We start from the raw sequence: 116,278 nt of genomic DNA on the forward strand, positions 1-116,278 counted from the left end.
CTGTGAGATGGTCCAAAATAAACTATTTTCGGGGTTAAATCCATAAATTCTATAATAATGCATTGCGGCTAAGTTCAGCATCTTCTTGAAAGCAAAAAAAAAAAGGGAACGTTTCGCATCTTTCCTCAGCGGCAGACAGAAGTCTCGGATATATATATTGACTCATCATAAATCATTATGCTGAGACAAATTTAAATCACAATGATATTGCACACTCCAAAAAGGTCGCTTTTTGTTTCACTTAGCGCATGGGCAGTACAGTAATTCCTGCCAATCTTCCCCTAAAGGTTGCCGTAAACTCTCCTTGATATTGTGTGACGAGCTGTGCATTAACTGTCGATGAAGGTCCTATCATTAAATATTTCTTTATAGACCTTTGCTCTGTCACGTAAATGGTCACCACAGCTCGCCTGACTATTGATTCCTCCAATCTGATAAGTTCATGTCGGTGTAATTCAAACCAGGACCCCGCGCCTGTCTCGGGGAGCAGATGGCCAAGTGCGAGATGTTCCTGACGTTCACGGGCATCCTCCAGAAGTTCCGTCTTGAGCTGGCCGAGGGAATAGAGCGCCCTACTCTCGACGGTCTGCCAGGCATCACGCACGCACCTAGGCCGACCAGAATCAGACCCATTCCGAGGAAAATCCGAAGAGATTAGGCGGCTTTAGCATGGTTTTTAATTACATATCCCTCGGTAGGGCTTGAACGAAATCCCACCCACAATTGCCACCTTCTCCATGACGTGTACGTTGGGTAAACCAAGGGTGGATCAAGAGCCGAATTTTCCGGGGGGAGGCAATCTTTCGGGGGAGGACCACAATGACTTTTTAAAAAAATTGTGTAACCTTTAACAGGCCTTTCTGGCCTTAAGGTGAGTTTCATTTGTGGCCATACATTTTACATGCTTTGGGAAGAGAATAAAATTGTCCCAGTATTCACCTTTTTCTCACTTTCAAAAAATGAAATAAAAATCTGCCCCTAGGAGAGACATCCCCCCCGATCTGCCGGTGAAAATTTGCCGAACTTGAGCAACTCCTTTATAGACGAAGATGAATGGAAACTTAACATTATGAACGGGTGGAATTCAAGTCCGATCAAATGTCAGCTCAGTTTAAATCGTTATTCCATGTAAGACATACATACAGCAAAATCATACAATCGTGTGGTGCTCCCTTGAAAAATCTGTGCACCCCCGGGTGCCCCCTGGGACATTTTATCCTTAGTTACGCCACTGTTGAAAAAGGCAATGGAACACATTGCATCACGCCCTTGGGCCATCTGTGAGGGTTGTATTAGACATGTTTTAGATTACTGTGTACCTGTTTTAATGAAAATCTTAAGCAAGAACAAGTGAATAAGTTAGAACGTATTCAAGGACGGGTGTGTCGCATTATTATTTGAGAGGATTACCAGAGTTGTAGGCTCGAGTCACTTGACTTGAGTCAGACTCGAGTCTCTACCTTTGTGACTCGTGACTTGACTTGTAACTATTAGTTGTTGACTTGTGATTTGACTTGGAAAATGACTTGTTACCACTTCTGGAGCTTTCACAAGTTATGACAATGCCTTAAACTCGCGCAATCTTCAACACTTGTGAAGCAAGGAGACATACTTTGTAGAGACTGCTATTTCAACTGAAAACCAACAAGTGTGTAAAGTTTGACTACCACCAAAAAGAAACGTTAGTTTTTAACTTAAGACATACCCAAAAGTTTGAACAGTTCAAATACCGCACAAAACGATACATTAACAGTGCACTTTCCCATCTCGTTGACGTTTTAAATATTTTGTAACGGTTTTTAACTCGCGTGATGAGAATAGTTAGTAGTTTAGTTGTGTAGTGTCTGCTCTTCTTAGTGTTAGTCGAGTCGAGTCATTTTAACATTGTGACTCGAGTAGAGTCATGAGGTCAAGAAGTCGAGTGGAGTCACTCTGTGTAGTGGAGTCGAGTCAAGTACCGAGCTCGAGTCAAATTGAGTCACAAATTTTTGAACACAATACAATGAAAACACAACTACATGTAAGTCATTTTTAGATTTTTTATTTTCATTTAGACATACTGAAAACATATTAGGGTGACAGGTATCCAGCCAACTAAACTTCTGCTTTTGATTTTTTTGAGCCTCGAGTCTGATAAGCTTATACTCGAGTAGAGTCTCAATGAGATACTCGAGTCGAGTCGACTCATTTACCCATCGAGAGTTGAGTCCAGTCGAGTCGTCAAAAACTTGTCACCCGAGTCGGAGTCATTGACTCGATTTATTACAACTCTGAAGTCTCTTTTGTTTTTCAATAATTTGTCTATATATAATATTAGCATTTATCTAGATTTGTTCTTCAAATATTGTAATATCAAATAGTTGTGATGTAAACATGTACAAATCAGTTTTAACCACCAAACGTGTTTTTAAATAAACCATTATTTGAATTGGATCGCAAATGAATTGCATACGAAAAATCAGGAAATTATTTTTGGTGTTAGATGGAGGTGTACTTTGTATTCGTTGGGGAAAAGTGGAATAATGTGTTTTGATCTGTTCAGCGAAAGCTTAACAGATTGTTGTTTATGCTCATGTTCAGTTCATGCAATTATATAATTGACGAATTTCTTTGTCTTAAGCTGGTTTACACAGTCCCATTTGTTCGGTATGAACCTGGGCAAATTAAAGTCGAAATACGAATGAACAACTTGGCTGTGGTCGGGTGGGTGTTAACATTAGTTCCTGGAAACTGGACAGCGACAGCAGCCCTTATGCACGGACGGTCTCTTGGAGCCCGTCCGTTCTGATAGTGTAGCGCCCTCTTTTGTTATGAATCATAATCGCGCATGGGCTCGTCATCTAAAAGGGAAGGGGGATTTCCTATACCCCTCAATCTTCAACCGTGTAGCGACAACTTAGTTTTTCAAAACCTGACATGAACTTCCATACATCAGTTTTATACATCTGAAGAAACGTGTGGCCCATAAAGGTTTTTCACGCTACGTGACATGACGGCCAGAGGCATCTTAGGAATTACCATGTCCCTGGAGGTGCGTGGATTTCCGTATCTATTGGAAATTTCATTGTACCCCAGAATCCTTGATCTAGTAAAATGTTGAGAGTGTAGGTTGAACGCCGACCATTAAAAATCACGTGACTGGGACAGATTGGTCAAATTAGTCAGCCCACTTTCGAATAATGAACATTTCAGCCATTTAGTGTCATTTGTAAAAATGCTCGGATCTTTGACAAATTATTTTCTATTCCAACTTTGGCTGTGTGGTATTTACTTGATATTAAACAATGAAACACAATTAAGAATGTAGAATTGTTTTTGTTTTGTTTTTGTGTGCGGGGGGTGTATTTGGAGGAGCTTGCAATTAATTATTTTCTTCTGAAACCTTTTTTTTAATCTTGAATGTTTGGATCTGTCATCTTCTCATTAACTTGGTATATCGAAAAAAATTGATCGATAGTTCATACGTTATGCATTACTTCAGAATTTTATTTCCTGTGCCGGCCAACCTTTTTGGTTTTAGGGGTGTGGGTTTTTAAGGTTTAAGGGACCAGTGCTTTTGATTGAGGATTTGTAAAGGAAATTTGAACGGTCTTGATTACAAAAAAGGCGGGTCCGTGCTCATATATGACTTTTTAAGAGAAAACTTAATTTCTTTGCAGTGGAGGCGTCAGGATTCTGACGTGAGGGTTGAATTAATCATCAAGCAAAGTTCATCTTAGTTCCCCAAAATCAAGTTCTAATTCATGTTTGTTCAAAAAAAATTCGATATCAAGGTCCGCAAAATGGCAAACTTCAGTGGGTCAAGTGATGGCGCTGTTTCAACACTCCGTAAAAAACTCGAAGTGGCCAACTAGTCTAGTCGTCGCCTCCCCTTGTCCGTGATCCACAACACGTACTTGATAAAGGGGGAACCAGGCTAATAAACTTTTTGTTGATAATAAAATTTGATGAATGAGTGGTCGTGAGTCACGATGTTTCTGGCTTTTTGTTATGACACGGATGGATGGGATGTGACTTATTTTATTCAGTGTTATGGTTAGCATCTGGGCGGACTGGTCATCACCGCTTCTGCACGAAAGTGTGCAATGCCTTGTTTTAATTCTGAAGCAATGCCGCGGCAATCAAAGTGTGATGGGCTTGGTTTTATGTCATGCACAGAATGATGTCGATCTCATCTCGTCCGGAATTGAACGTTGACGTTGAACTTGCATTGTTGTTAGAATTGTGACGAGAAAACACCCAGTTGGCAGTTGTACCGTAAGTCCATTGATAAAAACCCGAGGCGTACATGTATTTGTTGTGTGAAAGGATGTGATGTTTAGGGTTGGTTGTAACTGTGCACACAGTGTATTGGAAACTCCAGATTAGGCCTCCAGCAGTTTCCTGATCGCAATCGGCGTGCAAAGAAAAAAATTGGAAATATTTGTCAGTCGCATTTTGGGAGGCCCGAGGAGGTCTGCTTTTTAAGGCAGACCTGCCTGTATATTTTTAAAACTAGTAGTGGAAAAAATGTTGCATCCTGACTCCACTTCAGCAGTTGTGTACAAAGCCTATAGGGAGTGAAGAGAATTATCTAACTGTCTAAGTCATGTAAGTATTTCCCTACAACATCGGTAAATGTTTCTCAGTCCAGAATTTGTGTCTTTCCAGCATTTCCATAATGACTGACTTTTATTTAGAAGATATATGATGAGAAAAGTGGAGTCAGGATGCAACATTTTAGTAGTGACTGATGCATCACACTGACAGGCATAGGCTTAATGAAGGTTGTATTATGCAATTGCCATCAGGCTTTTGGGATACCACTTACCAGTCGGCAGTGCACTGGATTCTCTGTGTTTTGCAACAGAAAATTATGTTCACTCATCTTTGTAGGTCCCACAAGTTATGGTGAAGGTTTTGTAGTCTACATGGGAAATGTTTAAAAAGGGATTAAACCTATTAATAATACTAATATTAAGCCTGTGCTCGGGGATCTTCCTTTGGTGAGTTTTTTTTCTGAAAACTACAGGTACATGTACACGTCTGCCTACTTTATTATTGTTTTTTCTTTGGGTAGTGTCTGGCCTGGATAGAACAGATACCCTAGTCTCCAGATAGAAAGTGAAACCTACTCTTCAAAGTGCAGACAGAACTCATCCAAAACAAAGTCGGTCCAATTGTACTCACTCTTTTTTCTTTGATATGCTCACTTGGCAAAGATGAGGCCCAAATACATGTCAATAGCAAAGTTTGAGTTCTCTGTCCAGCTTTGAAATATCTCCTTTATCTTCTTTTTAAGAGTGGACCCAAGTGAATTTCATTTGAGCATCTTGAAACATGGATCAGTTGTAAGTCTGGTGGCATGGCTGTTGAGAGTATGTATACAGATTGAGATTGGGGACCAGACTTTTGACAAGATTGTGTCAGTGCCAAGTGATGGATTATGTCACACACCGTTCTGCTTGTCTTTTCTTTCACTGCCTTTTTTTTAATTTCAAGATCTTAATTTTATACAACTGCTGGTACCAAACTTTCTAACCAGGGCTTCTTTGTCCCTAACACTCAAAATAAAGTGTTGGTGTGTGGGTTTTAGGGCGGGGAATCATATTTGCCATCCCCCCAGTCTTCAAAGGGATGTACTCGTGCCAATTATCATTGTGCATTATAATTTTCTCATTCAGACGTGATTCCTCCTCACAAAATTCATTGATACGTCGTCATGGCAACTAGCATCAGCAACGGGGGAACAACCCACGACATCCTCAGCCACCTAACAGACATCGACGTGACGAAGAACACAAAGGGCGCAAAGGATGAAGCCAAGGAGGAGGGGGCGGAGGAAGAGGAGGCCGAGGGGGTGGACTGGAAGGAACGATACATACTGCTAGAGGAACAGTTGGATAAATTCCGCCTGCAGGCCACCAAGATCCGCGCTGTGCTGGGTGAAAGGGTGAGTTTTTATTAGCTGTATTGTAGCCTCCTGCAGCCAATTATGCAAAACCTTACACAATGGCGCAGCTCCACTCATGCCACATGCTATTACATACACTGTAAGTTGTGCAACAAATTCTGACACATTGAATGAATGTTTCGCTCTGCGAACAAAATCAGAAATGGATGGTTTTACTAACTAATGATTTTCGTTGTAAAAGCTTTTTTGTTGCTCAACTTACATTGTAAAGGCTTATTGTTCAGGGAAAGAAGTGCTTGTGTTTTTTGGGTGTTGTGAAATGCTTGTTGCATGTAGGTTATGACAGAACTTAAACATTTATTGCCTGGTTCAGATGAGCAAAGAATGAAGGAAAACTTCAAAATGACAGTCACAGCTGATTCAAGAGATGCTCCTAGATGACAGAGGGATTGAATACAGTAGCTGTTCTCATCACTGATAATCAAAAACGTTGCACAGCGATACAATTTTTCCATGAAATTGCCTGCAAAAGCATTCCACTGTGACGTGGGCCACAGATCTGCAGCACAATGCTTGTGCATGGTGCCAAGTTGTGCCAGATCTTACGAATTTGGCTGTCTGATGTCATTTCAAGGGACTGCTTGATATAAAGTATCTGAACTTAGCATAGCAGCTTGTTTTTGCTAAGTAAAAGTCAAATGGGAACCAGTGAAAATTGCATTGAAGTCACTCATATGTTTGACAGTTCAGCTAGTAATCAAATACTTGCTTGGCAAAAGCTGTTCTGCATGCTTTAAGTTCAGTAATTGCTCCAACAAGCTGGCCAGTGATGGTGTATTGCACAACCTTCATCCTTAAAGACCCTTTTTAAATGTGTTGGTTATTGTATAAATATCAAAGTTCACTTGCAAACCACTCACCATAAAATAGACTTTTCTGTGTTGGAATTCACCGACACACTACTACAGTATGCTACCATCCATGTTGCGATGGATAACGAAAATACATGTAGTTAATCCATTCGACCGGTGACCTTTAAAATTAATGGTGTGCAGGAAATAATCAACATCCCTTCGTGCACGTAATTGGCAGATTTATTAAGCATGCAAGTTTGATCATTTGTTTTTGATCAGCCCTATTGTCCTTGACTTTTTTTAAAGGGTTTTGAGGATCACATAGACTAGGGAGGTAGAGAGTTTTAAAGTTTGCTTATTACATGAAAATGTTTCTCAGGTTGGCATACTTTGTACAGGTGTCTACTTGTGCACAAAGTGGTTTTGTTTGGGGGGGAGGCTGTCACAGTACATTTGACAATACCAGTAGTTGATGTTGTCTTTAACCTCTCCAGTCAAAGTACGGTCCACACTCGTTTTAAGCCCTGGTATCTCAAAATTAGTTTACATGAAGATCTACGTACATGTATGTACAACACATTCTTTTGTGAAACATACATGTAGCAATACCTGTATGCAGCTACGTACCGGTACAAAGTATGTGATGGTACATGTACATACATGAATGTGTATACTAGTTCATGTACATGTACATGTATCTTGCTTACCTTAAAGAGAAGATGTTTTGGGTGCCTTATATACATGTACAAGCACCTTTCAAGAACATCATTTGTGGTGCGTTTTGTAATTTCCTTTCCGTCACCAAGCTATACCTGTGTTTGATCAACACACTTTAGAGTAAGTTTCAATTCTTCTGTTAGTGTCAGAGTAAATGAAATCTACACGTACGTTTGTTGACTCTCAATGCCCTCAACAATTGAGGATTTTTGATGTTCTGAACCTGCGCACAACATGTGCCTGGCTTTTATATCTTTGACTGGTAGACTTGTTTGCTAGGGATCAGCTTGTCCTTATTGAATTTGAACATTTGGCATCAGTGTCTACTACATGCACCGGTAGATGTTGGAGTAACCGTTTTTCTAACGGGGCAAATGGAAAATTAATGAATTAATGGAAAAAAATTATACGGTACACATGTGCACTAGACAAGAGAAAGCAGCACATTTTCTGAAAAAGGAAGGAGATTGTGTTCTTGTTTGAGATAATAAATGAAACAAAAAATGATGTCCAAATCTGTTCTCATTCAGATGTCTCACAGCCTTAACATATAAATTATTATACATGCATATTGTGCGTGTACCTGTGAGTGCATTCGTGTGTTGTTGATGACCAAACCTAAACATCCTTCAAGGATTCCTTATGAGAATTAAAGGTGAAGTCCATCATTTGTTATTCGTGCATCATGTTCTTTGAGGCGACAAAGCACTCAAAATGTAAAGAAGGGTACACCTGTATCTAACGACTAACCTGATAAAGAGTTAGGCCAGCTAATGCATGTACATGTATATTGAATATTTAACTGGCCAGTATTGTGGAATGCGGAGTTCAACTTCAAATTCACTGATTCATGTTTTCAATTGTACAGTGTCCTCAACATAATCTCATCTAGCCAACTGTAGTTACGCAATGTCGTGTATCTGACAAATTACATGTATAACTGCATGTGCAATTGTGCCTCATGTCAACACTTGTGCACGCTGCCTGAAATGAAAATAAACTGTTAATGGCAATATTTTTAAAAATGTGTCCTTGGACGCATAGTTAAACAAAGCCTTCTTTCAGCGTTTTTTTTTTCTTCGAAAGGACAGCTTGCCAGAAAGAATAATTTCACAGAGTCTAGCTTCATAGCGACATGTACAGTATCTTTAACCCTAACACTCCTCAATCCTTCACCTGTTGGAGGACTGAGGAGTGTTAGGGTTAGTTTCGTCAGTTTCTTTTCTGATAGTTGCAAATGATGGAGTGCACCTTTAAAGGGAGGAAGCAATACAGCCACGAAATTACGATGTAAGCCTCGGTCAAACCTGTGAGGACCTCCTATCTATGTTCCACCTTACCTTAGATGCTGCCCTCCACAAGAGTCGTGGTGATGTGCTGGCAACAAATTTGTAACTGTCCAGTCTTGGAGACCAAAATAAAGCCGCCTGGTGCCCCTCCTTGCTGAGATATTATTAGTCAGATTTGCTTGTAGGAAATCCAGGGAAATGTCAAGAAATCGCAGGAAATAGTGAGATCAACCGGGCAGCCAGTATCACGGAGTAAAATGTGGAGTTGTGTGCGCAACACTTTTCATGATGCGTCAGCTGTCACCCATGCAGTTGTTGACATGTGTTATGAACAATGCAATTGGTTTTGACTTATCTGGAGGCATCCTGTTACTGAGTTACCACTGTTCACATTTGTGACCAGCTCCTCAAAAATGGGTATTATAGGATATTTTTTTTTCAAAATGAGTTACATGTACATATTTGAATTGATTACACTATAAGCTTTAATTCGGTGTAGGTTTGAACCCTGTGGCATTTTGTAATCTGGAGATACATGTACAATGTACCGGTCTATTCATTTTTGGCTAATCATACCAGCATCATACACATTAACAGAAATACTGCCAGAGATAAAGCCCTTTAAACACAGGAAGTGGAAAAAGAAATCAGCCAAGAAGGAAGTCTCTTAAAACCCATTGCAACAGTTAGGTTTCTTGTATGAATTGTGAAAGTATTTATCTAATAGAAGCCAAGAAACCAAGAAGTAAAAAATCACCCTGTCCACATGAAAAAGCCCTTAGCGTGAAATAACACAGCATCCTAATTAATGCTCTTTTTTGCAGAGCGGATCACATTTGTTACGTGATCTGCGAAAACCCATCACATGGTGAGCTTTGTCATGTGGGTCCATATGGTTTAAACTTCAAATTTATGGACACGCTCTTGTTTTCAGATTATGCTTCTAGGTTGTCTACAACATAAATCTAGGTTGTCTAGAATCACACTTAAATAGACTTGAAAACAGGACAGTGTCCAGATGATGCATTTGAAGTTGATATGCACCCAAGTAGCAGAGCTCATCATGCAAAGGGTTCATGCTGATCACATCACTTGTTAACACATGCTTTCTTACACTTGACATGCTCATGCATTTCAGCAACTTTTAAACATCTTCTGGAAGCATTTCAGTGTTGGCACATGTTCATGTACATATGTGCACACAGAACTTATTTTGTGGGGACCGAAAATGTTGTAGGGAGTTTAGAGATGTCCCCTTAACTCAGTCCTAATTTGCCCAACAAAAGAAAGTGTCCCCGTGGCGAAGGACTGTCCACCCCTACTTGGTACAGGGTTGTGGGAACAATGCTCAACTATGTTATGGGACCAAGAACATTATGGGGACAAGTTTACATGTACATGTATGTCTCTGTAAAACAGTTCCTAACAAAAGAAATGGTTTGTGTCTGTGTGTACATGTGATCCTGGTCATATAGTTTCATAAATTTTAAAAGCAATACATGTATTGCCAAGCTTCGTGCATTTTAAGTTTGCTGAAGGTTATTGGATTTTTGAAATAAACTTTTTTGCGCTCAGTGTATCTAGGTACATGTATGAGTCTCCTCGTGCATGTGTACATGTGGAGTTGAATCAGGGATTGCAAAATGAACAACACATATCATGGCGAATGTTTTAACCGCAGAGCAAGGAAACAGTGGGAGATTTTAGACTGCGAGGGTTGAGCGTCTCCTACACCGTGGCACAATCTCCTACAATGGCGAAGACGACTCCGACTCGGAGAGAGCTTTCATGTTTCACTATGCATTATTCAGTAAGAATAGAATATATTCTTTGCATAGGATCTTGGTGTGTGAGAGATGTACTTGCTACCGCTACGTACGCTCAGTGCACTTCACTTTTTTGTTGTACGTTTTACATACATCTGGAAGTAATATGAAGTGTGTACCTAGGTTAACTGTACTGTACAGGGACCCAGAGTGCATTGCACATTTACATGTGTACATGTACATAGTGTTTCATGTGTTATGACAAATTGTAAAACCCACAGGATTTGATCTGTAAAGTCAGAATGATTTTTGCACTCTCACTGGACGTTGTTATATTCACATTGATACAGTGCACACGTGCTCGTTTCTCCCCCCCCCCTTTCTTCTTGAAAGAACAGGAAGCATTTGTTTTCTAATTTGGGAACCCCGAGGCCGGCTCGAGGGGCAATCTCTGAGAAGACCGCAGCTAAATTTACGTCAGAATGCCTCCATTAATTTGACCAAGAGCGCCGTGAACTTGAGACCAAGGCACAGCCGGTCAGCGTTAATTAAGCTTGGCCGGTGTGAGCTTCCTAACATGCACAAAACTTCATCACATAAATCCTCATGGCAGGTTTGCTTGCATTGCGCATCATATCAGGAAGTGGGAAATTTACAGTACCAATGGGCTAGGGTTAGCCTGTCATCAAACTAGCCGTGTGCTGCTCGGAGAACTTGTTGGTTCAGAAACTTCAGTGTACAGCTACATGTAGTGCACATTTAGCGTGCCTGCGTGCACATTTGAATTTGTTGTAATGGATACATTAATTTGTTGTAATGGATACATGTATATGCTCTGTGCATGAAGAAGTTAAACATATGTTTAAACATATAGTTTAATATATGTTTAACTTCGGCAAATTTGCAAAATTTGCTGTATACCCCGGCATGTTTTGTTTTGTTTTGTTGTGGGGACTGTGGGTACAACCGGCACACACTTGTTGAACAATACCCGTAAGTACTTATTATTAGGATAGATTTTCATTGCCACGATTCGTCTGCAAATTTCTGACAAAAGAAATGGTTTCCTCAGTGCAGGGGGCTGGCCTGGACACTGTTCCAATACATGTCTGTAATGTGCATCGACACGTGTGCTTTCATGTAAGCTGCAATGATACGTTTGTGATTCAAAGATTCATTACTCATTTGTCGACCGTAAATATGTGGATGATGCATTCTCTCAGGAATTTTCTGATTGAAAACTACATGTCTTGGTCACTTTGTAGTCCGTAATTGTTCATGTGCACTGGCCCTGTGCAAGCGTGAACCACGGCAAATGTTTTTCACATACTTCCATGCAAGGGACTTCTGGTGCCACCTCTGCACGTCCACAGTGCCAGCCATGGGGGCGGGCTCAAGGAAAAGGGAAAAAAGGAAAGAATTTAGGAAAATGGAAAGAAACAAAAAAAAAAAAAGAGGAAAAGGGAATAAAAATCACCAACTTGGTTGCAAATGCCTCAGTCTTGACCCCCGTCCACTGTTGACAGTTGTTCAGTTTGATCCTAATGAATGCTTTCCTTCCCCTCTCCCAACCCCCCCCACCCCTTTCCTGGAAAAAAGCTTGGTGATGCTCACAGTTCAAGCTACATTGATTTATATGAAGCAAGATGTGAGATGGAGAGAACCCCCCCTTTGTGTTGTTTTTTTTTCCATTGGAATCTCAGGAATTCTTTTAAGACGGGGGTGTGTGTTTGGTAGCAATAGTCTAGAGTGTGTATGGGGGTTGGACATGTAGGGGTACCCTTCTCAGACCCATTTGTCTCATTTCTTGCTGGATGTAATTGATTTTAGGAAGTCTTAATGGCATCAGTGTGATCCCAGTACACATACATGTATGCTTACACAACACAATAAAATCAAATGAAACCACAAGAAGACATATACAGTCCATTAATTCAAGCCCCATTGAAAACAGTATAAAATCAGCACCGTTCAGGGCCCAATAGCATGCACGCCAACATCCCTGAGATTTCTGAAACAAATAAAATTCTTGTCTGGTCACTTATCTTTCAATTTCTTTTCAATTTTTTGTGGGTTAACCAATTACATTTTTAACTATTCCCACAAAACAAAATCACCCCCCCAAAAAGTGATTTTTCCGAAGTCTGATTGCAGCCATTTTTCAAGTGGCAACCCTCAACTTTCTCGGGCACTTAGGACCATTTTTCAACCGTAGTTTTTAGCTTTTCTGCCCTCATATGAAAGCTCAAAGACCCAGGGAGTTGATCCTGGCAACGATTTACACAATCTCACCATTTTGAGGGTCAAACAATCTCCTTTTTCAAAAGATACTGTGGGGGCACTTTTAATGCTAATGAGCCGGCCAGAGATTCTCACTTGAATTAGTGTTCTGCACCCTGATGAGAATTAGGGAGTGTGAAGATTGCAGAAGTTGTTAACAGAACTACCGACAGGTTGGCAGCTTGTAGGACCATCCACTGAATCTATAGGAATGCATTATACATACGTGTGTACATTGTGTGCACCATCTCTGCAAGCATTTGTGAAGTGTGGTATGCAAGAAACCTTTTACATTATTCCAATCCTTAATACTCCTGTCCGCAACAGGTGAAGAAAGTTGGACCCTACTCACATGGTACATGTACATACATGTATAATAAATGAACCCAGGGGCATTTGCTTGTCAGTGTGGATTGGCCTGTGTCAGCGTGTATCCATGCACCTGTCAACTGTCAACACCCAAAGCATCAGCCCTCAGAGTTTAAATGCACTGTTGACATCATGGAGTGTCATTTAACAAAATAAAAGTGATTCTGCTGCTTAATTATTTTTTTAAGTGACATCTGTAACAAGTACATGTACTTCCCGTTACTTGTAACATACATATGGGGTACATGCACATGCACATGTAATATGTATGTATCTGTTAAGACACATAAATTTGTGCACATGTTTCTGTACACTGTAGGAGCCAATGGCACACTTCACTTTATCATATATTACTGGCAATGGCTTTCTTGGTTGGATCAAACAACATCACAGTATGTGACAGTCTGTGCGCACACCCCAAGTTACAATCCAAAGTGCACTTGACAAGCAATTAAGAAACAGGCCAAAGTGGGTGTCTCATCGGTCCCTGTGACATGCATGAAAAATCTGCATTTTAGTCGAGTCAGGGCACCTGACCAAACCAAAACAGCTGCATGCAACAGGTGTTAAAACAAAAATCCCCTCCAATCATGGAGGAATTCAATCAAAAGATTTGGTGGCCAATAAAACCCAAGACAAACAATAAAAGCCCTGCACTTCAACTTTCTGGTTCTGGAGTATAACATCCCAGGTGTTGACTGTTGAGTTACGACAGGAAGTCAGTCATTAACTCAACTTTGAAAGGGCGGAAAAGTGGATTTGTGTATGGGTGTGTGACCAACATGACCAATGACCTATTTTCCTCCGAAGAGTGTAGTTGTGAATTCTGTATGTAAAAAATTGAAAATGCAGCATGAGGGACATTCCAGTTCAGGTAATTCACAATAGCACATCACCAAGAGTTTGCAACCCGTTGGGCAATCATAAGGCGCACAATTTGTCAACCCTTTCCAAATGTGCATTGGGTCGATAAATTTCGCGCATTGTGATTGGCCAACGCATTGCAAACTCCTGGTGGCGCACTATAGTGAGTCGCCCGTATTGTACTCAACATGCGGAAGTTGCCTCAGTTTCGTTTCTTCCTCACAGAGGTATCTGAAGATTGTTAAGTGTCTCTAGTGGTTTGAAGCAGTGGATAGACAAGTTTTTTGTTTGGATTGATGTTTGTACAGATGGAGGATTTGGAAGAGAAGGTCAAGGAATCCAACACAAGAGCAGAGATGGCCGAAAAGGAGGTACGTAATGTACATATATTAACCTTAACCCCCTAGGGTGTATGCAAAATCATACTGAAATCGGAAGATTTGGGACTGTTTTAAACAGACATCTACCAACCTGACATACACGTACGGTACGTGTATCGGTACCTACATGTAGTATGGACCCATGAACAAAACAGGTCCACGTAATGCGGATTGTGTGGACTACATGATGTAAGCCAGGTTCTGGGTAAGGGATATCCGTAGCAAAAAGGAAGAAAAACAGTCAAGGAAACAGTCAACAACATTCTGCCATCAGAAAAAGTTACTGGCGGCCGTTTTCGATCAAAAGAAACTTCCTCTTTTTGGAAAAAGCCAGAGGATCCACTGATACATTCTGTCTTGACCTACATACATGTACATGCGTAGATTCAAGAACTGGGCGGTTTCAAAACCCTGTGGGGTGGTGTACCAAGCAGCACTCACTTTGGCTCATTTAGCATCAAGAGATCTGAAACCATCTTTGATGTTGTCTCAACCTTGACAGTGCACTTGATTTTAGCCCAGAGGAGATCAGGGGTCTGACTGCAGTGGAGCTTAAGTTGAAGGTTAGGTCGTCCTTTGAGCAGATGTCCAGAACAGCCGGGGGACTAGACTGTACAAATTACAGGTCCACATGTGACACTGGTACACAGTACAGTACTGTACTCATGCATGTACATGTATGCTTTGCAAAATATATGCTGTCATCAGTGCTGACAAGGTGTGTGGGTGGAATAACAAATTTGATTGTCACCAGAGTGCACTTCATCTGTTAAGGACACATACACGTACCCCGATACGTGTTTTGTGTGCATGCCCACAGCGTGGATGGTAGAGGTACGGGTGCATGTGTGCTTGATGAATAAAAACATATGTACGGTACTTCACATAATTTGTAATGTACATGCATGTACACTTATAGTGTATAAACTCCAAAAATTGGTTGCACCCTTCAGGCTGATGATGAAATTCAGAGGTACAGTACATGTACAAGTGTACCATATGTGTAACCAATTTTTTTTTGGGGGGGGGTCTTGGGAAAGATACTGAGAGGAAGGAAAATCTTGTTTGCCTCCGTCTTAAAGCATGTAAAAATCCCAAGATGTAGCCCCATCCTCTGAAAGGCCATAAAACGTTGCATGAAACAATTTCCAAGTTTTTTGGCCCCTCCCCCACAAAAAAGCAGGTTTGTCCCCCCTCCCCCGGAAATTTGGTTTTGGATCCGCCCTTGGGTGTAACAGTTCTGCACCCCTTTGCATCTGCTTCATTTGAAGTTTCTGCAGGTTCTTATGTTCTTACAATGTATTTCATACTTGTATCATTTTTGTTCATGTTTTTAAAAATGTCTTTTAGGACAGTGTGATACATGTATCGTAAATATACACCAGAGTTAGTTACATGTCTGATTTGCTTAATGAGGTGTCTAGTCATGCCTCCATTTTTGTATTTTTGTGTCGGAGTTTTTTTCCCCAAAGGTTTACAGTTTGTGAAACTGAAACTGATGCAGAGTTTTCGTTTTACTCCATTACCACATATTTGTACCCACCACACACAGCCTGTGTTTGTTTGACACTTTCTATTGCTGTTTTATGCAATCTGTATGGACTTGTTGGCTCAGGTCTAGTAGCCGTAATGCAGTACCAATTGTCCATCCAGAATGTGTGATTCTTTTTGTATTGAGGAAAACCTCCATACCGGTATGTTGAATACGAATTTGCAAAGGTCTACACTTGGTTTCTCTATCCCTGTTGTAGCGTTATTCTTCAGAACAGCTTTCCATTAGAATTGCATGCCAGCTGTACATGTACAATAACCTCCTGGCTGTTTCTTCCTTTGCAATAATTGAATCAATCACTACACTTGTTCAAGAAAGGTCCGGGCAGCCAGCCATTTGCATAATTCAGTATGCGCGAACAGAGAAGAGAAGTAGGATGTATGCACATGTGTGCGGGGCCCAGATAACCAATTAAATATGAATTGTGCCTGGGGCCATGTTCCTCTCTTCTTGTCTCCATCGTATCAAAAAAAAAAAGAAATAAAAACAAGTTTGGAGGATGGATACCGGTGAAAGGCATGTAAGATTGGGATCAGGAAAGGTCAGTCAGCCCAGGGGTTAGCAGTTTCCCAGTTTCAATATTGGCGATGACGGTTGTGTGGTTATTGTCATTGCTGTTGAGTCTTTGTTAGGTTAAAGTCATGCGGAGCCCTGTGATGGCATAATGCCAACTAGCGATGAGAACTTCAACAGCAGTTTAAAAGTTTTTTTTCTACAGGAAATGTGGGTGTACCGCGTATACAACAAATGTAATTCTCCACATACAAAGCATCTGTTGAGGTGACTATATGAAAAAAAACCCAACTCCCACTGAAAAAAAATTACTTCAGGAAAACAAAATACTACCATCTCTGCCACTTGCTATCCTCAAAAGTAATATTTGCAATTTGAATCAACTTCATCATTGTTGCCAAGTTTTTGATATACTGTTTTGTAATTCAGTGCTTGTCCTGACTCATTTTGTTCCTCTGGATAGGCAACTGTCGAGTGACAGAACACATTCACGTCTTTGTTTCTTCCTCTGCAAGTTGTGCCTGCAACTTGTCGTTGTCATGTCATGTTTTACCCACGTTAATCTCTCTCCCATGGAGAGAGTATCATTTCCCCCGAGATTAGTTTGACCAAAAGATGTACATGTAGTCTACACACTTTTGTGTTTACAGAGCACACATGATATTAATTAGCAAACAGTGCATCAAATCTGACAGATGAAACTTTCTGTCATTTGCTTGGATCCTGATGTTTCGGTACGTGTCCGTACAGTGTAACTTTGTTTCATTCAACAGATGTTTATTTGGTATCTGTAGCAGCCAGTGTTTCCTCCTGCCTATTCAAGTGTGAGGCGGCCCACTTCACTGATTTTAGTGACCACCTCAGGCTTTTCTGTTGAATTTTACCACCTCACACTTAACCACTTCCTGCTGGGGTTTCCGGATCCGGACACGTATGCTTTATATGCGTGGCCGGGGTCTCTAAACTCGGACAAAGGGAACAGGGCCTCGTAACAAAATACCATACTCGGAACAAAAGACCAGGCTGCTGGGCATTACCAACATTTTTTCACTCTCAAAAATGGAGATAATCCAGCCTTGTTTTGAAACAGTATACCACGGTTTGGGGCATTTACCACCGGGGACAAAAGCGCTCCACCATCACAATGATGAGCCACACAGCACCGCTATATGCTAATCTGGCCCCTATTGAAAAGAGGTCAGCAGTGCACTGAGCCTGGCTTGTGAACAAAAGACAGTTATATAACACTGCACAATCTGGGCTCTTTTTACAAGGCTGAGGGCCTGGCTGAAATACTCAGGCGTCAATAGATTTTGTCTGTCAGGCTAAAGTGGACACCAGACAGTCATTCACGTGTTTGTAAGTGTACAGTAAATGAAGATACGAATTTTTAAAGAATTTTGAAAACGGAAAAAAAATGATAATTATCCCGGACCAGCATCATCAACATTGCTGCCCCCCACAGGAAGTGGTTGAAATAGGCAAAGATGGGAATAAAGCTAAATAACTTAGATAGTTTGAAATAAATCAGTTTTAAATCATTCAGAATGATAAGGAAGGGCACACAATACAAGATTGATTTATTTTAGAGGAGAAAGTTGGAGTAAATGTCCTATTGGACTACATATATAGAATTTATTTTAGGCTTTTTTGAAAACGCTTCTGTTTCAGGCACTAGAATTTTGGCCAAATTTGTTGGACCACTTCATGTACCCCAAGGGAAATCCCTGGAAGGGGCGCATGATTTACTGTCATTCTTAACATTGGTTCATGCTTCTTGGAGATGTGAAACTTCTCAAGCGCTGTTGACTTACATGTAATTCTTGCACATGATGTAGTCTTAAATATTTAAAATAATTTTCAAATTCAAATATAAGGGCAAGACTAAGAAGGCTACTTTGTACATTTGAAGCAAAAAATCCAAGAATGAAATCCAAGTTGTTAGTAGTGAGAGGCTGGTACATTGTAGTGGTAACACTGTACTGGTATCCGGCCATTCACAAAACATCCTGCCGTTCATGGATACATGTGCCAACTTGTGTGTAATGTAAATATGAACCAGTCACTGTGGCAATGTGCCCTGGACTGAGTGACATAACAGGTACATGTTGTACGAAGGCAGATTTTTTTTATTTTTTTTAAATTAGGGATTGATTTGTGAATTTCCCATTGTATATACACCGAACTAAGAAAAAGTAGCTTAAACAAAGAGCCAGTTCCGTTTTTCAACAAAGCAAGGTCATTTGGGAAAAGCACACGTGCAAGTCTCTGTAGGACCAAGCTGATGGGGCAGAAATCGCACTCACGTCCGCATGACATCAGACGTGCTTTGTGTTGGGTATGTACCCTTGAAATAATACATGTAGCTCTTTGAATGGAGATCTGTTCATGTATGACACAAGTACAGTTCATAGCCTACAGGATGATGTACATGTACATGTATACCTTGAATTCATCAGTTCACAGAAGGTTCATTCTCCCTCTCTGCATAAGATATTTATTTACATATTCCCAAGTGTACATGTATATATGTACTGTACATGCACCGTAGCTGTTTTAGCCTGTTTGTGCTGTGCACCTGGGAATAAAGTGCATGGGTGTGGGGAGGCTGCGAGATGAGTCTCCATTTCTTTAGAGTCAAAAACAGGGAGAACAAAGGTACCGTTGTGTACAGCATCCACTGCACTTTGAGCTTGGAAACTGAGAGTGTCTTGCAGACCTTGAACAAGCTTACCAGCTGAACCTTCACAACTCCACATTTTGCACATTTGATGACTTGTGTGCATGGACGAAATGGAGCCATTTGAACTGCAAGGTAAATGAAATGGATCGTAGGCAGAAGCCCGTGTGTTGGCACTCCAAGTTGAACAGGTTGATGTGTAATGCATGTGCCGTAAATGCAGCAGACAGTATCCTGACAGAGGCTTTTTAATCGCAAAATTGATTTCCCTCCTTGTGCTTCAGAACCTTGAAGGTTTAATTTGTGATTCACATTCACTCTAGCACTTTGACATTCACACAGTGTCCTTTTCCACTTGATGCAATGGTCTTTCATGTATACTGCATGCTGCCCCATGGTGTGCTAACTGCTAAATCTTCAGCAACTCTTGAAAAACAATCAAAACACTCTATGCTGGCAAAGAAGGAAAATTTTATCAAAGAGAGCCTGAGAGCCGTTGGAGCCAGAAGGGCCAGAGTTTCACAGGAGGGGCAGGGGGTGAGTTGGCAACTTGTGCTGAAAGTATGGCTAACTTTTGGCACCTTGAGCATCATCGATCCATTCATTACAATCTGGAGATAGGGGTCATATACATGTACATGTACATACATGTTTGGCAATAATTACTTTACTCCTTGGGCTGATTGGCAAGTCTGTGCACCTCCTGCCTGATGTGATCTGTATTGTACTGCATGTTAACTGGTAGTGTTTGGGGGTGCAGACCACTAATTCAAGTGAGAATTTTTGACCAGCTCATTAGCCCCCGCAGTATCTTTTGAAAAAGGAGATTGTTTGGCCCCCAAAATAATGAGATTGTGTAAATCGTCGCCAGGATCAACTCCCTGGGTCTTTGAGCTTTCATATGAGAGCAGAAGGGCTAAAAACTGCGGTTGGAAAATGGTCCTTAAGTGCCCGAGAAAGTGGAGGGTTGCCACTTGAAAAATGGCTGCAATCAGACTTCGGAAAAATCACTTTTTGAGGGGTGATTTTGTTTTGTGGGAATAACTAAAAATGTAATTGGTTAACCCACAAAAAATTGAAAAGAAATTGAAAGATAAGTGACCAGACAAGAACTTCATTTGTGTTTCAGAAATCTCAGGGATGTTGGCGTGCATGCTATTGGGCCCTGAACGGTGCTGATTTTACACTGTTTTCAATGGGGCTTGAATTAGTGGACTGGACCCTATATGTAATACTTTCTTAACAGTGAGTGTCAGTTGAACCCGAGGAATAATCAGTCTTAGGACAGAAAGAAATAAAGGCTCAGACATTAGAGATTTGTGTCTGTGTTCTTGCATTTGTTTCCATATCTCTGCCACTGAAATTTTTCTATAAAGGGACACTGTCTAGAGTTTCTGTAACAGAAGTCCTGCATCTGAGGCCAGTTGCAAGGTACATGTACATGTAGATCAAGCACAGCATTTTCAGCTTAAATACAGAATTACCATCCATTTAGCAGAGACACAAAACAATATTAAACAGTGTGATTGCAAATACTGTTCTTCGTACTTGTAGTACAGGAACTTAAGAAACAGACTTTGCTCTGCAGTCACGCAAAAGTCAAGTGCTGTGCTTGCACAAAGGGTAAGTGAATGTACCCGGTAGAAGCAGTACACAGTACATATTAGCCACAGAAGTTTATTAATTTGTAATTAAAGGTACCTGCTCTGAGTGGAACAACAGAGGGCATGTTTTTTTGGTACTCACTGCACAGGCGTGCCATGAGGTGTGCAAGTATATGCGGGTATGACACGGAGCACACTGAGTACTTGTAACTAATTTGTTCCAGCATGTACATGTATGGTCTCTGCGTACACACAGAACGCGTGCAAAAACCCCGCTTGTCTTTCTTTTGCCGGTTGGGGGGTGCACTTCAGCTCGGGGTAGACTGGCTCCACGTTCAGTGGCCTCAGAAGTGACAATGAGAAAGACTGCTGAATCCATTGTACCAGTGCATTTCAATACATGTATGGAACGCACACACGAAAATCCCATGGGTTAACTGCTCCCGACTCACATGAAATTCAGTAATGCATAAGTGTCACCTGCGTATTCTATGCCTACTGGATCCTTAATGCAGACTAGTGCTCGAATGGAGCATGCTGGCACAGCGGTACGCATTGCTAGTCAGAGGAGATGCCAGTACTGCAGTAGCCTGGCAGTCAAATGCCTGCACTCTTAAGCTTGATGGGTTGTGCATTTTGGCAAGCCATTGAACCCATTGGGTGAAAAAGTGACGCGTGTGTACCACACCACCTGCCCATGGCTCCATGGGTGTTGTGCCTCCCTCACGTAATGGCTTCTCATTTTGGTTGTAGAATTAGTCAATATTTATGAAGGGACAAAAGCAGCCTGTCTTGTTCACACATGGAGTTTGTAATTAGCACTTGTCGGCTTTGCCAAAGCTGTGCCAAAAGGTCACAGCCTTCTCTGATGATGAAAGTGGTACCATACTTGTAGACAGTACTTGTAGGCCGTGACCTCGAGTCATTCATTCACTCATTAGTGGCAAGTACTGGTACTCCCTGCGAGCTGCAGTCACTGTCCCCTCACCTCCACTCTCACATTTGTGCTACATTCAGCTAAGCCTATACCAATTTATGTGTCCATGAATAGTTAATGACCATTCATCATCAGCTTGCCAGGTCTGGACAGCCAGTAAATTCTGAGCCGGGGAAAAGTGACTTGGGGAAAATTATATTTTTGTTATGCTTAAATCATTGATGTGGAAAGATCTATACATGTACAATGTACATCTGTACTTGTATGTTCAGTGTATGTGGTTTTTAAGTATGCTATATGTCAGTTTGTATACGGAAAGGGATTACATCAGTCATGTTTACTACAGTGCTCATGTTTGTTAAATATAATAGAGTAGTGCGCTTTTATATCCTACTTACAAGGCAGTGGTAACACAACTTAAACAGCATTTTGGCTAACCTTTTTAAATGAAAATGCTTAAAAACATCCATGTGACATTTTTGTTGTCCATGTATGCACTTTGTGTTTAGAACACTTTTGTGTATGCATCACACAACTTCTGCATTCTTAAGTAGTCATTCAGCCCCAGAGTTTTAGTGGGATAAGATGCAAATTTGTATTCCTGTTGGACAGTCTGGAGTTGCAGACTGAAAGGAGTCCAAAACCCATCTTGCGATTGCTCGGAAAACCAAGGGATGCCAGCTGTCTTTGTTTGGCCAGGAGCTACTGGTACCTGATCAATATGCATCCCAATAAAGACTCGTGGTCTGCTGTAAAGGCTACAACGGTTTCCTTGGGGAAAGAATATGCCCCATCTTGGCTTCCTGCCAGCCCCCCCCCCCATCCCACCACAATCAGGAGTTGAAGTACATGGGTCAGCATGTGAACAATGAGGCTATGAGCCCTGGCCCGTTGCTTCATTAATTTGATCATGCGCTTCGCCTGTCAGGCTGAGCGTATTGATACTGAGAATTTTGGGCAAATTTTGCGGGGCCTTGACTTCGTTGCGTCGGCGCGACTTATTTACAGTGCGCGCGTACATTCTGTAATTTTTGTCGTGGATTGAATTGTGCCCAGAGTGCATGAAGTAATGTTCAATATGCTTTGTAACAAAAGCCTGACTAGACCTGAAAGGTAAACATACATATTTTGGCATGCATGTGTGGTACAATTGCATAAGTGCACATCCATGTAATGTGTGTACACATTGAATGGAATACTTCATTTGACTTGGTTTTTATCGATCCTCCTTGATGTATTCATCAAAAAAGCAATGAGGTACATGTACGTTACGGCACGTGCAGCTACCGTACAAACAGGGGTTTAAAATTTCACAATTTGCTGTAAATTCCAGTAAGGTGAAGCACAACTCTCATTCAAGCTAACTACCAGTACCATACGTGTACTGTGTGGTATATTGTACATGTACACTGTACATATACATGTCCGTGTACATGGGCTTGCCAAGAACATGCACAGTTCATGGATATTGTGGTGCAGGGTGTCACGAGTGGAGGCAGGGAGGGGGTCTGTGCCTCCTCCCTCTCCCCGCCGGGAAAATTAATCTAAATAATCAAAAATGTAGAGAAAAAAAAAGAAAAACAAAATCGAAAAAGTATAAAGGGGGACGAAAATCCCCCATTTGCTTGAAAATATCCTGAAAGACGCGTAGACCTCCTTCCACTGTTAATGGTAGCTCATTTGCTGCCAATGAGTGCTTTGAGCTCCCTCCCCTGGGAGAAAATTGTGGGGATGCCCGTGTTTAGGCACATCACTGCAATTCACACTTGGTAAAGAACATCATCTTGGCAAGAAATTTTGCTGCAACAGGAAATCTGCAGGGCAATTTACATGTATTTCATAAGCTAGTGAAAGTTCATGTATGATTTTTATTCCTTAATGACTCACTCCATCTTCACATTTACACGTACAAGCTTGAGGAATGCACGTCTGGATTGGATCATTATGCGCACCATGTATGTACCGTATTTTGTCAAAACCCACATCGGTCCATGGTCCCTACAGAATCGAGTCATTGAAACTCTGATGAATATATCAGATGTTCTCCCGTGGGATTATTTGAAAATACAGTACCAGCGATCCATTTTGTAATATACCACACGATTTTTCATACTGTTACCGGTACATGTGAATGTAATCATCTGACTCACACCATTGACAGCATAGTACTGCACATGCGAAATTTGTGCATTTCAAACATATTTTGTTATTAAACTTAAACGGTGTGACAGTGCAGATTTTTCAATATGCCCTGCTTGCAAGTTTGTACATGTATGGTTAGAAGTTCGTGGTAAAAGTCAACCTTCCTGAATTCTGATAACACAAGCCCCATTCTAAGTATACATGCAGCTGTCAGACAGGAAGTGGTGTTCTGTGGCCAGCCCAAACCATCAGAACAGACTTTCAATAATCAGACATTTATTTACACTTTACAGGCCAATGCTGCATTCTAGTCTAATTACGAATACCACATAAACTTCCAAACACCCCTAATCCCTCTCCATGACGGGCCCCTTCTCTTTCATCTCGTGATGACAATCTACATGTAGAAAAGAACAAAGTGTACTTGCCTCTTTGAAAGTACCTGCTAAATACTACACAGGTACACATTCAGTGTATATTACAAGTTACAAATGTAGGTTCATTTACAGGCCCAGTGGCCTGATCTGCTAGACTGAGTACGCAGTATTACACGGTGTGTAAAATGCAACCAGCATTTTCCCTCAAGTGTGTCAACTGTCAAGTGTTGGCCTAGTTGCCTGCAGTGGCGTTGCATATATTGTAACACATCCAATCTTAATACAACCCGAGAACGGACCATGCTGTCTGAATTACATGTATATTGAGTACCCCATGTCTACATGTAAGGGGGAGAGGTGGGAGGACATGGTGTTACTTTTTGAATTTGCAAAAATCTCCACAAAATTGGCACTTGGTAAAAGTTGAACCGTCCCTCCCCCTTTGATCATACAACTGGAAGGGGTCAATGACAGGATGATATTTCAGGAAGAAGGAAGTTGGACCACTCTGACCACTCATGCCCGAGCTGACCACCAGACCATAGGGCTGTGACCACATGGAGATAACCACTTGAATATATTGCACTGCAGATTACATTTGAAGTTAAGCGGCAGGTTAAAGGCACATCTGCATGATTTATAGCGGTGGTAAGGTTAATGCTTCACTGAACAATGCACAGAGGTCTTGACGTAATAGATAAATGCAATACGTGTGAATGAATGCATGTAACCTTAACTTACATGTAGGCTTGTGAATGTAGCCATTGAATATGAAATTAGGAAAATGGAGAACACTTTTGCAAAATCACACATGCAACTGTACCTGATGTACATGTACATGTACCGGTACATGTGTATACATGTAATTACCAGTCCATGTCGATTTGTCTTTCAATTTCTCTTTAAAAACAAAAGGTTCTCTGAAAAAAGAAGAAGTTCACATTCTTTTTATGGAATCTCACGTGTTTTTCATTCCAATAGTTTCCCATATGGTCCTCAAGAATGACTCTTTCTTCTGCTTGTGCTTGATATTGACACTGAGGACAGATTCCTCACTGGGATGTGCTCGTGGTACATGGGGTATGCCATGCGAGTGTAACGATTGGAGGGGCATGAATACGAAAGCAGGTGCGCTCACTGCACTGGCATTTTCAGTGTTTGTGGATGCGTCCATCTTTGCATCGTGACATGCTTCATGTCTTGAATTATACAATTTATGTGCAGGCACGTGCAAATGAATATTTCAGCAGGAGAATAAACTTACCAGGGCAGGCAGGCATTGATCTTTCAGAAGTTTCTAGCACTTCTACATGTACCACAGTGACTGTACTCATGCATGGTCATTGATAGTGATTCATGTATGCAATAACAGAAAATTCCAACGTGCCACCATACTAGATCAATCAGTTTGGGGAGCTGTGACAGATCCAATCCGTCAGATTTACAAGATTTTAGTATCAGTGATCATTTCTCCGTCAGTGTGAGCGTAAATATGCAAATCCCTTGTAATCACAGCTTTATCCTAGAATATTTTCACTTTCCCCCAGAAAGTGTCGGCATTTTGTTTCTTTTGCAGACATTGCACGGATATCAGATGTCCAGCGCGCAGTGTGCATAAGATTAAAAAGCTGCCTAAGTATAGCCTCGGGCGTGTTTGACAGTTACTTTGTTGTAACGGTATCACTTGTCCGATAAGTCACCTGCCAAGAAAGGCCATTGATGGTGCTCCGCGGAGAACGTCACTGATGCGTCTAGGGCAGTGACATAAGAGACGGGAGGATGAGTCATCAAATGACGACAGTGCACAAGCATTCACGGGGAGGGGGGGACAGAGAACAGTATTGCACCCAGCTAAATGATTTTAATAAAGAAAATTAGTGTACCCCAGGCTGATGTGGGGAGTTGCCTTGACTGCAGCATCGTCAGGTACCTAAAGAGTACCAGTATTTATTTACTGAAGGTGACAAATTGATTAACGTGGCGATTCCTGTTTTTTACAAAGCATTGCCAAACAGTGTGGATGGATGAATGCGTTTTCACCCAAGTTTTTCAACCCAACCATCTGATTAGATCGTCTCTGTTTGTGGAGTGGTCTCTCCAAACCATTTGTCATTGTCTGACAAACAATGAACTACATGTATCCACACACCCAACTTGCTGCCTAGCAACCGATCTGGCATTCATCATGTCATCTCTCAAAAGATTCATCAGCCTCTCATTCATCCCACACACGTGGCAACGTACACTGTACAGTAGTTTGTACAGCAAATGTTTCCCACAAATGTGTTTTCTGGGTTTTTTTTTAGAAGAATATTCATTCTTCACACTTACATAAAAAAATGATGTTCTAATGTGTATTGTACATTGTAGTACATGTATTCTTACAAATAGGTCATTAGGGAGACATTTTGTGGTAAATTCTCCGACCTTAGGGAGACATCGGTCATTAGGGAGACCTTAGGGAGACATCGGTCATTAGGGAGACCTTAGGGAGACATCGGTCATTAGGGAGACCTTAGGGAGACATCGGTCATTAGGGAGACCTTAGGGAGACATCGGTCATTAGGGAGACCTTAGGGAGACATCGGTCATTAGGGAGACCTTAGGGAGACATCGGTCATTAGGGAGACCTTAGGGAGACATCGGTCATTAGGGAGACCTTAGGGAGACATCGGTCATTAGGGAGACCTTAGGGAGACATCGGTCATTAGGGAGACCTTAGGGAGACATCGGTCATTAGGGAGACCTTAGGGAGACATCGGTCATTAGGGAGACCTTAGGGAGACATCGGTCATTAGGGAGACATTTTGTGGTAAATTCTCCGACCTTAGGGAGACATCGGTCATTAGGGAGACCTTAGGGAGACATCGGTCATTAGGGAGACCTTAGGGAGACATCGGTCATTAGGGAGACCTTAGGGAGACATCGGTCATTAGGGAGACCTTAGGGAGACATCGGTCATTAGGGAGACCTTAGGGAGACATCGGTCATTAGGGAGACCTTAGGGAGACATCGGTCATTAGGGAGACCTTAGGGAGACATCGGTCATTAGGGAGACCTTAGGGAGACATCGGTCATTAGGGAGACCTTAGGGAGACATCGGTCATTAGGGAGACCTTAGGGAGACATCGGTCATTAGGGAGACATTTTGTGGTAAATTCTCCGACCTTAGGGAGACATCGGTCATTAGGGAGACCTTAGGGAGACATCGGTCATTAGGGAGACCTTAGGGAGACATCGGTCATTAGGGAGACATTTTGTGGTAAATTCTCCGACCTTAGGGAGAGATCGGTCATTAGGGAGACCTTAGGGAGACATCGGTCATTAGGGAGACATTTTGTGGTAAATTCTCCGACCTTAGGGAGACATCGGTCATTAGGGAGACCTTAGGGAGACATCGGTCATTAGGGAGACCTTAGGGAGACATCGGTCATTAGGGAGACCTTAGGGAGACATCGGTCATTAGGGAGACCTTAGGGAGACATCGGTCATTAGGGAGACCTTAGGGAGACATCGGTCATTAGGGAGACCTTAGGGAGACATCGGTCATTAGGGAGACCTTAGGGAGACATCGGTCATTAGGGAGACCTTAGGGAGACATCGGTCATTAGGGAGACCTTAGGGAGACATCGGTCATTAGGGAGACATTTTGTGGTAAATTCTCCGACCTTAGGGAGACATCGGTCATTAGGGAGACCTTAGGGAGACATCGGTCATTAGGGAGACCTTAGGGAGACATCGGTCATTAGGGAGACATTTTGTGGTAAATTCTCCGACCTTAGGGAGACATCGGTCATTAGGGAGACCTTAGGGAGACATCGGTCATTAGGGAGACATTTTGTGGTAAATTCTCCGACCTTAGGGAGACATCGGTCATTAGGGAGACCTTAGGGAGACATCGGTCATTAGGGAGACCTTAGGGAGACATCGGTCATTAGGGAGACCTTAGGGAGACATCGGTCATTAGGGAGACCTTAGGGAGACATCGGTCATTAGGGAGACCTTAGGGGAGACATCGGTCATTAGGGAGACCTTAGGGAGACATCGGTCATTAGGGAGACCTTAGGGAGACATCGGTCATTAGGGAGACCTAGGGAGACATCGGTCATTAGGGAGACCTTAGGGAGACATCGGTCATTAGGGAGACCTTAGGGAGACATCGGTCATTAGGGAGACCTTAGGGAGACATCGGTCATTAGGGAGACCTTAGGGAGACATCGGTCATTAGGGAGACCTTAGGGAGACATCGGTCATTAGGGAGACCTTAGGGAGACATCGGTCATTAGGGAGACATTTCAATGTCTCCCTAATGCCCCAGCTACCAGAAGGAGGCCAAATTTTATTGTCCAAATTTTGAGAGATGATAGATTAGGGTCTAAATTGAAAACATACAAAGTTTGGTTCAGATCAGATTAGGGAATATTTAATTATGGGACAGTAAAGTTTGTGCACGTTCTTATGGGAATGTCCCCCAAGTGACCCATTTTCGGTAAACAGCACATGTACATGTTCATCTACACATGTATGGTATAACATATTTCACCAGACCTCCATGTATTGTACTTGTGTGCGCATAGGTTTACATAAAACTGCAATTTCCTTTGAACGATAGCAAAAAAGGCAGATCCAGCGCCATATTTCAAGGGAGACCAAAGCTCTATTTTTTTAGGGGGGTGCAAAAATGGAACATTTCTTTATGTGTGTAATTTTTATGTTTGAGACAAAACTTTGGGGACTTGTTACATGCTGTGCGAGAAAGGGAAGTGAAATGCTCTCTAAAAGTCAATCCTTCCCTCATATTTACCAAACTTTTTTTGGCCCTGTGGGAGGGGCATGGTCCCTGTTTCTCTCCCCTCCCCCCTCCCAACTGAACAGTATTGAAATAGAATGTTACATCGATGGGACAATGCTGATGTGATCGGCACTCACAGCAGACACAGATTTTTCATACCTACATGTACATGTAAGAGTGGCATATTGAGTCAGTTGCCAATCAATCGATTGCCATTTTAAAAAAGCTTTTTGGTCGCACAAGTGCATGTGTAATTCACTGACTGAACATTGTGATAGCAGCTTGCTGCAGTGTGTCTGGAATGCCAGACAGCCCTTTCGCCATTGATCAACATTTATGATGTAATTTAATATACATTTTTAGGCGGTTTGCAATAACGTGAGCATTAATCATTGACAAGAATTCGCGGAAGCGTAAAGGGGTTACATGGACGTGACTGGTACACTTTCCCACTGTTTGTCATTTGTCACATCAGAATGGCAAGCAGATTTTTAATATTTGTTAATAAAACTTGACAATCACACAACAGCTGAACAAACACGGTTGGTTACAGTAAATGTACCGGTCAGCCTACATTTGTACATGTACATGTACTATGCATTGCAAAAAGGCCAGAAGTGTTACATTGTGCGTTTGTAATGTGAACTTGTATGTGCCAAATATTGAAAGGTTATCTGAATACATGTACGCAAGCTTATGAATGTTTTCTGAAAGCTCTAAGAATGTAAGTAGGCCTATGCAGAACTTGGTCAACTTTGTCAATGAAGGACAAACTTATTCATATCGGTACCTCCCCTGCAAAAATTCCAGCAACAACTATGAAGCCCAGATTTCTGCATTCAACTCCAAAGTGCACCCCGGGTAATTTCACTTGACAATTATTGGACTTCGAAGATTGATTCAGTCAGGCCGCATCAGTTAATTTTTTGGGTGGGCTTTTGTTTAATTCTTTAGTCAATAAATCTGCCTAATTCAGGCCACCACTTACAAACCTTCTGTTGTCAATGCCTTTGAAGGATCCCAGTGCCTGAAACAGTCCAACATTTTTCTCAATTCTTTCGCAGCCAAGAAATCCTGATGTGAATTTCTGTATTCTGTTCAATGCTACATGTATATGAGCCGTTCCATGAAGCTGTCAGGCACACAAAGCCATGTTTGATGACAATTTTGCATCCATTGATGGAAAATCTCCAAAACTTCACATTAAATGTCCCAGCTTCTTGTTACGAGTGGTGTGTGGTGTTCCCTGTCATTCATGTGGTGTCAAACTGGTGCCCTGAATCTAAATTTGTTACCAAAATGGATGAAAATGGCATAGTGCCTTGTTAAATATGAATCCACATTGCATCGGACCTCCAAATGCTTTGTAAAAATTCTAGGAACAGTCATAAGAGCTACAGCCAACATGCATGAGTAAATATTCCGAAGAGTCCCTAGACCTCATCCTCAGATGTGCCCAACCGTCACAAAATTTGCCCCAAGCTTCACAGACAGGCCCATGTTGCAACATTTTCATCACGATCATCGATCGTTGATGAATTACCAGGACCTTCTATTCCACAGCTAGTGCTTTACAGTTGGACCTTCCTCATCACCACTGTCTTTCGTTCTCATCCCTCAGGTCAAGGAAGTGACGGAGAAGCTGGCTTCCATGAGACGGGGCTCGGGAGAGAGCGAGCGGAGCCAGGCCCTCAACAAGAGGATTCAAGCCTTGGAGGCGGCCTGCCAGGAGAAGGAGGACGTGATACGACACCTGGAGAAGCAACTCACGGAGCAGGTGAGACTGCAGCTGTGTGGAAGGAGATCCTGTCTTTCTTTCAGAATGCTTGTCATTCGTGAATGCATTATCTGTGATTTGTGCCAGCTGATACTTGCATCTGTTTTGACTTGTACAGTACAATCCTTTTGAGTGACATTAGCTAAAGCCTAATGTAATCCCCTCCCCATCCCAGATTAAGCCCAAACCAGTACAAATTTGTTTCAGACTAACTAGAATTGAGACCAATGTAGTCCAGGGTAACTAAGACAAAAAGACAAGCGTGGCACTGGTCACCTAGAGCAAAGACGGTTGCAGCCCAGATCCACAAGAATTGATAATGCAGTGGGCCCAAGCCAACCAGAGCCAGTACAAACCCGGTCCAGATCCTTTCCACTCAGACAGACCTGGCCCCAGACTTTGCAAAGACATGTCAAAACTTCTCAGGAACAATTGCGGTGGGATTAAATTAATATCCAGCCATTTTTCACCAGGTGGTAGTCTGTAGGCTGGGAGACATAATTTAGAGAGGTCGTCCCAGTCAAGGTTGTAACCAGATCACGGGACATGGAGTTTACCTTCTTTCAGCTCTTGCCCTATAAAATCCTTGCTCTCCTGGATGGCTTCCCTTTTATCACCTTGCATGCACATGTACTGTATGGGAACTACACTTGGAAGGAGGGGGGGCGCAAGTTGTGGGAGGAGATGGGAACCCAGGGAGCTGGGGCACCTACGTGCATACATGTACATGTAGGGGTTGGCTTACAGACCGGGTAAAGGATCGGCGTTCTCAGTTCTTCCTCTTTTTTGTGGTGATCCAAGAATTTCATGTACATGTACATGTACAACCTGCTTATGGTAAGCAGTGCATCCTTAGTTTGAAAACTACCCATACACAGATAATGAAAGTAACACTCCATTTCAAGTTTGAAAATGTTGGAAATGATACTTTCACGCGAACCCTTCATCATTTTTCTGACGATTGCCTTCTCACGCAACCACTAAGCCAGAGACAGGCCAGCGTCTCATGGGAGCCGGGACTAATTTGCTAGGCCTACTGAGAGGTGAAAGGCAAGGGGTAGCAGCTGGCTAGTCCACAAGCATATCACTTTACTTCCATCAGGCGCTGTTTCATAACAGAATAGGAACTAATGGTCCAGTACAAATGGCACTTTAAAGCGATGGCTAGGTGTCCCAATTTTATTGTCTAAACTGCTCTGTCTTTATGTACATGTAGTTAAAAGTTATTGTGACACTTCATATATGTACAGAAGATTAAGATGGACTGTCACGATAGTTGAAATCAAGTTTTAGGTTTATGCCACTCCTACATGTACATGTATGATGTATGTAAAAGAAAATAATTGTGATGTGAAAATTTAGTCCTGGTAACAATGCAGAGTGAAACCTGAATTTTAACTGCCCATATGGTATTTGGGTTTAGGTTGTGCAACTTATTTCTGTAGAGTGTAAGCGTCCGTGATACACATCCAAATGGTTGAAGAGATTCGAATATTGCACGTATGTATTTTTAACTATGAATCATCTAAAGATACACTGTGTGATGTATACTTTTAATTTACATCATACCCGGTAATTTATCATTTATTTAGATGTAGATTTCTTTTTTAATTCTTCAAACAAGGCATACATGTATGTCAACTTTGTAGGTTTAATTAAAGAAGAATTTGCTGTTCCATTTGATAATATCACACTAGTATGCCATGGAAAAATCATGGCACTGCTAAGCTACAACAGTGATCTGTCCAGCAAAGCAAATTACAAATTCAAGAAGCTGTGGGCCCTACTGCGGGAGGCTGCATGCCCACTGGGAATTAGTTTCATGTGAAAACTTCTCCGGTTTCCAGCCTGTCAAAAGCACAGTACAAGTTGACACGTTGCAAGGCATTCGTCTTTTGTGCCTTGCAGGTTCAAACGCTCCATCCAGAACGCTACGTATTTGTGAGTGTGTACAGTGCGAACTTGGCTTTGCACAAAAGCCATGGTGTTAGAGGTTTAATTTAGAGATGTAAATCATACGTTTCATTTATTGGTGACATGTTCACTCATGCGAGTATCCATCCATGGAAATTTTCCTGAGGACATGTGTGTAGGCCTATACATAAAGCCGTTCAGTAATTTTTTTTTCACAGTAGATGCATTTACTTGTACATGTATTTGTACAGTGGTGGATCTAGTGTTTACAAAAGGGGGGGAGGGGCAGCGGAGCCAAATGGAGGAGCAAAGGGGCATATTTTAGTGATGTTTGGCTTCCAAGTTTTTATTTGTTACATATAGTAGCAGTAGCGAAAATACAGAGAAAAAAAGACAGCTTTCTCCCTCAAGATTAAAAAAAAAAAGGTAACAGAGAAAAGTCCCCCTCCCTGATCCACTACTGTTCATGGGCCTGTGTGCAGACTCTTCAGAAAGAAGCTGTGTGTTAAAATGGAACACCATAAACACATGCATTGTACATCACATACCATTACCGAGGTCCAATCATACCTTCGCTTATGTTCACATACATGTACATGTACTGTACATGTATGTCACTTAATAACTGTGCTGATGAATTAATGAATTAGGTCATTATATACTGTACTCATATATACTGGTATATGGAGTCCAATTGCAGTTACCCAATTTACCCTGCACAAAACTGTACACTGCTCTGTACGAACATGTACTTTAGATATTAGAAAGGTTCACGTACCAACGGCAGTGCATAAACACATTTAGTTCTACTATTATGTACATTGTACATGTAAACTTATGTGAGCGGTCAGGCATTGTTTTGCTCTATTTGCAGAAATGCATACAATCTTGCATGAGCTGTTTGAGAGTCCAAAATGGCAGCAACCAGTGAAAACCTAGTGTGTGGCTATAATACTCAAAACCAAAATATAAAAATGTAAAGAAACAATGAGAATCTTTTTATTTTCTCTTCGATGTTTTCAAATTGTGCATAGCAAGTGAGATATTGTGCCGCATGAACATGCATGGTTGATAGTGAGTTATGTATGAAATCCATAAGACAGCACCAACTGATGGCCTATCCAGTGCACTAACTGCACTTGTACATATACATGTACATACATGTACATGTACGGTGGGCCTGCCTGTTTGCTTGCAAAACTTCTCCAGTTGTTAACATGCCTCCTCTAGAAAGACTGAATAAAGTGATGTTTTGTGGTACACTACATTCATGTACATGTGGGCACATATCCCAACTGGGTGTCTGATACTTTAATGTTTTAAAATGTGAGGACTGTTAGTATAGAAAAAAGACTCTAAAAAAGATGGTAGAAAAACATGAATAATGTTTTGGGGCCTTAAAAGTGCTCGGTGGACAAGCAGGTCATGAAATATTTTGAAGTTGCACACGGGTCTCCACGCAATTACAAAAATTACGTATTATATAGTCCATGTTCATATACCGGACCGGTAGTTATGGAATTGTTTTGTTTTCTGATTGCTCCTCAGCGAGAACTCCGACTGGAGGACAGCCGATTGGTGGATACCAAGATAACTCAAATCAAGGAGTGGGTAGCAACTACTGTTACTCAGGTATTTAAACATTTTGATTTGACACACAATTTATGCCCAGCGAATCCTAATAACTTCCCAGTGGTTCAGCTGACCAAACATTTATACCGAGATGTCGCAAATGCCAGTCAAATTGAAGGGTTCCAGTAAATGCAGTAGGTCTATACGGGTACGTACATGTCAGTATTGTATCCGAGACCTTGCTGTCCAAGACCAAGACCAGGTCTCGAGACCTACAGCACTGATACATGTACTAGTACATGTACATTTATGTACTGATAACATCACACTTTGTTAGTTTCCCTATGGAGCCAGTGGGGCTCATGGTCCAGTGAGCATCATAATCAACCACACAATGCATAGCACATGTCCAGTGGCTCACAAAACTTTTGCAAAATGCATCTTGATAAAATGCAAACATTGCTGACTTTTTTTCAAAAAGACAAAAGAAAATCCCCACAAAAAATGATGAATCCTTCTGAAGGGCCAACTAGTATTCAGGAATTGAAAGAATCTTGGAAGTTTTAAATTAAGCAAGAAAAAAACCTAATCGCTATTACTGCATGCAGTCACGTTAAGTAACTCTATAAAACAGGCACGATACAATATAGCATAGACGAGGTCGTCAGGATGTGACTTTTTTTTTAATGGATGTTGAAGTCACATTCCCAAATTCTAGGTCCTTTTTCAAATGCATGTCCAGGATTGACTTGTATGTGACGTAACAATACCCACCACATCTTGTTACATGTGTACGGTACTTCATTTGTTCTTTTCACAAATTCAGGCAATTTGGACGTGAGCTTGAAAGTCAGTGATTCAAAAACATTCAACGTCCATTCTGACAGAAACTATGAAGAAGCATATTGTGTCCATTTTAACAGTGTAATTCCCAGTGATAATTGCTTTGAGATTCTTGCATTCTCAAGCGGGAGTTTCTTTGTCTGAACTGTCCCACTCCCTCAGAGGAGGGGAAACATTCAATATCCTTTCACTCGGTGTCATCCTTTTGACATGTGGTATGCATTTGGCATTTCAGCGGCTATTTTTACGACGGGATGAGGAAATGTTCTGAAGCAGTCCATGTAGTCGATTTATAGCATTACACAGACACAAACCCTTAGAGAAATCCGTGGACATGGCTGCATTTACGCTACCTGTATGTGGTGTGCTACTGATACACTCTAAGAATGTTCCACTGTTCATTTGTTCACTTCCTCTCGAATTCATTGTGAGATATAAATAGACTTGGATTTTCTCTTAGATTTGCCCATGGTTGTCACATAATTATGTATGTAATTCATGTACATACAACTGTACATTGCCGGTGCATGTATGCACCTGTGACATTTAAATTTGTCACATTTTTGGAAGTACCCATTTTGTAATGAAATATTCATAAGAGTTGTACAGAGTGCAAAATGATACCTGCATAATAAATGAATATCATGTACAATTCATACTGTGAATGGTCATCTACATCTACAGTATGTATTGCACAGAATCCTTTTAAGAACCAAATTCTCCACAGATTTCTTTAAAAAATGTGCTGTAAATGCACATGTACATTGTACATATATGCATACATGGTACATACATTGTTAGAATGTTCCAGTAGTCTGTGAAAATGGTCGTTTCCTATTCTACAAAATTACACAGAATTCTGAGAATCTCCGGAGTGACCTCAGTTATGTGTATTTGCACAGAAGAGGTGCAAACTACATGTATGTCTCTTTGTTTTGTGCCTGTCACATTTGAAATCTGTCTTGTGCAAATTATATAGACATACACGTACCAGTATGTTGAGAATTCAGCATTTTACAGCCAGTCACATGCATCTTGGACAAATGGATTTTTAAAAGGTGTGTCTGAGCTCTTGAACCAAGCTATTATCATTCTAAAGCTGGGTAGCTCACATGTTCATGTATTCCTATGGGCCATGTTTTCAGTACAACACTGTCCCAATGCCTGTGCACTGTGCAGTATACCATGGAGGAAAGTGTAAAACTATCAATGCTCACAAAGAGATATATTTCCCAGTTGCATTGATGCCTTGAGCACTGACGCAGGAGACATGTCATGCTAGCTGAGCATGTACAAATGAGTTATCAGCCTGCTTACTATCATGACAGTTCCATGTTGTCGATAACGGTGCCGGTTCTGGGCATTCAAACATGGCCACAGGACTTGATGATTGCTGTCTTTTACGTGCTGATACAGGTGTAGAGTGAAAACACCTGTGGGCATAGATTGACGAGGTTTCTGATTATTTTCTGATGCATCTTATGGCACGCAGTCCAAGCAGGCTACCAGTATGGATGGAGATTGCCACAGCAGCAGTGCTCAGATAGCAGTGAAAGGAGGGGTCACTGAACTTGTGAGCTTTTTGTCCAGGATTCCAAACCTTTGCTGTAATAGATACATTTACATGTATGCTCACAACTGGGAAGCTATTATGTGTTTCCTGTTGGTTGACTTGGGGTGAGGGGGTATCATCAAGGCGGTTAGGCCTGCATGGGAGATCTACATGTACTTAATTTAAAAGACCCTGCCCATTTCCTGAGGACAGTGGAGCCCCTTTGTTTCTCCAGCGATCAATTCTCTGATCTGCCATGGCACAACCTGTGGATACCCTGGGTGTGATCTACTGGTTTCTCCATACATGTACACTGTAGAGTCTATATTTTTCAAGGGTACACAAAGGAAGATGGAGACTGTACAATGTACAAGTACAGTAGGAGGGGTGACTCTTTTGTGGACTCGGGACCAGAAAGCAGAAAGTGAGAAGTGAGATTTGGGGGGGGGGGAGATAGGTCAGAGACCTGGAAGTTGCAGAGGACCATTGCAAAAGCAAAATGATAACATCCAAAAATAAAATCAAACTATGCACTTATTTAACATTTGAAGGAAATGGGCAGGACCACAAAACATACATGAAAAGATAGTGTTTTGCCAGCTCAACTTCAACTTCAAGAACCTACTTTGTCTACCGCATGCAGAGCGATAGGCTCTCTGTGGATGTCTTTGTTCCCAGCCTCAATCAGACCTATTGTGTCCCAGTATGGAGACTCCAAGGATAAATCAATTCTGCCCTCTGTAGATCCATTGTTCGAGTTTCCCTTCTGCCTGAGAGTCCCCTTCTCCAGCCTCCACCCTGCCAAGTGCAAACAGACCAAGGCCTCTTAATCATTTGACAGTCTGTGTTTATTTTTTCGTTATAATTTAGCAATAAAGGAGATGGCGGCCTGGGCAACATACGCTTGCAATATTTTCACCAGACTGACTCATGGGACAGTTATTGTCTGGGTACACGTATTTGCTGTGTGTTGAATGGGGGGAACGGTATCAGAGGTCCCATTTGGATAATGAGAACATTGCGCTGTCAATCACAGAGACCGCATGAGTGACGGCTGGCGTATTAAGTCTCATTGAAGTCAGAGGAAAGACGGTTGCAACCTGATAGCACAAAGCGCTGACTATCTTGCATCTGTCTGCGTCCCGGCCTTGGCAGATGGGTATAATCCTGTTAGAATCCGGCTGCCGTGAGGCTTCATCTTCTATTTTAGTCCTGTCAATAAATGAGACATGTCATGTACACATGTGCGTGTACACTGTACATGTACATGTACATGTACCGTATACAAAGATGCTGCAAGGCAGGATGTCCACAGTCACAATGCAATTAAGAATGAAGCTTTGAAATTGATCCCAGCCACTCATTTCAGGCCCTGTTTAACACGTTTGTGACACTAACACAGTTTTAATCACCACATGTTATTTTCGGACAGAAACTTGGCTTTCCGGATAGTGAGAGCTTTAACATTATTATCTTATTTCAAATTGTGTATCTTTTTCCAATGTACAGTACAGTAATATAATTTTAGTCACTGTACATAGGAAAAGATAGATGCAGGTATTATGTACATCTATACATTGCGGAAGAAAAAGCCACCTCTGGCATCAAACTTTTTAGTAAGCAGCTACACTGCTCACATGAAGTCAGGTAACTGCTCAGGTGACATCACTGTTTTGCATAAATTAGCATAAAACAAGCCTTTCAACATCCTTACACCTGGTGTAGTTACTTTTAACATGAAGAAATTTTGAAGAGGATGTTTCATTCAAGACTTAATAACACTCTGTTGTATCAGACCTGCAAAATGTTGCGAAAATTTGTAACGGGACATCATATCGTTCTGAGGGAGACATTATGGATAAATGAGCTTGCTCAGTATGAAGTACAGGTCAATTTTGGTGCATGTGTATATACTGGAAAGACTTCTTAAAAATTTTTCAGCTTCCATTGACAGAGAAGCAATATGAACATAAAATTGTGAAAGTTTGAACACATCTCAACAGACGCTCTGTGTTGAAATTTGAAAATCTGAATGCACTTTCAGGTTTGCTTTTATACTGCATGTGTGCACATGCACTTTGTACCATTAGCATTGACCAGCCTTCAGAAGACAAGTCTAACACCATATTTAGATTTACTTTCTTGCTTGGTTTTTCAGCTCATGGCTGAGCCATTCCCCGAACAGATCCACCTGAAGACTGTCTTTAATTGGAAGCAGGATAGGGAGAAATCATGTACTTGTACTCTCCTCTCAGACAGCAGATGGACCTGTCATGTTGGCAGGCCAGCCCTTATCCTTGTCATTGTTTGTTGATCTCTAATAATAAACCACAGGCTTTTCGCTGGTCCGTTTTATAGTCAGTGTGAAATTGGCTGGGGGGGGAGGGGAGATTCAGTGTTGGTTGCTAGTTGCCCGACTGGAGGCCAGGGATTTGGTTGCTGAGTGATTTGTGAGGCCCATCAAACTTTGGTATCGGTGGAAATTGAAAATTTGTCTCTGCCAACAGTTGAATTATTTATGACAAAGGAGAGAGTGGATTTTGGTGAGAAGTGGTCTGGCCCAGGGCATGAATGGAAAAAAAAAACAGAAGAAACCTGTAAGATGAAAGAAGTTCTGCTGGATGAATCGTGCTGCTGAAGACCGCTTGTCTAATTTCAAAGATTAAGTTAAAACTGAGACGAATTGGTCAGACACATTCACCCTAGTCGCCTGGGCATCTTTGTGAGGATGCTTGCTTCCCCAAATCCTCTAATCCCAAAATAGCGACTGTACATGTAGTGGCTAGTAGGCATACCCAATGCCATGAGATTGCATGAAATGTGACTCGGTCCAACAAAATGAGTCGCGACAAGGCTCTTTCTGAAAGAATCTTTCACTGTGTAAATTGATACGAACCCTCAACTTCTGCCACTTTAATATTGTCCAGTTCCATCAGGATGCCAAATTGAGTGATAATGTACATGTACCAACATATCAAAACAAAAAGCTCAGTTTTAGAGAGCTTTCTAATGCAGATTTAAACAAAATAACGGTAATGAAAACTTGCCTAAAGACTCATTTTGTGGGATCCAGTCACAACTTGACATTGCATCTAGGAAATTAGGGTTAAACGTCCTTCAAGCAGCCTGTAAGTAGAGCAATCCACCCACTTCTTCCCCCATGCAGTCCTGCAAGACCTTCCGAAACTTCCCGATGAAATTCAAAAATCTCATTTGGTTAGGGTTAATAGTCTTCTTTCAAGGAGTAAATGTCTCGTGCATATAACCCATCTATCTTTCATTCTGAGAATCTACAGGTCTTTGAAATAGCAGGGAAAAAAAGGACTGCCATAAAGTCTACAGCATACCTTTATTGGTACAAAAATATAATCTAATTGTACATTGGTGTTTGATTTCAAACTCTGAAATAAAAGGTGACACAAGTGAATGATTTGTCTAATTACATTACCCATAAGTTTATTATTTTTTCCCCATGCAGTTGGAGGAAGAGAACAGATGTTTGCGAGCTGAAAATGTGCTTTTAAGCACTGGACGGGAAAGCTTAGAAGGTACATTTACCACTGAAAAGCACAAAATGTTCTACTTGCACAAAAGTGTGACTTTTGTTTTTTCAAATTAAAAAAAAAGGAACAAACCTAGGGCGTTATTTGAAACAAAACCCTCATTGCGTATGCATAAAAGCATTCCTAGAATTCTGACTCATCTCTGTGTGTGCACAGTACATGAACATAGGAATGCAGCAATCTGTCATGGTTGCATTTTTATTACTGCCTGATGTTGGCCCACAATTGAAATTAATTGACCATCAGAGCAAATAGAAATGTGCAAGGCAGGTTTTAGTAACCCATTCATTCTGCAGGTTCATGTAGCATGAATCCAGGCATGCATTTTAGGACGCAACTCTGGAATCAGACACAGTTCTTTTTAAATTAACTTCTGATATTGAAGTGTTGAGTGTTAAAGCTCGCCAGATAACCCTCAGAAGGGAGTCCTGTTACAGGGCGATGTGGTCAAGTGGTTAGGGTTTGTAGCTTAGGGTGGGGGGTTCAAATCCTGGCAGGCGGTCACGTGTTGTGACTTGGGCAAGTCACTTCACCCCTCTGAGTCTCTCTCTACCAATCTGAGGGGACACTGTTGCAGTGCACTGGCAGCACACTCTGTCACATTAAACTTGAGGGACACACGCTTTTGGCAAATCACAACATCCCATTGATAGAGGAAGCAGGTTATATACATGTCCAACCTGCATATGAGTTTTGCCACCCACACAATAAATACATACAAATGCTTTCTTTTTCTTTTGTTTTTCCAAAACTGTCCAGATTTGGAAATTGTGTCAGCGCTAGCTCACTGTCAGCATTGTCAAGTTCTCTGGAAGCAGAATTGTCTACTGTTGAGTGGCAATTCCACAAAACTTTGTTTCATAATTCCATGTTAAGTTTTCAAATCGATTCTGGTCATTAGAGGCACACTGTGCACGATTCTCATGTCGATTTGCAGTTCTCTATGTCTTTTTCTCCTCAGTCAGTGTCAATATGCCACCAAGTAGTTTTCATAGCTTTTGTATCTCACTTTCAGAGGGCACAGACCAAGAACCAAGTCAAAAACCATCACCACCTCGGCCTACATCAGTCCTGTCCGAACCGCCTGAGATTCCAGCTCGCCCCACCTCGTCTAGCATCAGGGAACACCTCCAGAGCATCTTGGATGAGAGCAGATCGGCCGGAGATGCCCCCAGGAGGCCCAAACCCCCGGCGCGAAACAGGAAGAGCCCCGACGAATCCCACGTCTCAGCCCTGATCCAGGTTCATGAGGAGTTCATCAAGCAAGGGGAGGAGAGGCCCCTTAGGGATGAGACCTTCAAGTGTGCAGCCTGCGAGAGGCGCATGAAGCTGCAGGACTCATGGATGGTGGTCCGGGAGGAGGTGAGCAACAACACCTGGCCCCGCAGGCAGCCCCACCACGCCCATGATCTCACCAAGCAGCACAGCTATGACGAGCATGGCCCAACGGTGAGCAACATCACGTGTGAGCCAGAGCCACGCCGGGACCTCATCGTGCACTGCGAGTTTTGCGGTCACGACGGGGTGCCGGTGCACGTGGAGTCGGATGAGGAGGAACCAACACCAGGGATGCTGTCCTCAGATCAGTTGCTTGGCAGTCAGGCATCCCTGATGTCTTTGTCGGATAGTTCTCTTGCCCTGCAAGCTCCCCCGCCCACCCCTGCGTCCCCAGGCACTGGAGGAGCTAAGAGTCTTGCCCACAGCTTGATTCAAGCCAATGATAACCCCACAATAACCAATAATAACAACGACTCACCCTCATCAGATGCAGTAAAGCTGCCGGGTACCCTGGAAGCTCTCGCTGACTCAGTGTCGGCAACAGCCAAGGTTCTTCACCAGTCGTCCAACAGGAACAACAACCAGACTCCATCCTTTTCGGAGGCTATGGTTGATCACACCCTAGACTCCTTAGAAGATGCAGCCCAGTCGCAGATGGACACTGAAACTACTGCAGAGGACGACGACGACGAGGTTTTCCTCAAAGATGGGTTTGTGCCCGAGTCAAGGAACAGCGACTATGCCGACCTTTTCCAGGAGGAGATTGAAAGCAGGCCCCCAAAGAAATCCGAGAGCAAGTACCAGAGCCTGACCTCCTTCAACACCACCGTGGTTTTGGGGAAGGACGACGACGACTACGACGAACCGCCTGATGACTTCTTCAGCATGGACAGTCCCGAGGAGTCCGGTAAACCGGACATGAAGATGGTTGAAAAGAGCAACCCCACCCCACCTCCCCCTCCTCTGCATAAGATGCCACCTTGGGTAAGAACAAGAGTCAGCTGTGGACTTCCTGCATTATTTACTCCCGATTAAATACTTCCATGCATTGATTATTCAGAATTTGGGGGGGGGGGAGTTGACTATCTCAAACCACTGTGAACAATAAAGGCTTCCATTAATTCAAAAGACTGTCCAAAAGTCTGTTTACTTCTAAACATGCTATTTTCAATTGAAAAGCACATTTCAAAGTCGAGTGCAGCTTGAAACCTCTTCCTTTATTTATCATTTTACCACTTTAATGATCGTGACTAGATTATTATGTCTGATTTTAGCAACTAGTCACATGATCCAGAACACCGTACACTTTTTTTAAAGTAATTCATTCCAGACTACACCTCTTCCATATATACTCAGTCAGCTACTGCAGACAGACTTGGCGAACTCCTGATATGACAACATTCAGCAAGTGCACTCACAAGTGTACACATACACTGTGTATACTGACGAGTGATTGTTAACTATAGAAATCAGAAATGGTCAAAACTACAGCAAACGGTTCTCTTCCAACAGTAACTTCCTTTCAGATTCTGTGCCCGTTGCGCACACACAAAGGCATGATATTCCTCTTGTGAAACCAAGTAGCTCCTCAAAGTCAAATTTTTCACAGAATTGTGGGTTTTTTTTAAACTTCTCTTTATCGACAAGTAGTACATTTTCATATTTGGTTTTGTTTACAACAGGAGAACCGTATCTACACAATTGCAGACAGAGGGATGACCTTATCGTCTTGCATCAACAACATGGCCAGCCCATCTAAAAGTAAGTGCTGTACCGGTAGTTGAATCTCCATAGGGTCAAAGAAACACAGCCATGGACCTTGTAAAACGTACAGTGCTTAATTTAAAAGACCAGGGCTAAAAGACCAGGATGAGTTTAGAACACAACGCTGTCGAAAATGTAAAATAAAGAAAAGAAACTATTTAGGGTTTTATAAGTAAACTGATTTATTTCAACCATACAAAATATAAGCAATTCAACAATTGAAGGAGCGCTGTTGGTTTCCCAAGATTCAGTTTTTGAGTTGCAAGTCACTGTCCTTGTCATGTGACAGCACTGTAACCAGTTAAAATTTTTCGAGTACCAGTGCTTGATTGGGCACTCTAGAATTCACAAGTGCGCAGTGTCTTCGCATGCGTCTGATTGCAAAGTTGACGTAGTAGCTGCTATTAGTGAACCACATGTGACTGTATTTCAACCAACCAGAATAAAGAATCAGCAAGAGGTGAGTTATAAGAGTGGCTATGACAGTCTTCCAGTTCATTGTACTCAACGACTTTTCTTAGCAAAATGACGCTCAATCATGTCATGGAAGTTTTCATATTTAGTCTCAGAAAGTCCTGGGAAAACTCATGGAAGTTGGATTCCAGATTGGTCTCCAGGTCTCTAGTCAAAGCAGAGAAGTTTGTCTAGAAGATTTACGTGCTTAGTGCAAATCAGCTGAAAACCAGTGATGAGAAGTATGCAGTTCATGGCATTTTGACCGGTATTCAGCTTTTGCTGAGCGATACTGTCTTTGCTTAGCAAAGCTCCCTTGCTCGGTAGCTCTTTGGAAAATAGCCGCTAGCCAAGCCAGACAGATCTCCTCAACAGACCTTGAGGTGCTTCAGTTAATTTGCAGGCCAGTGTAATGGCATCCACCCGTCGGAATTTCTCAGTGGACCTCTTGTTTATCTGGGGAGGAGGAGACTCCAATTGGGAGAGAAGGGGGGAGGCTTGTTTTCCCACGTGGTGTTGAAAGCAGAGGAAACCTTTCATTTTCCCAGGATGTCGTTTAAAAAAAGAGCCGTCTCAGCTGATAAGAAAAAAGTTATCCGTAAACATTCTGGTCTCATGGGTATTAGAGTGCCTGTGCAGAGGGTCCTGACTTTGCCCCCAGTTTTTTTGCTAACAACTCAGGTATCGGCCACAAAAAAAGGTAGTCCAAAAGAAAAATAGTTTAGCTGTGTTCATTTCAGTCAGTGTAGATTTCTCCCTGGAAATACTTAGTTAGCATTAATTGGCATTTGGGCAAACCATGTGGGTGATAAAGTAAGCTATGGTGTACACTTCGTGGGTAGTAATCGGTGTTGTTTTTTGGGGGGTGCACGCATTCTTCAGAAGATAGACGTTAGTGGCCTTCTTGCGTTTGTCAGGTAAGATGAGCAGAGTGGTGCATGCTGTCTTGATAACTGTTTTTAACACGTGAAGTTGACCCGTGCCATGTTTTCTTCCCTTATTGGCACGAAGAAATCTTTACACAGTCTTGCAGTCGCTCGGTCTCTTGAATGCAGTAGCTTCCAAGTGTTTCCATGGAGACACTTGAGTTTTGTCAGTCTGTCGGTCTGTTTTTGACCTAATGGCAGTTCATGGTACATGTACATTGTATTAGTATGTGCATATATGCGTCCTTTATAAGGGGTACAATGGGAAACACTCTTAATGGTACATTTTGAAGGGATTCAAGGCCACAAAGTTTTATTATGAGTCCGTAAAGCATGGCTGGTACTTTCAGTAAAAGTGGGACAAGATGCTGAGATCGTAATTTGGTTGGGTTCTGAAATGCAGGTTTTTCTAAAGAATTGATATTTTGTGCAAAACGAACATGGTACTGATGGTTCTCCATTTTCCAAAATATTTTCCAGCAAGTTTTGTAATAACACTTGCCTGACAAATCACCAACAGTATCAAGTGTCACAACATAAGTTTTCATTTCCCAGTTGGTTACATGTGAAATCACAATATAAATGCTGCCATTTGTAACCAACCAAAAATATCTCAGTTTACCCACGTGCCTACTATTAAAGGCAACATCATACTTGCTAATTCACCAGAAAAGGTGTAATCTGCCAGAAATTAGGCCAGTTTTAGTATTTCATTCACAGTTATATGTTACATGGCAGCTCTGCCCATGAAAGACCATGGGCCAGTTTCATAGAGCTGCTCAAGCACAAAATTTAAGTGGGAAAAAACTTTGCTTAATAAACAAAGGTTACCAGCTCAAACTCTATCTAATTGTCATGCTAACCCCAAAAACAGCTTCGTACAATGCCAAGACAATATACATCACATGGAGTTTTGGCTGGTTTTACCTGATTCATCAAGTAAGGTCTTCTCACGCTTAAGCAAATCTTGTGCTTAAGCAGCTCTATGAAATTGGCCCCTGTTTACTCCCTGTGATATATGCAAGAGGACATTTTGGAATCAGTGGAGGTCCCTGCAGATCTACCAGACTGCAGATGACAGAAAAATAATCTCATCATAATTGTAAAATACATTGCATTTGTCCAAAGCTGTTGTGTTTCTCCCCTCCAAAGCTTGTCCTGCCCCTATATGCCAATCTTGGGAAGGCTCCAGCACCGCAGCCATGTACAAAGACATGTCCGTACCGGTTTATACCACTCTCAGAGGGGTAAGTATTCCTTGACCTCAGTTGCCCCCCCTCCTGTTTTTGATCTTCAGTGGTATATTGAGTTGAAAACTACAAGGTCTTTTTTGTCAAGGTCATACCTCATTCATTATGCATTATATTGATCAAAGCCATTTAGTCTGGTTTGTGTTCTAATCCTGTTGTGTTATTGATAAATAACTAACTTCCACATTTATTAGACATACATAAAGGAAGAAATGCAAGATTTTCTTTCATTCTGAAAAGCTGAAAAAAAACTGAAAATGCTGTGTGATTATTGGATATATGTGAAATTTTTAACATCTGCTGAAGAGCCCAGGATGCAAATCTCAGCAGGTTTTAAGGAAAAATGCTGTTATATTTGCTTTTAGTGAAGTCTGCCTTCCTTTCAAATTGGAATGACAGCAGAGTTCTCACGTTGTCATTTAAAAATACACCAGCTTGCTTTTAATGCTGTACTTCACAGGAAATTATATCAGTTTTATGTTTTTCTCTCACAGATCCTGTTATTCAGAGAGAAAAAACAAACTTTCCTTTCTACTTATTTATGCTATTTAAATACACATTTTCCTGCCCCCAACTTGAAAACAAGTTAAATCCAATTAACGCACTACAGGGAGAAAGACTCCCAGGAGAGTACTTCTGCATCCTCGGTGGCATCCGTCCAAACCTCACACAGCCTTCAACTTTTTTTATTGGCTGAATCCACCCACAATTTTTTTTTATGTTTCCTGGTTTCCTTCACCTCCATCCCTCATCCCCCCCTCCTCTCTTTCTCTCAGCATGCTGACCAAATACGCAGCACGCCATTCAGTGGGGATTCCTCGGACTCCTCAGATGAGGAGCACTGCCTTGGAGGTGGCGGCAAGCTCTCCCAGCACATCCAATCGGCCGTGGGGACGCTGGGAAGGAGGCCCTCCCCAAGCGCCTCGCCGGCCAAGAGTGGAAGCAAGATCGGTGGCAGTGGCGGTGGCGGCAGCGCCCTCGCAAGTGGGAGCCCGTCCCGGAAACTCATTGGCATTGGAGGCACGCCCTCCACCCCAATGCTGGGCCTAAAGAGGGGTAAATAACGCAAAGCCTCACATCGTCCCTTAATAACTGTCCCTTTCTTTCTGGCAGATCCAAGTGCAAGCTCCACTTGTTCAGGTGCATGTAGTAATCATGCTAAAGGGGTGATAAGTGTTCATCATGAGTACTGAATGCAAACTTGGCCACATGGAGACTTGCTGATTGGAATCAGAACTGTGTTTGACTGGACTTGTGCCTCAGGCTTCTGATAATATCTTACGTTATGAATGTCGCCATAGTTGAAAATGTCGTCTGAATGCTTTCTGATGATGCTAGATACTCAGTCGTAGTGTGATATACTTGAAGTACAGAAGTCAGACATCTCCTACTCTGATGAGCCACTTCGACAGAGTACAGAAGCATGACGTCATTTGAACCAGGAAGCGTAGTGCAAACGAATGAAGTAACGTCGGGCACGTGTTGGTTCACGCATTGGTTCTCCTGCTATTGCCTACTACGCGCATAATTTTGACTTATTCACTTTGGTACTCTATAAGAAAAGGTCAATCAAGAACAGCGCACCTGGCATCATGCCCAGCTCACACACGCTCAGAGCATATTAGTCAGCACGCTGCCGCAATAGGGCAGACCTCACACATGTTGCTGTTCTTGAATGACATGCATGACTTATGTACATGTACTTCATTTTGAGCATGCCCTGTTGACTAGCTCACTACTCTTCCGGAATCAGTTCATAGGAAGCCTGGTGCCTATTGCAAATATGCAGTACTAACATTGAACTTAAAGTGCATATTTTGTAAGACTTGTATTGTCGGAAAGAGTGGATGGGTTTCCTATTCTGAACCCTTATTGTCAAATTGATAACTTTGGTGCGATTGCATATTGCTTGCATGTGGTGTTGTACAACATTTGTGACTCAACCTGACAAAATCAGTCACAAGTCACCAGAGCCACTTTTGAGTTAAAAAGTGCAGAGTACAGAAGGGTGAGGTCGTTTGAACCAAAAGAGAATCTTGTGGAATATGAATCAAAAGGAACTCTCCACAGTTTTCACTCAAATAATATCAGCTTTCATTGTGGCTCAGAATGCGAACACTTTGTGTCGTGTTTTTACGTCAAGCCAAGAAAGTAGAACAGGGACCTGTACAGAAAGAGGGTTTATTCAGAGTTTTTGAAACAAATAGATGAATGCTTCATGTTTTTGCAGTGGCAAGACTAATTTATTTGATGACATCAAGAAATCATTCTTACTATTGCATTCATAAACATTCACGGTTTTAAACTAGAGTCAATTGTTTAATATTTGGAACCCATATAGAGGATTTTGAGTCACATGATTTTTGAGTCGGCGTTCAATTTGCACAGATGTGTGTGGAAATGTGCATGCCTTCGAAGTCTCTCGACATTCTGACTTACATGAAACTGCCAATAGAAATACACACTTTCGAAGATGCAGGCACCTCCACAGACATGGAATGCTCCCTGAAATGCCTATGCCCGTCAAGTTACATCACATGAAAAACCTCTATATCCGTAAGAATAGTGAGGTGACAAGTCATTTTATTGCCAAAGTATTAGCTTGTTAAAAGGTACAACACTGCATGTGTGTCTTGTTATTAAATCTTCAATGAACATGACAGGTGCACAATACAGGGCTTCTCAACCAATGGCATACATGTACCTCTCTTTTTTGAATGCCAGGTGTGTCTGCCCAGTCAGGTAGCTCAGAGGCAGATTATGCAATACCCCCAGATGCAATCTCTTGCAGTGACAGTACAAACTCGGATGAGCCTGAGCCCAAACTACTCAAGACTTGTGCGGCCTTTACTGCCGAGAACGTCCGTAAGGTCAGTGTGTCTAGTCATGCTACCGCTATCTTCAACTCTGGTCTCGAGGGCTTTACTTCTCAAATATTTCATTGACATACCAGTAGGACACCAGCAGCCGATTTCACGAAACTCGTCTTATCTTGCAACTCATCTTAGAACTTGGGACGAGTCCCTGCGATAAGATCGATCTTAGCTAAGACCCGTCCTAGGATCGATTTCACGAAACGCTTCTTTGGCAAGACGCATGCATAATATCGTTAAATATTTTGCTCATTATTGGATGAGGATGACCCGTGTCCTGTGCGCGGCTGTGTCGTGTTTGATAAAGTTATTTCCTGCGATACGCGCAACAGCCGTTGGTAGCTTTGCACAGTAAATTCAAGATGGCTGATTGGGTGAAAAACACCCGGCAAAAGTTCGTCTGTTCTACTTCAACACACGTAAGTATATACATGTACGTTTCTAGATAAATTTGGTAGGTTTCAGTGTGTTCCTCGTCATCGTTTATGTTGTGTGCAGTCGGGTCGCATGGATCGTTAGATTGCAATTTCAAAAGAAATTATTTTGAGCCCATTCATTTGGAATTTGGAAAACTGAGAAAATACATGAGGCCATTATCACAGTTCTTCAAAACTTTTACAGTGTTGATAAGTTGAAAGCCTCTATGCGGTGCATTTTTCTTACAGTCACTTTTGTTGGCATGTTAAACTCCTCTTTGATGTACGAAAACTGGTTGAAACCTTTAAACAGCTAATTGGTGTGAAAAGTGTAATTTTTATAAGATTTGGAAAAATGACTAGGCTTTTCCAAACAGTCAAGGAGGGGTTGCAGTCATGTACATGTAAATAGAAGCACGCGCTGTTCGTGTAACATTCTTTAGTGTATAACATTTTGAACCTAGAGTATGCCCTTTGAAAACATTTCTGAGAAAAAGTTGCTAATTTCCATTTACTTAAATGCCAAAGGAAAATGGAAAATTGTTATTGTCAAGTAGAAAAAGAGATTTTTGTGTACAATTTATGCAAGATTGATTTTTGTTGCCTTGATCTGCATTACTGAATTCTACTGAATTTGTAAATTCGAATTAGCATTAACCTCAAAGGCCTTTTATACTAGATATAAGTGCCTAAAATAAATTGAAAAGGGGTCAATTGAAAAAAATGTGCAATCTCAGGGATTCTAAAAAAAAATTCCATTACATGGGTCCTTTAAATTGAATTTTGAAAAAAAGTTTTACGTTATGAATTCATAACCAGTGTTACGTTTTGTGTAATATTTCATGAAAGGAAGCATGGATACAACAGATTAAGTCAGACTAAATAGAAAAATGATGACATTTGACTATAATTGCATCTGAATCAAAATGGAATCAGTGATTCCAACAAAAAAGTAAACTTGAATTTTGTTCATTTAAAATAATTGTTTTTTCTTGTCAATGATACTGACTACTGAAACAAATCTACTCGGATTTTCCAATTTCAAGCTTCACCCAGCTGATCCCCAAAAGCTTTTCACAGTTTATGTTACTGCAGTCAAATTGACCGGTGCTTTTCAGTGGTTCTTTTTTACGGTGTGAAACAATTATTTTGCTGCTCTTCTGAAACATACGCCAATTTAAATCTATGGCTCTAAAAATCTGACCTGACTAAAGTGGCGCAACAAAAATAGGGCTCCAGTTCCGCTGATCTGACTAAAGTGGCGCAACAAAAATTGAGCTCCAGTTCCGCTGATCTGACTAAAGTGGCGCAACAAAAATAGGGCTCCAGTTCCGCTGATCTGACTAAAGTGGCGCAACAAAAATTGGGCTCCAGTTCCGCTGATCTGACTAAAGTGGCGCAACAAAAATTGGGCTCCAGTTCCGCTGATCTGACTAAAGTGGCGCACCAAAAATTGGGCTCCAGTTCCGCTGATATGACTAAAGTGGCGCAACAAAAATTGGGCTCCAGTTCCGCTGATCTGACTAAAGTGGCGCACCAAAAATTGGGCTCCTGTTCCGCTGATCTGACTAAAGTGGTGCACCAAAAATTGGGCTCCAGTTCCGCTGATATGACTAAAGTGGCGCAACAAAAATTGGGCTCCTGTTCCGCTGATCTGACTAAAGTGGTGCACCAAAAATTGGGGTCCAGTTCCGCTGATCTGACTAAAGTGGTGCACCAAAAATTGGGCTCCTGTTCCGCTGATCTGACTAAAGTGGCGCAACAAAAATAGGGCTCCAGTTCCGCTGATTCGACTTAAGTGGCGCAACAAAAATAGGGCTCCAGTTCCGCTGATTCGACTAAAGTGGCGCAACAAAAATAGGGCTCCAGTTCCGCTGATCTGACTAAAGTGGCGCAACAAAAATTGGGCTCCAGTTCCGCTGATCTAACCAAAGTGGTACACCAAAAATTGGGCTCCAGTTCCGCTGATTCGACTAAAGGGGCGCAACAAAAATAGGGCTCCAGTTCCGCTGATCTGACTAAAGTGGTACACCAAAAATAGGGCTCCAGTTCCGCTGATCTGACTAAAGTGGCGCAACAAAAATAGGGCTCCAGTTCCGCTGATCTGACTAAAGTGGCGCAACAAAAATAGGGCTCCAGTTCCGCTGATCTGACTAAAATGGAGCAACAGGCAAACCTCAGATGATCCTACATTAAACTTTAAGAAATTCAAGTCCGTCAGTTTTCATTTTTTTCACCCACATGCCCATCCACTCGTCCGTAAGGAATTTTTTTACGTGTCTTTCTTTGGGGGAATATTTTTCAGATTTTAGGTTGCTTGTCGGAAAAGATCGGAACTGTGTAGCATGTTTGCCTTGGTAAAATTGAATTTCATCAATCAGAGGATTGGAAATTTCATGAAGTTATAATAGTAGGGAAATTTTAGGTAACATGTTGCTGTTGTAAAGCACTGCATAGGAAAGATGAAAGTGCGCCACGTTAGGGGCTGCACTGCACCACGTCAAGGACGTCAACAATACAGCCTTCTTACCCGGGTGTCCGGCTCCAAGTCATTTTCTACTTTTTCCAGAACTCGAAATATCCCTTCTTGCGTGAACCTATATCTTCGGAAAACTTCCTCATCTTTCAAGCGATTTCTCCTGTCTCTAAATATTCTCTCTCTCCTTATTGCCCGCCGAGCTTGGTGATCAGCAACAAGCATAAGCCCCATTTCGCTGTTTTCTACAAAAATGCAAAGGTTTGCATCGAGATAAGACGGCCCCAATACTGATCTTAAGTTAAGACGGGTTCGGCCGCTTTGCTAGGGAAGTGAGGATGCGTTGAACGTGTCCTAAGTTTGGTGAAATCGATCCTGGGGCGAGACGCATCTTAGGATGAGTTACCCTTCCTAAGACGCGTCTTAATGTTTCGTGAAACCAGCCGCAGCTTGTGCCAAATTGAGTTGTCCTTGTTAAGTCCTTTTTTAATAATGTCATTATCAAAGTCCTGGAAATGGCAAGGCAAATCAAGGTACATGTAAATCCTCACAAACACGTCCCAGTGGTCCGTTTTCGCTCTCCTGTGACCACAGTTGGAAGGCAGAATGAGATTTACTATTCTTTATGCCTTGCTTAGTTTTGAGGAACTGTGCATTTTCTCAACCTTTACAGTTTAACTCAAACGAGCATAAAATGTGCATAATACCAGAGTGGAAGCCTGCTGCTCCCCTAGTCGCGATTTCTTAATTGTGTTCATTGGATTAGCCAGCACAGCTGAAGTCGTGGTTGCTTTTGTGATGGCAGTAACCTACACCTAATTATTTTTAAAAGTGTCCGCTCTGTTGAATGCTGACTTGTTTGTTCCGGAATGCTCTATATTAAGTTGGAACTGCTAATCTTAAGATGTCTGATTCCTTCGCGTGTATTTTCAATGTGTTTTTTTGGCATACTCATATACATATAAATACACTTGTCAGATTTGACTTATTTGCATGTTTTTCTATGCACTAATTGGCTGTGAAATGCAGGTTATTTGGCCAGAGTGCTTGCATTTCTTGCCAGCCGGGGATCTAAATCCCCCCCTCCCATTTAGTATTCCTGACAGAGAGACGCAGTTAAAACTTTTACCCCCAGTCCAGGAAGTTCAAATTATCCCGCCGCTGGACAGATTTACCCCACAGTGGAAACGTTTGACATTTGTCTTGTTTTTCATGGGTGCGGAATGTTGTCAGCTTTGGCATCATAAACACGAACCACGTGTTCCAGCGTCCTGTTTTCCAAAAACGTGCCTTTTGCTTTCCAGTAAAAAGGGGCCAGCTTTCTCGAGACCCCTGGATCTTACAAGGAAGTTTTGGGGAAATTGAGCTGGGGAGAAGCTGGCATGATTTCTCGGGGGAGCCAGTGGCCCCTTCCGGCTCTTTAATTCACTCAGCGTGTTTCAGATTGGCTTTGGGTTGGTGCGCAGTGTTGCCTAGGAAATTATTCATTGAATCGCTCAAATCGCTGTTGGGCATCAGTAATGAAGCAGTGTACATGTAAGAGCTGTGAGCTGAGAATGACCCTAACTCTCTTCATTAGGATTCATGCATTTCTTCCAGTTAAGACAGAAAGAAGGAAATTTACTGGTGCTTTTTAATTTTCTGAATGCATTTTCCAATTTGTGCAAGGTCCTTCTGAAGAAAAAGAGTGCTGCGAATTCTTATAGAAGAGAAGAAAAATGTTGTGTAAAATTTGATCTGTTTGCCAACAGGGTCCCCTGGAGAAGAGCGGTTGGCTGACCAAGTTTGGGGGGAGGATGAAAAGTTGGAAGCGGCGTTGGTTTGTTCTAAGAGACGGTGAACTCTGCTACTATAAGTCAATGGTAAGTCACTGCTGTTAATACATTGCCTCAAGTTTTGGAGAGTTTATTTCAATTTCCCGGGCATGGTCACAGCCATTTCATTTCTGCCATGGTGTGAAAATGTGGTGTTTGCACTCTTGCACCCCACCATTTTTGATGATTTTTACCGTGGAGTTGTCACATCTGATGAAAGTTCACAGTGCTATTGTGGCAGTTTTAACCTATGCTCAGAGCGCTGAGAAGGACACCTGTTGACGGATGATGGTGCAAGTGTTGTTGAGCACTCATTGGGTAGACTTCATTTCTTTAGAAATCAGATCTGTCAGAAGTGCTGCTACATATATATAGTTGCTTTTCTCAAAATGAGGAACATGTAGGTTCTCATGGTTCACTGCAGCATGTGATCTATATTGTTGCTGTGTTAGAAAATACGTGTAAGCACACGCGATGTTCTAAAGCTGCTGGAAAAATATGATGCCCAAATTCTTATCTTCAGAAGTGCAGTGTGCATGTATGATGGGGGTGAATATGTACTTACGTGTAAATGCGTGTATGAGAAATGGCTTGGCTATTAACCAAAGTGTCCAATAAGAATTAGTGGAGACCAGTCTGAGGAGACGCCATTACTATGGTGCCACCACACCGGCGCGCATTCATTTAACTTGAGTGTGTATGCTTCAGTAAGTCACAGTGCCCCATTGGTTGGAGAGGCTTGCAAGGCGTATTTACCACCAGCATGCAAGCCTGCAGCCGATTTCATGAAATGTGGGGTAACTTTGAACCATGCGTAAGTCTTGTGCCACAAATTTATGCTGTTGCTGCGCGATATGCTAACGTTCAATTTCATGAAATGTTGAGTAGATGCGCCACAGTTTAATTATATTAAATTTCTTGGACGAGGACAAAAACAGCTTTTACGACGGCTGTTCTTATAACAGCAGTCATCAAACAGGCATTGAATCACATCCCCCTGCAATTTTGAAAAAGTTTTCGTCTTTTTTCGTCGGAACTGGATAAAAAGTTTTGCAGTTTTCTCACAGCCAAACAAGTTTATTTTTCCCCTTTGGAACAAAGTTGCCCATTTCTAGTATAATCTTTAATAATTTCAGCAATGACGAGGCTTAACCAGACCCGATAAGCAAGTCAAATCATTCATTTTCGCTTCGTTTGGCGCAACTTACGCCATCTAAAATGACTAAGTAAGTTACGCCATAATTTGTTGCATAAGTTGCGGACTTACTCAGTGTGTGGGTTTTGTGAAATCGGTCTTAATTTGTTGCGCAACTTATGCAATAAAATGTGGTGTAAGTGGAGTTACACCATTACGTAAAGTTTTGTGAAATCGGCTGCTGGTTCAACCGCAGTCATGGCTTGGACTATTGGTTACTCGATTAGTGTATAGACGAAGCCACCATGATTTTGAATTTTGAACGGTGAATTTTGGATACTTAACCAAGTAACCGCTTGGTGAGGTAGTCACTTGGGATAGGCTCGAGAAATTTCAAGTCATTTGGCAACTAACTTGAGTGCAGTCATGTTTGCAAAAGTATGCACACAGGGGAAATGTACCGTGTATATTATGTACATGTACACATTGGTGCAAGCTACATCTACATCCATAGAAATAGGACTTGTGACTGTTGTGAAACAGTGAAATTACATTGTCCAAGGCGTGACATAACAAATGTCACATTCAAACACTGCAAAGTAAGAGAACCATTTCAGACTGTGGCTCGGCATTGCATCCCAAAGCATGCGCAGTGACATCGCTGCTTTCTGGTGTTTCCTAGTTTGCCAGAGACAGCAAACCTTGATTCATCACGAGAGACTGTAAGACGCTGCCGGGCATACTGCCTACTGCAGGGGTTTAGATAACGTGCGTATTGGCATATATATGCTATCCAACTTGGAAATTCAGTCAAAATACGCAGCATAAAACCTCATGCAGAACGTAAAATACAAAGTGATTTCTACTATAGAAAGAGTACCATAAGTTTCTGTTTACACCCCACCCAACAGGGTAACATTGGCAGCGGACACTACTGAACCAATTTGGTCATGTTCTTCTGCGTACAGTTTTTTATTCAGAAAATCTGAATCGACGGGAAGGACCCGGCCCGAAGCAAAATGTGTTGTAGACCGAAATGAGCTACTGCACACACATTGTGCACATGGATCATTTTTGTGTACAAAAACATGGTCGCCAGACTCCCTGAAGACACGGTGCAGTAAAATTGATTTCTAGCATGCGGGGACCACACTATTTTCATCGATTTTTGCATGGATGGATAGGGTTTGTGTTGCCCAAACTCCTCATCAAAAGCTTCACTTAAAAACATGAAGTTTTCTGCATGTTTTGCTCCGCTAAACACAGACATTTTTTCAAGTGGCGTTTTAACATGTTTAGAGGCTTTCCGGTACATTGGCAAGAAACCAGGTATCATTTTTTTAAATTTGAGTCTGAAACACCTTAGAAAGATTGAGGTTTAGATTGTGAGTGTGAGCGCATTTGACTGCCGAGCGATGAAGTGGATCATGATTATCTGAATGGCAACCACTGGGCGTGTGCTCACAGTGGCCGGTCAACATGGCGTCCTGGCAACCACTGGGCGTGTGCTCACAGTGGCCGGTCAACATGGCGTCCCCACGTGGTAGCCTCACACATGCCTACGTACACGGGCGGGATACGGACTTACGTGAGTTCATGGTTATCACCAAGCCCTGTTTTTTTTGTTGGTTTTTTCAAGAGAAATAACAAGTATTTTTATATTTACTAAGGCAAAAGGGCTAACTCACATCATGTTGCTACCCAGTTCCTCCACCTCTCAGGGAGTACAATACTCTCCCTCTCATGAGGAAGAATAGTACAATACCAAACAATACTCAGGGCAAAAGAGTACTGTACTCTGCTCTAACCAAGGAAGTGAGTATTGTACTCATGGCTTGAAGAAAATTATCTAAACCCCTGCTACTCAGTGCTGGTGTCTCTGTCACCGCTAAGGAGTTTGTTTATGGACCCCTTTCGCCCTGCACATATTGTGTCATTGAAATTCAATATCAGAAGGAAAGACTCAAACTTTTGCAGTTTGTCATTAGTGTGCTTGAAACAATAGCTGTGACCACTAGGTTGTTAGTTTACATGTGTGGCTCATACCGTGCAGTTATAATAGGCAGAGAGTATTGTATACATGTAGCTTCACATCCCTGCATGTTCACTACCACCCCATGAAATTCTAGGGCCCTGATTTGCTTTCCCATTTAAAATCCTATCCTTACCACTGAAGAAAATTCAAATAGTGTTGTATATGCAGTATATCTTGGGTGTGGGTTGTAATTCTTTTACTCTGGAACCTCAAGATAAGAGCAGGGCCTGTATTCACTGAGCTGCTATGCGGAAAATGCTGCTTAGCATGCTTATGTGCCGATCAAACAAAAAACTTCCACCAGGAACCAGTCGGAAGCACTGTAAGATATCATAGCATATCGGCTGGTAACCCAAGGTTTTGCTAGGAACATGCTTAATGCCGGCTGCTGTGCTTATCAGCTGTATGAAACGGGGCCCAGGTCCTAGCCACTTGTAGCTTTGGGTGAGACTTACATGTAGGCAGGGTCGAAATTACTTGGCTGCGGATTGAAATTACATACAAGTCAATGGTCCCTGTTGTAGCCACTCTCCACAGACTTGTGTTTAATTTCAAGCCACAGCCAAATAATTTGGACATACCGTACTTACTGTCAGATGCTCTCCCGGTCTGTGGTCACAGGCACAGTATCCCAAAGTTGTCAAGCTGCAGCTGGCCCAAATTGATCAGACAAGGTGGCCCGGTTGACCTTTTCCCTTTGCATCCTGTTATTTTCCCCTTGACCTCCCTCCCTCCTCTCCAGAATGAATCCAGTCGGAAGCCAAGAGGAAGAATACCCCTGGACACATTGACTAAGATCTCCCGGTCAGAGGGCTCCTTGACATTTGAACTTGTCACCACCAAGAGAACATACTACTTAACTGCAGGGTCTTCTGCTGTCATGGAAGAGTGGATTACAGGTATGGAAATGTTAACAAGCGTTTCTCTTATATCTGTAGCAGGGCTTGGACCTGTTTCGTGCCACCCTACATGGACATGTCGATCTGAAAGAACTCCTTCAAAATGAGACTTGATTTGTGAATGGAAATTGTTGTACGCTTCACTTGTTGGACCCACAGAATCTTGATTTGGAACATCTCGTTTCTATCAATGGTCACAGAGGGTGATTCTCACTGTCATATTAGATTCCAAGTTGCTAGCTGACATGTGGAAGCTGAGTGGCTGTGTTGTGAGACATCGGCACTAAAATGCAGGAGGGCATGTGTTTAACCACTTGTCATCTCTACTACTCTGTGAACGAATTTGTGCCAGGAGCTCCGTTATTTTCAGCCAGACAAGATGTCATAGCCACAGTCCTTTGCTGAGTTGGACTTTACACATGCTGACCACATATGGTCATAATTTTGAAGATCTGTGTGACATTGGTTTTTGTGACTCTGAGATTATATTGTGGAGCGATATTTACCACTACTTCCGGTAGATGTTTACTGCCACTTGAGGGCTCCACGCACACACACTCAGCCTCCATTGACTATTTGGAGTCTCTGTGCATGTACGTGTACCAACTCAAAGGGAATCACTCAAGCATACAGATGAGTGTACACGTCACCGGACACTGCGTAGAAAATTGGCCAAGATGTGTCTAAACATCCTCCGTATGATGAGCATAGGGAATCCCTTCATCATAACACATCCTTCAGGGGGAAGTGGTTAAGCCCCCAGATTGTACATGTATGTGTAGCTTGAGGATTTTGTCTACTAGTCCTCAAGGAAATGATACTGGTGCAGAGCCTGTCTCACCAGGGATGGATTAGCTGCTCTATAGGTATCTACCGTAAGCCCCAGGTCATGGGGCCTACTCCACCCAAGTCACTGGCACCAGCATAATTTAAATTTGATAGTGCTGGCAGGTGCTGGAGCATTTTATTTCATATTGGTGCTATGTTTTACAATGTAGTGATAGGCCATCTATTAAGGAGGTCCGCTTAAATTGTTAGTTTAAGGACGCCAAGGCAAAGGAAGACGGGCAGAAAGAGTCCAAATGTAACTGTCTCAATTATACAGAGTTTTATTGCACATCAACTTTTGAGGGTTCAAATATCTAGGTTTGATTACAATTAATTACAATTTACCTAAATCTCTTGTTATTCCTTTATTTTTTTTACATGAAATTCCATATTCCTTGAATTCCCTGAATGTCAGGCCAGTGTGCGACCGTGGACTTGGCCTTCTAGACAATATCTAATAATGAATATTGTGTGGAGTAAAGATAGAAACCCTAGTGTAAATCATACGAGTCGCCACACCAACAAACAGCTGAAGTACAATTTACAGTGAACAATATGTACGCTTCACGTGAAACTTTTACAATCAAGACAGTGAATTTTCACTCCAAAATCACTCATTCCGCCTTCTGCTATGACCCCAAAATTTACCAAGTCGGGTCACACACTATGGAATCATAGATTGCGATGGTGAAGAGACTACAAATCAGCTATTACAATGCAAGAAGCTAGTTTTCATGGTAACAGGTTAATCCCAAGATACTCACTCTGTCGTGCCCACACTGGAAAGGAATATGTCACTCGCACGCCCACCGCACTTTCTTCATGGGCTTTTGTTTTACATTTCCAACGGGCTGGGCGATGTGCCAAATAAACTATGGTGACCCCTAAAACATGCTTCCCTACATCTATTATACAGTATTTTATCATCTGTATACTAATTAGCTTTCCATAAGTAGAAAATCAGAGAGACCCTAAAACTTAATCCCTTGGTTATTGATTTCCGGGTGTTGGAGTTTTTTGGCAATCTGTGGTATTTTCATAGGCGCTCAAATTGTTCTGTAGGCCCTAGGCACATTGCCAAGTGTGCTTATTGGATCATCCTGCTTGTCTCACCCAAATTGTGCAAACCATATAATATTTTCCAAGCCTTGCCTTTCCCGGTTTCCGCATTCCAGTCTTGAACAACGTCCTGTGCCGCTACAACACCAGGGCCATGATGGACAAAGGCAGCAGCAGCGAGGAGGTCAAGCCTAGCATCCAGTCCTGGCTCACCAAGGTCAAGAACGGACACTCCAAGACCTGCTGGTGTGTCCTGGCGGTCAAGACATTCAGCTACTACAAGAAACAGGGGGACAAGGTACGTCCTCCATGTGGTCTTAAACTTGTAAACTAAGGAAATACAGGCTCACTGCATCTCAGAACTCCTGAATTATGTTGTCACTTGTCAGCGTTTCTCTCGGTACTTGCAAACTATGCAGACTGCTTATAATGCAAGTATGAGATAAATTCAGGGCATAAATAAGATGTTTGATCGTACCTGTATCTTGAGACACAGGAAGAAGCTAACAAAGGGCATCTGTTCATCACAACTCACTCGTCTTCAGCTTGTGCAATAGAGACAGCACTGAAAATCAGTAGTGCATGTTTTTTTTCTCTGTGTACCAAGAGTCAGGTTTACTTCTCGGTTGATTTAGTGGTACGTTTAGAGTTGATATTCCCTTACCAGCGGAGGAAACTTCTCAAAAGTACTCTAGCCAACTTAACAGGGAATCCGATCAAATAGGTCCAGAGACTCATATTGTTTGGATCATTTTTAATTTATCACAAGGTTCCCATCGGCACCATCGACATTGGCGAGGCATCGGTGGAGGAGGTGGACCAGTCACAAAACTCAGATGATGAAGGGGACGGCAAGACAGAGAGCAAGTACTCCCTGTGCCTGGCGCCGGCCAAGAAGCCAGACAAGCCCAATCCAAGCCCAACGTATCTAGTCTTCAATAGTAAAGAAGAGAAGGCAGGTCCTCTCTCAGCCATTTTGGGTTGTATCACCTGTTGGTGCATGTGCCAGTTACACATGCGCAAACAGTTGAACCCTGGACAGTTGAACTCTGGACAGTTGAACTCTGGACAGTTGAACCCTGGACAGTTGAACCCTGGACAGCTGAACCCTGGACAGTTGAACCCTGGACAGTTGAACCCTGGACAGTTGAACCCTGGACAGTTGAACCCTGGACAGTTGAACCCTGGACAGTTGAACTCTGGACAGTTGAACTTTTTCTGTTAGTTTTCTAGTCTGTAAATGTTCACAAAAGTGCCAAAATGGGGCACTGAAATTGTAAAAGCGTATAAATACACATTTTTCACAGACACTTTTAAAGCCGTCGTTTTTGGGAAGAGTTTATCGTGTTAAGTGATAGATGAAAAAGGGATTAATACTAGATTGTAAATTTGTAAGTTGACAGTGCACTGGAAATAGAACAGTAACAGTGTTTAAAACATTCCTCCCATAAGGAACCACTGGCATATCCCAGCTTTGAGTGGGGGGGTTAGCATGTGGAAGATGGCAATTGTTTCCTAAAATGAATGTCCATAAATTATAAAAGAAATCCCTTTCAAAGGAAGGTGAAGACGCTATTTCTAAATTTGTTTGTATTTTCAATTCCTAACAAAGAATAATGAATTTTTAAAAAGATTGGCAACAATCAAGCAACTCCCCCTTCCCTGGCTATGCCACCTGTGCTCAGGAGGGAAAGTTGATGTGGCAAGTATAATTTTGAAGGGAACTATTTACCAGAGACATTGAGAGAATCTCTCTTAGGCTATATTTTACTACTTGTGCATAAAAGAAATTAATCTTATTGAATGAAAATCCCTCATTTGTACATTAAGCAGTTTCTCTCGTTTTGCTTGCGCAGGATAACTGGCTGTATCATCTTCTGGTGGCATCGGGCGGGGGAAACTCAGACGCGGGCACCGAGTTTGAGAAGCTGATCTCCAGGCTGATGGTCGCAGAGGGCAACCCCCAGAGCCCCTACTGGAAGCATCCCATGCTGTGCTACAGCAAAGAGAGCATCGAGAAGCCACTGACCACGCTGCCTTCCGAACCCCTGAAGAAGGAGGCTGTCAAACTCGGCAAGGTCTGTTGTTTTTGGCAGTGTAAGAGAAGAAGTTAGTTTTGCATTGAGGTTTTATAAAAAAAACCTGAGGGAGGCAGCCATTTTTTTTTTTTCCTACAGAGGGTATGCATGGCAGCCATCTTCCCGGTCAGTGCTTTTGTTACGGGGGACATGCTTAAAAGGTATAATCATGTGGATAACTACAGAACAAAAGTACTGAACAGGAAGATGGCTGCCATGCATAACCTAAATAGTGGATGTTTCCTAAAGTACAAATGGATTTTCTGGACTCTTTGGCTAGTATATGTCTAGGATAAGGGGCCATTCATTCTTAGATACACACAAAGCAGTGGGGCGGGGCAGTGGATTGTCATCATCGCTTACAGGGGGGGGGTCTGAGACAATACACACACCTGAATTGCTTTTTATAAATTGACATGAAATTAATGTACTTTCTCCAGTTTTTATACCAAAAAATGTTACAACACATTACCTTTCACCTCTGACAATTGGGGATCTTACCAGTAAATCGGTATCATTGCTTTGATACATGTAAGTCAAAGGGCCGTATGGAATGCATGTGCACACTTGGAGGGAGGTGTTAGAGTTGCTTTGCATGCCATGCTTGTGGGGGGGATTAAAAAGGCCAAGACTCTGTGTGTACAGACTTGATTGACAGCCCCAAGGAGTTGGTATCCCTTCTACAAGGCTTATGTGGGGCCAACACTCTGTGTGTACATACTTGATTGACAGCCCCAAGGAGTTGGTATCCCTTCTAAAAGTCTTCAAACCTCTCAAGACTTTCACAAGACTTCCAGTCTGAATTTATGTCGCACAAAAAAATCTCAAACCAACTCCAACAAAAGCATTCCCCTGTCTCTCCTTGTGAACGGTTTCGCGTCTGGTCTTGTGATGGTCTAGGGTACAATACTACATGCGTTGCAAAACAATAAAATGTCACAAACTTAATAGAAAAGTAGCTACAATTGGGCACAACTAACCTCCAGTGCCTGCATGCATTTGCATGTGTGACCGGTCTACACATGGTAGATGTAGGTTATCAGGCTAGGTGCAAGTTCAGGGAAGTCCTAATTTCGGGGTTTGATTTGGTTGTGGTCTGCAGTCCTGCAACCTCTTCATCACTGTCCAGATGGACACGCTGGCCATCGACTACCACATCAGCCTGGCCCAGAATGCACTGCAGACCTGCCTGTCCCATCCGGAGCTCCAGAACGAGATGTACTGCCAGCTGATCAAGCAGACCACCAGGTGTCCACCGGGATCCGGCACAGCGAGCTTACAGGTAACCCTAGCAACCGAGATGGCATCCAGGGCACAGTTTGGGGGGGCTTGGAGTTATTAATTCCTCACCGCATTCAAGAAACTTGGGGGATACGTATTCGGGGGTTTCTTTCTCCAATTTGTGGCCATTTTTAAAGCCACATCTTCTAGCAGTCACAAATGTCAAATATAAGGAGATACCTCAAAAGACAAATATAAAACTTTGCTTTTATTTCTTTTTCTGCCCCAAATATTGCATTCAAATTAATTGTTTTCTGTTTTTAGGCGAGCTTGTAGAACATAGCCCAGTAGTTGAGGTTTGCCAAGGCATGCTCGGTGTGGGTTTGGCCCAAACTAATCAAATACAGACCTAAGACAGCTCTCAACCTTGTGCCTTGTGCAGCATTGCACTGACAGTGAGCATTCAGCTGTGCTGTACCATTATAAAGCCTGTAGAATTGTTGCAACGCATTAGAAACGCTTCCCTTGGATTTCACTGAGCTGCAACTACATCACTAACCGAGACCTTCACAAGTCATGCGTTGAAATGTGGCCATTGTTCAGACTCCGACGATATACATGGCCATTGTAATTGCTTGCAGGAAACTGGTTGGTTGCTATGGTCACAGTTTCTAACGTGATATTGGTCACTATGGCAGCCCTTTTATGCATCGTGTATATTTCTGGGTGGAGTGGCCTGCAAGCTTACTTGGAATCAATACACTCGTTAGGGAGATCAAACTGAATTCTATTATGGCTTCATTTGGAGTGATGCACCTTGTGTTAGCTTTTTAATAATTGAACTGATAAATTTGGCAGTGTATTTGAATCATTACATAAGTAGCCTTTGCAAGCAGTATTAGATCCCTTGTACAAAGAATAGAGAGGTTTTGCATACACACGGTTGTGTGCACAATTACATTCTGCCATCCATCACTTTCATTGGTCCCTCAGTTGTTTTGTTTCAAGTAGTTGTACTCATAAGTTTTCCAACATGGTTATAAGCGGCAGTAGTAATCTAAGATATCAAAGAAAACTTGGTGCAGTTGCCGTTGCTGTGAGTTTGCAAAACTTCTCTGATGCATTTATACAGAACCTCATTGCTGCATGACTTTCACTGAGCCTGGCTGCCAGTTCTATGAAGAAACCTGCCTGTCTTGCCCCAGAAAATGCTTTTTGAAGCTACAGTTGTCCCTTTCAAAAACCAACCCAACCCTCATGACCTCTAATAACCCTTGACCCCTAACCCTGCTCTGCTTAATTGCCCTTGCTTTGATTTTCATTTGCATTTGATTTTTCTGTCTTATTTACATGTAACTCTGGTTGTTTTGTGCTGTTTTGATTTGCTTTTAAAGTGTTGTTTGCAGCAAACACATTTTTATTTGCAGCTTTTAAAAAAGCATACATCACATTTGAGATAATTGAATGCATCTCGAGTGTTTGTAGTTTTTTCATAGCACAATTGAATACTGACCAACAATAATGCAGATAAGGCTAGTTTGTTTGAACCAGTGCACAATTACTAGCACAAAGGCTGTTGACTAACACCAGTTTAAAAATGTGTGGCACTATAGAGTTAGAGAAAAACGGAATTAGCTCACGAAGTTGACAAACATGCAAATACAAGTTTTAAAGTGAACCGACTAAACTGATTGTTTTATTTATGCATCAATTCCAAAAACTTGCAAAAGAGAACATTTTCTTCTCTGAGTACGTCAGTATCAGTAATTAAAGGCATGCTCATATTTTTGAAGTGGCCAACCGTTTATCAAGGCTTCAGGCACTAGAATTACTAAAAAAAATGTAGTAAAAAGCGTGATTTACATTTGAACTTATCTTGAATTCAGTGCCTTCAATTCAGTGCCTAAGACTTCTTTCAAAATGCGATGTTCATGATTTATATTCAGTTCTTTTTTCTTGGTGTTGTTTTGGTTTGCTTATTGATTTATTTTTGCTTATTGTTTATTTTTGTCATTCCCACGGCTATTTTTTTTGTGTGTTTTGTTTTTGTTTTCTTATCCCATTCCAACACCACCATTCCACCGCGGCTATCCCCACCACTCCTTTGCCGGCAAACCCCACCCTCCCAATCCCGCCGGGTTGCACAGTCCTTCCTCTGCGGGAGTCTCTCCTCCTGGTTTGGGTGCGACGCCCAGGTGTCGCGGCCCTCGTCCATGACTGACCTGACCTCTGAACCCCGGCAGGTCAACCCGCAGGAGATCTACCTGGTCACACAGGCCTGGCAGTTGCTGGCAATGTGCTGCGTGCTGTTCCTACCTCAGCAGAAGTACCTCTGGTTTCTCAAGGCCCATCTGCGCCGGCACGCCGACACAAAGTGAGTAGTGTCTTTTTGTTCGGGTCTCTGCATACGTGTTTAGGAGAGCTTGGTTGGTAGAGTGCCGGCACAGTTTTCAGAGGCCTCTGGCTCTAGTCCCCTCCTAGTCAATTTCTGTATCTTTTGCTGCTAGCAACATGTGCCGTATTATTTCAACAGTTTTTTGTGGGAGTAACAGGCATCAAGAGGAATAGAGTACCAAAGTGTGACGTCACTCTGAACCAGAAAGTGCAGTGCAATCGAATGGAGTAGGCGCGTGTTGGTTCGCGCGCGTGTTGGTTCACGCGCTGGTTCACACGCTCATGCCTTTTGCACACTAATTGTGCATGTGACGTATTCACTTCGATACTCTGTAGAAAGTTGCTTAACAGATGTGTCTTATTCTTCGTATGAACCGTTATGTGCCTGCTGACTGTTCTGATTTAATTGAAACCGTTCCAGGTTTTTTTATTTTCAAAGGCCTGAAAATCAGGCCATTGTGATTTTCAGAAGAAAAACCAAAATCGGAAAAATGTCTGGCACGCTGCACACCATCCAGGAAGTTTGCTCGTCCATGATAAAACATGCAGATCCCCAGAGCATGGTGATCCTGGAGAACGCTAAACAAGAGTTAATCACAGTAACACGTACTCCTTGAATTGAGTGCGGCATATCATAAACGCGGACTTAATACAAACACCTAATCGCTGTTGCATTTAATACATTCACTGTCGTGTTTCTTGTCCAGTCACTGAAAAATCAGCTTTTAGCACCAACATGTTTCTGCTGTGTGGTTCCCAGATCAAACACACCAACTAAGTTTATCACGCGTTCATCAGTCAGGAGTGAATTAGTGTCGTAAATGGATAGCAGTAGTAAGAGAGAGATAAGGCCCTCGCATTGTTTGTGTGCTTTTTGGGCTCCATTTTCTGAGTTTGCAGTGTTTGCAAGTACGCTGTTTGAAATGGGTCGCTGGCAACATTGTAGTAGTAGTGGGCTTGTGTCATTTCCCAAGCAGGTTGATCTCCGTAGGTTTCAGTTAGGTGCGGAGTCTAGCCATATCACGGCATTTCTCCAGCCAGTATTTTTTCCTTTGTGCTGTGCTGTGCCTTACCACATCAGGGAAACAGAAGCGCTGCATTCCTCTTATGTGCGCTGCTCTCCATGAGGATGGAAAGTAAAATAGTAATATTCAAGAGTTTCTGGATGTCTGCTCGCACGTTTCAAGGTGTTTGGCATTGACCTTTTCCATTCACTGCAGCAGTTTGTGAGCTGTTTCCAGATGCAGTTGTAAAGGTTGCCTTAATCTTCATGGTAGAAGAAGTTATAACAAACACAATTCTTAATCACAATTCATCTATTCAGTATCCTGCCATACTCGCAATTGGTTAGCAGGCACTTTGGCCCATTACATATGCATGCGCACCAAAAAGTTGGTTTTTATAGTTAAAAGAGCAAAGTGCAAATTTAAAGCGCAAGGTGTGAAGCTATTACTTTCAAGGTACTTTCTAACAACCTTAAAATGTTACTTGAAGCTATTTTATACATGTAAAATTACGGTACATTTTTCATTCAGCTACATACACAACACAATATACTCACAGTTATGGACCATTCTTTAAATAAAAGATACAAAGTTGGACACACAAGCTACAAGTTGAAACTATTTTTGTGCCCTGTTGACTGCAGTTAGCTTATTTACGTTCCGTAATACATGAAGGTCACATATAAAAATAGTAGTATATGTCACTACTGTATTTTGCATGGGGCAAAGGTGAAACATTTCAGGCACTAAGTTTGGCAGGAAAGTGCTGTAAGAGACCTTGATATATCAAATACATTTGTAAATTAAGAAGAATCAATGTTAAGTCCGTTCAGCATAAAATATTAATTTATTCTTCATAAATACCACACATCTCAGATCTTAGCAGAATCCAGGTTGCCATTTACTAAGCAACCCTTCAAAGTGTACTATTGAGTATGTTTCTTTACAAAAAAGAAAGACTGTTACATACGTGTAGGTGTTAACTGTTAAAGTCTGCCAATGGCTTTAATAAGAAACGCCTGTAAATTTGTACACTTTGGCATCTGCGGTGCACAGCTAGAGCACCTTGCTGATTTGATAGTCGAACATGAACCAATGGAAGAGGTTTATTTACTTATACATATGCATGAGGCAATAGACGACTTCTTGTAGTTTGATTCATCATTCCTGTTTGGTGCAGATTGGTGCCTGAAGGAGTTGTTTTGGTTAGAGTTAAATATCATTTGTCCCTTTTCGAAAAATGTATTAGTATTATTTCTTCTAGGTTTATAACATTGATTTCTATCTGTCAATCAAGCTCACAGTTAGTCCAAGCCTGACAAGGACTGTCTGGGGAAACTTAACAAAGCAGAGGGTTTTTTAACTGTCAGGCAATAGACCTTTATAAAATACAGCAGCCGGTGACAAGCAATAAAAAAGAAATGATGCCCTGCACCAGATACAAGTTAACATAATTGATTTGTTGAAACCTCATTTAATACGGATTTTATTTTACTGTGGTGTTCAGCGCCTATCAATTTGTATCAAGTCCTTGTGTATGTCCTTAATGAGAAAGCAAGGTTGTTTGCATGCCATCTGAATTGTAGTGTCCTGTTGAAAGTCACATTTGAGTCGTCTTGTCCTGAAATATTCTCACATTTGGTTGCCAGGCACTTTGTGGCCCCAAACAAATGTGCATCTTTGTATGCATAAGAGTTTGTCCTTTGTGAGCTAGACAGGGTTGTGTCCATGTCATTGGAATTATATCAACATCTGAGTCCAATTGTACTAAACCAACACATTTTATTTGCTTTCATCTTCTGTCAGACTTTTAAGATGCGCATTAGGGTTTACCCTCGTAGTGTCATCTCTCAGTTTCTTACAGCCTATCTGCCCAGAGTTGAAGTGCCCCCTCACTGGCGAAAGAAAGACAGTATAAGTATTCCAAATGGGTTCTTGCACGCATTTGGCGTGCATGCAAAGATCATACATTCGTCAAACGTGCGTCAAACTTGTGCGCCTATGCAGGGAGTTCGTACCAAAGGACTGTCAATTTCATTTAAAAACACACCCTCTTTTGTTTTCACTCAGAGCGGAGAGATTAAACCTTTAGCATTTTACACACTATATATCTCTATATTTTGCACATGACTACATACATAGCACAGTTTACACACTGGTGTCAACTGTTATCAAAGGCTGAAAGAGTTGGGTCCAACTATATAATATTTTATCATGTGCCTAACAGAAGGGCTTTTAAGTATTTTCTTCCAAAACAATTCACATTGTAAGCAGCTTGCTTAATATGCCTTTTTGTCAGATGATTTCAATTAATGACGTCAAGTCATACTAGCAACCATTCTAACTAATCAGTCTACCGTACAAAAAGGAACTTCAGCATTAAATTAAAATTAAATTCAAACATGCAGGGATACATGTAGTGTGAAAAATGTATAAGATGCCCTCTTCCGCCACTGTTCCTCTGAGGGTCATATTGTCATTTGAAGAGCAAGCCTACTATGAAAGGGACTGTGCAAGAAGATTGTGAAGGAGCAGGCAAAGATTCGTTCTATCACAGGTGAAGAAGTGCTTGATTTCTGTTGATGGGCTGGCATAAAGAGTCAGGGACTGAGTTTGAGTACATGCATGAACCGATGAAAGAGTTAACATGTACCAGCTCTCACAGCTCGGCACTGCATGGGCGAATCACACGCAAGCTCCATCTCGCACATTGAGTAGCAGTTACGAGAATCGGGGAAATCTGCCCACCCCAGTCCATGCATCGGAAGGGATGCAAAATCTGCTCCAGTGCCGTCACCATTATCTGGGTAGTTATTTGGCTGAGCACCCGCTGGATTCCGATCCCATTTACGGTAGCCTGACCCCGCTGCTATGTCCTCAGCGCATACCCACGTACCCTCAATCGCTTTGTCGGTGCAGTCAATCCACAGACACACTTGAAGTCTGGAGGCAACCCTGGTCATGAACTGGTTCTCCTCATCAGAGCTCGGGACTGCCATGCGAGCGCCAAAGCTCCGACACAGTGGCTGGACATCTCTCCACAGCATTGGTGCAGGTGTTATCATATAGCAGGACTTACTCCATCTCAGCCATCCTACAGGACAGCAGTGGATGAGAGCAATTTTTGTAAGAGTGAAAACAATGCTAGCCATGTACATTGCTATTCTCCCAGCTGCTTTCATGGTCGATTGCTCAAGATGCCTCAAGTTTTCTAAATCATTCGTAGCTTGTGCTGTGAAGATATTTAATGTGTATGCTGTACTTTTGGGGTCATTCAGCTGTCAGAAATTCTTGACTTTGATGATAGCTGTGAAGTTGTGAACATAGACATGATGCCTTGCTAAGTTGCTAGTTTGATATCTTGTGGTGTCGCGAGATGTTTTAACAACCTTTATTCATCTTATTCGTTAGTGCATCATTGTATCAGTGTAGGCCACGCCCACGAGTACAGTGTAGCAATGCAACCATTAGACATGTTAGAACTGGAAGTGGTAAAAATTTGTGTATTAGCCATTGGTCACAGTCACTAATGAACTGAATTGCAAAGGATGTTTTAAAAATTACCTTTCCTATTGGTAAATTACACCATGCATATGCATAAAGTGTAATGAACACTTCAGTGCCTGCTACAGCATTCTTGATTGGTGGAAATAGTAGAACCTTTTCTGATGGCTGATGTGAAGTTTTGAGCATATCTGGTTTCTAAAGAGAGGTGCAAGGTCCAGTTAACTTTTTCTTGAAATGTCATCTGGTGTGCTCTCCTTTGTGAGGTTTTTTGTGTATGTTTTGTGTTAATTGGTGGTGCAAATTGGTCAACTACAAAATTAATTAAAGCTTAATGAGGCCTGTCAGGAAGAACTGTTTCTAAGGAAGAACTTTCCACTTGAGCTGTCAGGCTGTAGGCCTTGGATGACCAACCACAGCAAAATTACTCTGCATCAGGGGCAGGTTCATAGCATGGACTTCAGTGATACCTCTTTTTCTAAGAATCAGTCTGCTTTGTCACTCTGTGAACCCTTGCGCACGAAATTGAAATGAAATTGGGAAATTGAATAGAGCTTGTGGCTCTTTGAAACATGTCATGTAAGCCTTACCTCATAGGTGAGGGTATGTGAAAAATGATATTGCAGTTGGAGGATTTAGGACTTTTAGGGTGATACTGATAAACAGTGCAGTACACAGAAAATTAAAAGGAAGAGCCACTGACTCCTAGAAAAACAAGGTTAGGCGCTAGGTCAATTTTCGTACATGCTGTACACACAGTTTCAAAATACACAAGTTACTTGTACAAAATCTGACATAACACACAGAAACATTATTCTGTCAATTATCCACAGGACAGACAGGCTTTGGATTTTGTGCTTGAGAAATAAATGAAAAATGTCAACCAATTATATTAGAAAAACAACTGAAAGAAAAGACATACTGAACTGGACCAAGGGAAGCTTGAAACCTTTTGGTTTCAAACTTACATTTGGGACCGAAACAAGTTCATTAGACTGGAATGGTGGCGTGCATAGACAGCTAGTGCATCTAATGAATACATGAAACGTCTCAGCTTCCCATACATACTCTACACAGTGTGCGACCACAAACCAATTGACTTGGTTACCTAGTACCTGCACTTGTGTGTATGTACATACACCTACAGTGTACATGTACATGCAAGCTACGTTATGTTTTAAAGTGGGCTCATGCTTTGTACATGTAGTAAGACAGAAAAAATGCATGATCATAGAGACACATCACCCGGTGCACGGAGAAGAAAACTGGGCAGCGATCGTTGGTGAAATATGACTGGCAAGATGGGCGACTAACAAGCACAGATCATGGTCGCCATTGGCGATAAGAATTAAACAATTAGTCGCATATCATCATTTTTTAGGCGAAAATGTGACTGTTTTAGTCACACCGTACAGCACTGATGATATGCCAATATTTGGTGATACCTCTTGTTCTGAATTGGTCACACTGTGGCAGGTGATTATCACTGAGACATTCATGTTGGATTGTTGGGTTAATCCACGTCAGTTGAACTCCAATGAAAGACGACACTGAGCTGGGATTAATCCGCTTCCAGACTTTATACAGATTTGATAATGCTTGGAGGTCAACATCTCAAAAACGAATTAGAATTGCATACTTTAAGAGTTATTGGCCACCGAATTTTGAAATTATCTATAGGTGGACATAAAAAAATTCAATTTTTAAGGACACCCCCAAGATATGTGTTAAGGAGTTTGTGATACTCTATTCCTGTCAGTTGGACAAATGTTTGTCTGCAAAAGGAAAATGAAGTAACAGAAGCTTTAAGTTTAGTATTGTAGGCCTTTGAAAAGAGTCCCGGTTAAAAAAAAGTGGACATTTTCCCAAATTTTTGGCTGGCAAGCTCACCACGTGGCGGGCAATTACTCATGGACATAAGTGTTTTCTACATGAATACAACTTGCCTTTATTTGCTCAAAATTTCAAGTTGAGTTTTACTCCATACTCCTTGTGATGAGCTATGCAGCTCAACATTTGGATGAGAAACGGTCATTACCGTGAAACAGAAATGTCAACATACAAAGTCAACAGATGCTTTTAAAGTACTAAAATGTGTAGATGAAAGATTTAGCATGCACAAGCATTCACAGCTCGGCACTGGATAGGTGAAGTACACACTTGCTTCATTTCACACATTGAGCAACAGACCATAGAATTGGAGTCATCTGCCCGCAGTTCACTGCTATCAAGTGATGCTATATCTGTTCCAGTGCCACCACCATTAACTTGGAAGTCATTTGGCTGCTGTCCACTGGGTCTTCTCCTACTGTAACCCATCCCTGCCACTCTATGCTTGGAACATACACACATTCCCTCAACAATTTCATCGGTGCAGTTAATCCATAGAGGGGTTCCAAGACTGCAGGCAACATTGGTCATGAATTGGTTCTCTTAATCTGAGCGCGGGACCACCATACGAGCGCCAAAGCTCCGACACAGTGGCTGGACATCTCTCCACGGCATTGGTGTAGGTGTTATCATATAATAGGACTGATTCCACCCCGGCCATCCTACTGGACAGCGATGGATGCATGAAACCCTCACAAGACTGAAAACAGCGATCAAGCACAATGCTCCTTTCCCACAACTCATTGTGACAATTTTAAAGCTTATCTCTCACGCAATGTCTGATTCTGAATACTTTGGGAAACCACGGCTTGCTTGGTCCGTGCCACTGGAGTGTCAAGAATGCTGTCTTTCCTCCTCCTTGGTTTAGATAGAGGCCAGTTTCTTCTTAATAGTAGCACAACAGATGCCACGCCCCCTATCAGTCATCAGTTGACGTGAAACCTCCAGCCAGGTTTCATAAAGTTGTCGGCATTTTATGATAAACGTGGGTGTTGTATTTACTGTACCTGAAAATTTCCTGTAGGTTTTGGTAAAGTGTCATGTAAATCAATACTTTCCTGGGCAAACCTTTCTACGAGAACCGTTGGTCTAGAAAACCTTTGTGGTTGATTGACACCGTAATAATTGTAGCTGGGAAAGAATTTGAGATGCCATGTCAATACATTTTTAAGAAATAAATAATGTCTCTTTGATTGGCTTATGGAACATATTAGAATGTCCTCTAACCTGAACAATATCAATTATATCGAGGGGCATCATTATGCATTATCTTTAATCAACAGATAAGACTGTAGGCTATATAGGAACAACTTTTGTGATTTGTTTAACCCCTAATCCCTAACCTTCCAAGAAAAGAAAAACAAACATTGCCCTAAAATTGCAAATGAATATGTCCTGAAGTTCTGTTTTTCATAAATTTATTGATTTTCTTTTGAACTCAGTTTCAAACATGGGGCAATTTTTGCTTACATTGACTTGCGTTGAGGATTTTTCTGTGTTACTTTCACTATCTACTTAAAATTTAAATCTAAATATTTCAACCTCAAAACGGCTTCTGTTCTGAACATCAGATGATGTCTCTGGTCAGTCTGACATTTCATCTATTACTAGTGCTGGATTAAGGGAAGTGTATGGAGACATTTCTAGGCCATGGAAGTATTTCATTTGTCAGTCAAACATGAAATTAGGGTGAGCCTATTAAGCCCTGTCTGGCAGAACTTCAGCCAGGCTGAAATAATCATTCTGGGCTCTCACCACTAAAAGTACTGAGTGACAGCCAATGAAAATTTACATCAGGCCCTGAATAAGCATTCTCCATTTCTCTGTCATGCTTCTGAGAGTTCAGGAGTATTTGTTGTTTTGTTTTCTCAGGAATGATGTTGGCAAGTATGCCCTCTTCTGTCAGAGGTCGTTGGAGCGTACCATTCACAAAGGAGGGAGGGAGGCCAAGCCATCTCGCCAGGAGGTGCTGTCGATTCTACAGAGGCACCCCTACCACCACTCCTTCCCGATTAGCATGCCGGTTCACTTCATGAATGGGAGTTATCAGGTCAGAGGACTCACTTCTGTCTATGTATATATAAGCAGTATCAAAGCTGGGGTTCTGATATACAGAGAGAAGCCATTATTTCTATGTACTTGCCGAAACAATATTTTAGTTTAACTTTTCATGGAAAATGTGGCTGGGTGATTTTCAACCACCCTGTGAAGTGTGGAAAAGAGAGACTGATATTTGATGTAGGTGATTTACACCTGCTGCTCATGCAGACTTGCAGTAAGCTAGTGATATTGATACAAAAAGCAGTCCTCCATGCCATAGATGGAAACCAGAGACTAAGGAAACACAGTGTTTCCATACTCCATGGATTTGGACATATGCTGAATAGAAAAGAACTCTTCACAATGGATCAGATTTAAATTGCTTTAGAACCATTCAAAATACCTCAAGCAGGCTCAGCACAAGAACCATCAGGGAAGAGTGGTAACTGATGTAGTGGTTTATAGTGATCAGTGCTCACCAAAAATTGTCATGATCCTGGTTTTTATTGCATAAATTGGCTGCCATCCTGAAGTTTGTCAATTTGTGTTCTATCAAGAAAGGGTAAACATCTTAAAGCCCGCTACGTTGAACAGAGCATAATTCTAATGTTAGAAAAGTTTTAATTGTAAGAAATGGTGATTACTCTATTTTGAGCAGGTGGTAGGGTTTGATGGCTCAACAACAGTCAAGGACTTGCTGCACACACTGAACCACAAGATCAACATGAGAGACAGCGAGGAGAGTGGATTTGCCTTGTTCACCGATGACCCATGTGGGAGGGAAATTGAGCATTGCCTGCATCCTTCGGCCAAGGTGGGTCTCTGTGTGATGGGTTGTTTTTTCAGCGGGTGATGTTTGGGCTTTGAGAGGGCTGGCTTGGCTTTTATAGGCTGGCATGGGGAATGGGTAAGGACTGAGCTTGGTTTGGATTGGTCAGGCTGGGGATTGACCTGGGCTTGGTAGGGTTGTAGTAGGCTTCGTTTGGCTTGGCTAAAGCTAGGGAATAGACTTGGGCTGGGGAATAGGTGTGGGTTGAGCTTGGGCATAGGATCCATCTCAAGTGGCTGGGCCAAAGAAATGGCTTTGTCCAGGCAGGGCTTTGGAATGGACTTGATGCAGGCTGGGCTTGGGAATGGACTTGGTCTGGGATGGACCGGGGTTCGAGGGACAAGACAGATCAGGAATTTGCTTATTTTTGAGCATTTCACCGAGACCTCATCTCTCTTATTCCTTATTGTACGGCAGAAATAGACAAGCACCCCTGTTATTCTAAAATCTCTGTATTTGTTTCCTCATCTTTGATTTTGACTCTGCCCCTACTGCACAGATCTGCGATGTGATATCCAAATGGGAGCAGACTTTGAAGGAGACACAGACTGGCAAGTGGGAAACAGCCAGAATGGTGCGACTCACCTACAAAAACAGGTAAAGCTTAGCCAACATGAACAGGAGTCATTCAACAGGAATATTGGTTTACTGTAAGAAAGATGTCATGGGAATTAGGAATGGCCTCCCTGTACAAAGCCTGATGATTGCCATAGAATGAAGGTATTCTCTGAGGGTAAAAGAAGGGTATGTTTTCAATTTTGAGCAGCCTCTTGGTCATTTTTTAGATGGTTTTCAGCATAAAATGTTTGAAGATTATCTTTTTGTTTTCAACAAAATACTTTGGCACTTTTTGTAACATCAAATGTTATATGTTGGTTTTGGTTTGACACATTTCAAATGTTACTGAAACCAGTTTTGATACTGACCAACAAATATGTTTTAGCACTAGGACTGAAACATTGCACTTATATGTCTTTTGTGAAGCAGGTCATAAATGTTCAATAACACTCCACCATAAATCGTCATTGGTTCACATGTTTCTTTCTTTGGATTATGGGTGGGGCTGATAATGGACTGAAATAAATTTCACCTTGGAGAAAAAATGATGATTTTAATCAGAGTATTTATAAGGCGCACAGAAGTTAACAGTATCTGTCATTCAAAGGCACCGATGTATTATCTGTTCCCCAGCTCATTGGTTCATAACAGCTGAACATTTCCTAAGACCATCACACCTCCCTGGGGAGTAAACCAGCCTGATGCAGCCATTTGCAGGTGCAAAATGCTAAACACTACAATACCTGACTTCACGGGGTCCCCATTTACTCCTTGGTGGAGAGAGGCATGCAGGGGTGAAGTGACTTGCCCCCAGGTTATGGCATCTTATTACCCGCCAGGATTCGAACCCCTCACCCTATGATTGGAAGCTACAAACCCTAACCACTAAGGCCACACGTTACCATTAAATAGAATTGTGAAAATATGCAACAGAGAGAATTAAAAAGTCACTCTTCTAAGAAAAAAAGTCCTGTTGCATTCTGTGTATGATATTCCATTGCAGTGTTTTATACATCATTGTAAAAGCATGGAACGTGTAAACTTTTTCTTTTTAAGGATACTGCGTAAGTTGAACTGTCGTTACTCACATACCAGTTGATCATATAGAGTTGCCAACATTCACATTCCAGTGACTGAATTTCCAATTTTATACTGAGCGTTTCAAGGTTAAAACGGGAGTCTCTTTCCCCTAGTCATTTTGGCCTACATCAGATTAAATACAAGTCACACGATAACAAGGAAATCCAACAGAATGTGATGGCATGTGGGGAGGAAAAACACAGACATGAATTGCATCCGGTGGTGTATTATTAGATTAGAATTGGGAGGAAGTGGTCAAGTAATCGGATTAGGGGTCTAAATGGTTGATTTCCCTCCCTTGGTGGATTCTTCCAAGGTTGTACTTCCGACAGCGCACCAAGAGAGAGACGGAGCGGGAGAGGCTGCTGCTGGCCTATCAGGTCAACGATGACATCATCAACGGCTGGTTCCCCATCAACAAGGAGCTGGCACTGGAGTTGGCAGCCCTCATGGCCCAGGTAGGGTTCAGAAGGTTTATGACGGCGACCCCTACTGGAATTGTGCCAGAGAGCGGGCAAGTCAGGGCAATCAGCAGTTGTTGAGCACCGGTCGAGTTTGCCTGGTGCCCGGGATGTATTATGTGCAGGGGTTACCGGGGAAAATTGCCCAGTGGTCAATAAATGGTGGTTACTTGAACTTCCCAAGGCTTTCCAGAAACTTCATCAAATGGAAGTGACACAACACTTTGATGCTCAAATTAGCCCTCAAATTAAGTGGCTAAAACATAGAATGTGAAAGTGTGTTTTACTTGTCTTTGATCATAATGGTCAATAGTGGTCACCCTTGATCGAGCAAAACTGGATTGGTAAGCCCTGTTGTCCTGTGAAATATGAGCACTGATATCATGACAAATATTATTCCAAAAAAGTAATAGGGACAGGCTATTACCAAGAGTAGATCCAGAACTTTTCTTTTGGGCGGGGGGGTAAAATTTGAAAATATCTTTCTGTACACTTTTATAGTCTTCCAAGTGGTGCTGCTAAATTTGGGGTTTTTTACATACTTTGCGATGGAAGGGAATGAAACAGTCTCTACAAGTCATCTTTCTGTCATTACATTGTAAAATAAAAGTTAAGGGAGGGGGAAAGGGAGTGTTGCATGGCCCCCTTCGAACCCCCCGGGAATTTGCTTCTGGCTGCTACCTTCCTCAATCCTTCAAATTCCTCCAAACATCCTGATGGAGTTTTGAAGACCTGGGAAAATCCCAGTTGGTGTAAACCTTCACAGGACCTGTCACTCCCAAGGAAAGCATCAGTTCTGACTGTCCAATAAGCAAATTACTCTTGTTTTAACAGATTGAATATAACGACTACCGACCCAGCGTGACCAACCTGGAGCTGCCATCCGCCGGTACCAGTGCGGCGAGTACCAGCCAGACACTAGACAGCGCATTTGAGAAGTTCTACCCCAAGAGGTACAAGAGCTGCGACGAGGAAGAACTTAGGTACGTAGGGATAGTTTTGCCTGTGTGTCTGGGTCAGTGTTTTCAGCGGCATGAGTAACTGGGGTTGGGCACTAGACAGCAAGCATGTATGTACCAAGAAAAGCATCCTTGGGATACCATCCATGACAGATTGTGTTAGGATTTGGGTTAACAAGGACAGGAAATTCATTTCACATTTTGCCCTCATGTCTGTCTCGAACTACACGAGAATAACAGAGAACTGTCAGTGACTGGCTCCAGTATGCTCCTAGAAAAAAATATATCACAAAAAAATTATAACCCCCCCCTAAAAGGAGTTGCATCCATTGGATATTTACATGTAATTCCATTAAAAATGTCTTCAAAGGGCTTCTCAGCATGCCATGTAGGAGTTGTCTGGTAGGCTGTTGCTGTGTGCCAAGTGAGTGAAAGATTGATTGCTTCTGGAGGAAACTAGTTTATTTTGTCATCATTTAATTCTTCCAAGGATTCATCTGTCCCATCGTTCTATTTAGTAGTGCCTGTGAATGGCTCGCCAGAGTTATGATTCGACCCAGCACAAGTCGCAAGAAATTTAACTCAAATCAAATTGCACGTCAGCTATAAAGTAGGAGGGGGGGGTCTGAATGGATCAGAACGAATGCCTGTAGTCATCTTCAACAGCTTGTGACTTACCTTGAGTCTTGACGACTTGTGGTTGACCACTGACTGACTTGCAACGATTTGATCACACCTCTGCATGAACCTTTACACCTCATAAATGCTCCCTCTTCACTGTAACTAGACGCCATTAAGCTCTTCTGTGTGGTTTGGGCAAACAGGACCCTGAAGCATAACCTGGCCCAGAAGTGGTGCGTCCTGAAGGGCCGTACGCCCATAGACTGTGTGCGTATCTACCTGACTGTCACCCGGAAATGGCCGCTCTTTGGCGCCAAGCTCTTCCCAGCCAAGGTATTCAGCTGACCAGTTTATACAGGGGTAGAGGATGGGGCGAAGGCAGGGATGGTTGGGGGGGGAACCATCAAGTTTGCTTCACTGAAGATGTGATGGTGGAACCAACTAAATTTGGTTTGTAAGTCACCCTTGGTCAGACAGTGTTGATGTTGACTGGCTTATGTTTACTTGGTTTTTCAGTGCAAATTTGGTAAGCAGGAGAGAGTCTGGCTAGCTGTGCAGGACAGTGGCGTCAGTATGCTCAACTATCAAACCCTGGTAAGAAAGGACTATTTCAAGATCAAGATTCAACACAGAAGAGATACAAGATCGAGGGCAAATAGAGAGAGAAAAAAAAACTGTTAGCATAGCAGTTGGCATTTCTTTATTTCAAATTACCCCTTGATGTGGTTCATTGTAGACTCGGCGTTACTATCTAAGGAGAGCTGGATTTGATTTTCAGGTTTGTTGTAATACGAGCAATGTTGATAAGAGTTTGAACCAACAAGTAAAACAGTAGACAAATATGTGACCCGCTCTGCAAAAAAGGGTAATAAGTCGTGCAATTCCAAAATATGTTATGCCGTGTTCTGTTTGGAGAGGGCAAAATGTCTTCAAAATGAGATTTTGTGTTTTTTCCTCTATTAGCTTGTATAACATTTATGTTTTCAGCATTTGTGACAACAAACATGGATACTGATGAATAAAGATGAAAAATTGACCATTCAGTAGGAAATCCTACATAGCACTGTGTTTCCAAGTGCTACACTTTATGAGCTTTTATCGAAAAGTGCTTTTATTGAATCTGAAAATGTGGATATACAAATGTCTAAATATCTCTGGAACACACTATAGGGGTCATTCATAAATCAAATTGTAGCTTGTGATGTACTCAATCCAGCCATATCAAAAACTGATAACCTGAATCTGGTGAATTATTACCCATTTTTCTAGAGCCGGTCACATATAGCATGGTTTGAGGGTGGAAAGTCGTTCTTAACTCCACTCAGCATTGGAAGGAGCCGGTTTGTCAAAATAAACTGTGTTATTTGTATTACCATACCTCAGACATTCAGTTGCCATAGAGATTCCAGGAGCAAAGTAAACGGAGCATGTAGATGTATGTGTGCCACCCTCTGTTCCATGTGTAGAGTGCATATACAGCATTACTGGGGCAGTGCTATTAGGGTATATCCAACTTGTGCACAAATGCTCATGTGCACACCTGGTAAATAGCAAACGTAGTGACTGGCAAATTATGATGAATGGACCAGTAAGAGTTCAGCTCTCAATCATGAATATGTATGAGGTATGGTAATACTAGTCAAGGAATCTTTTTTTCTGAATTATAAACATCTCCTATTCTGAGATGCCTATTCAAATGAGGCAAACAAAGTTCTGACATTTATTTGTAATTGTGTTTTTTCATTACAGCAAGAACTCTCCAAGTACTCTTTTCAGTCGATGGTCACCTTTGGAGGTTGCCGTGACGACTTTATGATTGTCCTCAGCCAATCAGTGACCAAGGAGGTGCCCCGGGAACGTGAACATGGCACCGAGAAACTGCTCTTTGCTATGACAAAGACAAAGGTATTCTCTTCTCTGACGAAGCTGCTACTGACTCGGACACTACATATTTCATAAACTGTGAATCAAAAATGACTGGCAGAAGTCAAATGATCCAGTTTAACTTCAGTCCACGTGTTTCAAAAACTGGACGCATCACTCTTGTATGTTTCAGAATTTGGGTTCTGCATATTTCATAAGATATGAATTAAATGAATTAAATTTTCATAGAGATATTTGTGACTCTAACTAACAAAAATAGTTGCTAGTCGCTCAAGCCACTTTTCGATTTAATAGGCATTCAAAAGAATCTTGCACAATTGAAATCAACACAAACTTGCAACATTTTTCCTGATGTAATGTCCATTTTTATCAAGGTGCCAAACTGAGTGATAATTCTAAACGGAGTTCAGCTTGCTCCCTTCATTGCAGACTAAAGCAAAATATTGAAAAACACATTGGCCTAAGGACTTACTTTTTTGAATCCGGTCACACAGTTGGATGTAATCCTTTTTCTTCATGCCTTCTGACAGGTGCTGGAGATCACCCTGCTGATTGCCAGCTATATCAACGCCATCGTCAAACAGGAAGGCCTAACCTACAAGCCCTCAGGCGAAGCAGCTACGGCAGATGGGATGGCCTCCTCAGGCAGTGGGGGTCCGGCCCCCTGCACCAACCCCAAAGTCTGGGATCTGGAGAGCTCAACTGGGCCAATTGTGGTCGGTGGGAGCAGGATTGTATAGCCCCTTGTCTGCCCCCGACGAAACACTCCAAATAAAGAAATCAAGATCATGATCCAGAGGCTTTGAAAGGCAGAGTATGTTTCTGGGAGGGATTTGAGGTTGGTCCCAAAATGCTTTGTTTGCAATCTAGGAGAAGGGACAGTTACCGTCAGTGGAACTTGGAGTGAGGCATTCCTTACCTATCTGTGTCCTAGCCCTGTTGAGGAGCTGAGATATTTGTCCAAAAGTTAAAAACATCTCAAGGCAAACAGACTTAATTTGGAATGAAGAATGTAAGTTGTTTGACAAGGATCTTCAGATCAGGAGAGAGACTATACCAACATTTGTCGGTGTGCATCAGTCTGGATTATTTGTTCTGGCTGACCATCTCTGTACAGAATTTTCCACAGAAATGTAACACATGGACAGCTTGTCCTTTTACGGTGACTTCAAGCCAAGTCAGAGACCAATCACTGCTTAGCTTCATTTGACTGTGCATACATGTAGATGTCCTTCCGTACAGATCGACTCAAGAATGTGCCGTTTGCTAGCTCCTCCCCCTTAGCGCTCGGTTGCGAGCAAACGACCAGCAGGAGAAAACTGTCATCAGATGAACGAGAATTGTTAGTCTCTGGCTCGTCAAGCTGCTTGTATCGTCAGTGGCCTTATGCAGAAAGAGAGGCAAATAAATGCACCTGCCAGGAAGTTTTTTAAAGGTGTCTTCACCATTTAAAAAGTATCTAACAGTTGTCACTGGAGATTTGTTTTACAGATTTGAATCGGAAGGGCGTTTGGTAGGTATTGTGTGTGAAAAAGGCAAGCATGGAGTTGGAGTTATTAGAGGCTTTCTTTCAGTAGCGTAGTGTTTGGTTTGGGTGGGGTTTTTTTTGTGTGTTTTTGAAGCAAAATATAAGCTTGTCAGTTCATGGTCAGCACTACAGTGCGTCCTTGTGCATCAAATTTGATGCGAGTTGTTTCAGGAGGCCACCCTTTGTGATGCTGACATGGGGATTTTCTTGAATTGCCTAATACACTGTGTTTGAACTTACACCACTGGTTGTCTCACCGTGGATTATACCATCATTACTGACATTGGTTTCTCTAAGAAAATGGGTTTTAAGAAAAGAGCACATGTGCGTTTCTTAAACCACCTCAGTTAAAGCTGGTAATGTATCAATTCAGTGAACAATCAATCAAACTTGGACTTCATCTGAACCCTAAAAGAGCCATCTTGGAAAACAGAAACAGCGGAGGAACGATTTGTCCGATTTCTACAATATACCTGTCAAAATGAGCACAAAGAGTTACTTAAAAACTGTTGAAGGCTCAATGCATGAAAAACATGCAATGCGACGGTATCAGGAAAAATGTCCCCTATTCTTTTAGGGTTGAGGGTCCAACAGTGAGCTTTTTGCAAAATTTTGTTCTTTTGTCATACTATGGTTCAAATTTCTCACTGTGTAGCAATTGACTTTTAATGAGTTTTTTTGAAATATGACTATATTAAGAAGGATCACAGACACTGCATGTGTTGTATTGTGCAATACTATTCAGATTCAGACAATCAAGGTGTATACTTATATATAGCTCATTCATATAGCCTACTTGACAAATATTCTTGTAGAATATGAATATATTGTATAAAGTAAAAGCGAATTTGTTGTCAGTTGTATGTTGTGTTTAATAAGGGCACCGTAGGGCTGAAGAGCACCTTTATGATTTCCTGCTTGCAATGGCATGCACTGAAGATGGCTCTTGAGCTGTGAGGTTCTCTAACAACAGATTACCAGTTATCTATCAATGCAGCAAGGTTACCGTGACCTGGTTTCTCAAAGTAGCAGAGTAGTCGTGCTTCATAGCTCAGTTCAGCAGAACCGATTCACATGTTCAATTCAGTCAGCAGGCACCTTTATCGGATTGCGTGCGCACCTAGGTCCTTGTTTGAAAACACAATTTTATTGAAAGGTATTGACTAAGAAAGTGCCATTTTGCTCATCAGTCTGCTGAAAATTGAGTTTGTGCATATTCAGCTGAAAAATGTGGTTTGTAATTATTGAGCTGAGAATTACATTTGAGCACATTCAGCTGAAAATTTATCTCAAGCTAAGTCAGATGAGAATTGGATTTGTGTACAGTCAGCTGAAAAGTGGGTTCGAGCACATTCAGCTAAAAATTGGGTTCATGCACATTTAGCTGAAAATTGGGTTCCTGCACATTCAGCTGAAAATTGGTTGCCTTCTTTCCCTGCTGTTAGCACTTGGGGTACAAATACATGTATGTGCAAGCAATGTGTCTTTCATTGGCTGTCGTAATGAGATGGTAGAGCATAACCCACAGCTGTTTGCATGGTAACCACGTTTGAGGTCTGAACCTTAGCGTAGGATGATAAAAGGGATTTAGGCCTGTTGCTATAATCCGCTATTCCAGGAGGTGTGTTTTCATGTACTGGAAGGGAATACTAATTTGTGGGCACTTTTTGTGTGAGAGAAAGGATGAAATAATTCTTTCAAAGGTCTAAAATGAAAAAGGTCTGTCTACTGTTTGAAGTTTAAAACATTTTGAATCTTGTCTGGGATTTTTCCATAGTCAGGGGGTCATATGACAAACTGGCTTTAGCTCTTTTTTATAAAAGTATGTTTTGTTACGTTTTTGGTTTACTTACTTCTGAAATGCACATACACAGTAAGCTGGAATTGAGATTTGCCAAGGACACTTGTTAGTGCAGTGTTACGTTACTGAGTCACATACAGAAATATTTATTCTGGGAAATAGTATGTTGGATTGAAATTACTTACGGTGATTATCTTATGCCATTCAGTGCTTTTTTATACATGTATCTCATCATCACATTTTTATCAGGGATTTAAATGATAAAATGTTGTCTTTTGTAAACTGCATGACTGTTGAGATTTTGTAGATTGGTTCTCGGAACTTGTAAGAGGTATTTTTTTTGTGCAAGCCATCGAGGCTCAGACTGGTCTTCAGGCCTAAAGTAGAAGGTAATCAGCTGTTTTTTTGTTTTGTTTTTTTCTGGTATTGAAACTGCCTAAGCACGAGTGAGGGTGCTGCTTGATCAACCCAAGCAGAGCTATAACATAGAGAGACTTGTGACTTCTTCATATTAACCACTGGTTCTAAAGTCTGCCGCAAGTTGTACCTCGATGGAAATATTGGCTTTTGGGGTGGGGTCACCTTCTGATTGATTAGAGCAACCCATCACAAAGCAGACAACCAGTCTGGAAATCAAATGGCATCTTAAACTACCTCTTGTCCCAACTTTGGCTGTACACATCTCTGCAGGCAAGAGGGTGCTCCATTGAATCGATCAGTTGGGACCTATCAACTTCCCCAGCATCCATGCAAGCCAAGGCATCAATATCAATAGCAAACCTGAAAACTTAGAGTGTGTTAATAGAGGATTGTGTTGTAGTGTCCATGTAGGTGCAGGTTTGTAGGCCAACACAATCCTGAAGCACCTTTATAATTTTCCATAAGAGTATATGTGATGTAGAGTCACCACTGAACCTGTCATTTTACTGCCTTAACTTCCCTTGGAGATGGTCAACCATCGGCCAGTGTACGACTGTCCTGGTGACCCCCCGACGCAGGCTCAATTCAATTTAAAAATTGATATTCATAGAGAAAGTTATTGGAATCCTGATAAACTTCAGAACAGAAGGCCGTTAAGACTAGAGGGAAGTTGAAACCACAGTCAACAGTGTCATCTCAGAAGTTGTGACAAGATTGCTTGTATTCCTGCAATGAGTCAGGTATCCAGACTGGCTAACACACTACGTGTAGCTATGTTTTTATGATCTTTCCTTCACAGTTTGTATTGTTGCAGTCTGTACCTTCCACCACAATGTGAATGTTGGAACTACCAATAAGTACACTTCTAGATCAATGGAACAAGTGATGGTACCATGAGATTTGGTTTGTGGAAGGAAGATTAAAATCAGAGGCTGTAAGCTGAGGAAACGTAGTGCATTATGGTCCAAACTTTGGATTTAAGCCTCAACTTGTCAGCTTTGGATAAATCCACAGGAAACATTGCACAATAACAAGAATGGTGTTGGTGGATTTGTCGCAAAGAGATCAGTATGAACTGCCAGTGTTAACCAGTAACCATCAAAGGGTGCACATGACATTTTTAAACACATAAGTTATTTTCTTAGAGTGACTTGCCATAAGCTTATGTATGTACGTTGTTTGTGTCTGTGCAATTACTTTGTTATGCATCAGGATTTAAATGTTAACTGTGCAATCAGATAAACCTGTACACTCACCCTCGTGACAAAATGAAAGCTGGTTTATACTGCAGGTAAATGCAAAAGTAAAGTGAATTGGACGTGACGAAAAATTTCCAGCGAAATTTCGCTTGAGTTGAAATGTGTTCGACTTTCATGAATTCGCAACGCAAATATTTCATCTAACGTCACAAATTCGCATTCGTTTTCGCTTTTGCACGAAGTCTAAACTGGCCTTAAGTCTGCCCACTCACACTCGTGACACAATGAACCAACACACTCACCCCCTTGACCCAGTGAACCTACACACTCACCCTCATGACACCATGAACCAACACACTCACCCCCTTGACCCAGTGAACCTACACACTCACCCTCATGACACCATGAACCAACACACTCACCCCCTTGACCCAGTGAACCTACACACTCACCCTCATGACACAATGAACCTGCATACTCGAACTCATGACAGTGATTCTGCTGCTCACCCTCATGGCACAGTGAATCTACTCATTCACCCTCATGACACCATGAACCAACACACTCACCCCCTTGACCCAGTGAACCTACACACTCACCCTCATGGCACAGTGAATCTACCCATTCACCATACTGCATGAAGTACAAAGGGACCACCTGTTCTCGCATAGCGGTGTTAGTTTTTCATGTCATTGCATACTTCATATGTGACATTAGCCTTTCGAAATATACCTGTAGTTGTTTTATCGAGATGTTTCTGGAATAGTTGTTTTTGCACAGAGTGAACGTCTCCTTTTCCAGTGTGGGCCAAGAATTTTTTTTGTCTTGTTGGATGTTGCAAATACAAGATATGTTTGTCTGGCCAGTTGCTGAATTTCTCCCTACGGTATCAAGTGTAATGTTGAGAAGAATCAAAGAACGTGTACTAAAATACTTCCCTTGCTAAGCGTTTCTTGCTCCAGACTTAATATGCCAACAGAATTTTCTAGGGAGCGGTGGTTACTTGAAGAAACGAACCCAGACGTAAACAAGTTTACTTTAGCATTGTTACTGCATTTTCCAGTACTGTTGAGTATTTTTGATGTCCGCTGCTAAGAGTGCGTTATATTTACCGTCTGTGCAGAAAACGGCCTGTGAGAAGTTTTATGTACAGCAGACGCTGTGTTTAGTCTGAATGTGTATATTTTTTAATTTGCATTGTTTTACCAAAAGGAAATATTGTTTCAACACTTTGTAATACGACGTCATGTGCCATAAGACAAAATATCTACAAAGTTATCTCTTTCTGAATTATAGACTTGTTGATAGATGCAGAACTATTCCTAAGGTGCAACTGTTGTATGTATAAAGATAGTTACATTAGATTTGTGTTATTTTCACGGAAAGGTTGTTTTTTAACCAGTTTTCAAGCAAGGTGTGTGCAAAGCTACAGTATGCTCTGTGTTGAATTTGTCAGTATGGCAGATTAATTTGAAATCCCGTTTGTTTTTTGGGCACTGAAATAAAATATAACAGCATATTTTAACCCACACTTTGCTTCAAAGATGTTTGTTTTGTGAGGAGAGAGCCCTATGTTTAACAAGAACAATTTTAAAAGTCAAAAGTTAAAACGTAGTTGTACAAATTACATATTATGGAGGCACATAAAACAAAAAAAAGAAAAAAATGTTCTGAGAAGGATGAATAAGTCGGCCTATCTTGAAATGTGGAGAGATAACAGTTCACCACATGCCGTGTTGAAGGCAAAAATGTGTTCCAAATTCTGTATGTCCGATCAATCCTGGTAACATGGCCCAAACCAAAAAAGCCTGTAAGTTTCCCTTCCCCTTTTCGTTCAGCAGAAACGTGACAGAGGAAAAAATTAATATCTACCCAAGCTATGAAAACGTTTCAAAGCAAGTTCGTACAGCTGCAATGCTGTTTACGAACTCTGCCATGTATCGATCTGCTGTTAGGTGCCAAATTAACAAGGGAATAAATACATGTATATGTTTTGCCGGTCTTAAACGACTAATGCCCGAGCCGCAGGCGAGGGCATCAGCGTTCAGTCTCCCGAGCCGGTCTTAAATTTTAGTTTAGAACCGGCCAAGTACATATTTACATGAACTCCCGTTCATAAATACCTCTTTCGTCAGAGAGTCAAAAGAAGTCAATATATGATGGATTTTCAACAATTTTGTTCTAGAATTTTACTTTCATTTTGCCAAGCACCCCCGTCCATTTTATGGTATATTCCTTGTGCAAGTTGTATCTCCTTTTATGGAGTAGCCCCACAGTTTTTAAAACTTCTATTCGATTCCAGCACAAGCCCCACACTCACAACACAGCAGCAGTGCGATACGACGGCAGTATAATACGATGCAACGGCACGACACGACGGCATATTCTGCACAATAGTAACACAGCATCCGGACGATGATTTCATATCGCTGTAATAAAATAAACAGGCTGGCATTGAGAACAAGTGCTAAATTGCCGACGATAAGTCACGATATGATGTGACATGTTTTAAAGACGTAGTAGTAACTTTACACTGCATGGCCTCGACCTTCACTGAGGGTTAACTTGAAGTCTTGGCCTTGAGAATCAAGTAAAACCTTCGCTCCAGCACTGGCTTGTACTGAGACTGACATATATGAAATGGCATGAATAGTCGGTGACAACCAACTTGCATCAAGTTACATTTTGACAATTCGAATTCTGAAGAACAACACAGATCAGGCCCGCCACATAACATAACATGTTATTTAGTAGAACTGTTGGGGTCCTGATTCAACCTTCGGCTGTCGTTTGATGCTAGTAAAGAAAACGAGAGACAACGCCCTCCCCCCCCCAAAAAAATAAAGCCTAAGGAGAAAAAAATGGCGTGTCATCAACATATTTTTATGAAAGAGTTCATGCGTGTAGACGGGTGTACGTCCAGACGTGGTCCGGGGACTAGCCCATATTAACGAGCACATTCAAAAACACCAAGGAGAAGCTGTCAGGGAGAACATTTACTGTTGACGACCATTGTTTCTGTGTATGTGTATTTTTGCTACGTGATGCACTATTGTAGCGTTCAGTCACTCAATCTTTACACAGAAACATTCTGTACAGTAAGGTGAATGGTTATGTCCTTAAAATGAACGGCCAAAAGTAACTTCTTCGAAATGGCCAAACGGTTAAGGTCGCGGTTTTCGGATTGTTAATTAGTGGGTTCGAATCCCAGCGGATATATAACTTTTTCTTTTCCCAACACTTGCTGTCAGTCAGTAGCTATAAGAGACTCTAATTCACCCCGTCAAATACCAGCAGTACCTTAGCCGACCGGGAAAGCTCTGCGGCTGGGACTGTCCGCGAAGTCCAGGTGAGCGCCTAAGTACAGGTTCGAGACGTGTGGCCGACTCGGCGGCCAGGGCTTAGGGGCCTGTCTCGTTACCTCCCTTGCATGGTCGCTCGACCCTTTTTGGGTTAAATGGATGGGCAGGGAGGAAGTGTGGTGGGCCGGGAACCCCGAGACCCCAGAAGAGTCCTATATGGAAGCCGGTAACTGTGATTTGTAGCGAATTTCAGGAGTCCGTGCGCCTGAATGCTTGGTCAACACCACATAACTTTTGCATTTTTCCCTCACCACATTTTTTTTATTTCCCTCGGCGCAAAACCCACAAGGCAATTTTCTAGGTTTGAATAGAGTGAGCTAAAGGATTGATGCTGATTTACTTCATTTATAATCTTAATTTCCTACATTTTCGACGGTACAAGGGATCCCAACCGTGTTCGGGTTTCATTACTTCTAAGTGATCTCAATATTAAAGCAGTAAGATTGTTCATGGTTCAGAAGTAACAGATCCAGGGATGACACAGTCGGGCGGAATAAAGTATTCACGTACATATAACGGACAGCTTTTTTTGTGTTTTTGTTTTTGATTGTACTGGAATTCACCCAAGGTGAGAAACCGCTCAGAATTATCTTTTCTCATGCACATGTAATGTTTTCAACGAGGAATCTTTAATTTTATTCTAAAAACTTATAATTTGATGAAATTCCTTTTTTCAGGTAGCGTCATGTGGTAAGTCGGGCAAATCTCATCTCCATGTTCAAGCCTGATGGAGGGGGAGACAACCACTGGCTTTCCTGAAAACATTTGGTCAATTCAGATATTTTGACTGGTGGATGTAATGTGGTATTACAAGATAGAGTGATGGGCTGCTTGCCCAAATTTTAAACTCAAAGATCTGATTGGTCCAGCATATAGAGTCTGAGTTTCAAAACATGAGTACTGTACTGTTTCCCCCCCCCGCCCCGTCAAGGGCAAACCCAGTGTGCGAATTTCGAACCTATAGTTGGTCAAACCTAACCCTAACCACAGAAATTAACCCTAGTTTGCAGTCACAAGCGATTATTTCCAGCAACTGATAAAGTTGGAAATACACAGACGTAAGCATATAATGGCCAAACTACACAGGTATACGCACTATCAGCCCTACTCAAGGTAACAGGCCCATAACCTGGATGAGAGATAACCTTTTCCAATTGTTCGCCTCAAACCGATTTTAGAACCTCTTTTCGCCCTGTTTTACGCGTTTTCGGGGAAATTGTAGAAACTGGGGTTTACTAAAGGATGCAGGCCAGTCAACAGGCCAGAAAAGTGCTTGCGCGGGCCAAATCAGAATTTGTATGCACTCAGTTTCTGAAAAGACAGGTTTAGGCGGGCAAAGAGAATACCAGCTTGCGTCCCAGTGAGATTTGGAAGAAATCGGTGCATGAAAACTATTTTTCGAGAAATGTAGGCACCGATATTTCAAAATGGCGAGGGGCTTCAAGACTGCATCATAGGGGTGACCTTCCGTGGAAATAAATATCTTCAGAAGTCATAGATTAATGAATGGAAATTTGAAAGAAAATAAAAAATCGTCAACTGGGCTTTAATTTGACGCGCGTCTCAAACGCCTGAGAAACTCTTGAATATATTTTTCCTGATTTTTTGAAGTTCGGGTATTTATCACTGTTGTCTCTATGACATTTTATTTACTGGCCTGCAACCCTTTGTACCCCTCTAGAGAGAAATTGCTATAGAAAACATAATCCTCCCATAAAAAGTGGAATAGGCCAAAAAAAGCAGGGAGCGCCAGTGAGTTTGCCTGATTACTTTAATATACTTGCAAAGTAGGGTAAATCGGACATCCTCAATATGGTCCTCTTCTGTCTTTGTCCTATCCAGGTATGAGCTGATTTCTTTCTTTTAGATGTGGTTTAGATGTGGTTTCCGCATCTGAATTATTCCAATTATATTATTCTCTTCCAAAGTTGCACGTTGACTGATAATTGAACGAAGTTAATCAATACTGACAATACAATTAATACTGACTGACATGATTGATTTTGTTTCGCGATTGTAATATTGAATGTAATATTTTAAATAGCTTTTGCATACATTGGACATGATGTTTGGGTAAACTTTAGTGCTAGATTAGTGAATGAAACTTTTACTTTGAAGCCACACAAAGGTACAAATTAAGACACAGTCCTACCGTGTATTTTTTGAACAATGTTTGCCCGTAGGCCAAGCTACAGTACACCAAACACAACGTGGACCTGTGCAAGCGTGCGATACTTCATGTACTTTGTGCAATGTAGACTGTGTACATGGCAGCATTTCTGCCGATAAGATTCTGCAAAGCAACAAATGGCAAAGCAATGGCAAAAATTGTTTAGGCAAAACCTAAAGTCATGCACATCTTCCTTTGTGGGTCCAGGCATCTACCTCCATGGTATGGGTGTTATTTTTTGTTATTCCATTTGTTTTTTCAAAGTGGTTTGTGGCTCTTAAATATATTTTACTCTGGTGCAAAGTCGGAAAATAAAGCTGTTTTGAAAACTTTGTGAAAATTATGAGGCCCTCTATCTGCTCCGAGCGGGAACAAAGGAGGGTGCGCTTCAACTCAGGCAGACTGGACCGACGGGACCACAGACTGGACACTTATCGCCGAGTCCAAAGCGCATTTACACCTGAACAGAATTCGATGGTCCTATCCATATCCTGGGAATTTCCACCTGTACCTCCATGGTTCTGATGAGAGTGGGAATTACTTCTTGACTTGTAAGTTGTAAGAAGCGGTTGTCGATGTTCTTTAGTACGTATTAGTTGTCCTCAAACTTGTTACCTTAGTTATTTTATGAGGAAGTGCAGGCTATTGCAAAAGCTAGGTAATTTGTGGCCCATTATCATTATTGCCTTTCGAAGGCCAAATGGGGTCATATATTTGACATAGGCCTATGCTTAGCGAGGAAGGAAAATAATAACCCCAGCGTTCCGTATGCAGGACGCCACTTGACACCCCGCGGCCTTTTGGTCTGAAAAATTCTAAGTGTGATTTAAATAAACGACTCGGTATTTTTCCCCCTAAATTGAACTTTTCTGGACACGTTTTTGCTTTCTTACACTGTAGGGAATAGTTCCTGGCGTCTATGTATGGAACTCCTTCCAATCCCCCACAATGCCTTTCATTAAATTAAAGAACAAAACAAAACCTATGTTTTTCTCCTTTGGGGGTGGGGACGTAACCCATGTTCCCCCCTCCCCCAGATCTGTCTGTTCACTTGATTGAACAAGAATTAAATTAATGTTGGTGTACCTTCTCAAGATTAGTTCACACCAGTTTCAATTGCATTTAAGAATTTTTGGGAGAATTTTTAATCGCACACTGAAATGGTTGGGTTTATCACAAACACAGGTCCATCATGGTATCTGCTTGCGTGGTTGCCTTGGCAACCATCACATTACTCCAAAAAAGTCACACTTGTAAACCCTAATTTCTGGAATTATACCCATATACACGAATTGACTAATGACCACTCTGATGGAAAGTTATATACTAAAGCCACGTTTAGTGCATTGAAGACATAACAGGTTCATGGAAGGGTCAGTGTTTTTCAGCCAGTTCCAAGTTCAGGAATACTGGGCGCCTCTCATTTGAAATTTATGGCTTGGACATGTAGCTTTTGGGGAAACTTTGTGTTCTTTGTTGATACTCACTTTTAGAAGTACTGTTTTCACGATATGTATAACCATAGGCCTACACTTTATTCTGATGGCTTCATGTTTTGATATATGCTTTTCTTTTCTGTTTACATTGTTGGATTGTTTACGGTTGAGTGTTTTCGATTAGTGGCCTCCCTTGAACACTTTTGTTGTCTTTTGTTCGTTGGGTCGTGTGTTTGGTTTTGTTTTATCTGTAGGTTATTGCATCATGTTCACACTTTATCATAATAGCCTGGATTTGGCTGTTGTTTAGCATCAAATTTCACGTTACTCACCTATTATCTTTGTTCTCTCTTAATCTCCCATTATCTGCAGAGGAGTTCGATTTTCCCCAGGGGTTTGAGTGACTTCTACCACTATTTTTTGGCTGTTTCATGTAAAGTTGGCTTGAGTTTTGACAGTTTTATTGAAGGTTTTGTGGTGTAAGTCAGGTCTGTCAGGTTTTCGAAATTTTAGTCATCACTTAGGGTTTTTTTCTTTGTTTGACTTTTTTTAGCTCAAGTGACTGGGTTGACTTTTTATTTGTTTATTGACCAAATTGTTCATTATAGTAATTTGATTATTTGGGGGGTCTTCCCATGCTTGAATCATTCACAAAGATACCTGTGTTGCTTAGTCTTGCATATAATGAATTTCTTCTCGTTTTCTGTTGTTGCTGAGTCTCAAATTCTGCCTCTGTTTTCTCTATTCTTAGAATGGGCTTGCGATTCCTCCCCGAAAGATTCCATTTGATTTTTTTGTGTTAACTTCATAAAACTGACCCCTTAAAGGGTTTTCTCTATTGACTTAAGTGGTCCTGATTTTTTTCTTTCGGTTACGTAGCCGGTTTTTGGAAAGACAACTCCCGCAAGCGAAGCCCTCACAGCGTGAGGTGCCCACTCAAGGGCCCTGAACATTTTGGGTTGTAGATGCTCCATGCTTTTTCATCTTTGGCCTTCTTTTCGGGAGATTTTTTGTCAAATCTATTTAATGTCTTAAACGAACGATAATTCTGTGATTCTTTAATCAATTTCATTTTATTGTGGAGATTTTCATTATGTTTTTCCTCATGTGGGTTGGGTTTGTAAACAAGAAAATAGACCGAACTAAAACTTCAGCCCCCACCCCAGCATTGCCGCGGCCTCCGATCATTTCCAATATGGAGGTAGGAAAACATTTTCCTGCATCCTTGTTTCCAATCACCATAACTCGGAAAAAAGCACTAGGCCCGAATTTAAAATGAAACTTCATTAATAATATCAGGGTCACCGGCAGAAGCCATAAAAATTAGAAATAAAGACATTTCTGGAAACCTCAAAATGGTGCATGCCAGACAAAATACGTATTTGTGCACACACGTTCCTGTATGCATTTTCCTTCATTTTTTCCCCAGTGAATTTTGGCTCTAAAGTATTTTTTTATCCTGAAGTCATAAACCTTTTGATTTGACAATATAGTACCCCTGTACAAGCTTTGTTAAAAATTAATGGCCCTCTACAAGCCAATTCGGTATTTCGGTCGCGCATGCGCCACCTGGCCTTGACGACCCTTTTTTGGATAAACAAACCATTCCGCTCCATAGCAATACCCAAGTAGATTTTCGACTTGCCGCTCTGGTTTATTTCATTTCATTTCATTCGTTGGGCTCCACCACGACCGGGCTAAAACTAACCCTCGCTGAGCAAATTCGCCTCCACCTTCGACAGGTTCAACCATGGCTGGCTATCCCATTGCCTCGCAAGTATTGGCTACATTACCTGGCACAACAGCCTCATGGCCCGTTGGGGTCTCGATGGTTTCCGCCACCAATACTCAACCGACAAACGGTTCACCGGCACCATTGGTACACCTTGATCTCTCTCCATTCAGCCTCAACTCTAACCTTCCAAAATCTAAGTTGCCGCCGGTAGGCAACAGAAAGTCCATCCCTAATATACCTTCGCACTTGATGTCAGCAAAAATTAGCCGAACCGGGTAAACTGTTTTGCCTATTTGAATATATCGACCCAAGCAGCGCACATTGTTAGTAATGTACTGCCATCAACTTGCCGAATGCTGGCCTCCTCCGCTTCCATGCAACACAGGCCTTTGCTCCTTGGAAACTCTATGGCAGACAACACTACTGAGTAAAGTTACTGTTGACACCGAATCAACCAAGAATCGACACTTCGCCCCTCTAACAATTCCATCGATAAATAGCCCACCCCTAGGCTTGGAAACAGATTTTGGCTGGGTGCCTAGTGGCTCTTTGCCTTTTCCTGTTTCATGCCTCTAATGGATCGCTTGCCTCTCGCTTAAGCTTCGGGAATGTCCAGCCTGCCCCTTTCTCTCCTTCCGAAGCTTGGTGCATTCTTTGGCGAAATGACCAACCTCTTTACACCTGAAGCACTTCAACACGCATGGCTTCCTTTTCTCTAGTTTCGGTGACAGCAGTCCTGCAGGCGGTTATCATCCCCCTGGCTCGGCCCCTTACTCGTGAACTCAGTCAACATCTTGACCATCCGATATATCTTTTTGGCTTGCTGCCCAGCACTCTCCTCCAACTTCTGCAACCGATCTTCGGTTTCCGAGTCCATGGCCTTTGTGAACGTCGCTGGCTTCTTCTCTGCTCGCTTTTCACTCTCAACCTTCTCGAAATTCTCTGTCTCTATAGGCTGCACGTATCGCCTCGTCCAATGTCTTCGGACGGGCGCGATAAATGCCTTCCCGGACCACCTGACTCGACACATCATCCAGTCGCTCACGTGCCTCTTAGGGGATCTCTGGATAAGATGTTAACACCAACTCACGGACTACTTGTCCCAGTTCTTATTAAAAAGAATTTCCTTTGGCCCTTGACGCCGACTCCTTAACTCCACAAGGTAGTTCTCAGCCTGTTGGCTAGGACCAAACCTCCTAGCTGTTCAGAACTTGAACAAGTTCTTTATATGTGAAGTTCTTGGACCCATCGCCAAGAATGCGGAGCGCATCTCCCTGGAGGCTAGCAGCCAGGATCTCGGTTACCTGCTCCTCATTCCACTGATTCACCTTTCTACACGCCTCACAGTGGCGGTAGTACTCGTTCCAAAAACCTTACCGTTATACCGGTAGGGAGGTGATCGTAGGCTTCAGAGGCTTACCGTCGAATATACTATAGCCCTGACTACCTACCAACCTAGACTCCCTTTTCGGTGGCCCAGGGCCAACTCCAGGTGAGTCAACCTTATCGACAACCTTGTCGGATTTCTCCAAGGTTGGGCGAGTAACAAAGCTAAACAACTCACTGTGTAACTTTCGTTCCTTATCAGCGCAATCAACTTCATGGTTCAAAAAGGGGTTGGTGCTACGACTACGCATGGGAAGATAGGCCTCACAGGCGTACTCTCAGTTTGCCTTGGCACTTCCTTTGAAACCAATATAAGCAATGTGCCTACGCAGGATATCTCCGTTGCCTTCAGTGCATACCCGGAGGTATCTGAATCAACTTCGATCAGAGGTGTATCCCTACTCTTAGGGATACCCTCATTTACTGTTTTAGGCTCTGTACCCTTCTTAACAGCCTCCAACTCTGAGGACAAACGGTCCCTCTCCCACTTTAACCGCTGAACTTCCATTCTTGAATGGTTCAGCTCGTCCAGGATAGAACCCTTTTCAGCCTCCGTCGAGCCAACACCACTGTCCTTACCCACGCTCATACTGGAGTTCCCTCCTGAACAGAAACCTCAGTCTCAACTAGACAACTACACTCGGTCACTGTCCACGTGGCGACAATGGCAACTCACAGGCAAACTCAGGCTGAGGAACCTCAGTTTCAAGCCTCCAGAATTTACCACTCCTTGTGTACCTACTACAACCCGGTAAATTCTCAACAGGATTGGAAGCTGCTGTCCTGCAGTACGCAACTCCGCTCGAATCTTCAACAGAATCCCCACCAATGTCACCAACCCAACAATTAAGGAACACAATTATGTACAGGGCAGTATACACCCCAAGTAAGCATAAACCGCCTACCTCGCTACAATTATCCTCACTGTGCACCTCTGTGAGGTTCGTCCACTTCACACCAAAAGACACAGATATTACTCTTTATTGGTAGATATAACTACAACAAAATTACAGAGTATCCCACTTCTGACACCATTTGTGGCGGGACAACTGACACCTTTGGAGGTGGACCTGCAGACTAGCCTGATCGGAGATGGAATTGACCTAGCCTAACCCCACAAATATATTTATTTAACCTTACGCAAAAATGAGCGGCTATCCAAACGCAAGGGGGGATATCAGTTAACGAACGGTGGACTATGCCTTAGGGGCTGTTCGTTTGTTGGAAGTTTACCACCTCTCTGCGATTAGGTGATTGATTCCAATGTCAATATAGGTTACAATAAATGTCATTACAAGTGACAAGGGACTGGACTAAACCTCATGGTTACCGTTGACTTCAAAGGCAATTATATGATTGGTTTATTCAATGTCAGAGCTTCAGTAATAGTTTACACACAAAGGCAATTAATTATGTACAAAATGATCCTCACAGGTAGGTAGTCCTATGTGGTCAACTTAACCACTAACTTGATTAAATAGGAAGCTTGTTATCCTGAACCTACACCAAGGTATCCCTCACAATAACCAGAGTGGCCCGCACAATAACCGGGGTAACCCTCAATGACCAGGCAACCTTCAAGTCAATAGGTAACCCTCAAGTTAATAATAGGCTTATAATTGATGAGTGTTGATCACAGAAGCAAAGACAACCTTCGTAATTATACAACACAACAGGGTAGACTTATATTACTAAGCAATGCAGTTCCCAAACTGCAACAGGGTTCAAGGTGACTTAAGTAACCCCCATCCACTTCAAGTTATTATCAAATTACACGGGTCAGTTGATTAAGAAGGCGATTATAATAGTCCTCACTGGACTCTAACGGAAACCGGCATCGAGTAAGCATCACCGAGGAAAGCAAAGCTCTCAGACCAAGGCTGCAACCAACCATCGTATACCAAAAAGTATGGAACAACGGCACGCGATCCCTCCAGTCTAGCTTTGCTAATTCCCTTATTAACTGGTTCACATGGGTTCCCTAGCCCTGTAATCCAACATTCCTTAAATAAACCGGACTGTCTAACAATCCCTCAATCTCCGATGAGATCTTAAGTAACCGGCAGCTCCGATGAGAACAAGCACCACACTAACCGATCGCACCAGGCGCACCAGAGGTAGGGTTTTAATATAGCTAAGTGAACGATACAACTCCGTAAAGCTCCTATCTGCACGGTGCCGTCTTAAGAAATCCCGGCAACCCACGCAGCCAGTGCCCAGACCTAGGGTAACGCGCGCTTCTGATTGGTTGCCGCTTTCCACGTGCATGCATTATAAATACCCAGATTAAACACAAGACTACACAGCTACCCTGTTTCGCCACACTATGAGTAGAACAAAATTTGAAAGAAGATTGAAATGAGCATCTAAAATTATTTTAAGTGCACATACATCTATGCGTGTTTGACACGGAGCACGCTGAGTATATACGCGAAACTAATTTATTTCGGCTTGTATGCTCTTTACGTACACCATGGTGGAAGGACGCGGAAGGAGTTACAACTCTGGCGCATCAAAGTGCTCGATGATCATCGCCGCCTGGTCAGACGAACAATAGTAAACATTCCAAAAATGTCTGATTACTGCCTGCAACTTAGCTGGACAAGCGGGGCCAGTAATATCCTAGCAATACTTGTGGCGTTTTCCTAGAAATTAACAGCAACTTGTCGCAGGGACCGGGAAATAGAAACAAAATATCTATCATTTAATTTATATCTACTTTAGCCGTCTTGAATTAAAAAAAATTTTGATGCACTTTTCCATTATCCATGCAATGTTTGCAATTTTACTTTGTCACTCCGAAACATCAGTTTTCAAAGTCTTTCTACGAATTTGGCTAAGTCTGGTCAAGGACATGTTGACCTCCACAGGACAGTTAAGTTCACGAAAAACAAAATACTGTAGCGTGTCCTACTGATCAGGGTTCGACGCTGGTATAGAAGCACACGCAGCCGCAACTCACTGTTTTTGGTCACGAAACCTCTGTTTTATTGCTGTCGTCCACAACAATGCGTTTTCAGCTCAACTCTAAACATGGCGCCTGTCCGCAGGGACTGCGCAGGCGCGAGGCGGGAAAACCGCGGGCCGTTCGCATACCAGCGCGGGCAGCCAGCCAACTCCATGCGGGTCCGAGCTGGCGCCCCCACCGGCCGGACCCGCCGGCGCTACAATACCCTGTTTCATCAGAAGGAGTGATCATGAAATCTCATAAAATACCTTTTGTGTAAATTCAGTAATAAAAATGATTCAAATAAAACACAAGATCTTATAAACAACTTGGCTATTAATTCCCAAAATAAGTCCAGAAGAAAGCGTTCGATAAGGACAATGACTGCACGTAAACACTTACGGCACAGGGCCTAATACAAGCAACTGCGCAAGCATTAAATTAGATGTTGTTGTCAAATCATACTAAGCACCAACAATGCATGAATATTCAACTTCCTATACTGCAGTACACAACGTCTTAAGGATATATGCAGATTACCAGCGAAAAATAGCGGCGATGATCACGGGGTACGTTCAAAGGGCGCTTATGGTTGTGAAACAGGTGGGGCGTTGCAAGCATTTGCTGCGCTCTGGCTATGGACATACCGGGCATAACAGAACTAAAGCGGTAATTGGCCAGATGTTGTAGCCCGGATAGTTCAAACTCCTGTGTCCTTCCTCCATACGTATACACAGAACGCGTGCAAGAACTACGGACGTATATCAAAAAAATCTGGACTCGCAATGCCCTCAATCAGCTTATAGAGATCACTGAATCCACTAGTGGCCATTTTACCGAGTCGAATACAAAGCTTGCCCGGCAATGCCCGCCTTTGTTCTCCCTGGCGTCAATAGAAGCAAGCCAACCTGCGCATTTGTATTCGGCTCGGTAAAATGGCCGCTAGTTGGCTTCTATTTTATACAAAGGCGTTGCAAGTCCGGGTTCTTTTTATATACGACCGTGGCAAGAACCCGCTTGTAACCACCTGTCTTTTTTCCCCGATTGGGGGTGCACTTCAGCTCGGGGCGGATACCGTACCGCTGGCTAGGCCATATGTGGGTTTGTTCATCCAATTTCCACCCCACAATTCCTTGCGAGCCTGAAATCTGGCCACAGACATTATAAAAGCATAGACCGCCAGTCTTGCGCGTATAACCGTGATTTTGAAAAGTATGGGCAAACAATGGACGAAACGGTGGATGGAAGCGTGTTCATTGCGCATTGCGCACAACGCACTTACATTGCCTGTATTTGTTTACAACTGTGCTTCCAAATACGTTCACCTTTTTTGCTCTTTGGTGCTCTATTACCTCTTCTTGTCAAATGTTGCAATCGCATTGTTTTGAATCTCTATGAGCGAGATTAAGTAAACAGAGGATTTTCTTTTACAGTCGATGATGGCTTCATAGAATTTTATGGTATGGCTGGAATTCTTCAACTGTGCGTAAATTCCCTATCCGCTCCGAGCAGGTACAAAAGAGGGCGTGTTTTGAAGTGAAATTGACAGTCCTTTGGTACGCGTTCACCGCATAGACGTGCAAGTTTATGCGTGTTTGACGCGGAACACGCTGAGTACGCGCGCACCGTGACAAATTTAGGAATGTAGCCTATGGTCTCCGCGCGCACGTCGAACACGTGCAAGAACCCAGTTGGAAAAAGTTAGTACCATCTCTCTTTCTTTCGCCGGTGAGGGTGCACTTCAGCTCCGGGCGGATACCGTGGGGTGAATTCAGTGCCGGAAGGCACTGTTCGAGAACCACCAAAAATGACTTCGTCACTCTGCACACTTTGGCGACTTACCGGTCAAACAATAAAGCAAGCGCACTATTTATAAAATGTCCTACAACGATGTCATTTGGTGGTTCTGGAACAGTGCCTTCCGAATTTGCCAATAATTAATAGTCGGGCGCCGTGCAGATCACGGAAAACCCCCTGTACATGTAGTTTTGAATATGAACTGGCGTTCTATGCGCTGTGGATCGGGCTGCTGCACGCGCATAATATGTAACCAGATCGGGGACCAAACCACAATCTAGCGACGTCCCTACTTCTCTGCTTATGTCGCTTGTTCAAGCAGCAAGACCATAAGACGTCTTTTTTTTAATCAGGTCACATGATAATGATGTAATTTTCCCGCTCGATTTTGGGAAAATAACAAGATTTGAAATGCCGGCAGCCACCATGGCCGCCGCCGTTACCGTTACCGTTGGAGTCTATGACAAAATTGTTTCCGATCGCTATGTTGGAAAATCGCCACGGTAAACATAAAATTTACCACGGTGAATCGATGGAGATTTTTAATGGAAACATTTTCATGCATAAATTAAACTTTGGCAAAGCTTTATTTTTTTCGCGTAAACGTTTTCATCGGCAGAATTAGACTCGCGCGTGCCCGGGGCCACCAAATTCTACACATCTCGTGCAAGATTCGACCGAAAAATCCCCTTGATCCGCTTTTATATATAACAAGTGAAGGGAAAGTTTCATTTAGTTCTTGGGTAGCATGTTTCCTGCAAAATCCGATCAATTAGAGCAATTTGTATTGACATTTTTGGCCGATAATGAGATAGATGTCATCTGCGAACCATGATCTAAAAATAGTTCAAAAATTACGTCATCGCTGCACAAACGAGTGGCGTTTGTGTACATGGCCGTTTTCCAATACTCAACTGCGGCTGCGTCTCAGGCTTCAACTGTTTTTTTACTACCTGACTTTGAAGCTGTAAGCGCACTAATTAGTCTAATAGTGCCACAAAACATCAAATAAGATGCAAAAGAACAAAAATTTACAGTAATCCAATTAGATTTAAACGCTTCAGGCCCACAATCGGGGATTGGTTTCAGGGACATAGCCCGAGACAGAGTTGAGTATTGGAAAAGCGTCGTCACTAGTTTGTGGCGGTTTGACGGTGATTTGGTCCCCGCGGTCCGCGCGACCTGATACTTGACAACGCCGCGCCAGGCCTGACAGGATCGTATATCGACGAGTCGTCCACGAGCCCCCTGAGCACAGTACTTCATTCATAGCTCGGAGAGTGAACATTAAGTTAAGTCCTGACTCGTAAGAAGCAATTGTAACTGACCTCACGTCCGTGCATGTAAACTAATAATATGCTAAATGTACTGAACGAAGCGTTTCCCACAATTTGCATGAAAAGGGCCGGGAAAGAGTTCCATATACGGACAACACTTGATGCCTCTGTGCATAACCATATGAGACTTGTGTAGGGCATGTTATCACTTTCTGACGGCTTTTATAACATTTAAAGGGAAAATCAGTGTTGTCCGTATATAGGCCTATGGACCTCTTTCCAAGGGGCATACCGACCACAAGCCAAGCTGACCTTTGCCCCCTCATGACTCTGCAGTTTGCAAACTGATTCAGTGATCATGCTTCTCTGCTGGTTTATGTAGTTTGTCCCGAGTCGAGTATGTTACCAGGGGTCCTGTATTTGACAAGCATAGCCTTTTATAACCACCCTTCCACTTTCAATTGTGAATGTCCATCATTGTACATATATGTTACATCTGTTTGTTTATTTTGGGTTTTTGAGGTGGAACAGTTGACCTTGAATGGCAAATGGTCCATACAGAATTTGTGAGAGGCCCATAACTGACAAAGGTTTAGGCTAAAATCATTGAAAAACTTAAGGGAAAAAGCCATTTTGTCCATTATTCTAAAAGTGACCACGCTTACCGATACATGTAGGTGACGTTTTTCACCATCAGTGCTCTTGACGTTGAAACCAGTGAAAGGCCCATAACTGACCCACTTTGCTGAAGTCAATGAAAAAAAGTGAGGACACAATGACAGAAAATGACCACTTCTGACCCAAATCTGCTTTGAGCCTTTGTAAGGCTTAGCACAGGCATTGACCAAATATCAAGGCTAAAGGTGGCTTTCTTAGGCCACATAAAAAAAATAATTGGTGAGCTGCCTTTGTTTTTAAGTCTTGAGGAGGGAGGGCCTTTTTTCAGTTCAACATACATCTTTGCTGGATTAGAAAAATGAAATAAACAGTAGTAGTTTCCTCAATGAAATCAGTTTTCAGACTTGAGTTGCACATCCAGGATAATAGGAGGGTTTTCTGAGAGAGGGTCACGGTGCTGTAGCTCTGTGAAGTGGACTCAATATCTGGGAATGGGTGAAATACTACAAACCTCACTATTATTTTGTGGCATATGACATGATCGCTATGACTTTGGGTCAAAATTTCATGTATTCTTACCATAGTCCATCAAAAAGAGCCTCCTGATTTATTTCATTTTCGAAATGCTTTTGTCCCTTTGGGGAGGGCTAGTTCTTCCCCCATCAACCAAAGTTTCCCGGTCACTTGATGGAATGAGAATTAAATTAATTCAAATGTATCCATGCCCTTTCTCAACATTTTCACACTAGTTTCAATCACATTTGTTAAGAATATTTTTGGGATCAGTTTTAACTTGTGCTGAAATGGTTGGGTTTATCACAAACACAGGTCTATCATGGTGTCTGCTGGTATGGTTGCCTTGGCAACCGTTTCATCACTGCTGTCATTGTCTCTGGTTGCATTCATTGTCGCGGTTGTTTTTTTCCACTACCGTCACTGGAAGTACAGTCATATCCCTGGACCAAAGAGACGGAGGTTTGTAATCATCCATGAAAATTTTATTTTTTTATTTTTTATTTTTTTTTTGCTTCTATGAAGAATGCTATTTCTGGTAGCAAGCTCACATGAATGGTACAAACGTGCTGCTTTTATGATCGTTGAAAATTGATCCTTTAGAGAATAGCCTTTGCCACTTCATTCAGTGGAACTTGAAGGTACATACATGTACTTGACTTCTCATCAAGGATGCGCTGGTATATTGTTTTGCCATTCACAGTATTGTCATTGTTGGATGTTCACTTGAAATAAAACGTAAAGAGCAAACTTGTTCATACAGTGCAACACATGCAAGATGGTATTTTCAGTGACATTAACAAAGGGGGTAATATAGTCTTGGTTACAAGACGTCGATCCCTGGCGGTGAGGACATTAACAAAGTGGGTAATAGTCTTGGTTACAAGATGCCCCTAGCAGTGCAGTGTTTCAAGTCAGTCATTGGACTGTATAGTGATTCACCAAAGTGGTGTAGATGGCACGGTGCCCTGTACACACAAGGCTATCCACCTCTGGCAGAAGCAACCCCCTTATTGGTTGAAAAGAGCTACAGTGTATGTTTAATAGGCGTGAGTCTTCAAAGTTTTTTTATTTTGTTTCTCCTACAGTTTTTTTCTGGGGAATATTCCAGACATAAGGGATTATGTAGCCAGAGGCCGATTAATGGAGGATGCTGTCAAAGATTGGTCAGTAAACTGTTTACATTGATTCATGTTGCTTTGTTGTGGCGTTCAGTCCCTGGCACACTCAAGCATGGATTCAGAGCCACATGTTAGGAGGGGGAGTACACAATGTTTCCAGGGAGGGGGAAGGACCAAATATTTGGGGAATTTCTTATCATAACCTTTTTATTTTCCTTTTGAGCGGTGACAATTTGGGGCTTCTTATGTTATTTGGAAGAAAGCTTTTCTCATTCTAAATTCAAGAAAGGGGGAATGTTTGCCCCTTTGGTTATGTAAAGGGTCAAAGAAATGTGGGTTTTTGTTTCAATGAGATCCTTAAAAATGCACCTTTGTGCCTGATTAAACATATGTTCAATTTTTGTTTTGCAATGTTGGCTTCTGTAAAGGGGAATTCAGAACCCAATTTTTTTTTGGGGGGGAGGGGGCAAACATTTCTTAAGGGGCTACACATTTTAGAATTCTTCATATGACCTTGTACCGGTGTACCATTATTTTAGGGATGAGGGTAGATTTAGGGTCATTTTACTTGTTTTTGGAAATAAGTGAGAAAATGTCCCAAAATCATCTTTTCACACATTGTTTCTTTATAAATGCTAAGAAAGAAATTGCCAAATTTTGGGGTTGCTCTAGTTTGGCCTTGGTTATTGTGTATTCCCAAAGTTGCGATCCTTGTGCATGTTGTAAGGCCATGCCTAAAACTTCTGGCTATGGCTGGCAATAACATGCCTGTCTTTGGAAAGCCGCAAGCCAGTGGCTATGGCCTTGTCGCATAGACAGATGAGACTTTTGGATATGGCTCGACTGACGTTCATGCCTTTTTCTATCTTTAAATGCAGGGCTGATGAGTTTGGGCCAGTTTGCGTTGTTTGGTTATTACATGTAAGCATGGTGTATTTCCATGACGTCCGTGTCATTAAGGTATGTCAATAAAATGTGCATAAATATGTGTGACTAGCAGATCCCGAACAACGAGTCTTAAGGTTGTTTTTACCAGTAATGCAGTTTTGGTTTCCGTTAGAAACAGAAAGAGCTGATCTCCTTTTAGTGATGTATTACTCAGTATGGCATCCAAATGAAAAAAAAAATGTGGGCATTGTGTGGGTGAAAAGATTTTGACTTACTGTTTGCAAGTTCGTTTGAGGCATTGAACTCCAAAGCGGCTCTTACAATGTGTGACTCATTTTGTGAGGTTGGGTAACATATGCACCACTTGGTCTCAGTTTGCCAAGCAAATTTCACTTAATGTTAGTGTATTGTAGCGCCGGCAGGTTCGGCCGGTGGGGGCACCAGCTCGGACCCGCATGGAGCTAGCTGGCTGCCCCCACTGGTATGTGAACGGCCCGCGGTTTTCCCGCCTCGCAACTGTACAGTCCCCGCCTAGACACCTCGTGTCTAGAGCTTGTGTACGAAAAACAGGTTTGTTGACGTCGGGAAAATAAACAGAGGTTTCTTGCCCGGAACAGCGATTTGTGGTTGACTGTGTGCTTCTGTGACAGCGTCAGAGCCCAATAAGTAGGACACGCTACAGTATTCCCCCCCTCCAAAAAAAACAGAACTAGTTCTGTATACCAATGTTAACTAAGTGTTAACTGCTTCAAAACTAATAAAAAGGTGATGTGAGTGGGATTTTCCATCATTGTGTAGGAAATGATTATACCTTTTTTTCCCAAGCTGAGGAGATTTCAGGGCAGTGTTCCGTATCCCCATTCAGGAAATCCTCGTGCTGGAGAATCTCAAGTATCGTAAAGGATGGAATTATGATGGCATTGCGTCCATCTTTGGCGCACGGTTTCTGGGCCGAGGTCTGGTGACAGAGACAAATCATGAATTGTGGCTCAAGAGACGGGAAATTTTCAACCCAGCTTTTAGCCGAAAGTAAGCACTCTGAATCATTCCAACTGTTTGTTAGTGTGGAAGGGGGGGGAGGGACAATGCCGCCAGGTTGGGTGCAAGGTGGGGACCAGAGGTAGTGCCAGGCTGGGACTTGGTTAAAGGGCAAGATGAATTGAAATGCATTAGGATAATGTTTGTTTTTTGACTCCATTACCTAAACTTACCTAAAACAAGATGGATGGACCAACAAGGCAAACGGAAAAGATAGACTCACGTAAGATGTTGGTGCCCATTGCATTAGATTTTATAAAGAGTGTTGTATAAGGGATATAAAGGGTAAAAAAGGGGAATCCAAGATAAATTTATTTGTTTCTTGAATGTGTCATTATTTTGGTAAATGGCAACCATCATCTGTTTCTTTGTGATATCCTTTGTGGTATGTTTTGCATGACAGTTTCGTTACCCAAATGTGTCATCCTGGTTTTTGGTTCATTTTTTTAAAGCTACTTGAAGACGTGCATCAGTCAATTCAATTCTAGTTCTGATTTATTGGTGGGTTACCTCAAGTCCAAAGCTGATGGCAAGACAGGTGTTCGACTCATTGAGGCACTGAACAAGGCCACTATAGATATCATTGCCAAGGTCAGTAAGAGACACTTTGGTGTTTGAACACAAAGGCATGCTGAAAAATAGAGCACATGCTGGGTCAGTAGCTCACACGTGGTTGGCCCTTCCAGCGTGGCCGTGTACTAGCACCCTGACTCCCATGCTCGGAACATGTTTGAAGTGGCATGACATCAGGTGTTTTGTACAGCCTCGGTACAGCCATATTTTCCGAGGCAAAGGCCAAGGGAAGTCCACCTTGAGCAGAAGCACCCCGGCCCTGATCACTTGAAAAGAGCCATATTGGTGGGTAGTGTTCACTTGGTCGCTGGTAGAAACGCGACTGTAATGCATGCATTCTTCAGTTCTTAGTCATTTGTGAACTGGCAAAATTCACTTCCCACCAAGGAAGCCACTTTTGCTAGGAAAATGCCCCCTCTAGGTCCACCTCGGGGCAGATAGGATCTTTTGGGCGCTCAGAGCCCCTCAGGGGAGATAGACATGCACTAGTGACCTCATTGCCATTCTTTATGTGTAGATATTAGTTTGTTGGACAGAAAATCAGCTTTCTTGGGATGGTGTAAATGTCAGTATTTGAGACCATTTTAGCAGAATTTCTGTGTATCATTGCAGGTTGCATTTGGATCAGACTTCCACCAATTTGATGCAGAGAAGATCACCTCATTCAACAAGGAATTTGACTTGGCCCTCAACGCGCTGACTCAGCAGTTTGAGAATCCCTGGACCTGGGTAAAGGGCAGTGCTGTAGTCAAGTCAGCAGTGTCAAGTTCGAGTCCCAAGTCTGAAGCCTCGAGTCAGAGTCCAAGTCTCGAGTTACGAACCTCGAGTCTGAGTCCAAGTCACAAGTCAGAAACCTTGAGTCTGAGTCACAAGTCACAAATCTTGAATCAAGTTATTCGGACAGTTATTCTAAGTGAATCAAACCATGGAGGAACTTCCATAATCAAAGTTGTATATGCACGTCCGTACTCACGTGTAAATAACAAATGTGCTTTCACCCAGCGCATAGTCTGATTACCGTCGCACAGTTTGTAAATACGGAATATGACATGTCTGGTGGACTCATCAGTGGATACTTAGCCGTAGGCTACATAAATGGGCGAAGTGGAAAATGTGCAACACTACAACGCTCCACGCATGCAAACCAGTGATAGCACGGGTGCATACAAATTAATTTTTAACGGCGTATACAGTAAATATGTTTAATGAAAATACTTAACTCGAATCACAAGCCACCAAGCTCAAGTCCAAGTCATCATGATTGAGTCAGAGTCATTATCCAATGTGACTCGTGTTGAGTCTGAGTCATGAAAAATGTGACTCGATTGTCTGAGTCCGGGACTCTAGTCATACAACACTGGTAAAGGGGCACCTTGTTGCTTATATTTCCAGAAATTGCTTTCAGTATTAAGTCCTCTGCTTATTTAAACTGGTGCAGGAAATTGATGAAATTACCACAGGTCTGTTGTGGCCCTCGATCTGGTGGGTACTTTGTTGCTCTGTTGTAAATATAATTCATTCCATCCATCTATCTCTACATTAGAAAATTACCTTTGGAGAAATCAGTTGTGCTGAAAATATTGTAAAACAATTCATTAAACCGAGAAAAGTACTTCCCACGTTGTTTTTTCCAATCTTCTTCAAGCAATACTTTCATGTATACTGGACCCACTCCCTTATAGATTGCAGAAATATGCAACATCAGACTACCGGTAATTAGGTTCTTGTACAATGGGGTCACACCACACAAAATCCTTGAATGTGGTCAAGATGGATTAGGCAGTAATCACTTCAGGTGAATTGCAATAATATGGCCAAGAGGGACTGGTATGTGGTTTTTCATGAGTTTTGAGAATGAAAATCTGCATGATACTGCCAGAGTTGTAATAGGTCTCTATGTTTTGTGAGTTGAGTCAAGTCAAACCCTTGTAACATAGTGATTCAAGTTTCATCATTAGGCACAAAGTTGAGTTGAGCCAAGTTTTAGCTCAAGTCAATTCAAGTCTGCAATATTTGAATACAATCTGATAAATAAAAACAAGAGAAAGTCTATTTTTTTGCATTTTAAATTTACTTCTTGGTTCCTACACATGGTCACACCACATCTTACCCTTGTTGATAAAAACACGACGTGAACATTATAAACCCGCACAATGAGTCATTACAAATAATTTTTCGCAAAGAAGTTTGCTTTTATTATTGGGACTCGAGTCTTGGTCTACAGATGAAGGGCTCAAGTTGAGTCAAATCATTTACTCACAGTGACTCGAGTTGAGTTTACCTGTCTCAACTTGAGTTGAGTCACTAAAACTTGGGACTCGAGTTGAGTCTTCACAATTCTGGATACTGCAGATGTTTGGTTATTTTTACACATGTAAAGTATGATTGATTAACCAAACTGTAGCTGAAGGTGTGGATGGTTTGGTTTATATGTTGACTGTAAACTAGGATGAAATATTGCCCAATTTTTACCGTGCGCGACTTCCATTGTCTCAAGTAAGGTGTAACCTTTTTCTGACATTTGGGTGCTTCATTGCAATAAAATTTAAAACAGATGTAACTGGCCAAAGACCTTTGGACATTTGTAAATGTTGTTGCCAATATTGGTGTTTTGTGACTAGTGCAACCCCTCAAGATCAGCGCGGGACTATCGCACCACAGTCCGCCAGGCCATCCAGAAGTTAAGAGAGACCGGAAGGATGATCATCCAGAAGCAGATGAAAGCCTTAGGGAGAGGGGAAGAGCTCAGTAACAACATCCTGTCCTTCATCCTTCAAGCCTGCCAGCATTCGGCGACAGGAGGATTGGACATGGAAGAAATGGTGGATGAGTTCACTACCTTCTTCCTGGCTGGTAAGTTGCAGTGATGGTATGGTCTCCTTACTTGTCTACTGTCCCTGTAATATTGATATGGACTACAAGTGGCATATCATTTTTTTTTAAGATTTCAACAAACTCAACTGGCAGAATTGATTACTTTTGGTATTTCAAGATTGCCCTGTCTTCCTATCTACCAGAGGTCATTAGTGACAACCATTTAACTTTCTTGCTGAGGAGCCATAGCTTAAACAGTTCTTAGCTCCACGGTGATATACAGAATCCACCAGACAAACTAATCCTACTAATAATAATAATCTTATATAATGCCAAATCCATTAAAAAATGTTTAGGGTGTTTTCCAGAAACTATTAACAAAATAATCCAATCAAAGTAAAATTGCTTAAAAACATTTTGTTACAGAGAATTACATTAAAACCGAAGCCAAAGCCAAGGTACCGTAATTAAAACTTTGGACATATCATTCAATGGCATATAAAAAGACTAACTCTAAGAACCAGCATTTAGAAATCATAAGGACTAAACAAAATTAAACATAAGTTTGAACAACAGTTGAACAACCAACACCAACCCAACCCCAAACCACAGACCAAAATCATAAAAATAAAACAACCACATTGCATTAAAAACCTTGAGATAATCCTAATAAAACTAATGCAACTAATCTTACCTAGGCAGAATCAGCAGTCAGTTCCACAAGTCATTGCGAGTCGGTGTTAGCCATCTGAGTTCTTTATATGAATCACACTGAAGATATTTTGCTGCTTGAGCCTAGACAACTACGAGATCAGTGGTGCTTTCCTGTTCGGCCAGTTGTGTATGAAATGTGGTAAAAATTAAAAGGCCTTTCTCAAATGAAGCCACTTCCTGCAGATTAGGCCAAAAATAAGTCTCCGGTTTCTGGTCAGCGCGTGTCGCTGTAGACCTGTGCAAAATAGAAAAGTTTTTGCTTTGGTATAAAACAATGTCCAAAAGCTGCCCAGCTTGCTTAATGGACTGGAATCCTGCTACTGTGTAATTTTAACGTGTTTTTTGATGGGGTATGGTTGAGTAATATGTACAGTAAAGGAGTCACTGTAGTTCCCCATGTTTAGTCGGAGACTGTTTTTCACATGACGTCATTTCTGTATTATACATTTACATCTGGGAACCTGACAAATGAGGTGGTCTTATGTCCTATGTACATGTACAAGCTGAAAATGAGTTTAAACAGTAAAAGTGCGGTGGACAGTCTATTTTAGTGTTGGCAGCAGCCGGAGTTACATGCACATGCAGTTGCGATGGACGTAGTGCATTATCATGCATCATTTCCAGAAAAAGGTGAGGGTAAAAAAAAACCAAAGCCACTTTGGCACACCACTTTTGGAGCCAGCCCCTGACCAGAAACCAAAGACTTTTGGGGGGGGGCCTTACCACGTACATCAGCATTTTTTAGTTTTAACTTTTTGACGTGCACATCAGCTGTGTCATATTTTGAAGATATTTGGACCAACACGCGGGCGAGTAGAGAACATTTGCACACTGCACACGGACGCACCTGTTTGCATTGCAAACGCAGTTTGAATATTCCTTCAAAGATGGCGTCCAGTAAAATCTATATGCTGTAAATCTTCCCTCTTCCTCATACCCCACGACAGGCAACGAGACAACTGCTAATCTTTTGTCATCCACCATGTTACAACTGTGCCAGCATCCTGAGGTCATGTACAGGTAATAATATGTCTATTAGATTTCATTGAGGTATTGTAATCGGCACAGGTGCGGAAAGGGCATTGTGTTTGCGAATGTCCTTCTTTCCAAGTTCCATAGAATGATGATTACATAAATTTTTCCACTCTATGGGACTTTGATTAGCTCTAAATCTTGAATCAGACTTGATCCAAACAAACAACTCGCACTAACTTCTGGAGACCAGCTGCAAGATAAAACATTCTGTTGATCAGTGAAAGTGAACCTCCCTGATATTTTGTGCTACCTCCAATCTTTCTTTCCCAATCTTTCTTGATAGGCTGAAGACAGAAGTAGATGCCGTAGTTTCCGACAAGGAATACATCCCATATGAGGATCTGTCCAAGTTGGAATACACAGTAGCTGTAAGTACTAGGTTGTCTCTACGTACATGTATATAGTCTATATATAGTACATTTAAAGAAATTTTTCCCTTCTGGAATCCAGAAGTGTAACTAGACAGAATTGACGGTTTTGTGGTTAAACTCCACATCATGGCCAGGGAAACGGTTTTTCTGGTCTTGTTTTAAACTACTGGAAAACTGTCGGCTTTTGTTCAATAATTTGATTTTACCAAATGTCTATGAAGGACAACGTTTAAATTTAAGTGGAGTGAAAATCATTTTGGTTAATACAACAATCTCTTAACTTTTCTTTAGCTGTGCTAGACCTACTGTATTAAAACTCTTTTGAATTTGGTCGAGCGAATAAGTGCAGTCGTTTTAAAGCCAGTGTTTTTTGTATGATAGATCACCGTTGAATGGTTGCTTTAGTGAAACTGTGAGAAATAATCAAGATGTCTCAAAATCATCAGCTCTCAGTGAGGCGCCATTTTCATTGTCATGATTGTGAAAAGTCAGTAGTTTTATGATTTTCAGGTTTCTGACTTACATATAAAGCTTGACACATCACTTTCCCCTATGTTTCTCCTCATACCAATGTTCTGTTTCCCCCCTCACCCAACCTACCGGTATTTCCCAGGTTCTGAAAGAAACTCTGAGGTTGTGTCCCCCAGCCACCGGGACCTCCAGGATTTCCACTGAAGACGCGGTGATTGACGGGGTGAAGATACCTGCCGGGTCATTAGTGGCTGTAAGGCATTGCGTTCATTGTCGTTCTGTGCAATGATGGAGATTGGCCAGATGAGATGAGGGATGAGCAAAATCCTGAAAATGTCAAGGGCTGGGTTTCACATGCCACTAGGGGCGTTATTCATGATGATGATGAACATTCAGTGTATACTAAATACTCTAATAACTTCTAATAACGCCATAACTTCGGAGTAAAACAATTTCGGTTTTTGTACAGTTAATGCTCCATTTCCATTTCAGTTGTTGGAAAGTTGAAAATGACCTCGAAAGCCGCATTCCTCACGTTTCACCTCCAAAATGTTAGGGGGATGATCATATGGTCCATGATCCCCCTGGTCAAAATGTGGGAGGATAGATCCTCCTCACTCACCTCCCCCCCCCCGTGGTACAACCCTGATTCTGTGTACGGATGTAAATATGAGCAAGCTAGGAATATTATTGAAGTTGGACTGGAATCTCTGACCTTTGGGATGCTGTTATTTGGTAGTTGTGGGTTTTCTGTTACGCTGCAGGTGTCCTTTTACTCCATAAGCCGAAACGAGCAGAACTGGACCAATGCCCTGGAGTTTTCCCCCGACCGTTTCCTTGCTGGAAATGAAAGGTAACAGTCTCAAAAAGATTGTCCGTCCAAACTGAAGTTTGAATTCCAAGCCAGGTTCACTGGATCATGCTACATGACCTAAAAAAGGTGTAACATAGAAGGCATTCATAAATATACCTGCGGCATTTCGTCCACTCTTACTGGGCAGAAGCTTATTACTTGGGTGGTTTGTAACAGATGACGACTAAACTATCAACTGGTTTTTCAATGCTTTCCCTGCTTCATATGAAATTTTGTACTTGGGATTTGAAGCTTTGCATGGTGGAAGAGACATGAGAAATGGGTTTACGGATACACCATGGAATCATTCTCTTTTGGGCAAGGTGTGGTTCTTAAAAGAACGGGTGAGTGTTAACTCACCGGTTCTGTGAGTTAACACTCACTGGTTCTTTTAAGAACCACACCTCACCCAAAAGAGATTGATTCCCTGGTGTACCCGCAAACCTGTTTCTCAAATTTTGTACTCTTATTTTATGGACTGTAATCCTCATATATGACAATCACTGACCTTTAATAAGTCGGGCATGAGCAATACAACCAATAAATCTGTTGTGTATAGCCAAAATTTGACACTGCACTGGTAACGTTGCATTCTGGGCTTTATCGCATATTACAACCCATACCAGCTTCCATATGAAGTGTGCAAGAGGTTATGCCTAGAATGATGTTTCAGAAAATAAAATTTGTTTGAAAAAATATAGATTTTGAGTTTAATCAGACTTTAACACAAAAAGGTTTAGAATAAAAGCATGACAGAGTGGTTTAACCACCACTGGCTTGGAGCCAACAATGGACTTTGCCATTGACTCAGTCCATAAAACATGTTAATACCCCAAGCACCAATCTGCTTTCATACTTACTAGTTCACCACCTCCAGTTTGAATAGAGGCGCTTAATAACAGTGTGCATTTTCATTATGGATGTGTACAAATGGACATGGGTTAATCCTTCAGTTTCTTGACTGAAACCAACATGGCTTTTTTTTCCCCAACTCCCTCGTAGTTCCTCAGGTGCCTTGATGCCATTTTCCATTGGCCCCAGAAATTGCATCGGCCAGCAGTTTGCAATGGTGAGTTTTTTCCATTTTGCTTTTGAAAAAACAGAAAAATAACATTCAAATTCGAAAGTGAAGCTTTAAAAGAACAGACACATTGCACCTCCTTTCAAACTAGTTTTTGAGTATAGAGGGGATTCTGTGCATGGCTTTATGCCCTCATCATAGACCCTAAAACTCTAAAAGGTCATTTTTTGTCTCTTTGGTGGGTGAGTGAATTCTGCCCCCAAGGTAAAGATCTCTGTGTTGTGCACATTGTTTGTGTAACCCCCCAGCGTCCGTCAAGGGGTGAAATTTGTCCAAAAGAGTTGCTCCAGCGAAGAATTGGTGTGCTACTTGTTTGTCCAAATGATAGTATAGCATTGACAAGGCCGGCATGCCACAAAGTCACATTTTCTTCCTGCAGTGCACTTGAACATGAAAATGAAGACTGGAGTTTGTAAATCCTGAGCACACCCACATTTTCACGCCCTCTCGTACAGATTGAAGCTCGTATCCTGTTGGCCAAGCTCCTGCAGAACTTCAGTTTCAGCCTGGTTCCGGGACAGAACTTGGGGTACGTCGTAGACACCACCCTGAAACCAAAGGACGGATGCCAGGTCTTCATAACGCCAGTGGACGAGAGTGTGCATCAACCCACCGGCAGCCAGTAAGACTGAGAAGGATCAAGGCATGTCTCCACGTTGAAGGTTAAACTGACATCACACAAGACTCTTTTTTAGTGTTTACATTACGAGTTGGGTCAGTGACACATATTGCCCCACCCTTTAGTGGATGGGGGAAGCGTAAAAGACCTGACCCCTTACACGTGCCATACACGTGTTCTAAATGTTACAGCAACTATGATTTCTGTTGCGAGTATTAAAGTTTAGGTTAAGCAAACACCTTGGCAATAGGTGTCATGGAACCATTCAAACAATTTATCTATGAGCAGGCCACAATGCCCATTATAACACATCTCTTGCTGGTTCTTTATCCTGGTTGGCTGAAATACGGTCACATGTAGTTCACTCATATGAGCTCAATTGCAGAATACTCCACCACCCCGCATGATCAACCTCATAGCCAGGTACAGGTCAAAGTGTCACACTCTTCTCAAGGGATTTTCACCAAGTTGTACCCATGTAACCAGTCATTCCAGTGGTCGTTTTTTAGAGTGGCGGGGTATTCTGCAATTGCTCTCTAATATGGGCTTGTACATGAATTTGGCGTCAGTGTGATTTGACATATGCCTAGATATTGCACGCGCCTCGATCCCAGAGACTAGTGCCTTGCCAGGTACTAGTGTTGAAAATTCTTGACTGGTTATTGCACCCTCCATCTGGAGGTTGCCCTGAATTGAAACAGTTCAAATCCTGGAAGATTTCATTCCTAGTTGTATACAGCAACTCAAAATTAGACTGTGTCCATGGAAACTGAAACGAACTTTCAATCTTTGCAATTTTTGGTACTGAGTGAAAAGTTGAATTTAAACAGTTAAAACACTGAAAGAATTCTTTGCCTTGTTGAGTACAGCAACTCAAAATTAGACTTCGCCAAGGGACATCAAAATGAACCTTCAAATTTTTTCTTTGGCAATTTTCGAAGTGCTATTTTAAAGTTGAATTGAACAGTTAAAACCCTGAAATAATATTTTTCTAGTTTGAGGTGTGTTATGAAGCACCTACGGACTGGCCAAATTCGGTCACTAGTGCACACCCATGCCCCCTCAGGCCTGTGAGTGACCAGAAGAGGCCGGGTCCTATTTCCCAATCTCCTGAGGCCAAAGACCTCTGGAAATTAGACCTTCTTCCCTTAAAGACATAGACGTGCACTAGTGACCTCACTGCCAGTCCATAATGTAAAGGTTTCAGATTTATGAATGTTAATGATATTATGGATGCTATATGAATAGCTAATTTTTTTACCATAAAAGATCTGTGAAATATTTTTTCTAGCATACGAAATATACATAATTTTATACATAGTGGCTTGATTTTGGAAGGTTTCAGGTTTATGAATGTTAATGATATTATGGATGCTATATGAATAGCTAATTTTTTTACCATAAAATATCTGTGAAATATTTTTTCTAGCATATGAAATATACGTAATTTTATACATAGTGGCTTGATTTTGGAAGGTTTCATTTTTATTAATGTTGAGCAAGTCACAAGGGTGTTTATGAACTATTTCTAAGGTTGGATTTGCTTGAGGGAGATGTTAATTTTTAATTTTGGATTTTTTGCCCTGCCCAACATGAATTGTGACACTGTGTACTCAGTGTATGCCCCAAGATTACATCTGTGAAGTTCTGTGATTTGGCGAACCATTTTGAAAATTAAGTGATTCATCTTTTCATTACTTAACTATTAGGTTTATACCAGATTTCATTTCTATTGTCTATTAAAACAGACAGAACTTGAAACCCCTGCCTAGTCTTGTGTATGTGGATTGAATAATCTGTAATTTATCTGTAATAAATCAAATGTATTTCTTAAAATTCTGTTAACATGGGAGCCTTGTATTCGCACTATCTTCCCGCAGGTGTTAAAATACAGATTTCAAATTCATAAGCCCGCCCCCACTGTGAATTGTGAGAAGACCAAATATGAAAGCTGTTTTTACGTATGGAGGGGCAAGCCATTAAGAATGAATGCAGTGATTTGGATGTGAACAGAAGGGAACATTCGTAAACCAAATTAAACAATACGCAGATTGGCGTCGCGCAAAAGCAAAACGGATTGAGTGACCTTGCCTTTGGAGGAGTGTGATATCCCGACAAATCCAATTTCACATCGACTGGCAGTGCTCTGGAATCATATCTTTCTAATAATGACTAATTCAAAGTACGCGAAAGAGTGCTATGGTAAGTTAAATAAGCATCTTTTTCAAGATTCCAAGATTTTGGGGTGTGCAACTCTTTAAACAAAGGATTGCCCCAAATCGCAGGGTACAGCAACATCGTCTTTAGTGTGGAGAATTCAAACTTATCTTCATGTGACTTTAAAGAACTCGGTGTACCAGATATTCATATTAAACTCACAAAATGCCTACTGAAGGAAAGTTACCCATTAACTAAACCCATACAAGTCATTTGAAATCCATCTAATCATGGATTATTGGTGAGGGAAACATCCATTCACAAACAATGTCAAGCACAGATTTACATTGCAATCTTTTTAATACATCACAGAAAAAAGTAAGTCCAGCATATGT

The 116,278-nt window shown here is 41.9% G+C and overlaps 3 protein-coding genes across 6 annotated transcripts in view; all 3 read left to right on the forward strand.

The window, feature by feature from the left end:
* Nucleotides 1-2,440, forward strand: part of LOC147800304 (cytochrome P450 2U1-like) — a 12,727-nt gene extending 10,287 nt beyond the window's left edge. The window contains exon 6 of the mRNA XM_087147448.1: nt 465-2,440. Coding sequence (XP_087003574.1) covers nt 465-658 — 194 coding nt within the window. The 3' untranslated portion in view covers nt 659-2,440. The remainder of the gene's footprint in view (nt 1-464) is intronic.
* A 1,480-nt stretch (nt 2,441-3,920) lies between these two features.
* LOC110979222 (pleckstrin homology domain-containing family H member 1-like) lies at nt 3,921-86,436 on the forward strand. 2 transcript variants are annotated; one of them, XM_022234819.2, is made up of 27 exons: nt 3,921-4,257; nt 5,664-5,932; nt 14,341-14,403; nt 30,631-30,786; nt 34,249-34,332; nt 40,146-40,215; nt 41,246-42,492; nt 43,191-43,269; nt 45,804-45,898; nt 46,678-46,957; nt 48,626-48,771; nt 53,418-53,528; nt 57,393-57,549; nt 59,553-59,734; nt 60,206-60,391; nt 61,293-61,514; nt 62,617-62,796; nt 64,883-65,109; nt 73,400-73,577; nt 74,226-74,381; nt 74,896-74,993; nt 76,351-76,492; nt 77,330-77,478; nt 78,279-78,408; nt 78,592-78,669; nt 79,825-79,980; nt 80,490-86,436. In XM_022234819.2, exons 2-27 carry the CDS (start codon nt 5,702-5,704, stop codon nt 80,697-80,699), a joined length of 5,013 nt encoding a protein of 1,670 aa, XP_022090511.2. In that variant the 5' UTR covers nt 3,921-4,257; nt 5,664-5,701; the 3' UTR covers nt 80,700-86,436. The 2 variants fall into 2 exon arrangements, with proteins under 2 accessions (XP_022090511.2, XP_022090512.2); XM_022234820.2 differs by having other exon boundaries at nt 64,979-65,109.
* A 14,193-nt stretch (nt 86,437-100,629) lies between these two features.
* Nucleotides 100,630-115,487, forward strand: LOC110979252 (cholesterol 24-hydroxylase-like). 3 transcript variants are annotated; one of them, XM_087137974.1, is made up of 15 exons: nt 100,692-100,707; nt 100,830-101,030; nt 102,462-102,610; nt 103,237-103,314; nt 104,148-104,229; nt 105,023-105,186; nt 105,648-105,786; nt 106,381-106,497; nt 108,390-108,621; nt 110,244-110,316; nt 110,615-110,699; nt 111,316-111,426; nt 111,938-112,026; nt 113,029-113,095; nt 113,563-115,487. In XM_087137974.1, exons 3-15 carry the CDS (start codon nt 102,471-102,473, stop codon nt 113,731-113,733), a joined length of 1,548 nt encoding a protein of 515 aa, XP_086994100.1. In that variant the 5' UTR covers nt 100,692-100,707; nt 100,830-101,030; nt 102,462-102,470; the 3' UTR covers nt 113,734-115,487. The 3 variants fall into 3 exon arrangements, with proteins under 3 accessions (XP_086994108.1, XP_086994096.1, XP_086994100.1); XM_087137982.1 differs by having other exon boundaries at nt 100,630-101,781; nt 102,464-102,610; XM_087137970.1 differs by having other exon boundaries at nt 100,630-101,030.
* The last annotated feature ends 791 nt before the right edge of the window (nt 115,488-116,278 follow it).

The sequence above is a fragment of the Acanthaster planci genome, linkage group LG01 (assembly GCF_054643075.1).
Source record: "Acanthaster planci isolate LZ-2023a linkage group LG01, COTS_SCS, whole genome shotgun sequence".
In the NCBI taxonomy this organism is placed as follows: Eukaryota; Metazoa; Echinodermata; class Asteroidea; order Valvatida; family Acanthasteridae; genus Acanthaster; species Acanthaster planci.

Bases quoted from the DNA above. Each gene is read 5' to 3' on its own strand.
- LOC110979252 (XM_087137982.1), top strand. From the start codon at position 102,471: ATGGTGTCTGCTGGTATGGTTGCCTTGGCAACCGTTTCATCACTGCTG. The intron at 103,315-104,147 runs GTCAGTAAACTG...CTTTAAATGCAG, and splicing joins GAGGATGCTGTCAAAGATTG to GGCTGATGAGTTTGGGCCAG. The intron at 111,427-111,937 runs GTAAGGCATTGC...GTTACGCTGCAG, and splicing joins CTGCCGGGTCATTAGTGGCT to GTGTCCTTTTACTCCATAAG.
- LOC110979222 (XM_022234819.2), top strand. From the start codon at position 5,702: ATGGCAACTAGCATCAGCAACGGGGGAACAACCCACGACATCCTCAGC. The intron at 14,404-30,630 runs GTACGTAATGTA...CTCATCCCTCAG, and splicing joins CAGAGATGGCCGAAAAGGAG to GTCAAGGAAGTGACGGAGAA. The intron at 73,578-74,225 runs GTCAGAGGACTC...TATTTTGAGCAG, and splicing joins TCATGAATGGGAGTTATCAG to GTGGTAGGGTTTGATGGCTC.